The sequence below is a fragment of the Gambusia affinis genome, linkage group LG08 (assembly GCF_019740435.1).
Source record: "Gambusia affinis linkage group LG08, SWU_Gaff_1.0, whole genome shotgun sequence".
In the NCBI taxonomy this organism is placed as follows: domain Eukaryota; kingdom Metazoa; phylum Chordata; class Actinopteri; order Cyprinodontiformes; family Poeciliidae; genus Gambusia; species Gambusia affinis.
In genome coordinates this window covers 25,142,381-25,283,368 of record NC_057875.1, presented here as the reverse complement: position 1 = coordinate 25,283,368, position 140,988 = coordinate 25,142,381, and the positions used below count along the sequence as shown (strand labels likewise).

Sequence of the window (140,988 nt, the reverse complement as noted above, 5' to 3'; positions counted from 1 at the left end):
TCGGGAGCCAATCACCAGCTCCGCATGGGACGCTGCCGTGACGCTCCTCCAATCACAGCGCCGCTCCGGGTCCCGAATCGAACCCACCCTCGTTTTTTTTTTTTTTTTTTTTTTCTTCCCTCCCCCATACAGAAAAACCTAATGAATGAGGGAAAGCTCCGGGGTTGATTGAGGTGGGGAATCAGCCAATGAGGTGAGGCGGACTGGAAGAGGGACGCCTGCCGCAGCCGGTGAGGAGCGGAAGTGGGCGTGGCAACCTCAAATCAGGCTAGACAAGTGTTGGTGTTGGAGGAGGAGCAGGGGGGTGTGGGCAGGGAGGAGGGAGAGAGGTAGGAGTGTGTGTGTGTGTGTGTGTGTGTGTGTGTGTGCGTGTGCGTGCGTGCGTGTGTGTGTGTATGCGTGATGCTACAACCTCCTTATAAAGGGACTCTCTCTCACGTTGTGGCTTGGAAACTAGAGCACATTGCCTAAAAATTGAGGTCTCCAGTATTACGCACACACTCATCACACACAAACCGGAGTCACAGAGAAGCCGCTGCCATGAACCGGGATAGCGTGGACGAGATGATGAGCCGGGCCGAGACGCCTCTCTTCTGGGTCGGCGCGTTCACCGTGGCCTCCCTGGCGCTGTGGCTGCTCTACAGGCTGCTCACCGGCTTTAGGATATGGATCCTGGGGAACGGGCAGCTTCTCACCCCGAGGCTGGGAAAGTGGGCAGGTGAGTCGGATTTCAGCAATTATCACCTCTTCCTCCTCTCCACCTGCGGTTACATGGCGGACACACAAAACGCACACCAAAAAAAGTGGAAAGTACAAACTTCACTTTGCCCTCTGTTAAAAAAAAAGAAAAAAGCAGCATCTTGATGTCGGAAGGGGAAGGTTATGTGAGGTTTGGGTGACTGACTTCAAGGATAGGGTTTGTGTTGCGTAACAGGCGCAGGTGAGCTGTTAATTGACTGACAGGATTTAGGGGTTTTATTTGCTCCACTTTGTGGGGAAAAACAACAATAAAACCCATCTGGCTTCAATTGGCTCCCAGTCAACCCACAAATGGAGCAGTGTGGAGAGGGACAGTGGTGTGTGTCTGTGTGTGTTGGGGGGGGGGGAAGAGAGAACAGGTGCCCCATATTGGTGAGCCAAAATTGCGCAGGCTATGCGCACTTTTCAGTGTGAGGGGTCAGCTCTCAACCTTTTTTCTTTTTTTTTTTTTGAATAATAATAATAAATGAACACTCAGCCACAGACTGCGAGACAAATCCAGGTACCTTGTAGTTAAAAACGCGTCCCACGTCTCTATATTTAATGACGCTTTTGATTGACACGTGTCATTATTGAAGTTGTCGGTCCATCGTCGTCTTGGAGTCGCTTCAGCCTTTAATGCTGTTTGGATGCCACTGGTTGAAGGTTTGAACCCCGTCTGGATTCTCTCGGTGGAGTTTCTGTCATACTGGGAGCAGTGGTGTCGCTCCTCTTTGGGTTTGACCCACTTCTCCAGTCTCTGGTGAAGACTGCTGCGCAATTTTTATTTATTTGTTACATTTTTTTTATTTAGTTATTTATTTATTTTTGTTCTTTCTCTTTCGCGTCGGGATAATGTGCTGGTAATCTGCTGGTTTCATCCAAGGAGATTTTGGGATGACTGTCCATTCTGGCGCAGTTATTCTCCGAACTTCTCTAAAAATATTGTCCATATGATTCCAATTGCTTCTATAAGAGGGGAGATAAATTCTTGCCCCTTCAGGAATGACTAATGCACCCCCACACCCTCAACCTCCCCACCCCGCCCCCCCGGGTGGCTCTGACGGAGTATGCGGAGGAATGCCTCTGCACTGATGAATCATGCTTGTTCATCGTCATCAATTGGGTCTTATAGATTCTGATCACCCCCACCACCCTCCTCCACCCGCTTCTCATCTCCACCCAGAGAAGGAAGCCATTTATATTCAGATATGGCACTAACTTCTTAAAAAAGATTTCTGTGCTGCGTAACAAGAAGTGACTCATCATGGGTATTATTTGTGCTCCTCCTGCAGAGTTCGCTCCCCTCTTCTTCTTATTTTATTCTTTTTTTTTTTTGTTTGTTTGTTTTTTTGCGAATCGAGCATGACTCAGGAGGCTGGCCCCTTCAGCCGCAGCCGAGATTTACCTTCATCCTAACTTTTCCACGCGTGTTCTTTTGCGTAACATGTGAAGGTTGCATGCCACTCCCTGAAACCAATGGCCCCCACCAGTCTGACGAGTCTGACGTTCGTCGCCGATCGCAACGGCTAAAAGGATGGCTCTCTTAGGGTGAACGGGTGCGTGCCTGTGTGTGTGTGTGTGTGTGTGTGTGTGTGTGTGTGTGTGTGTGTGTGTGTGTGTGTGTGTGTGTGTGTGTGTGTGTGTGTGTGTGTGTGTGTGCAAGCTGTGCGCCATGGATGAGCTGTTCTCTTCAGCAGGTTGGACCTGATGCGCCTGTGCAGCCAGTTCAGCCGGCGGTGGCGATTTTTGTATTTCTTCTTACTAAACACAACCGAGTGGTGTTTGTGTGTTGGGGGGATGACTCGACAACGTTAAGTTTCAATCTGAATCACTTTTATTGCTCTTTTTTTTTTTTTTTTTTAAATAGTTTTAACTTAATTTAATGAGACAAAAGTTTGAAGTCCTGCTCAGCTTCGCATTATTTCTTAAAAGTCTTAATTTTGGGGGCCTACTTAAAGTAAATTCCTCATTGATCTGGTTAAGAAACGATGAAACTGGAACAAAACCAGCAGTGCTCATTAAACTGTCGACTTTATCTCGGATCACCTATAAGTGTGTGTCTGCGTGTATGTATATGCTTCCTGTTGAGTTTTTGGCAACACGTGTAACGGCAGGGTCTTGTAGCCAGAGCCGACCCAAGAAATTATGAGGCCCTAAGCAGAGTGAGTTATGGGGGCCAACCTCCGGTTCAGCCCATAGCCACCATAGCTCGACTTACCTTGGTGCTTTATACTGTCCATTTATCCTCCCCCTCCCCCCCATTAATATTATTCACAGTTACATGTCAAACTTTCTTAAGGCACTCCGAGCTTCATATCGCCCAAAATGAGTTTGACACGCCCGCTTTAAGGGTGCGGAGTGTCTATTTAATCAAAGACAGTGATTTGGGCACAAATCACTGTCCACATTTGTGCCCAACAGACACAGTTTGTGCTTGAAGCAGTTTGTGGCACAAAGTTTCTACAGCAGACGAGCCACTATGGTACCGACTCCTGCAGCCACGTGAGAAATCCACCAGTACTTCAAGAACATTTGCTGATGAGGTCGTAAATCGTGATAAAAGTCAAGTATCTGCAACAAATTTTCATTTTGTAGAGGGAGGCTGGGAGAGTTTCTTGTTTTGATTTCAAAACTGAAAAAAAAAAAATCTTGCTGACTTGGCTGATTACCTGGTAGTTAAGGTAACTGGCATTTTCTGGTTGGACAGGTTTGAGTCCAACGAGGAATGCTTTCTGATAAAGGTGCTCTGTTTTTTAAAAGAGACGGGTTTCTTTCTCTGAAAAACGGAGTGGTAAAATAACTCGGTAGCTGCTGCGCCGTGTGTGTGTGTTTGGATGAATCTCTGCAGCTCTCACGGGCAGCTCAGGGATTCCACAGGAGTTTCTATTCAGATGACTGGGACTCCTAGTGGCAGAATAGGAGAATTGCAGTATGAATTAAAACTTTCCTGCTTCTCTTCTCATTTTAGCAAGTCAGGCTGTAGCTTTCTAACTGATGAAGTCATAAGCTTGACGCTCTCAATTTCCCCCCCTTGTTATCCACTTGATTACAAAAACAAAACAGACGGTATCTTCTTAATAAGGTTAAGCTGTTTACTTCAAAAATAAAACGGTACAATAATTATAAGAGGTCAAAAACCGCTTCCGTAAGTCCCCCGCTAACAAAAAACCTCATATGTAATTTAATACTGAATTACATATTGAAATAAGTAATTCAATATGCAAATTTACAAGAGGAACTTGAGCTCGAATATTACAAATCCTTTTGCATGAGCATTTTTAATCTGTAATTTATCATTATGTACTTTTTTGTACACTTTATTAAAATCATAAGAAAGATTAACTTAATTTATCCTGAAGATCTGAACGATTTTATCTGAATGTAGGCTTCCACACAAGTATCCCCCCATGCTCAAGTCAGATTCACTTTGCAAAAATTTAAATATTAGTGTAGCTATTAAAATATTATTATTATTTATTTATCATTTTTGCATCTTTCTAGTCAACTGTGCAGCACTCTCTCCCCCTTCCTTTCTCCTCCAGTGTCAGACTCCAGCTTGCCATATTATGTAATCGAGCAGTGGCGTCTGCTCCGCTGCCTGCTCGTAAAACGTCATTACAGGGGAAATAAATTTAGACCGAGGGGAGCTTTTTAATTTTTTTCCCTCTGTGTGAGGATGAGTCTGATGGGATGTTGCTCCGCTTCCACCCCTACTTCCCTTCAGACATCAGTTTATTCACAAAATGTCTCTGTTGTGTTGATGAAGGAGGACGCAGCCATTTATCAGCACGACTGACGACAGCAGTAATTGGAACGTTCTTTGTTATAATGCCAGTTTAGAAACAACACCTCTGAGAACATGAACATCTGTTTTTAACGGAAGGAAATATTTTTTATGAATTGGGGTTTTCGTGTGCACACACGTGAATGAAAGCCATCGTCGTGCGCGTCTCAATGGATGCGTGGGTCTCTCCTTTTATCCTTGTGAATGCACTTCCCTCCCTCGCGTGCTCGCGGAAGTGTGTTGGGCAGCGGGAGCGCGCGCGGCTGTTCACGTGAACACGCTCTGTCGCGCGCGTCGCTGGGATGCAAAGAACGCCGTAGAGGAAATACGACGATCGGTTCGAGTCCTCCTCTGACCTTTCGCACGCATTCTCCGTCCTCAAGTGACCTTTCTCTGCATCACCGTCCCTTTTATTTTATTTTTTTCTTCGTAGTCCTATCTTTGCCCATCTGAAATATTTGTCCGCCTGTTGGCGCCCTCTCACAGCTGGTAATAACGAATGTAGGTTTCTATTTCTTTATACCGCTCCCGTTTCCCCTATATTTGGTTAATCATTTTAAAAAGACTGACTTTTCCACTTATAATGGTTGCTTTAACATTCCTGAATGCCGGCATCAATAGTGTGACGTTCAAAGCAGTTCTCATGGTTAGGTTTTACTTTTCTTTAGTGGTTGTTTTTAAAATTAAACTACAGCTTGCTGTAGAGACGCACTGTGATATCATAAATACAGAGCCCATATTGCCGATGCTGATACTTATTATTATTATTGGTTTTGACGTATAATTAAACTTCTGATCTTTAGCCATTTTTTGGTTTTAATTTTTTGTATATACATTTTATTCAAATCCAGGACAGAATTTGAACAAAGGTCTAAAAATACTTAAACATACTAACATGACAAATGGTAATGATGCAAAAAAGCACAAAATATTATCGTTTGAAAGTCATTTGAAATGATCTTTGAAGGAGAGTTGAGGGGGGGGGGGATGATGCTAAAATAAAATTTCTAAAGAATCTGAAACTGAATATTTGAAATTTTATTTTAGTTCAATTTAAATTTATGCTGCAAACAAAGAGAGTAGTGATGGTCAATACAAAATATTGATATTTATTTAGTCGATCGACTCAGTATTAATACCGATATCTTGCGTGGACTGTCGCTACTCTTTGTTTGCAGCGTAAATGTACCTCAGTCTGAAGGAAAACATCTGGACAGTGGAAAAGAAAGGTTTGCATGTGTTGGAGAACTATAGCAGGGAACTTGGAAACAATTTGTCCCTGTTGTTTTCAAGTTGCTAAAACTGCAGAAACTGAGTTAAACTGAATTACAACACGACAGCCCCAGTTGCAATCACTATTTCCTTATTATATTGGTGTGTTTATCTCACCTCTCAAGCAATAAGTGCGTCGGTGCAACCCTCTCGGTCACACAGTTTAAGCTTGAACCGCCAGCATGGCTTGACGCCATCTGCTTGTCCAAAGAAAATCTGGTCCGTTCAGTTTCAGATATTGTCACCAGTTCTTCTAGGAATGTTCTGGATGAAGTTATGCTGTCATTGCATTACTTCACCTAGGCTGTGTCCAAATATTTGCAACATCTCACTAGATAAACATGAAGGCTGTCGTTGGGTTCGAAAAGCTGAACTTTTAACGAATGTTAGAGGCTGGCTTTTGACGGTTTCTGGCTGCAGGATTAAGAGATCGAAAAACTGCAAACGATGGCTAAAATAAAAATCTATTTATTTTTTTCTTCCATACAACAGGTGTTAATAGTCATACTCCATAATGAAGTTTTTAAAACAAAGAAAAACAAGTAGGCAGAGATAAATAGGGATGCTGCTTTTGGAAAAGAAGAAACACTGAATTATTTATTGCTCTCTTCTCCCCCAAAATAGATGCAGGTTTTATCTTGAGCGGCTCTGAAGTACATGCTCGGTTATTTCCCTCTTCACTCCAGTCTCTTTTTGGCCTGATCCAGATTTATTTTAGTCTTGGTTTGACTCCCCTCCCTCCTCCTCCTTCACCCCAGTTCTGTGTTTTGAATGTGAAAGGTGGGGAGGACGAGAAGAGGTGGGCGATATGGAGTTAAAGCTTTATCAACATATTTTGTGGTTTTGTAACAAAAGTGATGAGAACTATCTATTACTTTTTGTTTTTCGTTGACTGCATGGCACAGGAATCGTGGCTTCACAAATATTGCTCTTGAGAAACATCCCCATTTGTAAAGAAGTGTGATTTGTACACAGGAATTAGATACTTTAACATACTTTTCATATTTGTTCATGCTCTCATTGAAGGAAAAATCGTAAAAGTAAGAATCTTGAGGACACGGTCGGTTTCGGGACTTCTTAAAAGTCCCGATAAATTCCAATTAAAACGTCATTAATTGGAATTTATCGGGACTTCTTAAAAGTTCCCGATAAATTCTAATTAAAACGTCATTAATTGGAATTTATCGTCACCGCGATCAATCAGAATTCTAAGAAAGTTAAGACGATGAATGATACGATAAATGTCCACCCCTAGGTTGTATTATTATTATTATTATTATTATTATTATTATTAATGGGGATGGGTGCCGACATGTAGCGCTGAGCGTCATGATGACTGCAGCCCATTTGCAGTCGGCTTCACTAACGCCAGTGTTGTCCCTGTCCTCTGTGCTTGCAGCGGTAATAATGCAGGGTTGGATGTAAGTCTCTGGACCGAGCCTCCTTCTCCTCCTCTTCCTCCTCGGCGTGGCGGCCACGGTGACCGGTGGCGGCGGTGACGAGGAGGCTGAGGGAGGGATCTGATTGGTATTCAGGTGTTGCGGCAGGCAGCTCCCAGACGAGCCAGCGCAGGCGCTGCTATTTTTACTCCCCTATAGCTGCTTTTTTTAGACCGTCAGAATAGTGAGCAGGCTGCAGGCAGGGGCTGCTCCGCTGCGGAGGGAGGGGAGGTAGACGGAGAAGGCTGGCTGGGGGACGTCTAAACCGCCTGAATGTGTTGAGCTGCGGTGCAAACGCGCCCCCTTCAGGTCACGCCGGAACCCTGCAACGTTTGGAGCGCTTCCTTCAGAAGGTGCTGGGTATGGGTGGCAGAACATGGACAGCGAGGCAACAGCCAGCCCCCCTCATTACACACACAGCATCTCTGTAGCCCCATCAACACGCACTCGCTCTGCTGTCGTCAGTGCTGCTGTCACTAAACATACCGGCTTGCGTACACCGCCTTTGTTACGTTGGCGCTTCATGTCACTGATGTCATGCGATGGTCACGTGAGGTGAGGGAGACGGGAGGGGGAATTAATAATGCAGAAAGGGCATAATGAGCTTGTGGTATTATTATTATTATTATTATTATTATTATTATTATTATTATGACTCGAAGGCAGCAGAGTCAAACTCGGCTGCTGGGCAGTATTTATTGAGAAAATGGTTCCATTATGGCTCGCTATTCAGAAACTGGTTGCGTGAATAAAAATAAGCGGCGTGTGTGTATTATTGCCCGACTTCTCCGGGCAAATACCCTCCACTGTAATTCCCTCCTGCTGTTAAAGCAGCTAATTATCTGTAATCGGGGTTTAAAATATGACGAATCAAGATGTTTATCTTGAAATGTGGGGATGTGCATTTGAGTACCTGGAGAATTGTTGTGGTGCAGATTTTCAATGTACCGTGACTGTCCGTCTGTTTGTTCAATACCACTGTCAGTGTTGTCCTGCTTTTAACCCTTAAAAAAATGTTTTGGGGGAAATATTTACTTCATAGAGATTACATCTAATTCACATGTAAAGAAAAAAAAAAACAACAACAACAGTTACACAGTGGAGGTTCTTTATTAGAAGCGCACACTTGGAAAATTACAAACCGCATTCCTAAAACGCACGACGTGTCTGACAGGAACGTCGATCTGAAGCGAGCGGGTCAGCACGGACTGGTTTGAGGTCGGAGAGCATTCCTGCATTACCGCTTATCTACGTAAGTGTGTGTCGTGGTTCAAGCTGCTTTTGCTGTACGTGCATTTTGGTGCATTCTTGCTCCATTCCCAAAAATGAGCAACATTTTTTTCTTTCTTTCTTTTTTTCTTTTTGCACCTGATCGCCAGTCGGTCCAGTGCATCCTGACTGCCCTGGAAGGGGGAAATGAGTTTCTGATGCATTGAGAAATGAAAAATTTGACTTTCGTTTACTTGGTGCAATGAAGGAGTTTCTTGCCGTTTGTCAGAAGATTTTCCTCCAGTTGGACAGATTCTCTTTCCTATAAAAGTATGTCCAGCGTTTTTTTTTCTTTCTTTCTTTTTTTTTTTTAATTGCCGCAAACCCCCGTCCCCTTCATCTCGGCAGGGGTACCACCCTCTTCCTCCTCAGCCATTTTTCTTTGCAGCATCTGCCCCCCCACCCCCCACCTGCAGCTGCAGCCTCAACCAGATTTGGTTCAACCCGGTCAAGCCCATTGAGGCTTTTCTGCCTGGGAGCGTTTCATTCGTAACATTGGGGGGTGGTGGAGGTGGAGCGGGGTTGGAGGTTTAAAAATAACTAGGGATTCTTGCTCTCTCTTTCCAGCTCTTCTCCTTCTCTCTCTTCTTCTTCTCCTCTGCTCTGATCTCCATTCTGTAGATCACCTCCACTCTTTTGTTCTCTTGCTTTGCTCCAGTTCTATTTTTAGCCACCCCTAGGATCCCTCCCTACCCCCACTTCACCCTCCTTCCTCCCTCGCCATGTTCGTCATCACTCCCCTCCGCTCCTCTCTGCATCCCCCCCACCACGTCATCTTCCTTTTTTTTCCTTTTAGCCTTTTGCAAGAGAATGTCCTCTACCTGCATAAATCCTTTTATATTTTATATCTTTTAAATACCTTTTTATATTTACATGTAGGTAGATGCTTTTACAACATATTGTGTGTATTCGTTTGTACACTTGTAAGCAGCGCTAAACTCCATGACCGCGCTCTCTGATCAATCAGTTTGGTTGGGGTTGATGGGCAGCACAAGTTTAAAAATAGCTTCTTTCTTTTTTTTTTTTTTCCTTGACAAGGTGAAGCTCTTGTTGCCTCCGTCTCCTCAGCCCTTCCCGCTGTCGTCTTCTACGACAATCGACTGCTTCTACCAAACTCTTTCTTCTCCACACTTGACTGGCTGCCGGTACTTTCTGTTCGTTTTCTGCTTGTTTTCTGAACTAGGGAGCATCAATGAGTACGTCACAAAAAGCAAAGTATCTAGGGTTAACTCGAATAAAAAATATATATATTTTATTGATACTAAGCTAAATATTGTTGTATCTCATGTTAATCCAGGATTCTTCGCCCTCTGATCTTGACTTTGAGCTGATTCGGTTTACTACTCAGTAACTCCATGTCTAGATTTTTTTGTTTTCTCTTTTATCGGTTTCTTTAAATCGCTGTTTTTTATTTATCATTCTTCTGGTGGGGATGGTGTTTACACAGAAGTACATGCCATCATTCACACGCTTAGTCATGGTATAGATCTCATCTTCATGAGGCTGGCAAAGAGCGATCCAATCTGTAACCTCAAACCAACCATCAAGGGCTTCATTTGGTTTCTCTCAGTCTGAATCCTTTTTGTTACAGATCGTCTGTGGGGTTTTGTTCCATGGTTGTCATCAGTTTTTTTTTATTATTATTATTTTAATGCAAGATGATCTAATTTATTTTTATATAACCCCCACCCCTCTCTATATTACATGTTGGCTCTAAATATGTTGTCGTACGGCCTCTGTCTCCCCGGGAAGCTGCAGATTTATTTATCTTTTTATTTTTTTTTTATTTTACCCAATTCTTGAAGTCAGCAATACGTTTACAATTTAAAAAGCAGAAATATTGTCTGGTTACTTGCTGTCTAAACTATTTTTCTTATTTATTTGAACAAAGTATGAACCAACTGAGAACAAAATAGGGGTGGGGGACACAAATGACGAGAAAGAAATACTTACGCATACGTGTGTATTATTCATGACGTGAGTGTCAGTGAGGGAAGAACAAACCTGACACACACACACACACACATACACACAAAAAGCTCAATTTGGCTGATTTAATGAAACGTGTTTACAAAATCTAGATGCACAGACTTCCCATATCAAACCCATTTTCCCCAGCAGATGAATTTTATTGCAGGGTGTGTTCAACTGAATTTGCGTCGACTGTCTTTTTGCACAGCAAGATCTTCTGGCTTGACTCCATATCGAGGCGCTGACTGATGCAAGTGGCCAAACCTGCTGCGGCTGCTGCTGGGTTGGAACTTCAGTTTGAACAAAGATCCTCATCGAGAGGAAATTCAGTCTTTAGTTATTGTTGTTGTTGTTTGTTTTCCTGCACTGAAGCGTGACCGGGTCATTGTAACGGCTGGATTATATTTGTCACACTTGGAAATTGGGATTCCAGTTGAAATATTTTAAGTCCCAGCTTTGAGACTCTTAACATCGTCTTGGTGGGAGTCGAACTGTGGGCCGGTCAACATTAACCTCCACTGACCTCTCGCTTCTTTTCCTCTCGTTTCTCCACAGTTGTGACGGGAGCCACGGACGGCATCGGGAAATCCTACGCGGAGGAGGTGAGGCTCCCTGTGCCTCCTGGGGTTTTTTTTTTGTTTTGATATGTTTGTTGTTGTTTTTTTTCCTTTCTTGGAAAATCTGTGACTCATGCACACACTCTGTTCTCTCATAGGTCACAGTAGGGAGAGTGTGTGCTGGCATATATATATTTAAGTACACACAGACTTATTACACCTAAATATGATGATAATAATAATAACAATAATAGCAATAAATCCTACATCCAAAAGCTGCACTGATTTGATCTTTTTCCAGCTACTGCTGGTTTTGTTTGTAGGTCTGACCAGTCATTTCTGATATTTTTAATTCTAAGGACGATGCTACGATGTACGCAAGAAGAAAATATGTGGAGGGTTTCTTGATTACTTTATCTTCATTACATACAATTTTTTTTAAATCGCCACATACGCATTTAAGCGAATGTCTCTGGTCTTTATTTGATTGAATATATCAATCAATCAAATTTTATTTGTACAGCACATTTCAGCATCAAGGCATTTCAAAGTGCTTTACATCAAATCAAGCACAAAAACACAATGCAACATAGAATAAACAATCAAAACACAGCATAGTCAGATTCCGTCAATAAATTTGCAATTGATTACGTTTCAAATACAACTCTAAACAAGTGGGTTTTTAGTTGAGATTTAAAGGAAGTCAGTGTTTCAGCTGTTTTACAGTTTTCTGGAAGTTTGTTCCAGATTTTTGGTGCATAGATGCTAAATGCCGCTTCTCCTCGTTTGGTTCTGGGGATGCTAACCAGAACCTGAGAGGTCTGGAAGGTTGATACAACAGCAGCAAATCTTTAATGTATTGTGGTGCTAAACCATTCAGTGATTTATAAACTAACAGTATTTTAAAGTCTATTCTTTGAGCTACAGGGAGCCAGTGGAGGGACTTTAAAACTGGTGTTATGTGCTCTATCTTCATATATATCCTTTACTGGCAAATCTAAAGTGCAGGACTTCTTGGCTTTGATAAAAGTCTTAAGTTTTGGGGTTTTCTGATCAGAGCCAGTCAATGTCAATATAATTTTTTATTTTTATTATTAGTGCACTTTTGTCTGTTTGCACCTCAGATGAGATTTGCACTTTTTTTTTTTCTTATAGTGTCCATTTACAAAAAGGCAGTCTCTCACATCTTTAACCTTTCAGCTATTCTACAATAAAAGCATGTTGAGCATTTGACCATCTCTGTACCCACCATCAGTAGTAAAACTACCCGTTCTTCATCTTCATCATCATGATAATCAGGCTGTGAGACATGATTCGGGTTTCTTCTCTCTGATTTGCAGTTGGCTCGTCGAGGGTTCGCCATGATGCTGATCAGTCGCTCCCAAGAGAAGCTGGACGACGTCGCCAGGTCACTTGGTGAGTGTTGAGCCGAATGAAGCTGGTTGTTTGGCTGCATGTTTCTGTTTGGGCCTGGGAGCTGGACGTGTGAGCGAGGTGACGCTTTGCACGTCTGCACTGCTTCCCCAGTTTGTTAGATGAAGAAAATAGATTTCTAACATTTGTTCTGTTAAAAGTTTGAAATGTATTTTTAGCAGAATAGATAATTAGACTCCAAGCAGGGAGGGTAGAGATTGCTCAGAAGACTCTGGCTGGTATCAGTCTTTTTAAGCTGTCTGCTTAACTATTTTAGAAATCTATTTTTAGAGATTTGTTTTCTAACCTATGTGCTTTTAATAATCATAATTCAAAGATACTTTATTTATCCCAGATGGAAATGAAATGTTGTTGCAACTCCGATCTCTATCGTATCTCTAGAGAGCTGTTGTGGATGGAACGACCTCTGACTGAAGACTATATGACCTTCTCACGAAGTGCTAACAGCTCAGTCTTCAGAAATGACAGGCAGAGTAACAGCAACATGTCTTGGACGCCATCGGGACATGATGGCTAATCCACCATCATTTGTTTTTGCTGCTCCTCCTTAAGTCTCTATTTTGGCCATAGAGTTAAGAAGAGACGCTGGAGGAGGGGAGTGGACTGGACATCAAAAGGTTGATGCGTATTAAACCATCATTCATCACGTACTCCAGTTTTAAAAATGTACTGATGGAAGTTAAAAGCTTGAAGTGATAAAACGGCAACTCGATTCTGGATGCTGTTATCAGCTATCGGTCATGCTCTGGCTGCCTGGCAGGTCATAGAAAGAACATTTGTCTCTTTGATAACTCCTTAGGGTTCATTCACACCAGCCTTGTTTGTTCCACTTCAAAGGATCTCTAGTTCATTTGCATAGACAGTCCAGTTAGGTGTGAACGTGTAATTTCACTCTGATGCAGACCTACAGTACAAACCCAAAAGCCTTGGTGTCGGTACGCTTGAAGTAAACTCTGGTGCTGTTTAATGCATATGTGAACGCCAAGTGGACCGAAGCACAGGGCATTCTGGGTAAATGCAACCAAAACAAACGTGTGAGCTTACCTCTGGAGGTAGACGTGTCCTGTGTTCTTTCATTACAGAAAAGAGAAATCCCACAACCGCTAAAATCTGACATGACTACTTTTTGTGAAGAAGTTGCGTTCAGCGTCTTCTTCAGTGTTTTTTTTTTTTTTTTGTGTCATTTCCTTTATTAGTTCGTTGTGCAGCGCCGCCACAGGAGAGGGAGTGAACAGTTTCCATTGCCAAATTAACCAAAACCTTTGAACGGTGTGAAAGCAAAATTGAAATGTTGCACTTTTGACCCCAGATTGCATCAACACCACCAGACTATCAGGTGTGAAAATCCTCTTGACACCTAACTGATGCTGAAAACAGTTCTGGGGCTCCACAAGTCACAGGAAGATTAACTAGCAACCGTTGGCATGGTACTGAATAGGAAAGGGGAGGCGAGCCCCCTTATTTTTTTATTTTATTTTTTTTAAAGAGTTACTCGCCTTTCACCGAATAATGCGCCACAGCTGTGGCACATTTAAAACTACACAAGTTCTTTGCATTTCACAACTCGAATGGTGATGAAATGGCTGCGTACACAAACCTGTTGTTTTACTTCTTCTTTGTTCAGAGGGAAGAAGGGATTAATATCCGCCCTGCTTCGAGAAACTGCCCCAACTTGTTTCTGTGTTCACATTTCCTCCTGCCTGCGATGGGGATCTGTCCACCTCTCTGCTCTCTGTCCAGATTTTGGCTGCACGACTAGCCTGCCCCGTGCCTCCGTAAACTGGGCCTTCTCCCGGCGACTCGCCGTCTTATTCCCATCTGTTTCTGACAATTTCCCACAGCGCGGTTTCCCCCTGTCGTGCCTCCAATCAACAGAGGGGGCTGATGGGTAGTCACGAGCGAGGAGCGGCGTGCCAAACTCTGGCACGCCTCCCTCACGATTAGCCTGACAAACCCAACCTGCCCGACATGTAACCTGGCAACCCTCCCTGTCCCACTTGTGATTTTTTATTATTATTATTATTTTTATTTAATTTTTTCCACCATGTTTTCCACTCAGTTTCTTCTGTACAGTCTCACAAAGTCACCATGGGAGTTTGTGTTTCCAGCCCTGATCTTTGTTGTCTTCAACATGCAGGAGGTTCTTACTACTTCTGTCGAAGTGAGCCAGATGTTTCAGACTTTATACATTGTAGTCCACCCTTAAGTTGTTGTTGTCGTTGAAATCTCTCCCACTTTTTATCCTTTATCTTTTGTTAAATTTATTTCTTATTCTTTTCGGGACCCAGATCTGTAGAGCGGAAGCTGACTCTGTTGACTGAGTTCATGTTGGAGGTTCATCCCAGCAGTTCTTCCTCTGCTAAACAAGTCTGTGGACAATGGGTTGTAATTGCAGCAGACACGTCAAACATAAGGCAGAAGAAGACCACCACTCTAGTTTGTTGGTGCACAGCGCCCTCTTCAGTTCATGCCCGACACTGACTGGGACCAAATTTTGTAACAGGAACATCCTGTTGGGTCCAATTTAGGAAACTTTAGGAAACGTGGAAGACCTTTATAAATGCACCGTTTTAACCGTCTTTTTTTCTTTTGCCTCTTGAGAACAAAAGAACTTTCTCATCTTCCAGTGTAATTGTTACTGAGGACCAAATGAACTCTTGTTTTCATCTCACAGAGGAGCAGTTTAAGGTGGAGACCAGGACGATCGCTGTCGACTTCGGCAGACTGGATATTTACTCCAAAATTGAGGAAGGACTGGCTAATCTGGAGATTGGTGTTCTTGGTAAGAGCTGATTTGTTTTTTTTCCTCCATTTATTTCTCCGTGTCACTTTACTCTCATAGTGCAGTATCGGTCGATATTTATCCTACTTCTTGTAACTTTCCTTAACTCTGCTTTTTAATTATGTTTTTTTTATTATTATAAGTGATTAGATTCTGGATCCCAAATGGATGATTTTGAAAATCTGTATTTCATGGTCGCAGATTCAGAAAATCTGTACTTTTAATGTCTTCCCTTCAAGTCCATCAAAGCAAACTCCCTCTATTAACGCACCAACCACGTTATTTGATCTGTGTTTCCCGCTTTTATACAAATCGGATGAAGGTCGAGGATCCGATCTTTGATGCATAAATGGAGAAAATCCCTCAAGTCCTTTTGTTGTTTTTATGAAACGCCTTCGAATCCTGCAGAAGCAAATCCTCTTCTTTTAGCCTGCATTTTATGACTCTTTAGAAATATCCTTTTTAATCCTGACCGCACGTCTCCTAGCTGACGTGTTGGAAACTCAAAATCGAGACGATTGAATCTGGAAAAGTGTGTAGTTTTGACATTATGACTTGCAGGAAGCCCCAGAGAGATGTCGTAGATTAAAACGTCTCCCAAAAAACCAAAAAGTACAATTTAAAAAGTCGACAATCTCTTGCTATGTCCTCTCTTTAGATATCGTTAACTCTTCATAAAGTGCTGGAGCCTGACATGTTCCACAGAGAGAAGCTCAGCTGAGCTTTACTATTGGAAAGTTTGGGGTTTGTGTTTTGTGCTGTTGGTTACATTGTGAATGTCGCCGAATGAGGGGCTGGAATTGTCTTGAAATTGCAGAACATCTCTTATAGTTTGACTTTGGATCGGTTTATTTGTGTCATGGTACCATGTTTTCTTCCATCCTTACCCCCTCAATTGGGTATTGTGACCAGAGACATAAAATCTCATGCCTACTTTTTTTTGCACTTTTTTTTTTTTTTTTTTTTTTTTTTTTTTGTTGGGGGGGGGGACAAAAAAATACTGCACTACCTCTTGAAATCATTCAGAAACATTTCAACAAACCTTTATTTTTCTGTCGCTTTAACAACATCCTCGGGGTCAGTTGTGTGTGTGACGTTGGCCGTACATCTGCAGAGTTCACACTGTACTTTTTCAGCTGAACATTTAAGGAACTCTTTGTTCTTTTTATGATACCAGTTTTGCTCCACTGGTTGCAAGGTGTGGCTGTGTCTACCGTTTTGTGAATCTCTCCCCTGCGCTTGCTGGCTTTTGCTGCCACCTTGTGGTTGATGGAGATTTTTGTTGTTTTTCTGAAAACTCTGAAGCTCTAACATGTTTTATAAAGACAGTGGATTAATTTTCCTCTCCCCCCCCAATCCTCTTTCTGTCAACAGTTAATAATGTAGGCGTTTCCTACCCCTACCCTGAGTACTACCTCCACATTCCTGATCTGGAAAAGGTGAGTAAATCTGTTTTACTGATTGAGGGGGAGGAATATCTCGAAATCGAGTCTTTTCTCTCTCTCTTTAAACAAATACCTCTTTAATTATTAGTTTTAAACTCTGAACTTGAACATACCTTCTCTGCGTTTCAGTTCATCACAAACACCATCAACGTCAACATAACCTCAGTGTGCCAGGTGAGGATTCTGCTCCGTTTTTCTTTTTTATCCCTAATAACTGTAAATTGACCATCAGTGCTGCGACCCAAAGCCAGCCTGTTGCTTTTACCTTCCATACTTTTCTTTTCCTCTACCGCCCCTCTCCTCTTCTAGCTCTTCCCATCGTGGTACCTGCAGTGTCTCAGTTGTTCCCAAAGCAACGGTGGACTACACCAACGCTGTCTGTGCTCGCCACCCACACAACGCTTTCCCTCTGCTGCTTTTTTTAAATTATTATTTCTGTCCATCTCTCACTCTGCTACTTTTAGTCCTTTTTTTTTCTTGTCACCTTTATTCTTCTGCTGTTGTTTGTTTGCAGTTATTAATACCGACTGAACTTGTTGTTGTTGTTTTTTGTTTTTTTTTTTGTTTGCTTTCTAGATGACTCGCCTGGTGCTGCCCAAAATGGTAGAGAGGTGAGTTGTTGGGGCTTCCATGTTTTGCGACATGACTGCAGTCAAACGGCAGAGTGAGACACACACACACCTCAGCTAGGATCTCCACAAATAATTATCTTCTGAGAGGAATGCTGTTTTTATATTTATGTATATATAAACCAGACACTCTTCATTAGAAAGTGGGATGAGAAATTAGTTTTGTTTCTTCTTCTCCCCCCCCCCCCCCTCCCATCACTGCATCTCTTTCCTTCTCCTCCTTTGTTCGCAATGCTGACAAGCTTTCAATTCACACAAAGTGCTCTTCCCACCCGATTGGCTGCTCCGTTCCCATGTGATTCCCGCCGGCCAATGGCAACGGAGGCACATTTGGTGCCGTGTGAGGCTGTAGCGTCTTCACTACATCACTGCAGCAACAGGCTGCCATGGCAACGCACACAGGCCACTACCATCCCCCGTCTCTCTGTGTGCACAGGATTAACTTTCTGAGGAATTTGCCATAATTATCCAAATGTATTGATAAAGAAGTTTGCCTCTGAGGAAGAAATGTGATGTACAGAATGATTCCTGTTTTTGTCCGTGCTCTGCCAGATTCCTACAGTCTGAAAATAGCTAGAATTTAGCTGTAATTTATTATAGAAATATTATATTAGCATTTTCAGACTTTATTCTCCGCTCCGTCTTCTAAAAGTTCTGCTCATTTTGAGTATTTTTATTTTCCGTTGTTGTTCTGCTCTTCCTGAATTTACTGATTGAACTTTTGCTTCTCTCTCAGATCCAAAGGCATCATCCTCAACATCTCCTCTGCCAGCGGCATGTATCCCGTCCCTCTGCTCACAGTCTACTCTGCTACCAAGGTATGCGCTTAATCCGTTGTTGCACCTCCGGTAAGGATTTGAAATCACCGAACGCAGCAGTAGCATTATGTCACACTAAAACAAAAGCATAATAATATCCAGACTTCATTTGGTGTGTGTTCATTTACTGGAGCGGAAATATCTGATGATCAATAACTGGATGTAGCCGCTGGCACAATCCACGACACAGGAAGTAGTTTGGGGATCATGTCGTGGTTTTAGTGACTTATCACATGAACAAACTTATTAAAGTGTGATTTTAATTCTGTTTCTTATTAAATGGACACAGTGCAATTGTAAAAAAATTTTCTTTTTTTTTTTTTTTGTGACATTAGTGGAATAACGACAAAGTTTTACGCAGATTGTACCTGGCGATGGCTTATTAATATCCCTTTAGCAGTCAAGTCTGATCAGCCTGAACTTATTCAGTGAGATGCTTTGGTTAAAAAAAAACAAACATTTATTTTAGGACTTTTTGCACATTTTTCTACCCTGGATACCAACAAATTTTGTATAAGTAGTGGTAGGTCACTTAAAACAGTGGCTGCTTCTGCAAACTGATGTAGAGTCTTTGTTACGGTGAAACATGTTCCAACTAACTTTAGGTAAATTCTCCAGATAAAAACAATGTCCGAGTTAGAAATAAAAAAAAAAAAACAACCATAAAGAATGACTTATTTTACACTGCCCCTTGATAAAAGTGAACTTAAAGCGACAATAAATTACAGACGTAAAGACAGGCGATGTCTCATGGGTATTTTTAGTGCCAGACGTTCAAAATGGCTCCTTCTTCCCTGTGAGTTTTTATTGCTGATGAAAAGCTTGACTGTATTTTATCTTCGCAGGCGTTTGTGGACTTCTTCTCCCGCGGCCTTCATGAGGAGTACAGACGGCAGGGCATCATCATTCAGGTTGGTTTGGACCTCGTCTGCTGAGACCGGGTCTCTACTTCATCTTGCGCTGTAGTTTTTTCTTATTTTTTTATGAGTACGCCATGCCCAGGCAGTTTTGATGTAAAATGTTGATATGTGGAGCTGAAAAACCGGTGGACATTACAGCCGTAAAGAATTTTGATCCACAACTTTTTATTTTTAAACCCCTTATGTGATGAGATTGAAGGAGACTTAAAATGTGCAGCTTTTTAAAGTTCTGCCTCTGAAATAAAGTGTAGCTATTTTTTATTTTTTTGATTAAAAATGATGATAAATGTCATAATTTTTGTTGGACAATAAATCGTTATTGCAACTAACTTTTTTCTGAGAACCATTTTCAGGTAGTATAATAATAATAGTAATCCAAGAAAAACATTCTCAAAGATCAATAAACTTTAATTCTTCTTTACATTTAACTCTAAAACTGGAAGACATTTTAGCTATCCAAAATAAGTAAACAAAGCAAAGGACAAATAAAATTAATCTGTCAACAAAATTGTCCTTTAAAAAAAATAAAGTGTATTTGTGACTAAATCACCAGGCTGAAGACTTTTTGTCATCCTGTGTTCGGTAGAAAGAGATGGAGAGAAAAGGGCAACGATAAATCATGGAAATGGAAATTATCGGGGTTCTTTTTAATTTATCATGCAGTTGATTTATTGTGACAGGCCTAAATTTGGCTCTGGGGAACCTAGAGCCAAATTTAGCTTAAAACATTGTTGGTGATGGAAACATGCTTCACTTTTCTGTTCAACACTGTGGTGCACTTATGCCACCTTGTGGCCGAAGTGTTCATAAGTGTGATGTTCCAAGAGATATTTTAAGTTGAACTACATTTTCCTGTACTTTAATTCTGTCTTTTTTGTTTGTTTTTTTTTTTAAGAGTGTGCTTCCCTTCTTCGTGGCAACCAAAATGACCCGCATCAGGAAGCCCACTCTGGATAAGCCCACCCCAGAGCGCTACGTAGCAGCTGAGCTCAACACTGTGGGTCTGCAGAGCCAGACGAACGGTTACTTCCCCCACGCTGTCATGGTATGGGAAACAAAAAAATATCCATTTACAGTTATCAAAAGAGAATACCCAAGTTAAAATTACTGTTGTTCAGTGTAAAGCTTGAAAATACGTTTCCTCTGCTCGGTGTTTGGCATTTGTTTAATTAATTTTTGGACCTTTTGAGGATGGATTAAAAATACTTGCCCAGGATGAACATAAGCCACTTCAATGACTTTTTAAAATCTAAATTCAAGTGTAAAAGTTAAAATTTCTTCATGTTCAAGGTTTGTTTAAAAGTCCTTTATATTTGGGGAAACATTTTGTTGCTATCAACACACTTCTGGCTTTGTAATAGCTGGATATTTGACCATATTTTTTATCAACAGTGGTGCTTTAAGTTGGTTTCCTCACACAGCCCTTGTATTTAGCAGAGTTAATTCATTTTCTTTGATGTTGATGTGGGGGCTTGTCCGGGATCCTAATATTGCCCTGCTTTATCCATTACAAAGTAAGTTTGGTTTTGGACTTTGAAATTATTTTCTTGTAGACATGGTTCAAGGTGAAGCTGAAAAATTTCAAGATAGTCGTCTTCTTTTTGCATCGGCAAAGTGCGTTTGGATTTGTAGCCGTCTTCAACTCATGCACTGTGGTGCTTCCTGTGCAAATGGTACAAGTACCTTGCTTCTGAGTCTGACAGTTTGGGTGAAATGTTTCAGATTTGGACACGGATGGGAGTTCCAACAGCACATTGAAAGAAATCGAAACAGTCTATCAAGCTTCTGGAATAATTATTACAGACGTTTAACTATTGAAACGTCTGTCATAATTAAAGGTACAGCTTGTGCAACAAAACCAGTCAAATTAAATTAACAACCAACTTTGCCAGAATCTTGATGCAGTTTTAAGAGGACTGTCAAAGTTGATGCATACGATTAATCTGAACATTTTAATGCATCACAACGTGGTTCAAATCAATGGAAATACCCGTTTTGGCCTAAAAGCCTCTCTCCCATCTAGCTCACAGCAGCGCATTGTTGGCTCAACATAAAAGTAAAAGCTGAAAGTTTTATGCAGCAGCAACAAAAGGTAAAAATTTTTCGTTGCCAGCCCACGTTTGCACATTTACGTGTACGAGTTTGAAATTTCACATGCGCGAATTAGATCAGTCGCTTGGCTGGACGAGGAAAAACGACTGTTGCCTCATCACAGAGGTTCTATGGAGGAGCACGTTTCTACGACGACACTTAAAACAAAGTGACTTCCTCTAAACCTTCCTGGAGATAAGGACCTGAGAGAAAATAAAGATTTTCTTCAACATTTTTGTGGAAAAACGTGCACATGGTGGTGTCTTTGATGTGGGCTGTATGGGCATTCGCTCAGGGCGGCATCATAAAGGAGTGGGGGCACCCAAGAACTAGAAAATGAAATATTGTCAGTTTTCCTGGGAATAAGTTTGCTACTACTTGCATCCATGTGTAGTAGAGTAAGTTCCCCATACTTGTTGAGTCCTGGGTGACTCCATCATCTGCTTTCTGGTACAAAAAAAAACCCCAACCAGATAATTACTTGCATTTAATTAGTTGGAGAGTGTCAGAAGGAGGGGCTTTCCCAGGGTGCCATTCCTGCAAGAACCACAACTCTGTACACATTTATATTTCAAGCTTATTAATCACAACGGTAGAGTGTGATTAATCTGATTAAATATGATGTGCATATCTGACTCCAAAGTTTAATGCTGCGTGTTTGTATAAAAACGCATGTCTCCTGCTTGCAGGGTTGGGTGACCACCCGGATGGTGCCGAGCAGCCTCGTGATCTTCCTGGGGGCCAGTATGAACCGCCGTCAGCGCACAGGATACCTGCACAGGAGGAAGCTGCGGGAGCAAAGGAACGGAGCCAGTCTGAAAACTGAATAACGCCAAGGACGCAGGCGGCCGCTCCTTTTTTCGACCGAGACTGTGCCTGAGGAAGTACGTCTGTGTGCTTCCATCCTCTGGAGCTGCCTTGAAATGCAACCAGTTTTGTGCCTTGAGTAAAATCTTAAATCTGCGATAATCTGCCCCTAATGTCTGTCTGGGTGGATGTGGCCAAAGAATTCAGGAAGAGGTGTGATATAAAGTCCTAGTTTGTTTTTTGTTTGTTAGTTTTTTGTTTCTTTTTGGTCATCGATGCTAACGGTGGAAATAATAAAGCAAATCGAAGACCAAACGCTGCTGCATTAGACAGTGAAAAATGGTGATGGGCACATTTTTTTATATATATAATTATTTATTGTATATTTGTAAGATGTACATGTAAAACACAAAATCTGCAGCACCAGCGTTGAACCTAGTTCTCTTTACTAATGTGAGATATTTAAAAAACAAAAGGAGTTTTTGCTTTTATTAACCCTGTTTGTTTCTTACTCAGCTTACATTCCCCCTTTTTTTTCTTTTTGTTTGCTGATCTTGTGTCTTGCAGACTATTTGAAGTGCCACTGTGGTGGGTTGTGTTTTATTGACGTGTCGCCTTTTCTATGCTAGTCTGTTCAAATTCTTAGTTTCTTTTCTTGTAATATTGCTAGAAACGGTTGGATTCAGTGACAGGGTGGTTGTTTTGATTTATCATGACAGGATCTTAAATGGGAATAGTAAAAAAAAAAAAATAATAATGTTTTTCTTTTCTTTTTTTTTTTTTCTTTTTTCCTCCCAATCACTTAACTGTTATTTTTGGTAGTTTTCTTTAACGTATCGGATTGGCTCTAATATCGACAGATCCCTCTGTTAAATGCTGAGCAAATATTTCATTGGAGTTTTTTAATATCACTAAAATAGGGTTGTCGCATCATCAGCTTTTCATCTGCGTTTTTTACGATTGATTAGTTCAGATGCCATCAAGTGTTACATTTTCAAAATCAAACAATGCAAGTGTTTTTGCTATATATATATATATATATATATATATATATATATATATATATATATATATATTCTTGATGCCTGCTGCAACACCCCGTATGATGTGGTCTGGCCTGGGCCTCTTGTGGTTTTCTTTCTAGTCTTTTATATGCCTTACAAATAGAGTTCCAAATGTAAAATGCATTAATTCTGCTCATCTTTTCTACTGTTTGTTAATAAAAAGCTTTGGCAGAATAAGCTCTGTGTTGTTTTGTGTGTATGAGGATGTTAAAATTAGAAATGTTTTGTACTACATGCCATTAAAGCTGAAGTATGTAGCTTTTTTTTTAATACATATTTGTCAAAACTGTTGCCATGGAGTCAAAGTATGTTGAAACAATGAAAAGGTCCAATTGAATGTTGTAACTCATCTAAGTGTTTTCTATGGATTGAAATGATGTGGGAGTGACAGTCAGTCCTGCAACAAATCTGACAAGGACTCTGAAGACTGTTGCTGGGCAGCAGTGTCATGACTGCCATGATATGCTAACTGCTCAATATCTGGGCAGCAGAAATGATATTTCCAGAAACTAACGTAATAGAGATTTTCCAACATGCTGACATAAGATGCAATCCTTCCTTCAATGCAGCATGATCTGTTTAGTGTGTCAAAGGCATTTTTAGATGTTTCTTTTTATTTTTTAAGAGACTTGAAGTGTAACACACCCCTGTGAAAAATAAAAATTAAACTTTCCAAATACTAACATTTATTCTGTATAGTTCATTTGAAGTACAGTGGCCTGGTTATGCAAATGTCCAGACCTTGACCACGAAATAAAACAGATACGATGTATATACTTAAAAGTACTTCAATTATTGTTTAATAATATGTTTAGGTGAAAATATGGTGTTATTTTTATGTACAGTGCACGCATTGAGAACTGGGTATATTTATTACATGACTGAGACCATAGACATGGCTATGGTGGACATTGCATGGGAACCTTAACGAGGTTTTATAGTTTGAAGTAGGATCTATTTTTCTGTAACACGGTAGCAATGGCTGACGGACGTCAGTATTTTTGTAAGTCTCTTTTGATTTAGCTCTGTTGTGGCGTTTTAGCTGCTGTTTTGGTGAGTATTTGAAGGTTGTTATTTTGATATTTTTCATACGTCTGTCAGCTTATAATAATATTTACGTAACTTTAAACAGACTGACTGTTTCCTCCCCCAATGTATGAGTCTTTTTGGTTGCATTTGTTCGGACAGTCTTTGACTAAAAGCTTGAGAAGAGCCACTTTATTGTGGGCATATTATTTAACGACGTATTTTATTAATTTAAGGACACTTTTGTGTTATTGATAGCGAGTGCATTGATGTTACAGACTTAAGGCTACTAGCTAGAATGTTCTGTAACTTTACTGTGTATCTAATTTCATGTACACGTCATGCTCGGTTTTTCTATTTGCTCTCATGTTTTGTTGTAAATTGTTTTTTAACCGAGATATATAAAAAAAAAACTACCTTCCTGAAAAAAACAAACGTAGAAAAACTTCCACGTTCACATAAGGCAGCTTTCTTCTTCTTTTTCTTTTTTTTTTTAACCATTTTTACATCACATAATCACGTCTTTACCTCAGAGGCGTTCAGTTGGGTAAAAAGACTCACCGCCTCTGTCTTACAACTAAGCAAATCAAAGATTCTCATAGGAAGACACTGACCTTGCTAAATAAATAAAAAAACACCCATATCCAACAGCATTGGTGTGTTATTTTTGTTGGATTTGAGAAAAAAATGACCTTAAATGTGAATGAAAAGCCTGGTTTATCCGTCTATCTGTAGCTTGGATGGGATGTCAGATAAACGCCAGCGTGCAAGAGTCCAGGGTTCCTGGGCCAGTCAGCTGCCAAAACCCTCAAACGGTCAAACAGGTAATTTTAAGGTCTCTTTTTCAGTTGTGAACATGGGCATTTCTGATAATTAACGTTGGGGGTATTACATAATTTCTAGCCACATAGTGTCATTTTGTAGCACAACCTAGTTGCTATGTTACTTTGAGTTGTCATAAAAATGCTGTATATATTAAATATGACTTAAAAAGTTTTGACTTTATGATTCAATGCCTTGAAATTGGTCCTCTGTCTCTTTAAAAACTCCTGGTCTTCCTGAAGTCTTCACAACATGGCTCCTCTATTAACCTTTTAACATTTTTTTGCACTGAGAAGGTGCTCTTATAATGAGCTCAGCAGATTCTCAGTTCCTCCAGGTGTTTGCTAATTGCTGCTGGCTAGTCTGAAGGAGCTGATGAGAGACGTAGCAGGAGAGGGCTGCTCTGTGAGGTGGAAGGAAAGGTGCAGTGTTATGTAAATTTGTCTTTTTTGAGTTTTACATCATGCTATTATTGTACACCCTCCTCAATGACATAGCTTCCAGTCCTTTCCCGCGACTCCTACACTCATCTCCTTCAGACTAGCCTTCATCAATTAGCAAACATCTGATGGAACTGTGTATGTACTGAGCTCATAATAGGAGCTACTTCTCACAGCAATGCTGGTGAAAATGTTAAAAAGTTAATAGAGGAGCTATATTGTGATGACTTCCTGAAGGCGGAGTTTCGGAGAGAGCAGGAGTTTCTTAAAGAAACAGAGGCCCAATTTCAAAGCAGTAAGTTACAGAATCAAAAAAAAAAAGATAAGTCAAATTTGACATAAACAGGGTTTTTGTAACAACTGAAGGTAACATAGTTACTTGATTATGCTACAAGATGGCACCAGGTGCCCGGAAAATACATAATACTGCCCCTTTTAATATTTAATTTTCTTGCAGACTCACAATTTAGCTTTATGTAGTCATTGAACTGTTCAAAATAAATGGAAATGCACATTTTCCACTTTGTAAAAACAAAGGAAGATAGACAGAAAATGTGAGCCTTTTTATTTAATTTTTTTCTTTCTCCCCCTTTACAGCGGGTGGCCTAAACAATCAACCCAAAAATGTTAACGCCGCCTCTGGTACGTGGGGATTTGGCAACCAGAAAACATCCAAAGCATTTGAGTTTCACAAACCCTCCAAGGTAAACTGCAAAACTGATCCATGTGAGCTGTGTTTGAGTTTAAAATGCGCTTTAACTTCCCTTTATTTCAATCCCTGCAGCCAATAAGAGAAGTGCCTCCAGAGAAAGTAATAGAGTAAGTTAAACTCCGGTTCAGTTTTTAAGAATTACTTGGATTAAAAGCACATATTTGACCCTTTATTACATGGCGTATTTTTAAGATTTAAATTCTTTTAAACAGAGATGGACAAAGAGTAACAAAAAAATTCTTTCAACAGACATCTGGGTGATTATGAAATAAGTCTCGGGCCTTCTGGGGTGTCTCGGTGAGTACGGTTCTAGTGAGGAAGGAAACAGGTTTAAGTACCAGACATTTAAACAAAAACAATTTCTATTGTTTATTTAAATGTAAATAAACAAAAACCAAGCTTCATTGGTTTCTGAAGCTAAAACCAATCTGCAGTGGCTATTTGAGTCCACTAGGTGGCAGCAATCACTCAAACAATCGGTCACAGATTAGCTTTTGAATTTCGGCAAATAAAAACGTCTTGTCTTTTAGTTTGTGTTTTATGTGTACATGTAATAATAAGAGGCTACAAGAAAATTTGTTTTCATCAAATGTAAATAAATGAAAACGTACTGATTGTTACTTATATCATCCTGTGTGCCTCATCATTAACCCCACTACAGTGGTGCTTAAAAAAGATTTTATCAATGAGTCTGAAGGATTAAACATCACTTGTGATCTTTAATCATTTAGCCTACATCCCTGCCTTGAAATGACGCACATGAAGATGTGCGATTCGTTTGACTAACATGTCATATTTTTATATTTATTGATGCTCAAAATGAACCGATAGAAGAAAAAGTAACCATCCTGGTGGTACAGCCCTTGTCTTTTGCTGGAGTTTAGCGTTGTGAAGAAAAATCTAGATTGTTTTCATGATGAGAGAGAGCTGTGTCATTTTGTGATTTTTGTTTTGAATGCGCTCAGGCTGCGGCTGCGGCCCGGGTTCCTCACACCAGAGGAGGCTGACTGGATGTTGAGTAAGCTGCTAGCAGAGCTGCGATGGTCCCAGAAGACTAACTACCGACTGGGTGGGTACCAGCAGAACCAACTCCAGACCTACTTAGGGGCAAAGTGGGGGGTCAAAATAGCACAGTTTATAATCTGGAATAGCTTTAGCAGTTTAGCTTTTTTGCTTTGGGTTCGCATTGCTTTTTAATAAAGTATTTTCATCTTTAGTCAGTTTTCTATTAGTGATTTTCTATCACTCATTCCAATATTCTTGCACGTTGTGCTTTATTAACACGCGCTGCCCACTTGGACCACCGGATTGTAAAAATGTTCATCTGGATTGAGAATGTTACTTTTCCATCACAGCCTGCGTTTCCATTACAAATAGGCACAGACCGTCGTTGCTATTACGCTAATGTCGAGGAAAAAAAACTCCAGTAGGTAGGAAACGTAATTAAAATCAAACGTGAATAAGTTTGTTCAGGCGATAAGTCATTAAAAAACATGGCAAAGTCTAGTTGTTGGTCGTGTGACTCGTGGGATGTGAAAAAAGTGTTTTCATTGCAGCTTTGTGAAATAAACTAAAATTGATTTGCCAAATTGCGTAAATATACGTTCAGTGGTGAAGCAGCTGCAGTCAATGGACAGTGGAGACTCACCAATCTGATTATAATATCTGTATCAATATAGACATTGAAAAAAAATCTAGATTGGATATAGATGATAATGTGCCCAACCCAAATGCAAATCTATTCAGTCTAATTCTATGTTTTGTTTTACATCATACTTTAATATTTATTCTACGTTATATTTACAATTAGTTAGTTGCACTTTCTGAACGATTTGTTGCAGTTTATTTTCAACATGTTTGACCAAGTTAGTCAACCTGTTGTTTTTGTCACTTTCAGTTTCTCTATGATTTATTGGGGCCTGCCATGCAAAGCAATGGCAGGAACCTATTACTCTACACCCAATAAGGTGTCTCTTTATTCTTTAGTTCTTCATCCGTGACGGTTAATACAGGTCCAATGGTGGGATGGACCCCTATAAAAGTGGTATCAAAACGTGCGGCTTGGTCCCGGCATTGGAGCTATTATTTCTGGTGGGATTCTGAGTTAATATGGCCATAAAAAAAGCAAAAAACGAACACCATAAAACCAACTCCATTAGTGTGTATTGCGCCATGAGGGGGGTGCGCGTGACGGGTGCCTCTTTAGGTCGAAGATGCCATTGCTGCATGTTGGCATGCAAGACGTAACCCGAGAGCATCCGGTTTAGGATTTTCAAAATAAAAGCTCTAACAGACTCAATACATAGAACGGACATATTTAATTATTTCTGGCGCGGCCGGTGGTTGGGGACCACTGATTTATTTGACTGGTTTATCCACAGCACTGTCTCCTCATGCAGTCGATCGTGCTGCGGCTTCCTGTGGCGTCCACGCCGACCTTTGGCGTTGGAACTCCGGGTCCAGACCGACAGGCGCGCTCTGGCAGGCCCCGTTTAAATTTCTTCCGAAATTTTCTAGTATTCGTATTATTATTGCTGTTATTACTAAGAATAATAACAATTATTATTAGAAACAAGTTGAAAATTATTTTCCATTATCCATCTATTATCTAATGTGCACAAAAACTTTTTGTCCTGAGGGAAGAAGCCGGAGCACCCGGAGAGAACCCACTCATGCTCATGGAGAACATGCAAACCCCAAGCATAAAGATCCCAGGCTGGGATTTGTACTTTTTACTCTTTTATTGTCTTTGTTTTCTTTTTCATGTAATCTGGACCCTGAGTCTGTAATAAAAATCTAATCTATCTAAACCCAAGACTTTATTTCTGCAAGGCAACAGTGCTACCAACTGTTCAGCCCTGAAACAATAGTGAAGCGTCTATTAGACTCTGACTAAGACGTCTGCCATAAAGAGGAGCGTGACAGACGTACCATGTTGTCAGTCAAACTGCACTACAACAAAAATTTTTCACCTTACGACTGCGCGGTGGTTTTCCAACTTCTTCGCTGCAGATATTGCTGCCGGGTAATATTGGTCTTTGGACCTTGGGAGATTGGCGTTGATGGGGTACAGATCTTTTTTCTTTGGTCTGGTCTTCTTGCGGTGCTTTTGCCAGAGCTGAAGTTGGATTGTCTTCCAAATCCTTTTTTGAAGATGTTTTTTCAGATGGAAATATCTGAACATTCTCATTAGATAAGGACAAATCATATAAATCAAAAGAATCAGAAGAACTGTAAGAACTGGAGGAATTGTTCCCTAATACAATATCATCTTCAGAGAAATCAAGGATGCTGTCTTCTGACAACTCACAGCTAATCTCAGGTGGGGAAGTTTGATGGTTTTTAGCTTGATAATCAAAAAGGTAAGCATCGAATATATCATACTCCGAGACAGTGGACTCATCCTGAGACCTATGCGTTTCCTCTAACAAAACTTCTCCAGCCGGAGAAGTGTTAAAAAGAAAACTGTCAAAATTATCGCACTCCGTGCCCTTGTCCTGACTTGTTTCAAACGATATCCCAGGAAGCAGGTAGTTAAAAGCTTTCCTCACTCCAGTAGTGATTAAATACCCAGCCCCAAAAGACAGGGGGAAAAACACGGTGGCTAAGACCTCTTCCATTCCAAAAAATCTGGCAAAGAACCGTCCTAATCGTCAAAGAGTTAGTTGTATACTACTTGATGTTGAGAGATGAAAGCATTCATAATCTCAGATGTTCTTTGATCTATGACATAGATCTATGTCATAGAAGTCGTCATAGCAACAAGGATCTCACTGTAGTTCTAAGGGAATGTCTTGCTTCTGATCGTTGCTATGGAAATGGTCAGGTCAGTTCTACATGACTCAAACTGGTAACCCTTTGCAACTGCGTCACTTAATCATTTCAGGCGAATAATTAATCATGACGGACGTGTATATTTCCGGAGGCTAGGGATTAAAAGAGGGACTTTGACAGTTAAATATTAAGTTTAGATTGACAATGCCATTAAAACCATTAATTTAAGTAGAGTTTTTCATCATTCTATCAGGCTTATAATTTTGAACTATACTTGACTTAAAATATCTTAAAATTTAAATGAAATGTAACTTACAGGCATTTGCTGCTGCTGTTGTTGTAAAATGTGACAAGAAACTTTGCCTGCTTGGAGAAGAGCTACAAAGAAATAATTTTGGTTTAATAATTTTACATGTTAGAATAAGTAAAGAATAAAAATTGTTCCCAAAGAAATGATGCTGCCCCTCGCATATTTGATGGGTTGTAAACTCGAACACATTTTTTCTGTGTGGTGCGGAAATGTAAACATTAGACACAATGTAATGTCTTCCAGCTTTTTCTGTGTAATTGAGAGCTGGACACAAACAGCAGCACAGCGTCAGCGGCCCACATTGCTGATAGATGAGAAGGAGATAAATAGTCCGTTTCTATGCTTTCCTGAAAAACTGGTTATGAGTTTGTTGGTATTTCACTTTTCTTGTGTATTAACTATTAAACAAACTGGTAAACAAATGTTTATATCTATTTTTAAAAGAATAGTAGCTTTTCTCTCATGTCTCTGTAAGATGACCAGCATTAGCAGCTTTTGGTGACATTATCATTAATAATTATTAGATTGTTTTTGAATACGATGCAGGATTTAAATTGAACTGATGAAGGTGGTCTATGTGTCTAGTTGGGGCCTGCCATGCAAAGCAATGGCAGGAACCTATTACTCTACACCCAATAAGGTGTCTCTTTATTCTTTAGTTCTTCATCCGTGACCGTTAATACAGGTCCAATGGTGGGATGGACCCCTATAAAAGTGGTATCAAAACGTGCGACCACTGATTTATTTGACTGGTTTATCCACAGCACTGTCTCCTCATGCAGTCGATCGTGCTGCGGCTTCCTGTGGCGTCCACGCCGACTTTTGGCGTTGGAACTCCGGGTCCAGACCGACAGGCGCGCTCTGGCAGGCCCCGTTTAAATTTCTTCCGAAATTTTCTAGTTTGATGTTTGTTGTTTTACTTCTGAGTGAAGAAATTAAAGTTGTGTTGTTTTAACCAGCCTTTGGAGCATTCAGGTGTGGTGCAGATGATCAAATGAATCTATTATTCAGTACATTTATGTCTGTGTTTAAAAACAAAAAAGAAAGAAAGAAAGAAATGTTTGAAGTCAATTCAGCTGTTTTCCTGTATCGGATCGGTATCGGCCGACACCAAACCTCAGATATCGGTGTTGGGAGTGAAAAAAGTGAATCGGTGCGTCTCTAGTTCAGGGAGGACTCAGTGTCTGGTGACTGCTTTCTTCTTTTTTTTTTACAGGTTGTAATTACAATATGATACAAATATTTTGTTATCCGATAAGCCAGATTGTAGGTGGTGAGTTTAAAACGTATTTTTATCTTTAAAATACTTAATGGTAATATTTTTGTCTTTTATTTTTTTTACTGGGCCACTTTTATGCTGTGACTCGGTTTTCCCATCATTTTGGCGTCTAAATTAAGCCACATACAGACTTCTAACTTCTTTCCCTCTGATCCCGTCTTTTTATGGAAGAAGTGTTTAAATTTCTTCCCGTATTTATAAACGCTTGCTCCCCGGGTCCTGTCATGATTCAGCCCCAGTACAAGTGATGGCCTGTCATGCAGTTTGTTTTGGTTCGACCGTGTTTCTGTGCCAGAGGCTCGGCCAAAGTAAGCAGAGAGTCGTTTCTCGGGAGAGGCCCAAAGGCAACAAGGGAATGAGAGTCGAATTAGATTCAGTCGTCTGCTTCGCACTGCCGCCGGCTGAAAACACGCTCTGGTGGCAAAATGGTTTGCCAGAAGCAAAAAAATGATTCTCTTCCTGCTCTGTTCAACTCGAAAAGGTTCAATGTATGTACTGATGTCGTTTAAAGACATTAGGGATGCTTTTATTTTGAAATTAAACTGTGTGGCGCTGCTGTTTTCTGCAAAGAAAAGTAAAATCAGAAAGGATTTTAACGCTTGCTACAGTTTTGACGTTTGTGTTAAAGAAGTGCATTGAATTTCTAAAAAGAAAAAAAATGAGATGCTTTCGCTCTAATAAACGTCATTGTGACTTTCTCATTCTTATTATAGACATGGCCATTTTTTGTAATGCTCTGATTGTTTCCATTTGTCCAGGTGAGGCGTACGAAGAGCCCAGGCTCACCTGCTGGTACGGAGAGTTACCGTACACATACGCTCGCTCTACTATGGCTGCCAACACACAGGTACCTGAAACGATAAATCAGGGCTGAAACGATTAATCAGACGGATCTGATTAATCGTGATGAATCGATTATTGAAACCAGTAATCGGTTAATTGTTAACTGGAGTTTACGGACTCGGCATAAAAGGTCATTTGCTGAGAGAATAGCACAGTCAGAACAGGAAGTGAGGCAAAACTGAACAGAAATGTATTGATTATTTATTATTTGTCTGTGAATATAATCCACCCAGAACACCTCAACTCATCTCATAGTTTTAACTTCAAATTCTGCTTAAGAAAAATCTCCTTCGCTGTCCAGCTATTAATGGGTTAATCCAAAATGTACCAACAGTTCAGCTCTACGCTGTATTGATACGTGGAGCAGAAAGGCCTGAGCTTTTCACATGTTGATGTAGGAGGTATTTTTACAGCTACAGATGGATTGTTTGCTACAAATGATCAAGCGACCACTAAAGGAATGCTACGTTATTCCCTTTTAGGCATTAAGATGTTTATGCTCCTATCTTAAAAATGAATAATTGTTTTGTTTTTTTGTTTTTTGCATCTCTTAGGGTATTTCTTTTAACACAAAGCGGTTTCTGCTGCTTTGTGATGACCTGTGATATATCACTTTACATTTTACTGAAGCTTTGGGGTGAAGTGTAAGAACACCCAAATTTATTTCACACTTCTGTGTTTCTAATTTTCATTTCTTGTCGCATATTAACTTATTTGTTTTTGACAGATTTGCAATTAGGGCCTTGCGAAGAAAACTTAAAAAAGTGAAAATGCGAGAATAAAGTCGCAATATTTTGAGAATAAAGTTGTATTATGAGAATAAAGCCGTAATACCATTAAAATACTACTAGATCAAAGTCAAAGTACGAGAATTGTAATTTACCAGAATAGAGTTGTACTGTTATGACCTTATTCTCGTTTTATTTCTACATTTTATCCCGTATGATACGCTCTTATTGTAATATTAAAACTGCACTCTCATAATTAATTTTGTTTTATTTCCCGACACTCCAATGTTCTTAATATTCCCGTCTTGAATGATTTTATCGTCGTCCTCTCGTCCTCTCCCACAGTGGCATCCGCTGCTGGTCGCCCTCAGAGAGGCGGTGGAGCAGGCCAGCGGCTGCACCTTCAACTCGCTGCTGTGTAACTTGTACCGAGACGGACACGACGGCATCGGCTGGCACAGCGACGACGAGGCCTCTTTGGGCCCCGAACCGACCATTGCGTCTCTGAGTCTGGGCGACACCAGAGTGTTCAGCCTTCGCAAGCAGCCTTCAGCGGTGAGATCATGGCGACGACAGCTGCTTTCCCTGCCCTCAAATATTTTCTCTTTGTTTCATTTTTACACATGTATATTAAGCAGTGTGCCCGCACGTCCTTAAAAAGGTTTTAAATTCACGTGTCTGCATTTAAAGTCTTAAAAATGTCTTAAAAATGAATTAACTAAAAAAGACTAGGTTGGCCTTAAAATACGTCAGTCACAGGTCTTATATTTTGGACTGTTTGGTTTTGTATATTCTGTTTTTGTGTTTTTTGTTTTTCTTGTGGGATTTTTCTGTCTGGTAAAAGTTTGATCAACACTCGGCTCTGTGGACATGTGTTACGGTTGAGGCTTTCGCTAACTAGCTGCTGATAAACCCTCGGACAATGTTTGTACATTTCTGTGGCGTTTGAGTTGCACTCGGACCTGCGGAAGTAAATTGTGGTTGAGGCTCCCGCTAAGTAGCTGCTAGTACTCTCTTGCTAGCTAGGTAGCGGTTTTACGACCGTCATTGGCTGTACGATGTTCGTACATTTCTGCCGACACATAGGACTTCAATTCCATCCGTAATGACTTTAAAAAGTCCTAAATTTGATTTGGTGAAACCTGCAGTCTTGCTTATTAATTTCTGCTCACTTTTAGTACCAGTTTGTTGGCAGTAGCCTATATTAGCTTTACTGTTCCCTACAAATATACTGTTAGATCCGTCACTTATTGGTGTTTTATGTTTTTTTTCCTTTCTTTTTAATCCTCAGTTCAGTTTGGGCATCAGTGCCAAAATTTGGCTGACATTTAGGGAAACTAATTTTAATTAAAGCTACAGTCGGGTGGAAAAACTGTTAATTTCTATGAATGATGCACTGGCAGCTGGTCATGATGTACATCAGGAGTCTGCAACCTTTGCAATCCATAGACCCATTTTCACTCTCATTACAGTGAAATAATACTCGTTTAGAGCTGCAAAAATTACATGACCTGTTGAGAAAAACAAGATAAATATCTACTATATATTTATCTAGAATTTTGTCATTTTTGTAGAACCACTGTTTTTATTTTTAGGGTTTGAAATAAAGACATTTTTAAAACTTTGTAAAACAAAAATGAATAAATGCATAAAAAAAGGAGAGATGCAATGAGTGTTTCCAATCTATAACACAAGAAACAAAGAGATCCATAAATCATCTTTTGTTGTGGAAATTCTGATAAAAAGAGGACTCAATACTAAAACCTGCTTTTTGTATTATATGTGTATTTAAAATCATGTGTTGGTTCTTGCTCATTTGAAGTCAAAGGGATTCCTTTACGAACTCTGATTGAAAGCTCTGAGTTTATAACTCTCGGTCCGTGTTTTGCATCTATCTGCTCCCATGTCAGGAGGACAACGGCGACTACACGTATGTGGAGCGAATTCGGATTCCTCTGAGCCACGGGACTCTGCTGCTGATGGAGGGAGCCACGCAGGACGACTGGCAGGCAGGTTTTAACTCAGTTTTAATCAAGATTTCCACAAACAAGCCTCAACGTTTACAGTAAATAGTCTTGTGCTTTGACTGAAGACGTGTGACGGAGTTCCTTCCACGACTGACAGGCGGTCAGGACAGATTTGCTTCTCCTGAGGAGTTTAGTGCCTCACTTTTCAAGAAGAGATTTATTTTAGGCTCGGACAGCTTCTTGGTTTAAATTAGAGGAGGAACCTTAAAGTGCCCGATAGAGTGAGGGTACGACATGGTTTGCGGGGCAAATTCACATGGGTAAAATCATAGCTTTGTGACAAAAACCAAGGTAAACGCATTGTGTCATTAAGGACTGATTTATTTCACTGAGAGTTTTATGTTTTTTGAAGCAAAATGAAGCATTGGGAAGCTGTTTTAAAGTAAACTACAAGGCACTACTAGCATCATCATTTAATTATTTGTACAATCGGTGCCATGCAGTTACTTAAAAAATAAAAATAAAACCTACGACATGAAAACCAAAATGAGAAGAAAAAAAAAACTGTGAAAATATGTTTGTATGTTATAATCTGAATTTTTGTAATCTTGTGATTTTTGTTTATGTAAAAAGTGGTCTAGTAAAATCATGAAAGCAACATTTCTGGGTCGCAGTAGCAGAAACATGGGAAACGGTACCATGAGGAACTCCACATAGAATTAGAAGTAGGATGGATTTATTGTCATTGTGCACGAAAGCACAACAAAATTTAGAAAATACCAACACTGGAAAGCAGTGCAGATAAATACATAATAACACATGAGTATTATTTCAATAAATGTTAAAATATAATAGAAATATTCAAGCATTCCTTGTAAAATAAATGAACATCGATACATTTTTGTCCTTGATATTGTTGGCATAAGTTTACATCAGAAATTGTATGAACGCTGTTTGTACTCCCCCATGACTTTCCTTTTTTCTTTTTCTTTTTTCTTCAAAGCTTTCCATCCATTTCACTCTCATCAAACAGAATTAGTGGAGTCGTAAAGTGACAAACTAAAGAGCAAGAGAATAAAAAACGTGGAAAGTAAAGAGCCAGGGAAAAAGCTGCGAGCGCCAACAGAACATAAGATAAGGTCAGGCCTGTTTTATGGCGACGTCTCTCCAACTGACCCAACAAAGGTATCAGTGGTGCTTTAGATTGACTTCAGGGAGAGGAGATCACTCGGGTCATTAATCCGCTCTGTTACTGCAGTCAAACCTTTTCAGTGAGAGTCTGAATGTCTGCTCTGCTTAAAGGGCTTCGTTTTAAAAACAGAATAAGTTGAGCCTTACGCAAGTGTGAGTGTGTAGTGAGGTTAGGGTAGAGATCCCCAACGCAAAAGGTCCACATCCTGTAACCAAGCTGATCTAAGGGTGAATGAAATTTACTTAGGCTGAGAGGTGAATAAGTAAGTCCTGTTGGCGGATGCCATTTATTTCAGTCCACTGGTTTCCTATTTTCTACCTTTGCTTTTTTTTTTTCCCCCTCTCTCAGATGTTTCATCAAAATGGCGGAGCAGTGTTGACTTTAATAGAGACCAGGAAGAACTGAGACTCGGAATGACGCAGAATTTTATGGAACAGTGTTGAATTGGAGAATCTTGGCATTTTTCATCTCCATTTATATATATATATATATATATATATATATATATATATATATATATATATATATATATATATATATATATATATATATATATATATATGTGTGTGTGTGTGTGTATATATATATATAATGTTACTTACTGTAGCTGTAAGTGTTGCACATTAGCAGAGACTTGCCCAGGTTCCTGACACTTTATCAGACTCCTCCTAGAGCAGGGCTCTCAAACTCCAGTCCTCGAGGGCCGCAGTCCTGCAACTTTTAGCTGTGCCTCTGCTGCACCACACCTGAATAGAATAATTAAGGCTCTGGAGAACTGATCTACACAAGGAGGAGGTAATTAAGCCATTTCATTCCAGCGTTTTGTACCTGTGGCACATCTAAAAACTGCAGGACTGCGGCCCTCGAGGCCTGGAGTTTGAGACCCCTGTCCTAGAGCATTAGAGATACTTTATTCATCAGTTTCTTTCTCTTCATCAGCATCAAGTGGCAAAGGAATACCATGACCGGGGCCCGCGCATCAACCTGACCTTCAGGACCATCCACCCGGAGCCGGAGGGCCACAGGCCGGGCACAAAGATGAGATTCACAGCAAAGAACCCGTAGGTTCCTCTCTGAGTCAGGCGCTAACAGCTGGTGAAGGAAATGTTCACCACTTAAATGAAGATGTTTTTGAAGACGGAGGTATGAGTTGCAGTGGGATTGTAAATTATTACACAGCCCTGCTTAGTTTATATAATCAGAGAAAACTAGTAGAGGAAAGTAGTACTTAACATGTCTGAGGCTGCTGCTACTTTATCAAAACCTTGAAATATTTTTTTTTTTTTGTGGTAACTTTGCCAACTGGAAACGCTGCTCCATCCTCTGGCTCCTGCAGTGTTAAATATGTTAAATAATATGCTTTTTTCTGATTTTCACCCTAATGAATGAATTTCATCAGTTCGGTGTAAAATCTGGCCAAAATCTATTTTTGAACAACTGATTTTGGATGACTTTCCAATGGTTTTCCGTTGGTTCGCAGTATAAGAAGGATCTGGAGTGACTAATGTGTAAAGAAACTGTTCAGGATGTTTATTTTAAGTTCTTTTTATTTTATAGAAGGCTGCTGTACAAACCAAGGTTACGTAAAGTCGCCAGCTGGCGACAGGAAGTGGGTTTATCACTGCGGATAAACTTTCTTGGAAAAGTTGATCAAACAAAACTGTTTTGTTTTTTGTTTGTTTGTCTAATATTCTTGACAAATGTTCAAATCCTGAAATAATAAAAACACAAAAGCTTTTTGAAAATTGAACTCTGTAGGTTTTCTGTATACGAGAAATAAAAATGAGACTTAATGTGAGAAACTGCAGAACTATTTCAACCACTTCATCTTCTGAAGTTTGTGTCTTACGGTAACGTAAACCGAACCCGTCTGCTGAGCTGTGGAGTTTTTGTCTTAAACATTCTTATGTAAATGGAGGATTGACTCTCTCTAAATCTTTTCTATAAAGTTAAAGTGTTGCTACCTAGTGGGGAACTTGAAAACAAACCTGAAGCTTTTTATCAAACAATGAGGAAATTTGATTTAGTGGGACTTAATGAAATAGATCTACAACTTACACCAATATATCTACATACACTGACTAAAAAGAAACATATATGTTTAGATTTTTTTTACTCACTGCCTGAAGTTAAATCTGACCAAACCTTTCTTGATTTAGGCCAGTTGGAATTACCCAAATTATTCTGCCAGAAAACTTAACGAGAATATTTTTAAGGGATCTTTTTTTTCTGCTTGAATTCAAAAGTTTACATACATTTGGTCATCATCCAGAATAGAATGACTTGCGGCTCCTCGATGTTTACACAATTAGACGATGGGTCACTGGATACACAACCTCAACCCGCTGGTGGGGAGCCGGTCATTCCACTGGGCTCTCCATGTTCTTTATAAATAGCCCCTTTCAGCACGGGAACTCTAACTGGATCACAACCCGACGATCCTCTGGTAAGTTTGTATCCTGGTGTGATGCAACACCACTCAGCTCCTGGAAGGCGAGAAGGTTGTTTTGAAACTGAAGCTGAATTAAACAGCTTTTCGGCACTATGTAGTAGAGAAAAGGCTGCCGTGAGGAAACCGATGCGGCTCAAATATGGTTTAGCTTCACGGCTAAGACTGGTGAAAAAAGAAAATCACGTTTTTTAAGTAATTTACTTTTGACAGACAAAGCTATGCATCAGAGTTCAAGACTCACCAGAACCAACTGATAAAAACCATATAATGTTTTTTTTTTCTTTATTATTTTTTTGTAATATTGTGTGTTTGATAAAAAAAATCTTTTACTTTTTCTGTATTCTTAGTTACAACGGGTAGCATTATGTGTTTTCCAGGAACATAGAGCCTCTTCGTAGCACAATCAGTTAACCATGTTACCTTCAATTGTCATATAAATGCTGTCAAATATGACGTGAAAAATATTTGACTTTGTAATTTAAGGCCTTGAAATTGGGCCTCTGTTTCTTTAAAAACTCCTGCTCTTTCTGAAGCTCCGCCTTCAGGAAGTCGTCACAACATGGCTCCGCTATGAACCCGCTATTAACAACATTTTTTCCAGTTTCACTGAGAAGTAGCTCCTATAATGAGCTCAGCTGATGTGTAATTTCACCAGGTGTTTGCTAATTGCTGCTGGCTAGTCTGAAGGAGCTGGGTGGGCGGGGCTAGGTCCACCCAGTTGTTTGAAACATGCACGATTAGGTTTTGATTAGGTAATAACATTAAAACATGATGTAAAGCTAAAAAAAAAATTTTTTAAAGTTGATTTTTACTTGATACTGCCCCTTTAAAAAAAAAAAAAAAAGATTCTGTAATTACTTTCAACTCGACAGTTTTGGCCACTGTGACAAAAAGTTTGGACAACAGTTGCTTAGGGTTGGCTTCTGTCCTCACAGCAAAACCACACGGTGAGTTTAGTGTTTGATTTTTACTGATGCTCAAGATCAGACTGTGTTGCCATATGTTGCTGACAGTGGTAAGGCTGAGGAGAGTCCTTGTGAGTATGAATATTTTCTCCGAACTCCGCCCATAATGTTCGGTCCGGCGCTCGGTACGACACAGCGAACTTCCACCTGCTTGTGCTTACCTCAGTTTCCCACCAGTTACGTCAAGCAGTGTAACCATGGCCACAGAAACTTTCTCTCGTCCTTGACCCGGCTCTTTCTTTTCTCTGACCACTTCTACGGCTTTCTTCATGTCCCGTACGTCCGAACGCTGAGCCGAGCAAACTGCCCTGGCAGCTCACCGCGGAACAACACGTTTCTTCATCCAAAAAGGGGAAATTTGAGAATTGGGCAATTAGGGAATCTCATTGATTGTGGTAAAATGTGCAACAGTTCCTGTCCTGTTGTGAGAGTACTGCCTTAAAGGTGTAAAAAAGAAAAAAAGAAACTGCTGAATTTGAAGTGTCCGGGTGTGTGGTCTGGAACATTCTGTACAAAATAAAAGGCACTCCACACCATCTCACATTAAATTAACTAGAGCCGAACATTAGATTTAATTTCGGCGCAGCGCCTTGATGTTCCAGGCGAGATGACCTTGGGCACCGATTGTTCCAACTAAGATTCACAGTGATGACAATAACAGCAAATGACTGAGAAAAAAAACATTGTTTTCATTAATCAGAGCATAAAAATGGTGGATGATATATTGTGTTATTTTATTTATATTTTTATGTTATTGCAATTCTGAAATTTCTTCTGTTAGTTTTCATGAAGCACCATGACAGACTTTTATTTATAAACGTATTTTCAAAGGTTGATATTCCAGCTAAAGCTACTACAATGACTAAGTGAATTCTCTTTAAATTTAGACTCTTGTTTGCCTACCTACGCAATTTTGCTCGATTCTCATCTCCCTCCGGTGCTCCATCAGGAATTTCTCTCATGGACTTGGATTGAGAGAAATCCAAGTCAACTAGAAATCCTCATTGACTTGGAAATTTGGAGAAATTCTCTCGTCTTTGACCTGGACGAGAGAATTTCAGTAAGATTTCAAACAGGCCAATCAGCGAACAGAGGGAGAAGTTGTGAACAATGATGTCAACGTTTTTTTGTTTTGTTTTTTTTTCCCCACCAGGGTGTCTTTTTGTGGGCTCTAGTGTCCCTTATACAACAGTGGGCTGACAGGAAAGGGGGAAGGAGAGGGGGGAAGACATGCGGCAAATGTCGTTGGGTCTGGGAATCGAACCCGCGACGGCCGCGTCAAGGACTGAAGACCTCCAAAACGTGGGGCGCGCTACCCTCTACGCCACCGGAGCACGCCCCGATGTCAACGTTTTGTTTTGTTTTAGATTTGTAGGCTAACCTAAACACACCGACCGAAAGAGGTGGACTGTCTGTGAACCTTAGCATTTAGATAACTAACATTGTACCTGTGGACACCAGAGGTTACTGCAGTTTCCTATTTTATCTCAGTCTGGGAATCTGTCTGTGTTTTCATGCTTCCTGTTAAGCACAGTCTGAAATTGTCTTGATTTGCTGGGAAGCTGTTCTGGATTTGCTCTATTCTATTCCTGTCCCCTACTCTCTGCTTCACTTTCCAATAACGTTTGTTGACGGGCAAGAAGCTGTATGGTCTACGCGTTTCCCCGCTCCATCAGGCTGCCTTAAATAGTTCTACAATCTTAGAAACCTTCCAGGAACCTCTTTATAATGATCTGCTAGTGATCCATTTATTTAAATAAGACATCTTCAAGCAGGGAAATGTCGTAAATATTCACAACACAAGCCGTCAACACAGGGATAGTCCACCCTTGGCCTGGGTCGATTCCTACGTGTCGTTACCTCCTGGCACCCTCCTTGTCTACTTTATCCTGCTTGGGCTTGTTCTATCATGTTGCAGCTGCCACTCAGGGATCCACCTCAGAGAGGGTTGGTATCTCCTATTCTTTATTTAGCTGGAGTTTTCTGCTGGATCGGATGTGAATTACAGCCTTGGTATTCAATTGGTTGGCATATCTCCCATGTAGTTCCCAAAATCCATGTTAGTAGGTATTTTGACTGGATATAATAGATTTAGGGTTGAAACGATTAACCGCGATGAATCAATGATTGGAATAATCGTCAACTGATTGAGTAATTGATTAATCGTTAACTGGAGTGCACAGGCCAATTGCTGAAAGAACAACACAATCAGAGCGGTAATTAAGCCAAAATTGTACAAAAATAAATACATTTTGCATTTAAGATTGGGGAGAATCTTTTAAATTCTGCATTAAAAAAAAGTTTCTTTCCATCTTTTAATGTATTTCTAATGTTGTTTAAATGACAAATCTGCAGAATGTTTTTTTTTGTCTGATTAATCAAACAGTCTCCAGACAAATCATTAGCTAATAATTAACTGCAGCCCTAAACGGATTACACTAATTATTTCTGAAACATTTCCCTAGCTTCAGCTTCCCAAGTTACCATAGAGCAACTTGGGAAGTTGAAATTTGCACAGTTCTTCATATTTCCATATTAGTTGCTCTGTCTCGTCATGGAATCATGGAAAACGTGACGACCCTTTGTCTCTCTCTCTGTTGCCACTATCTGTCCGCCGCTCTCTAAATACTCGTCTTTCCTCTGTAGGCGTGAGCAGCTGGTGCCAATCCCATGTTAACCTCATCAGTGACTCCTTAAGTGTCTGTGAGGTCATGTTCCATACTAGTCTAAATATTTTTTGACATTTTAATCAACCTTTCAGGGCTGCACATGGTGTGCGATTTGATTGTCAATAGACTGACTAGCTGTGTATTCTAATGGTGATAAAAATCTGTTTTCCAGCCACTTATAACCAGATCGAAAATAAAGCATCTAGTTTTTGGTGGGATGCTATTTGCCCCACCACCATGTAGCCTAGCATGTACGATAAAACTGGTTAGCATCTAGACTTTTGCACCTTTCTAAGTCTCCCCCGGTTGTAAGGGGAAACAGTTTATGACAAAGTGTTATGAATCATGTGTGAATTCAGACAAAGCTGGGGATTGGATCAAATAGACTCACATGAGGGAGAAGGTAAAGGTCAGTTTCTAAGCTAGCTAGTTCCAACGTTTGAGCCCCAACCAGTTGTGCTACTTATACAGACAAATTAGCTTGAACAAGTAGAAGCCATGGCTGTGTTGGTGACAACAACTTGGGAAAACAATCGAGACTGTTAAATATACCAGGTGTCACGTCCCGATTTCCGTCACGTCGTCTCAATGTGATGAAGTGACGAAGCTGCATAGGGTCAATAGTGGGTAACAAAAAGTCCCAATAACTACAATTCAAAGTAGCACAAGTTAATTATTCCACATTCAGTTGATACTGGCTTCATCTTCTCTAGCGTCTGGCTTTCCGTTTGCTTTATACCTGCTTTATGTTCCTCCCTAATTGCAAACAGAATGAAATGACAACCAAATCAATTCTGGAATTTAGCTTTGGGGCTCAAGACATGACTTCAGTGTTGTTGCTTTTGTGAAAATGCAGCAGAAACAGACACCGTGTTCCTGATGGGAGTGCTTCCCACTGTCCAAGTCTCATTCTATAAATAACTGTGTTCTCTCCGTGTTGCCTTTAAGTCAGTCAATAAGAAAAATAAAAAACTACTTGTCTTGTGTGGAAGCGGCGCTTCAGTAATTCGCAAGATTTTTTATTTTTTTTTGACAAAACTGATTAAAATCTTTTTTTTTTTTTAAATACAAGTTTACAATTAAACAAGTTCTAATAAAACAAAGAACAGGTCAACATTCACCTCAGAATGTCTACTTTACCACGGCAGAACGAACTGGAGAAGTTACAAAATAACGGGACAAACATGAAATATTAAGTCTTTGCATAAACTTTATGTTGGCCTTTCAGACTCATCAGTTTTCAAAGAATTTATCAGAAGTTAAAAGATAGATTTCTGTCATGATCCCAGGGTGTTTTGGTCTTCGTTTGTGTTTTGAACATTTATATGTTTTATTTCCATTTGTTAGTTCTTGCCATTTTCACTTCTCTGTATTCATGATTGTTCGATGGGTGCTTGCCATATCAGTTCGTATCTTGTTTGTGTTTAGTTTCGTAGCTTAAATACTAGTAATATGACCCTGAATGGTAGTCATAGTTACTCACATGGTAGTTTTGGACAAATTGCCTTTTTTTGTCCTATGGCGTACACAACATTTGTGCTTGGTGTCTTTGAGGTACAGTAGACGCTTAGTGTTCATAAGGAAAGAGGACATACTGTGATTTTGCACCTTTAATTCTCCTGCTCTCTGGAGCCTGCTGACATTTAGGTTGCTGTGCTAGCAGGATTGTCCCGTAACGATGGCTGCAAGAAGATTTGCTAGTCTGGGAATGTGTTCCTCACCCTTTCACCCTGTGGCCCTGGATCATTTTCTCACTTATGTTTCTTGCTTTTTCACCCCCCTCTTGAACACAGTATTCAGAAATAATACACATTTCACAGCACTGTGCAATATGTTAGCTCTGTATTTCTTTTAAATTGGAAACTTTTGTTGCATTTTATTTTATTTATTTATTTTTGTTTTTTTGCATATTCATTGCAGAAGTAGAACTATGAATAGGCTGCTTTACATGCAAAATCTGCATTTTGATATATCTTTCTATTGCTTTCTATTGCAATGATTTTGTTTACAATTATACGACATAAAATGTTTGCTGCATCTTTGACCTTTTGCATGTTTTTCTTTCCTACGTAAACAACTTGGCTAATTGTTGTACAGCCAAAGGTCATCACTGTGGCCAGCACTAGTGTGGGAAGGTTCATGCTGAGTACTGGCTCCATGTTTCCTGGTTCGTCTCTCTGCACAGCAAACCTCTTGTTTAAGTTTCCCTTTTACAGATATGAAGATTTGATAAAGGGGGTAATTCAATATTTGTTGAAGATTCTCTTAAAACATCCATCCATCCATCATTGCGAATAAAGTCTTGGTTAATGGATAAATGCACTTGGTGTTCATTTCGGAGTCTGTTGTATGTAAATCATCTGTGATCCCTCAACACTTTAAACAAAAAATTATACCTCAAATTGCTACCAAGAAACGGTTTCTCAATCAAATGATGATGCCAGTCAGTAAGACTGGAGGGGATTATGTCTCGGCTGCCTCTTGGTCCCAGCTGGGTGTATTCCTCTCAAAATGTCATCAGCTGCTGCCTGCGGGATCCGGCATAACCCGGCTAACTGCGTTTCATTTGTGGCAAGAGAAGAATAGTTGTTCTTAACGGTATAATTTGATGTGTTGCTGTGAATCAGCTGTGTTTACATTTTACCCTGCATAATGCGACAGTATGCTCTTTGTTTCTCCATTTCTCCTTATTCCCGATTGTAACTTTGATGACGGTGCTTTGAAAAAAAAAAGAAAACAAATCACTACAGCAGAGACTGAAGTGGCTAAATTATGTTACAGGAACGTAACTAATATGCAAAAATATATTTACCTTTTGATTTAAACGTACAAAAAATTGGAAGCAGCGAGAGATTGAGATCTGCAATACTAAGTGTTAATGTTTCTACAGTTAAAAATAGTTTCTAAAGTTGTTTAGCAAATGATGGTCAGAGGTGACCAACTTTACACAAGACAGTTTCTCTACTTGGCAGAAAAAAGGGTCATGCAAAAATAATGGATGACAAATTTTTTTTTGTTTGTTTGTTTTGGGCACAATTCATTGACTAGTATGGAAACAGCAGAAATGTCCAGTTTGTCTTTGCCAAACTGTGTCTGTGTTCACCACACATGCAGGCTTGTTGCTGCGAGGAAAACAACCGACCCCACTGGACACAAACACTCAACACTTGGCCTGCTGTGCTGTCCGTTACAACACAGTTATGTTTCGTCTTGCAGCGTTTCAGAAACATCTACAATCAGGGCCCGAAATACAAGGATGTGGCCCCTGGGGAGGGAACTGTTTTGTTGCCTTTTCCACTAAAGAATAATTCTTTTGCTAATGCAAATTAAAGCCCATTAATAGGTAGTTCTGTACATAGTTAAGTATGAACTGATGATGGTAGGTTTAATGCGTTCCTTGGCCTGTAGCTCCATGTTGTTCCCAAAACAAACTACTATAACTTCATCATTTTCGAATAGTTGAGTATTGTTTTACAGTCATAAAGATTTCCAAATATTATTACAACTCGCCAGATACGAGCCTGTGATTCTTACTGGAAGTACAAAGGAAAAAACATTTATCCATAAAAATAAATAAACAAAAGTCTGTATCCCCCTTCAACCCCAAACACTAGCGCCCTGGGCTAGTTCCCCTATAAGCCCCAGTTAGATGTTCTCTCTATGAATATGCTGATTCTCCCCAGGTGCTCTAGGCTTCTCCCACAGTCTAAAAACATGGACATAATTGGCCAGCCTAAATTGCCCATAGGTGTGAATTTGTACATGCGTTCTGCTTGTTCTCTGTGTGACCTCTGGGTGAACCCTGCCATTCACTCACTGAGCCCCGGAGACACCAGGCCCATCCCAACCTCACCAGCAGTCATCCTTTTTATGGGTGAGTTATTGCATGTTCAGGTCATTATTTCCTCTAGTTTTGGATGGTGTGAAGCTGTGAAGTCAAAGTTGTATTAGCATAAAGCTACAACAATGATCTTAACCAGGTATACAAAGTAGTTTAGATACTGATTGACTCCTTAATGACTAACAATTTTATTTGATCTGGCAAAATAACAACTTATAAATAACTGTTAACTACATACGAGTATCAGAGTAAAGAGGGAGAACCTACATGTATGCTGCACTTTTAAGGCCTCTCTTAAAGGGGCAGTATTATGTGTTTTCCATTTTAGAGCACAATCAAGTAACTGTGTTACCTTCAGTTGTTATAAAATACTGTATATATCAAATATGACTTAAAACAAATTAGACTTTGTAATTTAGTGTCTTGAAATTGGGCCTCTGTCTCTTTAAGAAAGCCCTGAGGAGGAGCTTCACCTTGTAGGCGGGGCTAGGTCCACCCAGGCGTTTTGCACAGCTGAATGGTTGCCACGGGAGATTAAAGGATTTCTCAAACATGCATGGAGGAAACACTCCAGGTATGTTTTTGATGAGGTAATAACATCATATGTTATGATGTAAAGCTAAAAAAAAAAAGTTGATTTTACTTTTAATACTGCCCCTTAAAAAAATACTAAACTTCTCATTTCACAATTATACACTCCTTTGTTTTGGTCTTTGCAATCCCAATAAATGTCATTGATGTTTGTAGTCATAAAGTAACAAGAAAGTATGGAAAAACTCAGTAGATGTGAATACTTTAAAAGGGCCCTGCCTCACTGTCCCACACACGCACACACACACACACACACACACACACACACACACAGCAAGGTCTAGACTGCCGTGTTGAGTCACCTCACCGGCAACAGCCGACCTTCCCCTTACTGACCGTAAACCCACTCAAAACAAACCGCAGGGTCACTTCAAAGAGAGGATGACCTGTTCGCCTCCTGAGCTCCACTGAGGCGTCACCAGATGAATGTGTGACGAACTTATTTAGAGGTAATACATCACTGCTGAAACCCCAGAGCTGGAGGACATCCCATGAGGCCATGCTTTGAAAAACGTTCCACCGTCAGAGGGACTGACTGTGGTCATGGCTTAAAATTAAAAATGAAAACAATGACATCACCTGTGAAGACTGCAGTTACAAGTAGAAGACACATTTGTAATGAAATTGCACAGACATCACACTAGGGCTGGGCGATGAATCGATTTTAGCAATTAATATAATTTTTTGGCTTTTGAAGATTTGATTTAGGAAAAATCTGGATTTTGTTTTTGTTTGTTTGTTTTTTTCACCTACTCCTCAAGTTTTCATTGTTCAGAATGATGCCAGCAAGTCCAGGGCGGCCATCTTCTTTCACAAGCGTGTTGCACAGCTTCTGTTTGTTTGGATTTTGAATATTAGGACCAGACTATGGATTTAATTATGAGAATAAAGATGAAACAATATGAGAACAAAGTGTTAACATTACCAGAATAAGGCCATAAGATTAGGAGAATAAAGCAGCAATCTGATGGCAACTCCCACACAAAAATAACGATAAAGGCTAAAACGAGGAATTTTGGGCGTTGTACTCTGTTGTACAAAGTTGTACTCTGGTATAAGTTTTCCAGATTACAAATACTTCATCTTTTAACCCATCAACATGAAACTATCATTAGTAGCAAGACTTGGAAACGATTTGAGTCTACTTTGAAGAAAACCACAGCTGCTCACGTCAGATCCTAATAAATCTAGAAGCTTTTTTCTTGAGTTAGTTCTTTATCATTTTAGACATTCTCCTGGTAGAATTGCACCTTTGCTCTGATAATATTATGACTATATTCTTGTAATTAAACATAAATTCTCATAGTCTGGCACTGATTCGCTGTCATGCAACTCACAACTGAAAGAAAAGCCACTTTTTTGCAAATATTTTCTTTAGTTTTTGTAGTTTCGATTTTATGATGCAGTATTAAGGCCACATTAAGAAAGTAGAAAATTAAAATAGTATAAATTATTGCAAGAATAAAGTCATAATATTGCGACTTTATTCTTGCAGTACAATGACTTCTCGAAATAGACTTTTTTCTCTAAATATTATGACCTTAGTTTTTGTAATCCCGTGACTTGATTCTCATACAATTATGACAATATCTTTGTAATTTTATGTTTTTATTTTTTATTATTATGGCCTTACTCCCTTGTGCTTTTTTTTTGGAAAAGAGAGCAAAAGAAAAATGGATTTAACATCGGAAATCAGATCCAGCATGAAAAAATCTGAAATTTTATTTTCCATTATACGCGTCTCTCACTTTATTGAGTTTCTCATTTCTTTTTCTTTTTTTCTAGCAAAATTTTTTTGAGTATGAAATCAAGTTTGATCTTTTAGATCAAAAGTGGAAAAATGCGTCGAAACGCAGACACCCTGATCAGACATGTGAGCCGTGTCACAGATCTGATCCCAGCAGTCATCTCTGGCTCTGACATCCCCCACCGTCAGCAGTGACACTGATAAATATAGTCACTACGGTAACAGCCAGGCTGACGTGACACGCTGGGAGAGTTGCTGGGACCGCTGATGAATCCGAGGCTTTTCTCACTGCCTGTTCATCCTCTCTGGTTTCCACTACCAGCTCTGCGCGGTCGGGCGCATCGCCTCTCTTCTTCGCAAACGTTTCTGGGACGAACCTTCGCAATATGGCGCCGAAACAGAAGTCACTGTGTCCAGAAACCCTGGAACTTCTTCTTTGTTTTCTAAACTGACAATTTTTTTATTTTTTAATTCACCAACTAGTGTGTATACAATAACCATTGCAAACTGACAAAAAGCAAGAAGGGGTATTGATCTACAAAATAATTGACCGGATAATAGAACAGCAATAAAAAATAAAATCACCAAACGAACAAAACAAAAACAAACAAGGAGGTACATACAAAAAGATACTTTACGATTTTGCTTCTTACAACCAGAAAATTGTAAAACTTGTAATTGCACTCCTGCCTCTTTACTAGATACTGAGTGGCACCACAACAAAGAGCAAAAAAGTTTATTTTAAACTTGAAACTGAAAAGTAGTTTTGAACTTTTTCCTCTCTTTTTTTTTCAGCTCCAATTTTTTTCTTCTTCTTTTGAACAAACTTTATGGCCTCAATTTAGCTCCGTATCCTTCCAACCTCCCAAGCTCGGAGCTCATCGCCAAAAACAAATCGGAAGATTAACGGAGGAAATAAAAAGCTGGTTAGCAACCAGAAGATGGATTTTTTTTGCTGTGCTGTGTAAGTACAAAGGTCATGACCTGCTGTGGTATTTTTAGCGGTATTAAATGAGACACTGCAGTGTAAATGTGAGGAGATCTGTAAAGCCTTGAAGACTTTACCAATAACGCAATTCTGTAGACATGTCTGCAAAATAAGGCAGAAAAGCTACTGGATTTGTCACCTTGTAACTGCTTTCTAGAGCTTTTCCCTTTAAGATGATTTGGCCTCTTTCTCTACAAGTAACCCGTATCTGTCATGTTTTGGCCTCTGGTCTTTGAGTGCAAGTTTTGCGAGTTTAACTGGTGACAGATCAGACTGATGTATCAACACGGGGTCTGTTGCTACTTTCAGTATTTTGCTCTACTGCAGTCATGCTTACATGTTTACAGTATTAACACAGAGAGGCCGGCTTTAAGTCAGGCACCTCTCGTGGGAAAGTACCAGGCTCCGTTTTTTTTTTTTACCTCCGGTGAGATTAATTATTACACCTCTGACAAATTTGCTTTAGTTTATTACTTACTGGGATATTTTAGTCTCGCAGCCGTCTTTGTAAATCTTTGCTTTTGTCCACTTTGCTTTTTAATATAGCGCCTACTGAGCTGAAGGCATTCTTGCACCGTGAACTTTCCCTGTTTGACCATGTTGGTCGCATTAAGAAACGCACAAAAAATGACCTTAAACAAACGTATGTATATGTTTAGATGTGGACACGTCACTACTTTGGTCCAGGCTATTTACTGCAAAAACAAAAGATCTTAAATATTTTTGGTCTGGTTTCTCATGGAAATATCTTAGTGTGCTTGAAATGAGACAAAACTAACCCTATTAGTAAATTTTCCGCAATATATAGGAGTCAATAATTCCTTAAAATTGATTTAAAGAAAGTACTAGTTCCGCTGGCAGATCATTTCACTTATAACATGGAAAAAAATGTTTCACAGAGCAGCCCCTCCCCGCTCCTTCTCATTGAAACGCTGGTAACAACATTGTTAAAGGGTTTTTAACAATGTTTAATAGGAGCAATGTTGCGATGAATCCCTGAAGGCGGAGATTCAGAAAGAGCAGGCGCTTCTTAAAGGGACAGAGGCTCAATTTCACTGTGTTAAATTACAAAGTCAATTATTTTTTAAGTCATATTTGATTTATGCGGCATTTTTATAACAACTAAAGGCAACATAGGTACTTGATTGTACTACAAGATCCTACAATGTGACCGGAAAATGCAAACTATACTACTGAACCGAGCTGTGGGATGCCTCTCTTCAGTAGGGATAGGAAATGTTTTCAGAGTTGATGGGAAGAGGTGGACTAAGCAAAATACAAAGCAATACTGGACCACGTCCTGTTAGAAGTTGTGTAACTGCAAATTGTTCAATTATATGGTCAACGCAGCTGGAGTCTCAAAAGCTACTTTTTAAAACATGGTCTTAAAACATTATCTCTCCATGTTGTTCTTGCATTCTGGATGTCCTTCGTTGCATATCCATGTGTTTATTTCGAGGGGCTGACTGTTTCAGAGGCCGGGCTTTTGACTGAGAGGAGCGAAGGGGAGAGGGAGGGCCCTGGTAAACACATGGTGTGGGGAGAGAGAGAAAGAGAAGCAGGGTGGGGAGTGAGCCACTATAAAAGAAACAGTCGAAGCTGTTGGTGGCATTCGCTCCAGCAAGCCGACACTGGCACATACAAACGACCGACAGAGCTGAAACCTGCTGACGGGGGTTAGAGTCGACACCGGCAGCAATCGCTTTTTCTTCAAGACTGATTTTCCCCATTCTGCCAAGAACTGGAGGTCTGTACCCTGGTCCTCTCTGGCTTTTTTTTTTTTTTGCTTCTGTGTGGAGAGATTTTTCTCCTCTTCTTCTACCACTAGACTCCCAAAGGAGCAAGAGAGGACAAGCTTGTGTCCGCAGACACTGTCTTAACATTTTCATTTCACTCGGGCTCCCGTTCCACCATGGCTGCTGTGCGTCAGATGCCGCCGGAGACCTCGGGCTTCCACGTGCTCTCGGCCCACTTGGTGGCCACCGCCACAGAGGAGTTCCCCCAGCAACTGCCCGTCCCCAAGAGCCCGGCGAAGGGCAAGAGTCGCTCCCGCCGACCCCGGGAGGCCCGCTTCAAAACCCAGCCGGTCACCTTCGCCGAGATCGCTGAGGTAGAAGAAGAAGGCTCTTCCCCCTTGGAAGAAGAGAGGGCGCGTCGTTCCTTCCTGCAGTCGTTGGAGAACCTCCGGCGGAGCACGCAGGCCCTCTACTGCCCACCGGCGACCAATCGCACCCCCACGCCCACGCAGGCCAGCCTGGACTCCAGCGACTCCGACTCCACCCAGTGAGGACTTCAGATGGAGGTCAACTGAACAGAACCAAACTTGCAGTCCTGCCTTTATGTCTAAAGCTACTGCTGCCACGCAAACTCTGCATTTAGTTCACTAACTCACACTGCTCGAAGATGCACATCGGACCTTTCCGTAAAGACCTCCACTGCTGGCTGGTTTTACAGCTGTACAGAAATAATGTGTAGAGGTAGCAAACAATGCAACATTCAGCACAACGTCTTCTTTCCTACAGCAGTTGTTTAGGCGTAACATGGTAGAGGAAGGTATTTTCCCATTTTGGAGCTATAGAGCATGTCTGTTTCTATCTAGGTTTTTCTACTTGATGAGCAAATGTGGCGAGGGTGACTTAAAATGTCAATTTTGTGATTGAGTTGTCTGTAAATACATTGACAAAGCAAAATGTCCTGCAGCAAAAGTTAGCTGACCGGGCCTGGAACTGTAGAGGATCTCACAGATTTTGTCTGGAGACTCGCAAAGGGGCTTTTTTTCCTCCTCAGCTTCTCAGTTAATGAAATCAGTGCAGTTGCTTTGATTTCTGAGCAGAAATTCCCTTTCTATTTTTCAAAATGAATTTATTTATCACTATTATTATTATTATTATTATTATTATTATTATTATTATTATTATTATTATTATTATTATTATTATTATTTGCATAACCAAGTACATTTCTAGATGTAAAGTTGTCGATAACTTCTGGTCACTTTGACTTTCATACAAACGATAACCTTTATATTTTGTGATTCTATTACTTTGTGTGTGTGTATATATATATATATATATTTGCTTATGTACTTCAATAAATATTTTCAAGGACACTGAGCCAATTTCAGATTCACTTTGAGAAGATTTAAAGAAACTACAAACACACAAATCAACAAGACTTTGAAGGCAACTGACTAGTACAACTTGTGTGGTGTACAATATGACTTTTAAGAAATGTTTTGGGGCGTGCTGTGGCGGCGTAGGGGATACCGCGACCCACATATGGAGGCCCTCAGTCCTCGACGCGGCCGTCGCGGGTTCGATTCCTGGACCCTGCGACATTTGCCGCATGTCTTCCCCCCTCTCCAGTCAGCCTACTGTCATATAAGGGACACCAGAGCCCACAAAAAGACCCCCTGGTGGGGAAAAAAATTTTTGGGGATTTTTCAATACACTGAGGCTGGGTCCATTCAGAAAACATCAACATAGGCCAATGTTAACATCGGCTAACGTTAACGTAACTTAATGTTGATGCAGGCTAACATCAACATAAGCCAGCAATAACGTAGACTAAAGTCAACATCAACATTGTCTTGCTGCGCTATTTTGCTCGTTTCAGATTTTGCTTACCCAGTCTGGGCTTTCTCCTGTTGACCTCAATAATTTCTCGTGGGCCAATCAGTGAACAGAAAGAGAGGTTGTGAACAATGACATAATTTTTTGGTGCGCGGTCTCAGAATTGTAATCTGTCTGTAGCTTTAGCAAAGTCGGCAGAGGAAGTGAACGAAGCCATTCGGTTCATGTTGACCACACTTCCAAATATTGAATCAGCATGAACGGCCGCCACGTTCGACTTGGTACTTTTCTTTTTGTAGTGGTGAGTGGTTGTTTACGGTGGAGAACATTTCCGGTAAGCTTCCTGGCGTCGAACTGGCACATTGCGTACGTCATGGCCAAACATTAGGGATCAGGTAACATTTAAAACATCCTCAGAGTCCTCGCTTTACAAGAAACAATTGTTTCTCTTCAGCCAAGAACCCAGAACTTCTACGAGGAAATAGTACAAAGGGCTGGATTTTACCAGGCTAACGTTAACGTAGCATTAGCCTGCCTTATTGATCCCAAAACAAGCTCAGATGTGTGTTTAGGGTCACCGTCCTACTTTAACATCCAGTTGTGTCTCACTTTCAACCATATAGCTGTTGATTGAAGGAGAAACTGAATAATTGAGTAGTTGTTCTTCCTCATTATTCCATCCATGTCTTGCATGGCTCCAGCATCACTATTCCTAAACATTCTTACCAGTTTCCTTTCACATGAAGTTCAAAGTTTTGGGTCACACAATTGAAACTTGGACAAGATGAGAGTTCTGACAAGACGGTTATCTCAAACTTGCACCAAAAATTGGTTTTGGAATGGATTAAGGAGAAAGACGGGAGAAGCCCTGATCTTAACTGTATATATAGTTATGCCACATTAAATGATCTCCAGCAATTCCACCATGAATAGCGATGAAATGTACAGGCAGAACTAGGGGGTTGGGGTGGGTTGCATATTTATTAAAACTGTCACCAGTGTGCACACAGGCACAATTGACAGCGCTAAGACCCGCCTCCTGGCTCTGATTGGTTGTGTCTAATTACCAATGGGAGAATCCAGAGAAGCTTGATTTTTCTCACAGATTATCTGTTTCATACTATTGTCACAACACAGTGACAATTTCAACAAATATGTTAAATAAAAAAACAAACTTTTTTATTTATTTATAAAAGTTACATACTGCAGCTTTTGAGAAGAATGGTTCAAATTCATCGTTAGACGGACCAAATGACATGACAGCTCCACCAATGAAATGTGCATGTTAACTTTATCTGCCCATTTGTCTTCAGTGTTTTTGTCGTAAAAGGCCGATTACTTTCTGCTGACCCCGTGTGCGAACACTCAGTACTTGTCCTGTGTCTGCCGCTCGGCCGGTGACGCACTTTCAGTAATGTCAGGTTTTTGTTTTTTTCCCAGTGAACTCAGCCACAACACTGTTACGTCTGCTGGAAAACAGGCCAATCAGAGAGCTGCTCCAGCTCCTCTCCTGTTCATTAAAAACTTTTAGGGTTTTTTTTTTGTTGTTTTTTGTACATTATTCCTCTTGTTGTCTGCTGATTCCTAATGTGTCTGACATCACTCCGGAGACAAAAACAAGTGAAAATATCCCCCCAAAAACAAGCCAAGTCATGGCTCTTGTTTTCAATACAAACATAAGGCAGAGCAGATGGCGGGTTTGATGGAAGACGGAGAGTTTATTTTAGCGGGATCAGATGAGAAAAGGTTCAAACATGGCAGTGTAAGAAAGCCGTCACGGTTCTGTGACGTTAATCAGACCTAATTTAGGCGGGGTAAGGAGTGATGTCCTTGTACAGAAAGATCAGCGTTACTAATATGTCTGGTACAGTGTTTTTTTTTTCTTTTTCCTTTTTCTCTGGAACAAGAGTCGTCTCTAGCATCTGCACTGTGATTCCACCCACAGCTTGGGAAACATTATGCTAAACAACCTCTTTGTGATTAGTTTATTATTATTATTATTATTATTATTATTATTATTGTTGTTGTTGTTGTTGTTGTTTTTCTCTTGCCCTAATTGCGTTGTCATGAATCTGTTGACGTTTCTGACTCCTGGATAATTCTCTGGAGGATACTCAAGCAAAGAATTATAATTAAAATACTCAATAGTGCTTTGAGATTTAAAAAAAGCATCAAATAAGTATTAACTTCTTTTTTTTTAAAGCAGAGCTGTATTTTTATGTAAAATGGAGAATAAAATCGCATCTACAAAAATTAAATAATACATTTCTTTTAGCTGGAATTAAATAAACTCATGACAAGCAGAACAAGGAATTCACTGCAGCACAATGTCGCGTTAAAAAAAGGGGAAGGTTTTACTATTTACTATTTCTTTGATTAGGCAAAATAATACACATATATTTTTTCCATTTGTCATTCTTTTTGGATTGTTTATTGAGGTTCCTAGAAACTTTTCAGGAACAAACATTCGGATTGGTACCCACAGTAAGATCAATAACCCGCTTATGGAACGACACACAATTACGACGTGGAAAATCACCTGATGTTCACTTTTAAGAAGAGTGGAGGATCTTTTGGAAATCTTTGTCTGGTCTCATCAACACGGAATTACCAGCACATTTAAAAAATAATAATAATAACGATAAAAAATTGGTGGCCCCCTTATTGAGTGTTTTAGCAGGAGAATTTTCTGGAACTGTTGCCAAATAAATACAGAAATTGTTCCGTAGATGCAAACTCAGCGTTTGTGCATGAGTCCCCAAACTTAAATAATACCTGAGGCCTCGCAACTCTGAACGATCTGGACCAGGGATGTCCAAACTGCAGGTTGCTGACCACCTTCAATCCCTGGACCGATTTTCTGAGGCCCCCCCAACTGCAATTGTAGTCCATTCATTTGTTGGGAGGCAGCAGGAGGGAATCCGATGTTCATTAAAGAATATACAATTCTAAATCAAAAGTTCTCACAGGCTAAAAAAAAAAAAAAAGAGAGAGAGAAAAAAGTCAACAAAAAGGCTAAAATCACCTTTTTTCCTACTCAACAATAAATTAAGCATGCAATAGTTGAACAAATTAAGTGTTAGTTGTTTTTTCTTCTCTTTTTTTAAGGAAAGGGGTGTCATTCTTTCATGATAACAACTGCTGTACTCAGATGAGTTTAAAAAATAAATTAAGAGCAAATCTGGACACACCAGAGGCTGCTTTGGTTTAAGAGTCACTGGATAAATGTGTTTTATTTAATATGGAATTAAAGTGACTGCAAAATGTGATTATTAAAAAAAAACATTTTATCTTGCATGCTGCACGGTAAAAATATAAAACATTTTCACAATTTTTTTTTTGTCGCCCTAATTCAAACAAAAAAAAAAATCTAAATTTGGAAGGCCAAATTGATATCGCTCTTGAATTAAAGGTTGGCGTTTTCTGAGATGTGACGGTGAGATTTTGCAACTTTAACAAGTGCAATTGTTGCGTTCTGTTGAGGATTTTCAGTCTCACAAATACTTGTTGATTTTATTCCTTAAAATTGTTTTTCAGAGTCCATTGACGTTTTAGGGTATATTTTATTTTATTTTATTTTACAAGCAACCAAGTTCAGATGTTTATGTTTCCTGGGAAAAGTGAGTCAGGCAGAGTCCAGGTGTGTCATAAACGTCATTTCTGGTACCAAGCTTCATGCTTACACTCTTTGTCTCCCCCTGCTGGTGCACAGTTACAAATGATCATAAATCCAAAGCAAAGGCTGCGGTTTACCTTTCCAACTTATTGTTCAGTTTCCTGACAAATCTCCGAGAAGTATGTGCTTGTTTAGAGTTTATGTATAATTTATATAATTGAACTGTAATGTCCATCTTCCTGAAAGGTCACGAAAGTCCCCAAACCTCATCATCGCTGCCCTGCTATGACATCCGAAGCGGGTGGCTATGAATGAGTCGGGACATTTTCCCCCTTTTTCGGCAATGCAATGCAAACAGAGAAAGAATGCCAAGTTCTCTTATAAATAACTGATGACCCAAAAAGGAAGGCTATTTCAGCCCTACGCAGGTTTCAATCTGCCTTTTGCTTTTCAGGCAAAGATAGAAAATAATGATGATAATAATAAATATATTTTTAAACCTCAATTCCATGTTGCTTCATATTTCCTGGAACCAAATGATTGATTATGTTAAATATTCCACATTATTTGAATATTTGTGGTAACCTATCGAAACCAACTTTCTGATAGGTTAAAATGTTTACATTTGTACATCTGGTTTTTGGAAGCCATGATGGATTTGGAGGTCGGGTTTGGGGAGAGCACTGGCTTTGCTTGACCTTTCTGTTACGTTTTCCAACGTTAATATTTAACTTTTCTGTAAATGAATAATTAAATCGAATCTTTCAGCAAATTCCGCAGTGCCAAAAGATAAAAAGTTTTGGCTTTCTTCGTGTCTCTTTCTAATAGCATAAAGACAACAAACTCTTCTCCTGTTCAGCGGTTTGTCTGTCAGAATGGTGATAATGCGACAACTTTTTACATTTTGCATTAAAAAAAATAATCATTTGTGATGTGTGTATTTTTTTTTTTTTAAATTGTCCAAAAATAATTAGGACCCAAATTCTCAAATACCTATATTGAAAACCTCTGACAAGTAGTGCACAATAAAACTAACTTCGCAAAATTCTTACCTTTCAATCAGGGATGAAAATAGTTTTAAAGTCTTGGGGTACTATGACAAAAGTAGCCTATAGCTATATTCAGGGGTGAAAGTAGGTGGGTACGGTCGGGTACTGCGGACCCCTAAAAGACTTAACGGGAGCTCGCAATATATATATATTTCGGCTATAGTTTTAACAAATATTTTTAACAAATATGAAAAAAAAACTTTTTTTAATTAAAGCTATGTACTGCAGCTTGAATAAAATGCAACTACATAGCATTTTTTGAGAAGTCTGGTCGTGGCGAGAGATCTTTCAGTAATCTAAAACTAATTGGGGGAAAAATTAAGCAACCTACTTGCATGCTGTATGTTGACTGTTGCATGTAAAATTCATGAGGAGTAAATATTGTGCTAGTTATCAGTACTGGACCAAAGACGTGCTGGTCTCAGCGTCATGGCGGCGTTCACTTTGTCACCTAATGCCGAGATCCACTCAAAACCTTCCGTGATCGACGTATTGAGCCTCCCTGCTCTAACAAAACACGAACTGTTCAGAAACAATATGAAATGGGGAAAAAATGTATTAACTGATTAAGTCGTGTTTTAGATTGTTCTCGACAAACTAATCAATCACTGCTGATTAGTGGGTGCACTCACTGCAGCACAACGAACCCATTGATTTTTAAAAATATTTTTTAACAGCAGAGTGCCGCCCCCCTCTCTTGCTGGTACTACAGAAATAATAGTGATTTTAAAAGAAAAGGGAAACACATTGTGCTGATTTTCGAAATTATTTTTAAGGCTTTAACAACAATTCTGTTAGAAAAAAAAAGCCAAACGCGACCTGTTCCTGTCAATCTCTGTAGTTGACATGAAACCCCGACCAATGAATGTGTGCATATTGGACTCGTGACGCACGCTTTGAGTTTACTTTTGACCAATCAAACTGGTGTTGTCATGAGTAACCAACCAATTAGATGTTGGAGGCGGAACAAATATTGAAGGAGCGCGAACGGTTAAGAACAGCTATAAGGAAAATGGCGATTATGTAGTTAAAGTATTCGAGTAACGTCGTGTGGACTCTCTAAGCTGTCTGGAAAGTATCGTTTTTACGTCCCGGGGTGTCTGCTTTATAGCGCAGGCGTTACGTTATTTCAAAGAGAACCGTCAGAACATTCGTAACATCTGACTGAAGTTTGTACAGCTGTATCGTAACGTTGTTGTTTGCTAGCAGGTAGCTGTTATCGTGGAAACATAAAGTTAACCAAAACGACCCACTTAAAACTAAGGTAAAGTTATTGCATGAAATGAAAGAGCGGGTGTATTTGTACTTCTAACCCCGTGACGGCAATCTTGGTCAACATTTGACCAAAACGACCAAGTTTTTCATGCCGTTTTGCCATTTATTGACATTACATTTAACAGCATGGCTCTGCACAACCTAGTGTTTGTTATCGACGTTGATTATGAAGATCACGCGTCAGACCATCCACTGGAGGTCCGAAACAATTTCGTGAAACGGGGAGTATTGTATATCCTGTTGCATTACGGCTACAAATATGGATTTGAGAAAGTGCGCTGGGGTTATACGTTTTTCCAGGCTAAAGCTGGTCGCAATGCCAGCGTCATATCGAGAGGATCCGACTTCAAGGAGCTGCGACACAAAACATTCGAGGACTTTGAGCAAGAGCTTGCAGGGAGATTCGACGTGAAGGATAAAGCGTGTCCTTCCCAACACAAGCAACAGTCCAGTAAATCGGTTTCAGTTCAAAACGCTCTTAGGGAAACTCTGCTGGACTTCCAGTGGGACAGACCGGACATCACCTCTCCGACTAAACTTTCACTCAGACCCAGGAAGTCAAGTCGTGTTACAGGAAAGGCCGGCGTGTCTCAAGAAAGCGACTCTTCAAGCAGCGGGAAGAACATGGTGTTTGTGGTCTCACGGTGTCCCCATTCGAGGGCTCATCTTTTGGACTACCTGTCTGCTAAAGATGGCGACTTGCCAGCAGATGTGACCGATTATATCCTGCCGAAGAGTCTTAAGGACATGGTTGCCCAGCAACAAGTTGTTCTGCACTGGATTGACACCCGTCCACATGTTGAGGTAAATTCAGAGACTGAGTGGTCTGAAAAGTCGACCAGATTATTATTTTTCTTTAATTAAGTCGATTAAAGATTTTTTTTTCTTTTTTTTATTAAGTCAACCAAAAATTCACATACCATCATCAGGGACATTAACGTCACAGTCGTTTGAGAAAAATCTTAAATCAAGATTTAGATGGTGAAGTTTGAATTTGTGGTGGGTTTTCTCTAATTCACACACCATCAGCAGTTATAGTTAGTTTCATAAAACCACAATAATTTCTGTATTAATATGTCCTTTGAAAGTAGCAGATAAACTAGAGTCATTATCTTTTTGTTGCAGTCAACTAGGTTCCATCAAAATTCAGTTTACATGTAGGCTTTAAGGGAAAACAAAATCTATACAGACCTAGGCCTGTCACGATAAGAAATTTTTGCCCGACAATAAATTGTCCCAGAACTTTGTGCGATAAACCATAATATTGTTGTTTTGAGACGATTTTCAAGTAATATAATGGTAATTATGGAAGAATAATGCTTTGAGACACTTTCTCAATAAACGTTACATTTTACGATCATTTAAACATCGGAACTGGGATGGATTTAAAAAATCCAAAACATATAAACAAATCAACAGAAACGACAAATCAAATGAATTCTGAAGTCTCTGTAGACAAAACTGTCTTTCAAAAAAAGGAATAGTTCAGAGCAAAGCACCAGACTAGTTTTGGTAGAAAGAGAGAGAAACGAGCAAAGCGATAAATCAAGAAAATAAAAAATAACGAGTTTGATTTAGTGTACCATGCGACTGATTTATTGTTTACTGTGACAGGCCTCTACAGACCCATTGAATAATTTAGAATATTATTGAAAAGAAACGTCATCACCAAAGTGAAACCCATTCTATAGATGGATGTCTTTGAAATCGTGTTTTCAGCCTTAATTTTGAAACGTCCCTCTCCGTTCATCTCCTGCGGAACCTTTCGTCTCGTTTCAGGTCATGAGCTGTGAGGACAGCGTCGGTTCCGACAAGCTGTCTGCAGTTCTGGCCCAAGCGGGCGGCAGAGTGATCCCCCTGGTGGCTCTGTTGAACCTCTGCTCCGATCACAAATCCGACCCGGGACTCGGGAGGGAATCCTCCCTGTTCAGCTCCAGCGTGGGCTTCCTGCTGTCGTCAGAGAGTCTGTACCGCCTGGCTTTTCCTGCCGCAGACGGCGTTCTACGATGGGATCACGGTTTGTGGAAACGCAGAATGTTTTCCAAAATAGTGATAATTATTGTAACTTGAGTCATTTATCCAGATAAAGTTGTTGTTTTTTTTTTTTAAAGTTTACTTTACCGGTAAATAGGTCTGGGAGATAAATCGATTTTAATGATTAGTTAAAGTCTAGATTTTTTGATTTCTTTTTCTTTTTTTTTTTTACCACAACATTCCTGGTATTCCCCGAGTTCAGAGTGATCTCAGCACACACACAAACTACCATCTTGTTCCACAAGTGTGTTTTTACAGCTTCTGTTCATTTGGACCTTGAATTCAGGTCAACTCACAAAAGGGATGACTACTATTTTTAAAAGTAGTTTATTTAATTTATTTTTAAGGGAATAAGTAAGGGGTGGGGAATAGAAACATTTCTAAATGCCCCCCTAAAACATTTAGAGATTTTATGTTTAAGCTCTATAAGTTGTTATTAATCGTCCCAAATATAAACTGAAACAATCTTTTATGTTGCTTATGGAACACAAATAATATCATTAAAATGACCAGACATGTTGTGAAACACCTAAACCTAGATTTTAGGTGACGCAAATAAAGCGTGTCTGCATATATATTCATAAATAAACTTGCTGTTTTATTTTCTGCGCTCTTAAAATTTTTTTTTATTGTTTGTTACTAATCTAGAAAACGCATCTCACAGCTGCCATGTTGTGGTGGAGCCGGTGTGCCCAGGCCGACGTCTTCTTCAGGAGTCCGCAGAGGTGTACCTGAAGGGGGCGCTGCAGGGCTGGGACTCCTCATGCCTGACGCAAACACCCACAGAATCGTGGCTGCTTCAGCTCTCCAGCAGCAGTGACCAGGAAGCGGCGGCCTTCCTGCCTCTCTTCACACAGCTGTCCGCTCTTTCACTTCACATGGTGAGAGACCAGAGAGAAGCTGACATTTAACCACATGATCATTTTTTATGGAGATTATATAATAATGGAACAGTAAGGTGACTTTTTTTGAGGAGTAATATTTAAAGAGTCTAAGTTTTAGGTGAGCTGTCTCCCCATGTGAATATGTGTTCCAGCATGTGACACGGATGTGATTCTGCAAACGCCAAGCAAAGATGCAAATTCTCATGTGAAGCTTCCTTTTCTCATGAAACACAAAGATTATGCACAAGCAGCGTGTCATCTATAAGCAGTGTATGGCTGCAGTTATTGGTTATTTTAGTAATCGATTAATCTGCTGACGAACTGGGGGATTGCACATTCTACAGGTTTTTAATTTAACCTCTTCATCCTCTCTAACCAAATATTAAAAATACATTAAAAGATTCAAATAAGCAATTTTTTTAACATAAGAAAATAAATACTTAATTGCCTAAAATGCAATACAATGACATTCCTATAGAGAATCTGAACTGAGTGAAGCTAAGATTAGTTTAGGCTAAAACCTATTTACGGACAAAGGCGTTTTTATCTTTAATGCAAAAATGTAAAAAACTATTTTTTTTGCACTTTTGGTTTAATTACTGCTCTGAAGTTTTTTTTTGTTTTCACCAACTGGCCCTTTTTTGAGTCTGTATGCTCCAGTTAACTATTAATTGATTACTAAAATAACTGGTGATTGTTTCAATTATCAGTTAATCACAATTAATACGATTAACCGTTTCAGCCCTAATGCTGTGTTCTGTCTTAGTCACACCTCTGTAAGATGGAAATCACTACGATGACCTGGAACAAAATGCAGCAATGAAAGTTAAACAAGCTTGTTAAAATCCAGTCTAAACATTGCATTAGTTGTTTTTGTTGTGTGTGTGTGTGCCTTAAGTTAATTACTGTTCAGTTTTTTTTTTCTCCTACAGGTTAGTTCTAGCGCTAGCTCAAAGCAAGGGCACACCTTCTCCTTTAATGTAGCTCTTAAAAAAAATAAAAAATCAGATCCGTCTTAAAAGCCGAGCTGCGTGGGGTAAAACCACAAAACGGAACAAAAAGTGAAATGTTTTCTAACACACACGGTATGAGAGCATTTAACGCAGCACGATGTCTGTTGTTTAAGCAATATAACGTTTCATTTGGCCGACTCCAAATCTTTTCATTCCCTGTTTTAATTGTTTCCGCAGCTTGCTGAAGTCAGTCACAGTGGGCTGTCGTGTCCCGCCGTCTTCTCCCCGCTGTCCCACTCCACAGCTCTGCTCACCATTCTCCAGCCGATGGTCCTGCAGCACGACCAGCTGCTGGAGACGAACATCTCTGCCCCCGTCGAAACGGAAACCTCCGCTGAGCTGCCGGAAGTGGTGAACAGCGTTCTGGGCGTGGTCTATGACATCATGAACCAGGATGGCAACGGGAACGACGGTAGGAATTACAGCAAACTGAACCTGAAACGATTAATCGGATTAATTACGGTTGATCGATTATTCAAATAATTATCAACTAATTTAGTAATTGATGAGTCCTTAACTGGAGTATAAACACTCAGAGCAGTGACTAAACCAAAGCTGTTCAATAATTTAAAAAAAATCAACATTTTGCGTTTAAGATTAAAATAAGAAAACAACCTTTGTCTCTAAATTTGTTCTACCAGAACTCCTCAAGTAGCAGTTTTAGCTTCACCCAGTCCAAATTCTTTAAATAAATCTCCTATTCAGTGCCTTTTGCTATCCAATTATTATTCTGTTAATTCAAAAATAACCAAAGTATCAGAATAGTAGAGAAATTCCCTTTATTGTCTCACAGCGGGCAAAGTACGTAATCGGGGCCGTGCATAATAAAAAAAAATTGATGAAAATATGACGAGACTGTACAGTAAGGACAAATTTACAACATAAGACAAACACTGTTGGTCTTTGGACCACTGAGTAACCCTCAGTCCCAGGTAAAACTCCACTGATGGTTTCTGCAACATTCGTCGCGCATCTGTAGGGTTCATGTGTGCGTCAAGCCTCAGTTGTGAATCATTGTACGTGTGCACGTTTTCCTTCCGCTCAACTTTCTATGAATATTCTAGAGCCTTTTAAAAAATATTCAAACTTTGTGAGACACTGAATTTTCTGTTTTTGTCATGGATGAGTCGTAATTGTCAAAATGACAAGAAATAAAGTCTTAAAATATTTCACGAATGTGTACGAGTAACAAATGGCTTTCTGGATGACACCAGTTAGCACTTTTTTTTCAAGCATTTTTTTAAAAAGTCCTCGTTTGATTTGTAGTTATGAAAGTGTTAATAGTTTTTGCTCAGTTCAGCTAACTGCAGATGTTGGTACATATTGTATGTTGTCTGACAATCCGTCCCTGAAATGTAAATAACGTTGGCGTAGCAACATGTTTTTGATGCTGAGCTCGGTTTAAACGCCGCACGTAAATTTGCTTTCGTTTGTTGTAAAGACGAGGTCCGGGACCCTCCTGCGCCTGAGTGGGCCGCGCAGGAGCTGAGCCACAGGTCACCAACGACACACACCTTAGAGGCCTGGTTCCCACAGTCGGATCAGTCAGGAGTCAGCGCCAATTTAATGGAGTCAATAAGGTACAAGAGGAATTCTTATTTATTTAAATTTTTTTAAGGCTGCTGCCGTTGTCGTAGGCTTTATTTTTTCAGTTGCATTTCGGGCAGTGGCGATGGAATACCTGCCTAAAATGAAAACTCAATTTACATCAGAACACAAATTGCACCACAAATTGTGTTAAGGTGTCGTCCTAGACTTTCCCTCTACATATTTGTTACCTACAGGTTCCCAAAGAAAGGGTTTTTGCTCATTATTGGTTGTTTTTTTGTTGTTGTTGCTTTTTTTGTACTGTTATAAACATACCTATCTGCTTAATATCGTTTTGGTTTTTGAATTTTTTTTTATTTGCAGAAGCAGATTCTGTGCGAAACGTTACATTGTGAGGAGAGCATAAGAAAAGCATAAAAACAGCTTTAACGTTTATGTAATGATAAAAAATAAAAGAAACATTTTCCTGTATATTTTTTTATACACTTTTTTCTAAATAACTCTGCTTTAACATGTTTTCTTTAACAAGAAATCTTGACAGATTTGTTAACAGAGAATCTGAATCTGCTTTGAAGGCATTACAATCACTAGCTATGTTTCCATTCACCATATTGTGCAATTAATTTGACACTTCAAAAATAAATTGAGATGATTTTTTTTTACCGTATAGAAATTAGTGCATTTGGAAAAACTGCAGTGGAAACACTACTTTTCTATGACACATAGCCACATGACCAACAGCCAGATGTTGCCACTGGTCCAAACCACGGAGACAACAGGAAGTAGTTGGAGGATGATGTTTTTTTAATGACTTATCACACAAACAAAATGACTCGCGTGCGATTTCAATTGCGTTTTTTTTTTTTTTTTTTTTCTCCAACGTTCTTGAAATGCCTACAAAATTTTGTGCACATTTGTGACGGAAACGCAACTGATGTTGCACGTCATCTAGATTTACTTCCAGGTTTGGAACACGATGACGTTGACGTGAAGAAAGGAGAAACAAACGTTTTCTTAAATGATTGTTGGCAGATTGCTCCACGCCGTACCAGATGAGGGATCAGCTGAGGATCTTTTTGAGGCTCAGCAGGATCTGGTCAGCGGTCTGTCTGAACTGTACCAGGAGTCGGTCAGCAAAAAGGGGAAGAAACGTACGCCAACTCTTTTTTTTTTATTTTTGCATATATATATATATATATAGATATATTATTCTTTCCACCTCCTACTCAAAATTCAGCTACTTTAAAATCTAAAGCCATTTTTGAAGGGCAATTTTGTCCTACATTCGCCTTTTACGGTTCTTTTCTGTCTTTCTTTAAAAATCTCCCTTTCTTTGGCTCTTTGCCCTGCAGGAGGCGCCCACCGCACGCCGGTGAAGCAGAAGATGAAGACAATGAGTCGCTCGCTGCAGATGCTGAACGTGGCACGGCTGAACGTGAAAGCTCAGAAGAGTCAGAGTGAGGCCGACAGAGCCGGGAAGAGACGGCTAAGTGACAGGAACAAACCCGCAGGGGCGAGCGCCCTCAGTAAGTCAGACTTCTAAATAGGTTTTTTTGCTACGTGCTTGAATAACACATTTCATATTAACTTTTGCTGCTTTGTTTTCCGTTTCTCAGGTTTTTCTAGTGAGAAAGAGCTGCTGTGCCACTTGAAGGCCGGTTACGACAAGACGGTAGCAGAGAGAGACTCGTCTCTCCTGATCAGCGCTCAGCAGCTTCTCAACGCCGTAAAAACATTTCTGACCGCAGAATCAGATTGGGAGGTGACACAATGTTTTGTTTTTTTTGTTGTTGTTGTTTTTTACCTTTATAAAGATTTGTTTTTGTCGCACACCAGGGCGGGGTGATAAATTAATTTTATTGAGCTTTTGAAGATGTCATTTTTGGAAAATCTGGATTTGTTTTCACCATTAAGCTCCTTGGGTTTTCATATTTCATAGTGATGTCAGGGCGGTCATCTTGTTGCCATCTTTTTTTTATTTAGGTTTGGAATTCTGGTCAACTTTATGACTGAGGGTTAGGCTAAGATGTTTTTGTTTTTTTTTTATTTACAAAAATAAAATTATAATTTTACCAGAAGAAAGTCGTAATTTTATGAGAACTTCACCATAAAAAATAACAATGGAATAAATGGAGAAATATTGAGCAGCTTGTGAAGTTATTGTTTAGTATAATTTTTTTCCAGATAATACTTCATCTTTTTGCACATCAGCCTCAAATTGTCATCAGTAGCAGAACTTTGAAATTATTGTGTCTGCTTCTAAATGGACTGGCCTTGTCATGCCAGATCCAGATAACTCCATCAAAGCTGTTTTTCTCATTAAAACGACTTTTTACTCATCATATTAAGTTATTTTTCGGGTAAAGTTTCATCAATTCTTCTAGTCTCATAACTATATACTCGTAATTATAGGAAAATTCTCATAGTCTGGTTCTGATTCTCGTCGTTGATTGAAATAAAAGCCACTTTTAAGAACTTTTCCTGTCATTTGTGATAAAAATTTTTGGGAGAAAAGAAATTGATCAAAATTGGATCTGGTCCACTGCAAAATCTTTAAGATTCTCCAGTTGTTGAAATTTCACAATTGCTCATAGTTGGTCTGTCCTTTATACTTTTTCATTAACTTTAAAAAAAAAAAAAAATCCAGTTTTACTTACTTCAAAATTCACATTGTCTAATGTAAACGTCACTTTAAAGTTTCCCACTGTTGATGTAGTAAATAATATGTCTATTCAAAATGAGGAAATGATTACAAAGTCAAAGATGGTGCATGAATATCATGATATGATGGCAAAATTAGGTAAACATAGCTGAGATTAAGTGCATTCTATAACCACATCGTCTCATCTGTAGGAAAAGGCGTCTTTGCTTGTGGAACAGCAGCTCATGAAGACCGGCAAATCCATCCGCCAGCTGTACCCCGGCGCTGACGACGCTGAGAGCAAAGTCAGAGAGTGAGTGATCGATTCACTTCATGAACCGACTCCTCCTCACCTCTCTGTTCTTGTGCCGTATCTGGATTGTTTAGCTCTAACTAATCCAACTAATCAAACCGATCTAGGTGCCAACTCCAAGTGATGCTGCGGCTGGAGCTGTGCAGACGTTTCGCTTCCAAACAATCCCGCTCGGACGCAGATCGGATGGCGGAGGAGGTAGCAGGGTCAACATTCCCGTCGATAGAACCGTCTTGTGTTTTTCCTCTAGTTTTAATAGGTTTTGTCTTTTGTCAGGCGGCGGAAATGCTCAGAATAATCTCGTTGACGAAAGATCCGACGTGCCTAGCAAGGTTTCTTCAGGACGAAGTCCTCCCAGGGTAAGTGTGCACCTCTACAGAGACGGGCGTTCTTTACGGTGGCCCACAAGGGTCAAGGGAAAAAATCCCAGCAACAGACGTTATGGTAGACTTGTTAGCTTAACTTCTGTTTTAGCACAGTTTCCGTTGTGGCTTTTGACCTTGTAGCTTCTGCATTTTCTTGACGTTTCTGGGTTACCATAGTTCTTTGGGTATTTCATGACTTTTTCTCCATTTCATAATTTTTTTTATTTCATTCACTATATAATGAATATGGATAGTTTATGTAACAAATAAAATAAATCATGTAAAAATGAACAAAAAGAAGCGCAAACTTACTTCTGCCAGCTATTCACGTAAAAATAAAATTAGCTGTTTCGCTCAAAAGACATCAACTTTCTCAGCGACATATTGCAATTTAGAGACTGTCAAGATAGCTCCATAAACTGACACTCCTGACACTTTGGCTCACACTTTTTTGCAAAATGATGAACAGAAATAAATACTTGAAACATGTCACTCAATTTGTCATAAAACAATTTTTTTTTCATATATAAATTTGTACATTTCGGTTTGAATTAAAATTTTTGAAAGCACAGTTTGAGGTAACCCCCACCAAACCCAAACACCAAATTTACATTTAGTATATGAGCATTTTTTAATTTTCTTCTTTTTTTCCTTTAATTTCCAACAGTTCTAAAGGAGAAGAAGCGCCATATTTAAATGCTTCTCAAGAACTAAAAACAAAAGTGTTGTTTCTCCCTCCTGACAGCTTCCTGACTGCTGTTCCAAAAGTGCTTGCAGACGTCTACAACAGTCTGGGCACTCAGCTCCCTGACGCCCTGGTGGCCGTTCTGCCTGCTGACTTCTTCAGCGATGACTCTGTTGCCAAGGACAGCATCTCCCCCTCTGCCTCCTCGCATGCCGTCTCGGCACAGAGCCTCGTCTCTGACGACGGCTTGCACGACCTGCGGAACCGTTCGGCCAACAAGAGGAGGCGGGTTTTTGCAAAAACGCTCCAAGGAATTGGAAAAATAATGAAAGGAGTGTCGTAAAATTAACAGCGTTGCTCTTGTTTTTGTTTATTATTTGTTTTATTTGCAAAAACAACATATGGTAAACCTTCAGGGTTCCATATATGTTTTATAACTTGCTTTAATTTGTTTTCTGTACAGGAGTGGGATGTTGACTCGACATCGCAGTATGACTGAATCCACACAGAGTCTTCGTCAAATACAGCTGCCCAAGAAGATCACAAGAGCAGTTAGTTCCTTTTTTTATTTTTTTATTTAGATTTCACTTTTCACACAGAGCCATGTGGATTTAGATCCCCCCCCCCACCTTACTAATAAACACAGTGTTTACCACAATGTATGATCAGCCTGGCAGGCCACCAGGCTTTACTTGCTCCCCCACCAGGCAGTTTTTATTAGTATAGGTTTTTAAAAAAATAATTTATTCCAGTGATGGCAAAAACAGGTTAAAAATATCTTTAGTGAAACAGTAACGACTTCTGCAACTAAAGTGACAAGTCACGGAACAAAAAAAATCTGGACACTTTAATAAGGATGAAACAACTGATCCGCAAACATTTGATACTTATTTTAATTGCATTTTTTCATGTTTGTCTTTTCTTGAGACTTTTTGGTTGGTGTTTAGGTGTTGTTAATATGATGTCTTCCAACAGCACATGTCATATTTTCAATTTTCCTGTTAACTTTTTAACTCAGAGACACGGTGGGCAGCTGGACCACCGGGCTTAGCAAGTTTTCTGAAATTTAATTCAATCGTATTTTTTTCCCCTCAGTCCAAAATGAAGATCTCCTCTGCTGTGGAGAAGCCTGCAGAAGCACAGCAACCTCAGAAACAACAAACACAAGGTATGTGTGGAAAAGTTAAGGTAGCGCTGTCGGGATCAGACTAGAGTTTGTTTCTCACTTTATAACATGAAGAACGTCTCATCATCTTGTCACAAGAAAAAAGCTGACCACCGTCCATATCCTTTGCTTCCCCTCAGTTTTTAAGCTTTCTGCGCACTTCAGAAACGACCAAGTAAGATTGTACAGTGTTGACTCTGATTCTGTTCTATTGCAGCATCCAGTGGATGCTTGAGTTTGCAAATCAAATCCTGCCAGCTGACATCTGCTGATATGGATTGAAACATGAACCTGACCACCTTTAGCACCCTTTTTACATCCTATAACTTTTTTTTTATCCTGCTTTAAGCAACTGCCACCAAATGATCAGCAGCTGTGTTTACAAATGCGCGCAAAGTTTTGTCGGTATTCCGATAAACAACAATTTTGACAATTGTGCCATTTCCGTTAAATATGAAATGCAATTAAAATCTCATGTGGGTAAGTTTGTTCATGCGATGATAATCATCCTCCCAACTACTTCCTGTCGTCGTCGTCTTTGTGGTTTGCACCAGCGGCAATATTGGGTTGTTGGTCATGTGACTTGTGATGTGAAAAAAGTGTTCGCATTGCAGTTTTGCGAAATAAACCAGTTTCGATACGGCCAAAGAAAAAAAAAACAAACAAAAAAAAAAACTACACTGTTTCTTTGAAATTGATTTTTTTTTTTTTCCATTATTTTCAAAATGTCAAATTGCCAATTATGTGTTCAAAGGAAATGCAGCTACAGGCGTAGAGAGCTTAGTTACTTGGTCCTTAAGTATTGAGTATCACTGCATTGCATGCAGTAATATTGCGTCAGCTCTAATTTTGCAGTTTGTTGCGAAGTCCTGCCTAAGTAAAGTATCAAAGCTTCTCAACATGCATTTATCGGTCCACAGAGGTGACCAAAGTAAGAAGAAATCTGTTCAACCAAAAGATTGTTTCGCCTTCCACGAAAAGGAGACTATCAAGGAGCCAGTCTGCCTCTGCTGTGGAAGGACTGAAACGGAAGCGTCCTCTTGAATCTGAAGGTAATTTGGTCAATCGCGTGAAATGTGCAGTGTTTTCCATTATTTGGCTGTGCTACTTGGTATTCAAGAGATTGAACAAAGAAAAACACTTTTTTTTTATTTTTTATTATTGTATATTTTAAAATATATTAACAGGTCTTTTTTTTTTTTTCCTTTTCAGAAAAGCACAAACTTCTCACAAAGAAGGTGTGTGAGACGCCTCTCCACAAGCAGGTGTCCAGTCGCCTCCTACGGCGGCTGAAAGCAGGGAGGTATGTTTCAGTCATTCTCCTGTTATTTCTGGTATGACAATTTTATTACCTGAACTCAACTGTATCCATGTGCAAATGAGCAATATTTGGTTCAGTTCATTCATTATTTTTCCACAGGAAATCTGACCATAAAGGGGAGTGTATAGTGGAAGAGTCACCAGTAAAACCAGCCGAAGGTAATTTTAAATTACATTTATGTACATCACATAATTTATGAATGTGAATTAAGCTCTTCTTTTCAGAAAAGAAAAAAAATGTTCGTAGAGATCCACTACCCTCAGTTTTAGGCTGTTTTTTCTTTTTTATCTCTATAACTTAAACCTGCTGGTATCAGTTGTTGACAACTATAAATAACATCACTAACAATTTTATTCTGATTGTTAATCATTGGGAAATCTCTGTCCTCCTGGCTTCACCTCGATACCTTTGTTTACCTCTAAAGTTGTGCTTGAGTTTATCGGGCAGAAAGCATTTTGATATAGGGTTAAATCTTAATTTTAGGTATTTTATTTGGAAGATACTAACTTAATACAATGTAAACACGATTTTAAACCACAAAATGTAATTTTATTTTCTTTGTGCTTTTCTGCCAGACCTGAGAAGGAGCCCCAGATTAAAGAAATTCGCTAGAAGACACTCAAGCACTTTCTACTCAAGTTCTCAGCCTCGCTCCAGGAACCTGGAGAAAGCTCTTTCTTCATCTCAGCTCCCACTCAGCGACAGCAAAATCGGTAGCATTAATGTGAAAACAGTCCAGTCTCCCTTGCGCCTTCTGTTCGGCGCGGCTGAGTCTCCCAATGCCCAGTTTGGTGAAACCAGAGTCACCCGGTCTCTGTTGTCCTCAGATTCCAGTGTTTTTGAGGTAATTTATCCTAATTCATACCCAGATATCTCACACTTTGAATACTTTTGGCTTTTAATTATTGAAGGATTTTGCCAGAATTGAACTAAAGTAACATCCTTAACAAGCCTTAAATTCACATATCTAAAGTTCAGGCCTTCAGATCTCTTAAATCTCTGTTTTGTCTTGTTTTTTTTTTTTTTAAAGTAAGTTGACCTTCGATACGTTACTCACAGGTCTTAAGTTTTGACAATCTCGTATTTTTGATGAGGTTTTTTTTTTTACCCGCTGGACTTTTCTGTCAGGAAAAGTTTGAGCCACACATGCACATTTTTCTTATGTTCTGTGACTCTAGATAGCTAAAGCTACTGCTAGCCAGCTGCTAATATTCACTTGCTAGCTAGCTAAGTGCAAATTTCTTGTCAGTTGTCTGGATGAGGTTTGTAAATTTCTGTAGAGATATAGGTCTTAAACGATCTTAAAGCCTAAAATTTAGGGTGGTGAAACCTGTTAAAACAATGAATAAGACCTGAAACCTTTAATTAAATGTCTTTTTGTTTTAAGAAGCACAAATTCTATTATGTACTAATTTTACAATACTATATCTTTTGCGAGATGCCTGACTTGTTTCCTGTCAGAAACAAAATTCTTAGTCGAATGAAAGTAATTCTGGTAGGGATGCGAGTCATTTGAAATCCTAATTTGTGCTGTAAAAACTGTCACTTTTCATCACTTATATGATGTTTTTGCTGTATGTTTAGAGTCCAAACAAAACGCCATCAAAATCACCTAAGGGACTTGGAAGACATTTATCTCCTAAGACGCCCAGAACACCTCAGAGCCCCCTATCATCTAAAATACAATCTACGGTTGCAGAAAGTCCTGTAGCTGATTCTTCTGGACTTGGTAGTATTGAGAGGACCAGTCCTCTGAAATCTCCAGGCAAAGAGTTTCTCTTTGTAAATACGCCAAGTAAGCAAAGTCCTGTTCAGAGTCCTTTAAAGGGCATTCTTAAGACTCCAGTCAAAGCTTCTGGATTATGTAATCTTAGCAGCCAGTTATCCAATTCTCCCAAGAAGAGTGTCACATGGTCTCCCTCTCCTCAGAAATGTACAGTGAAGGCAGGCCGTACAACTTTTAAAGTCCCCAAGTCACCAAGTAGAGCTCCTTTCAACTCTCTGAGACAAATGAAGACTCCCAGCAAGCTCCACAGTCCAGAACAAAGCACTAACGCTAAAAGAGACATTTTTAAGACCCCGGATAAGATCTGCCAAGTGAGCCTGGTACGGCTGTCTGAACAAGACTTATTGACTCCAGAAAAGATTCTGAGATCATCAGTGTATAACACAACTGAAAATGAGGCTGTTCGTCTGGAAACGACCCCTATGCCGCCCCTGGCATCCTCAACCCAACATAATTCACCTCAGCACAAAAACAGAACTAAAGCAAAGATTCCTAGTCCCGTTCATCAAATGATCACTCGCTCCGGACGAACCCCAAGGAAAGAGCCAAACACCGAATCCCCCATTGAGGTGGAATACCCACCGCCTGAGGGGGATAGACTACCAAACAGTTCATCAGAGGAGCAGACTGAATCTCAGTCCTCCGAACTCGATTCCAGTCTTCAGACTGAATCGCAGACTTCTCACGGTAACTCCACAACCACAGACGATGACAGTTTGGACATTGTAGACGCTACGGTTGTCAAGACTCAGTTTAACCAGGGTATAAAGATGAGCATTAGCTTCTCGAGGAAGCCTAGTGTGTCTACTCCCGACTGTCCTGCGAGGACAACTTCCCCTGTGCCACCCCAGAACACGCCGGGGCGCAGCTATGGTTTCCGCCAAACCCCCGACCGCCAGCAGAGGGAGGCCGCTGCTCGTTTGGGGTACGGTAATGACTCCCTTCGATGCGCTACCCCCAGAAGCTTGGCGAGGTCCAAGAAATCCTCAGTCGCGCCGAACACTCTCAGTTACCAAGTGGAACTGGAAATGCAGACATCAGGACTTCCGAAACTCAAAATTAAACGGACGGATTCCATGAGTGCGGACGACATCTCTTCTGGGGGTGCTTCTCAACTGGACACACAGAGCCCTTTGGTGGGCACTAAGCCTCTTATGGAAAGCCCTCTGACCTTAATGGCCAAACACAAAGACGCCGCTTGTTGCGCGCCGTCTGTCTGCGCTCACGTCACTCCAGCCAAGTGTACTCCAGGAAAAGGCAGCAGCGTCCAGACGTACATCTGCCAGTCCTACACGCCTACGCGCCACTCTCCGGTGGCAGTAGCAATGGCAGACATCATCCCTCTCACCCCTTCGCCGCAGAGCATGGGCAAAGTAACCCCGGACAATCTGAATAGCTGGCCGCGCAGGAAGAGGCCTCAACTCGAGGCATTTGGAGGCAAAGATCGGGTCCCGAAAGGGGAGCCGCGGCTGGAAGAGCTGCTGGAGGAGGCAGAGCTCGGAGTCAGTCGCCTGCAAGACTTCGAAGACACCGAAGAATCCTTGAGTAGTGCAGCAGAAAAAGAGTCGCACTCAGTGGCAGCAAAGGTGCCGCCTCTTTCCCCCATGGAGGATTTGTATTGGATGACCAAGCTGGCTGAAGGGACAAACAGTGCTGATTCAGCTGAAATGATCTGGGCGTGTGAAACTGGAAACATTAAGTCAAGTAAGCAATATTTTTAAACATTTTGTAGAATGAATGGATGTGTTAGATATTTAAAATTTTAATATTTCTGTTCAAAGATATATGTTTTTGGTGAGTAGCAAGTGGCGTAGCATCATCATGAGTCCATTAAATCTGGGGTATGGAACTTTTATAAGAAGAAAAATTAAAGTTTCTCACAAATTTGTTAAAACTGTCACAATGTCATGATAGATTGTCTCTGTATAAAAGCTAGCTCCTCCACCTCCTTCCTGAGCTGCTATTGTTGTCTGAGGAAGACCCAAAACAACCAATCAGAGCCAGTAGGAGGGCCTTAGTGCTGTCGATTATGTTTGTGGACGAGATGCTAAATTTGCTATTGGCGAAGAAGCATCTTAATGTTAAAGGAAGTTTGATTGTCCGCAGTTATTGGTGGCCATGCTAACTAGCCTTAGCATTCATAAGAGGCTCATTTGGAGTGAACCAGCGGTAGCAAAGAGAAAGAGGGAGGGTATGAGCAGCATGTGCATGAGTGTGTTTGACAGCACTAAGAGGAGGGTCTTAGTGCTGTCAAACACACTTGGCTCTGATTGGTTGTTTCTGACTGAGCTGTGGATTTCTGTAGTTGCCATAGGGAAAATGGAGGGAGGGGGTCAAATTTCTTTCTTTCGCACAGATTAGCTGTCTCACAATATACTGTCACAACATAGTGTCAGTTTTAATAAATGTTGAAAGGTATTTTTTTAATAAGTTACATACCCCAGATTTAACACTCCAGGAAGTTTTGCAAATTCTCTGCTGCCCAGTCAGGTTCTGATATGTGTTTGTTTGTGAGGAGAGATGAATAGCCTTCCTCACTTTAGGTTGGGTTTAGCAGCTGCCAAAGGGACTTCTGAATGAAATTAGCTAAATTTGACACATTTACGTTATATGATGTTCATTAATATACTCCGTCGTTTTGAAATCCAGTGTAAACAGAATTGAATCGATGTCGTTTTGGACATTTACAGTGAGTTACCTTGCTAACAAATTACTAAAACCATCTTTTTTTTTATGTACACCATTAATTAAGAGTAAATGAAAAGAATATCTGTCAGAACAGTGGTAAATATGATCATTTTGGGGGAACAGGGTCAGCTATTACCTTGGATTTTATGCTTTTAATATGAACGTGATGACAGTCATTGTGACGGTACACAGAGAAAAGCTTTGTTGTTTGTTTTGACCTGCTGTTACAGCAAGGTCGAATTTCATTCATTCACCCACTTGTGTTTTCCCTCCTGGCAGCAGCGACTCCTCCCAGTCGGAAGGGCAGAAAACCAGTAACGCCCAGCGGCATCTTGGCCCTCACTCAGTCTCCGCTGCTGTTTAAGGGCAAAACGGGATCCACCCGTGAGAAAACACCAGATTTTAAAGCTAATGGTTAGAAATGCCACGTATCTATGCGAGCATCTTATTGTAGGTCAACTCATCCCGCTTTATTTTTTTTCCCCCCTGAATTTTCCAGACGAAGCCTCATCTGGGAAGACAGATCGTGAGCCGGAGCTCTCTCCTTTCAGTCACTCCCAGCCAACGAGGCGCTCCAACACGGGGAAGACCTACAGCAGGAAGAGACTACTCCACTGAAATAAATGACATGAAAAGTTTCAGCAATAAGACCGCCTGATTTTTTATTTTTTGCGCTGTGAAGCCGTGAGCCTTTTTCGTGGCATGTGTGAAAGGTCGGCTAACCTCCACCGGAAAGCTGCTCTTGTTCAATCAGAACCACTTCAGAGTTCAAAGGATGTTTAAAATTTCTCGCCGATATTGACGTGATCATATTTTCTTTCTCTCTGTTTCACAATCAAGTCACATCCTGTTCTTATCCGCTTAGTGTTGTTTATTTATTAATTAATTTCTCCTTTTATTTTTTTCTTAGCTGTTCTTTTCAGTAAAAAATGATTTTCTGAAATCTTGTAAATATGTTAAATGTTGACAAATTCTTTTATGAATAAACAGTTTTTCTTAACTATTTTAAAGTGATTGAAAAGCAGGAAGTCCAAACCCCCGTAGCGGCGTCTTGCTGAAAACTAAATTGGGTTTTGTTGCCGCGCGTACATCAGTGCCCATCTGGCTTCAAAGATCAGTGTGGTAAATTAAACGCACCCTTTTTTTTTGTTTTTTTTATATGCCACCCTGCAGCCCAGCTACATCTGAAACTCTTAAATTCAACTAAATTGATTCTTTTAAAGTTTTTAAAAAATTGGTTGGAAATTGCTGCACAGTGGTGCAGTTGGTAGAGCTGTTGCCTTGCAGCAAGAAGGTCCTGGGTTCGATTCCCGGCCCGGGGTCTTTCTGCATGTTCTCCCTGTGCATGGTGGGTTCTCTCCAGGTTCTCCGGCTTCCTCCCACAGTCCAAAAACATGACTGTCAGGTTAATTGGGCTCTCTAAATTCTCCCTAGGTGTGTGTGTGTGTGAATGGTTGTGTGTCCTGTCTGTTTCTGTGTTGCCCTGCGACAGACTGGCGACCTGTCCAGGGTGAACCCGCTTCTCGCCCGGAACGTTGGCTGGGGATAGGAACCAGCAACCCTCCTGACCCCATTAGGGATAAAGGGTGTATAGAAAATGGATGGATGGATAGTTAGAAATTTTGTAGTTTTAAAATTTTGAATGCTAAGATTTTTATAATTTTCTAATTTTTTTTTTTTTTTTGTTCCTTGCAAATTTTCCCCCACTGTTACTCCTCCCCCGCCCTTTTTTATTTTTTAGTCTGGACAACTTTTTATTTTTAAAAATTTGTAGTTTGTAAATCAAGTCAGCCTCTTTTTTTCCCCACTATGTTCCTTCATCATAATGTTATGTTTTACTCATTTTAGCACATTTGATTAATTTCATTTTGCTTTTGGTTCAGTTCAGAGAATCACCAAAATGGTCCCTCCGTTTTAAGTTTGGAAGTTTGCTGTGACTACTTTTTTTTTTTTTTTTTGGAAATTATGTGAACTTTGAGCAGGTTTATCCTTCCATAAGAACCTCACGTACAGGATTACAGCATACTTCCTGTTATAATTCTTAATAGTGAGTGTAAAACTAACTCCTAATTTCTGTGCAGGCATAAAATGCATATTAGAAAATTTGCATAATTAAGTTGCTGCAAAAATTAATTCTTCTAGCCTTTGGGAAATGTTGATATAAATTCAGAACTACTTCTTCTTACTGAACCACTGTTCAGTAAAAATAAAAAGTTATGTAAAAATAAATTGTGGTCCGGAAGATCGCCTCACTGCGAAATGTTATTGGGTAATATTGCTATATTTACTAGAAAGCCATTTTCAAATCGGACGATGAAGGTGAGCGCCACTAATTCCCCTTTAAGTCCAATCAGGCGTGACGCAATGAGGAAGTTGCGGTAGTTTTATTGTATGAATGACTGGAATAACCTTGTGAAGAAAATCTTTTCAAACGATTTGAGCTAAAATGGGTGGGGCCGGGAGGTAAACGGACTGTATTTGTATTTGAGATTGTGGTTTAGCTGAGTGCGAAATGAAAGCTCCAGTTCTGCAGTTCTGTTCACTGTTTAATATTCTTTACCATGCACCACTTCACCTTCATCAAGTTAGCCGACAAAAAGCACAACGAACTTCCTGTTGAGACAACTTAACACTTGCAGTACGACGTCTTGATACTTTGTCCCATAAATGTTTGATACCTGGGACTATATTTGAAAAAAACAAACAAACATATATTTACATATATATCGTCATATTTTTTAGAAATTGCATACAGGTAAGTCTGTTTTGCAGAATGGTGTTTTATCAGGAGTGCAAAGAAAATCAAAGGTATGCTGTATTTCTTTTCAGTACATCCAAATTTTAATCTGCCATTTTTTCTAGCAATATGGTAAAGAAAGAAGCAAATTGCCTATCAGTCCACAAAAAAATAAAAAAAACCCCGATATAACTATACAAAATTGTTGCCTAATAAAATAATTAGAAAAAAAAATGTTCCACTGTTAGGTGATAAAGCAAAGAAAATAGAAAATATTTAAAGGAATTGTTTTTTGTTCTGTGTATGTCAGTTGCGTCATTTCCATACTTGTGGGAAGTTAAAAAAAATACGTAAAATAAACGGTAGACCCCTGATTAATACCTAAGATGTGCGTTAATTCATCAAAACGTATACAGTTCTATGTGAAATGAGAACAATGCAAATGTTTGAAATATGAATGTAAGTATTGTCCTTCAGCTGTTTCTAATAATCTGGATACCTTTATTTTGAAGCTGGACCTTCACTTCCGGTCCAGTCCTCGATCTCTCCGTCCACCTTGACGACCCACCCGGTTAACCGTTCTCCTTATAATTCCATCAGAGGCGCTTCATCACCTTCACTCCATCAACCTGCCTTTTCTTCCTCTCCGTCCAGCCCTGTCAATAACACCATTTCCTAAACACTTGAATTTCAAGGAGGGAAAAATGGCCAGCAGCTTCACAAGAATCCTCTCCTCCAAGAGAAACGTCGGAATCCTCTCGTTGGTCGGAGGCTCCGTAGCGGCTGGGTTTCTGCTCCATCGGGAACATGTCACCGCCGGAGAGCCTCTGCGCAGGAGATACCCCGCCAGGTAACTGCGCCCTTCCCGCCTCTATGGTCGTTATTTGATTTCTAACATTATATGGACAATTATTTTTGCTTATAATTTTTTTTTAACAAATTGGACGTCGTTTTATTGACGGGAAATTATACGTTACCGCCATTAAAGAGCAGTACGTTTTTTAGCTTACTTTTTTTCCCTCGAAATAGTAACGGTTCGTTTTAAACGTTAGAGTTTTCAACTAATGAGGGTGGAGGAGTGTAACATGGGGGTGGAGGGACCTTTTTAGCTGGTCAGAAGTCCTCAAATATAGTGCTTCCTGAATTATAAGGTCATAATTAGGTATGGGCCAGATTATGACAAAATACTCCCTTCTAATATCATACAAGCACAATGGGGTTAACAAAATTAGCTATTCGACAGGGATTAGATTAGTGCTGAACGTTGAAGGCCAAAAGGGAGCAGAAGCTGGACCTTTTCTTATCCCGGAAAATTAATAAACGTTTAATTTAGGACACGCAACAGCCATATAGAGACTATTGTGCCATTTCTAGGTCAGAGAAAAATGAATCATAAAACACGGCCGAACCACTTTACCACACACCATAAATCCAGCTTCATATCCTCATTCGGATGAGATCTGGGCGCTGGGCAACAATGAATAATCTGGTTCTTCTGCATGCTCTCGGGATTGAGTGTGCAACACCGATGGGAACAGATGCACACCGCAGAAATAAAACATGTCTGCTTTTGTTGCATTAATAAGTTCCACCTTTTGTGACGATAAAATGAGGTCATCGTGGATACAGTCTTGCTCGCAATAAACAGATTGCACAGCAAAGAGCTGTTTGTCGTTGCAAGTTTAAAAAGACGCTCCCTCCAACTGATCAGTAGACTAGATGTTTACTTACCAAAACTTGTGTATTAATAATGTATAATGTCCTGCATTATTAAATGGATGCTGTTTGGTGTCAGTCCAACAAAAGTTGTGTACGTGACTCATGGCACACCTGCATGGACTATAAAACACCGTCACTATATGGAAGTCAGTAAAACATTATCTGCTCCTCGGATAAAAGTCCTTTTATTGATCACAGGCAAGGTTGCAGATAAAGGTTTTGCACACAATTGTTCCTTATTCTACTTAAATGAATGAATGAATGACTGACTGACTATCGTTGATCTGCAGTGAAAAAAGCATGTAGCCATTTTTCTGTTGCTTCTTCAACCTGCAAAACTATCTATTGTTTATCCTTTAGCAAACTTTTTTTTTAGAATCAGGAGTATTAGGGCGAAAACTGCATTTTGACAAGATATCTTATTGAAAATTGTATTTTATTTATTTATTTATTTATTTATTTATTTATTTATTTATTTATTTCAGTAATTGAATTACAGAAAGCAAAAGTGATGGATTTCAAGTGCTTCCTCCTATTTATGTGGATGACATTGACTTACTGCTAATTAAAAACCCAAACAGAAAAAAAATGGAATATTACATGAGACCAGTGTGATAAATAAAGCAGGTATTGTTTTTAATGCTAATATGTTGTTATTGCTGAGACTAGACAATCATGCCCTATTCCTGCTTTTAACCAAAGGCAAGTTTATTTGTACAGAAAATCTTAGCAACAAGGCAAATTAAAGTACCATACATACATAACATAATAAGCAAACACTCATCAAAAGTTGCAATCCAGACTAAAACAATTGATCTTCCATTTGTTAAAGGCGACTCTTTGTAGACGAGGATTTTTCTTTTGATTTTGATTTAGAGGAACTCAGTGTTTCATCATTTTTGCAGTTTTCTGAAAGTTTGTGGGGCATAAAATCTGAGTGCTGCTCCTCCATGTTTAGTTCTGGTTCTGGTGATGCAGAGTAGAACCAGAACCAGAAGACCTGAGAGGTCAGGAAGGTTGATACAACAACAGCATGTCTCTAATGTGTTTTTGGTGCCAAGCAATCATCTTAGTGATTTATGAACTAACAGAAGTATTTCATAGTCTATTCTTTAAGCCAGTGGGAGGACTTTAGAACTGGGGCGATGTGCTCTGTCTTCCTGGTTTTAATGAGATCAGCTGTCTGATTGAATTTTTGGCAGAGCTGTGAAGACACTGTTGCAGTAATCAGTGTGACTAAAGGTAAACTTATACTGATGAGTTTCTCTAGATCTTGTTGCGACATTAGTCCTTTCATCCTAGAAATGTTCTTTAAGTGACAGAAGGCCGACTTTGTAACCGTCTTTACTGTACGTGTTTCTGAAAGTTTAGTTCTGAATCCATCACTACACCCAGATTTCAAACATAATCCGTAGTTTCTGGCTTTTATAACTGAAGCTGACTCTTCGTTGTTTCTCTTTAGATTTCCAAAGATAATAATTTCAGTTTTGTTTTTGTTCAGTTGGAAAACGTAGCATATCCATGCATTGATTTTTTATTTTTTATTTTTATCTCAGCATCTGTTCATGGATAGGTTCATAGTCATCTGTTAACATTCTAATATAGAGCCGTGTATCATCTGCATAATGATGGTAACTTTGTAATCTGAGCTAGCGGAACTGTGTGGATATTAAATAAGAGGGTCCCAGGTTTGAACCTTGTGGTACTCCACATGTGACTTTGACCAATTCCAATGAGAAGTTACCTGTTGTCACTAAGAAGTCCCTGTTCTTTAGTCAAGAATCCAGTCAAATACTGTAGCAGAGAGTTCGATCCAACACTCCACTCGTTTTGAAGGGCAACAGTGTTGAATTCTGCTCTCAGGTCCAACTGTGCCAGCGCCATGGATCCTAAGTCTCATCAACTATTGTATTTATATCTTATATCTGGTTATATTTATGTCGTATTGTAATTAAAAAATACAATTAAAAAAGTGCAACCTTTTAAGGTGAAGCCAAAAGTACAGGGATATTAAAACAAAGGAAACATTTTTTATTTACTGTTTTTTGTTTTCATACAAGTCATCAAGATTAGCCTTGTGCCATTTTTTAATCCATACTTAAAGAGACGGTATGATGTAAAATCAACTTTTTGAGCTTTACATCAAAAAACTTGGAAGCTTGGAAACAATTTATGTTGCCAGTCAAAAGCAAAATCTGAAAAGCACAACTTGTTGCAATTACAAGAAAAAATTTTAGACCTAAATTTTAGGTCCAAAATTTTTTTAGACCTAAATTTTTTGGTCTAAAAATTCCTACTTTTTATCTGTATTAATCTTTCTAAAGTCTACAGTCTTCAGTCTTTTTTATTGTTATTTAATTCAATAAGGATAATGGCATTAAATAATTTACAATTTGAATTTTCTGTTGGGATTTGTACCTTTTCCTTCTCTCTCTTTCTCTCTCTCTCTCTCTCTCTCTCTCTGTCTGTCTCTCATTAGTTAATAGGATTGTTGGATTGTTTACAACAGGGTATACTGTTAGTCAAAGGCCACAGGTTTAGATTTCTGTTGCCTCTGGGTAAAAACAAAACAAAAAAACAAGTAAAAGGTATGTTTAGTGAGTTAAAGTTTCTGCACTGGTGTCCAGAGCTCAGCAGTGCTGTCAAATATCAATAGAGTCCTGGCTTATCTCATTTTCCTATTTGCACAGTGCGGAGTACCCTGACCTGCGCAAACACAACAACTGCATGGCCAGCCACCTGACACCGGCCATCTACGCTAAGCTGTGCGATAAGGCCACGCCCAACGGGTACACGCTGGACCAGGCCATTCAGACGGGCGTGGACAACCCGGGCCACCCCTTCATCAAAACCGTTGGCCTGGTAGCAGGAGACGAGGAGTCCTATGAGGTCAGACAGCGCCGGGACCGGGGCGTGGCTTCAAGCAAACTAAATCCACCTCCTTTAACTATAGCTGGTGCATTTGTTGAAATCAGTTTTTGGTACACACTGACACTTTTAATGCAGAGTCGACACTTTTAATGCAACCTTTGAAGCAGCTTTGCCTTAAAAATATCACTATTTACTCTTGACAACAGTTGTAGACATTCATGAAGACTCCTTCATGTTCATAACAGTGTGTCATGTGAGTTTTATACACACCTCTTCAAATGAAGTGTTACCTGATTTTCCTCTGTTTTCATCGTTGGCAAATATGAACACAATTCATGATGGCAAAGATACTTTGACAAAAAGAAGCCCTTCTGCACCAACCAAATAAAACTTGTTCCACTGGTAGATTATTCCGCTTATAACATGGGAAATATGTCTTGTAATAAGTGAATTTATCTGCCAATAGAATAAGTACTCTTTCGCCAATATTAAGGAATTATTTACTTAAATAAGCTCATATCTTGCTGAAAAGTTACTTGTACGTTAGTTTTTCTCATTTCAAGTGTACTAAGATATTTGCACTATAAACTAGACCAAAATGACTTGGTAAGACTGTTCACCAGCGGCTCACTTTTTTGTGTTTAAAAATTGTTAAAAGTTACAAAAATTCAGAGGTGTGTGAGCATATGGCATACGTTAAATTCCTCAGCTGTAAAAACTAGCTTAAGCAGTCTTTGCTGTCATTGTTACTGGTGTATAAAAATACTATTTAAAATAAACAAACAACGCCCAGCCTGGTGGGGGAGGCAAGAAAAGCCTGGTGGCCCGCCAGGCTGATAATACAGTGGGAGAAACCCTGCAGGCAACATCAATAAAAATTGACATTGCTTTTATCTCCTTAACAAAACAAACTTTTCGGTTACATGAAAATAATTGCAGATCTAAATGTGAAAAACTCTTGGGTTTAACTGAATGTGTTTCCGTTTAGGTGTTTGCAGAACTCTTGGATCCTGTCATCAAAGAGAGGCACAACGGCTATGATCCCCGTGTAATGAAGCACCCCACTGACCTGAATGCCAGCAAGGTACTTCACCTCTATTGCACTGACTCAGCAGTCAGGTCAGATTTTTGGTTTCACCTCATTTCAGGGGAAATTCCTTTAAATTTTTTTTTTTTATTATTCATTTCTTGAAACCAACTGGTGTCATCTTGGATGTTATTAGTTTCTTACTTGAAAAAGCATTTGAATTGCTTGTTTATTTGCTATTTTTAATGCATTTCTAATATTGTGTAAAATAAGGCTTAAATGGTTAAATGAAAAATCTCCAGAAAGTGGCAATTTCTTTATCCACTTAATCATCAGAATAACTGATATAATAATAGATGAGGGGTGGACAATTATCCTATTGTTTATCATTTATCATGATAATTTTCTTGACACTATAAGCATTTTGATTTTGAAGCATTCTGCCCACCGGCCCACAATGTCCCAAGTTGAGGTCAGCAGCACACCATCACCTCTATAAATAGTGTTGGTGCTGTACTGCTTCCCCCTCCTGAGATGCCGGATGGTGGACCAGAATCGCCCTGAAGCCGTGCAGAAGTCTTTCTCCATGGCCTCTCCAAACTCCTCCCATGCCCGAGTTTTTGCCTCAGCAACCAATAAATTTTAATGAAATTATGTCTTTTTTTTTTTGTCAGGATTGTTATTTTACTATTTTCTCAACTGTTTGCTCAACAAGAACATCAATAAATTTGAAAATATAATTAATTGCAGTCCCTGTGTGAGTTTAGTGATATAAATCCCTTCTTTATGTGACTGCTGTTCCAAAGAATCATATTTGATTTATTTTCCCTTTGGGATCAATAAAGTATTTTTGAATTTTGAATTTGAATCACAGTTTTTCAAGTGCAGCATTTTGTGTTTGTCGGGTTATGATTGCTGTTCATCCACAGCCATCCAGTTACCTAAGAAGAAATAAATAGTTCTTCTTGTTCACGTTTATCTTTGTCACAATATTGTGACAAAACTGCAAGTCCATTTCGCCCCACCCCTTAAACATTTTACTAAAATAATTGTCCGTTGCAGACCTAATCGACGAACTTCTCTAAACATTTCAGATCCAGTCCGGTGTTTTCGATGAGCGCTACGTGCTGTCGTCCAGGGTGAGGACCGGCCGCAGCATCCGGGGCCTGAGCCTGCCCCCTGCCTGCACCCGGGCGGAGCGCCGAGAGGTGGAACGGGTGGTGGTGGACGCCCTGTCTGGGCTGAAGGGAGACCTGGCCGGAAAATACTACAGTCTCACTGTGATGACAGAGAAGGAGCAACAGCAGCTCATTGATGTAAGTGATACATATTTAATATCAGGGACAACAACTATCTGGGCTAAACAATCGTTTTAACTCTACTGCATGTCGGTAAAGTGGCATAGGTTCCAATTTTTGTGACTTTTTCGGAAAGCTGAATAACTTGGGTTCTTAAATAAGAATTCCAGATCAGGTATCTGTAACTATGTACAGATCTACTTAGTCTAATTTTACGCTTTGTCCTCTTAGCAACATCATGCTTTATTATTTATTTTTGCTGTATTTTTAGAATTTCTAATTGTCTGAACCATTTTTTTTGCATTTTATTTTTTACCTATTTGACCAAGGTAGTCAACCTATTGTCTTTGTTCGTTTCAGTTTCTTTATTATTTATGTGTCATTGGCTGTTTTCCCCACTAACTGCACCGACTGAACAAATTAAACTTGTTTTTACATGTTTGACCAAGCTTGTGAAGCTATCGGTGTATTTAACTTCTGTTTAAAAAGAAACATTTTAAGTGAATTCAGATGGTTTTTTTCTGTGCTGGATCGATATCGGCTGATACCAAACCTCACATATCGGTATCGGATGTGAAGAATGTGGGTCGGTACATCCCTAAAATAACCAAATAATTTCAAATGTTAGGTTATATTACAAGAAATTTTCAATGTTAAAACTTAAATTTTGTATTAAATATCCAAATATGTTAGAAAAACAAAATTGCCGATTAATACTTTGCAGATGTTTATATGGTTTTAATATGATTCTATTTCGCACATTTATGATCAACTGATGGGAGATTGTTGGATTGTATTATATTGTTTTCTATGCTATTTGGGTAGAGGTTTTAGATAAGCCCATTGGGCTTCTCCCTCTTCCTGCACTGCTATTATTATTATTAGTTTTATCTTTGATCTGTATTTTAAATGTGCAAAACAAACTAAGCTAAGCTAAACACTGGCTTTCAGATCTTAGTAACCTAACATTTCTTATTCAATGCAAAACCTACATGTGATTTATTCAAAAATATTAAATAAATAGAATTAAATTCATATTCTTTGTTTTCAAACTCTAAAATACGACAGTATTGGGTATCTGTGACCGTATGCAGATACCAATGCACATCGGTATTTGCATGTGTTATATAGTGTTAATATGTTTTATAGTCTATTATCAGGTTACTTAGGTTTCCTAACAGTAAAAAAAACTTTGTCCAGTCTAAGTTGTGTATAAAAAATATTTTTTGTGTGTATTTACCAGGATCACTTCCTGTTCGACAAACCTGTGTCACCACTCCTGACCTGCGCAGGCATGGCCCGTGATTGGCCAGACGCCCGCGGTATTTGGTAAGCAGAAAATTTAAATATTCAGCCCATCCGGCAAATTGCATTTGTCGTATTGGTTGTGCTCTGACAGGACTTTTCAGCTTAGCGATGATTCATTTTAAATAACCTTTGGGTGAACTTTGCCTCGGCGTTTCTCCTGCTCCTTTGTGTTTTGCTGAGCTGAGGTGAAAACGAGACGAGCAGCGTTTCAGATCGGCCGCAGGAATCACCCCCGTTCAACGTGCCTGACAGCTGAAATCAATCACCTTCCTCCATGTTTGTTTCCTCTGTAAAGCCTATCAGTCACTCCTCCTCTTAATAATGCAACCTTCACCTCATCATCTCCTCTTTCAGCTGAACTAGAAGCTGTTTTTGTCCCCCCTCTGGCTCTCCTCTTGTTTCTGTTACTCCCTTTATTCTGTGATCTACTTTTCCTCTCCGCTTTCTCTCGTTCTGTCTTAGCTGGCTTTTCCTCCCTTGACGGAGACTCCGCCCTCTATTACAAAAGAAGAGAGTGGTTTGAGGGGAAAAAATGGATTTTGTTGCTTTATAATGTGGAACTTACTCATGCTAAAAGATCGTCATGATGACGGGGTTCATAACAGGTGCTTGAAATCCTTGAAAATGCTTGAATTTGGTTTAGGTGTCTTCAAGGTTTGGAAAGTACCTGGATGATTAAAGTCATTGACAGCGTTTGATATTCACACTGCGTGATTTTGTAATAAAGTTCAATCATTGTTACATTTCAGATTAAATAGAAAACTATCAAAAGACTAATAGAAAGTAATACATTCTATCATATAATAGTGAATTGAAACCATTTGTATTGTTTTTAACTCCGAAGTGTGGCCCTCGAAAAGTTTAAAGCTTGAATTTTACTGTGGGAAAAAATAAACAAACCCCATTGTGAAGACGTAGCAGAAGAAGCATCACCTTCATCAGCAAATACTAACCCAGTCTGAGCCTTAATGTTGGACTAATACACCACATGAGAGAATCAAATTGGTGAAAAACTGATTATTTTACTTTAAAACTTGTATGTTTTGTTTTTGGCCCAAAAAGATGAAAAGGTTTATTAGCCAACAGATTTTCTTTTTAAAGCTTCAAAATCCAGTAGAACATTTAAAGCTTCCATCCATTCAGATCCTGCATGATGTAGATATTTAATGGTGCTAAAAAAAAAAAATCTTCATCACTTAAAGTCCAAATTGAAATGAAATTCATGCTGACATTCGCTATGTTTCCATTACAAATGTGCAAAAAAAAACCTTGTCGTTATTCAAAAAAGTTTGAAAAAACACAATTACGGTGTTTCCATTAAAGAACGAGGTTACTCAAAATGGGCGTGTTTCCATTAAGCAAACTTATTTTCAAAGTGTCAAATTGAGCAATAATATGACTCCTGAGTGCGTGTGAACAGTTAATTGACACTGTCTGTCTGTCCACCTGAAAAGAACAGATGGTGCTGCAATAGCATGCATCCAGCCTGTTTATGAAGTAGAAAACCTCCCTGTGTGCAGGCACAACAACGAGAAGACCTTTTTGATATGGATCAATGAGGAGGATCACACCAGAGTGATCTCCATGGAGAAGGGAGGCAACATGAAGAGGGTCTTTGAGAGGTTCTGCAGAGGCCTCAAGGAGGTAAGACGTTGAGGCTGGATCCATCTTGATTACTTAAAGGGGCAGCGTTATGTGTTTTCCAGGCACGTAGTGCCATTTTATAGCATGATCAAGTAACTGTGTTACCGTCAGTTGTTTTAAAAAAATATATAAATATATCAAATATGACTTTAAAGAAAATTTACTTCCTTATTTAACGCCTTGAATTTGGGCCTCTGTTTCTTTAAAAACTTCTATTATTTCTGAAGCTTCACCTTCGGGAAATCATCACAGCATGGCTCCTCTATGAACACTTTAACAATGTTTTTACCAGTGAAGCACTGAAAAGTAGCTCCTACAATGAGCTCAGCAGATTCTCAGTTCACACCAGGTGTTTGCTAATTGCTGCTGGCTAGTCTGAAGGAGCTGACTGGGGGAGTGACGGCTCTGTTAGGCAGAAGCTTGGTTGCTTGGAATCTGCAGCTCAGAGGAGGAGCTTCATCCTCGAAGGCGGAGCTAGGTTCCCCCAGGGTGTTTTACACAGCTCAGTGGTTGCCATGGAAATTAAAGTATTTCTCAAATATGAATGATAGAATCAAAGCAACACTCCAGGTATGCTTTTGATGAGAGAATAACATTATAACATGATGTAGAACTTAAAAAAATAAATTTCACATAATACTGCACCTTTAAGATGTTGAGGGAAGACAGAAAGTAAGCAGCTATTCTGGTCGATATTTGTCAGTGTGATGCTAAGTGTCTCTGTGGCAACTTGATATGCAGCCCAGAACTGACTCTACTCTGCATTATCTAATATAGATGTGCTTATATTGCTATTGTTGGCTGTTGCTGCTGCTAGATGGCTTTCTAAACTCAATTAGTGTTGTCTAAAACAGGAAGATGTCCTCCTGCTTCCAAAATAAAGCATGTTGGCAGACGTACAGGACACACTGTCCACACATGGTCATGTGAATATAAGTTGTTATTTTCTAGTCGCCGAGTAAAGGAGAAGCAAGAATACCATAGCTCTCTCCTACGCGTTTGATGTCTCACTCCCACTTTCACAATCATGCAAGAATTTTTTTGTTTGGGTGTGCGTGTGTGTGTCATGGATGGTTTGTAGAAAAAATTTAAAATAAAATGCTGTTGAGCGGTTGCGTTGAGTTAAACTTCTCTTCCCCCCACCTCCTCCCACCTTAGGTGGAGCGGCTGATCCAGGAGAGAGGCTGGGAGTTCATGTGGAACGAGAGGCTCGGCTACATCCTGACGTGCCCCTCCAACTTGGGAACTGGACTCAGGGCCGGTGTCCACGTTAAGCTGCCCCGACTAAGCAAGGTAACACACGAGCAGAAGCAGAGCCTGACGAGAAACGCACAACTTTACATGGGTTTAGTCACGAGGAGCAGCCGGAACAGTGTGTGCATTGCGAAATGTGTCTGAAAAAACACAATTTTGCAGTTGTTGTGTTTCTGTTATACGAGTCATGTACAAATCTCGTGTGAATTCTATAAGTTATTAACTCGATAAGTTAATGAAAATCATGGCAGCGACGGATATAAATAGTTAAATGAGATATATTCAGAATTCATCCATGGTGCTACCGCTCATCATCCATCAGCCAGCACAGGAGACGGTGACGTTTTATTCAGGTGTCGGAGCGACAAGCAGAAGAGCTATGGATTCAACACGTTAATAATACATGCTCATATACGTTAATAATAAAAAACGTTTTATGAACGGTGAGAGCTCTGGTGGAACCAGCTGCATATTGTCTGAAAAAAACAAAAACCAACCATCACCCTCCACTCACTTCCTGTCGTCTTCTTTGTCATTTCCAACAGCAGTAACGTTCACATTGTTGTTCATGTGACTCCTGTGATGTGATAAGTGTTTCCATAGTAGTTCCAAAATAGTTCAAACTTTGTCAGAATGGACGGAGAGCGTCTTTGACCCGGAACTTTCTGGATTTACATCTGGACTTTAGGTGAAGAAATCCAACAGTTTACGATGAGATACTTTTCTGCTAATTGTTTTCTTTGTCTTATCACACACTGGTACCAAATGGTAGTAAAATGAATAAAGTCATCTAGCAGATGCCTGGTGATTTGTGTCTTATCAGCGTCCAGGCTGAGTCCTTTCGTTTTTGCCGAACAGGATCCGCGCTTCGGTAAGATCCTGGACAACCTGCGCCTGCAGAAGCGCGGGACAGGTGGCGTGGACACGGCGGCTGTAGGCGGCACATTTGACATCTCCAACCTGGACCGCCTGGGACAGTCTGAGGTAGGGACAAGCCTATCTGTTAATAACAAATGCGTTCAGTTGATGCAAATTAGAGTTTGTCGTCTTGAACTATTTCTGTTTATAAGAAGAGTTGAAAAGCCGAGGACAAAATAAGTTCCAGGTAATTTGTTGCTTTTCTTTTTTTGAAGTATGTGACAACTCGCTGTTCAAATTCAAATTCCACAATACTTTCTTGATCCTAAACGGAAATAAAATCTTGTTGTAACTCACATTCATTCAAATTCTTCAAAGATTTGTGGCCTGAGACATAACAGGATTACTTAATACATCCTCCCCAATATGAATTTTGCAATAACTGTAAGATGAATAAATCTTTTACCCCACTCTATCCTTGCAGGCATGCAGGAAAAAGTCTATTAGATTCTGACGATTGCTTCAGACCCCCTGCAGACTGGGCTTTGTCTACGTAGAAACTTGACATCTGAAAATGACGCATAACAGAGTCGGCACACAAATTCTCTGACTGCTTCCTGTCATCTATTTTGTCATTTCCACAGGTTTTTCTGAGCTATGGTACTTGTAGGTCCTTACTATTGAATGTACTCATTATCGATGATTTAATTTAATAGTTATTGATGATTTGTGCCTTTATTTAAATTCTGTATGTGAAAATCATGTTGTTTAAGTATTTATTTCTGTATGTGAAAAAGTATACTTATATATATATATATATATATATATATATATATATACTCTATATATATATATATATATATATATATATATATAGTATATATATATATATATATATATATATATATATATATATATGAGAATATATATATATATATATATATATATATATATATATATATATATATATATATATATATAAGGCCTCCTATATATATATATATATATATATATATATATATATATATATATATATATATATATATGCATATTATATATAGTCTTAATTTCATGAATGGCCTTGAAATGGTTTAAATTCATTTTTAAAAAGTAAATTGGTCTTAAATACGTTGTTTTGGCAGAACTGTTTAATCTAATATATTCTATGTAGTTTTTTTGTCACGGAATCACATGCAGACATCTTCATTGTGTTCTTTGACTGAAGGCGGTTTAGGCTACTGCTAGCTAGCTGCTAATATATATCAGGGCATTTTCCTGCCTTAGTCTTAATTTCATGAATGGCCTTGAAATGGTTTAAATTCATTTTTAAAAAGTAAATTGTTCTAAACTGGCTCACTTCTGTTGCCAGAACTGTTTAATCTAATATTGTACATTTGTTTTTTTGACATCCGTAAAGATCTTTAAAAAGTCTTAAATTTGAGTTGCTGAATTTGAGTCCTGAATTAAATGTTTAATGACTTTCTTGCTCGCTAAATCAGATAGCCGTCAAATTAGTTGCGGATTCTTAATACGTAGTTCAGAAACGTTTTTTCCCATCTTTTTAAAAATTTATTTATTTATTTATTCACGCCAAGGAATAACAGGATCTAAATATGGTGTTTGTGTCCTATTTAGGTCCAGCTGGTACAGACTGTGATTGATGACTTTCTTGCAGGATCTAAATATGGTGTTTGTGTCCTACTTAGGTCCAGCTGGTACAGACTGTGATTGATGGCGTCAACTACCTAGTTGAGTGCGAGAAGCGTCTGGAGAAAGGCCAGGACATCAAGGTGCCAGCACCCATTAAGCAGTTCAAGTAGACACTGGTCCCTTCACCGCTGCACACAAACCTCCGGGCTGCACACACACGAGCACACGCACACACACACACACCCAGCCGTGTGCCCATAGATATTTCCAAAAGATATCTATGTTGTCGCCTCATTAATAATTATTATTATTACTCTACCATCACTATGCTACCTATCTAATCAACCACCCCGTCCCTGCTCCTCAGTATACTCTATAATTTCATCTGTATATGTAATATGTAACTGTCTGGCTGATAACGTCCCAGAACCTCATCAGACTCAAAACGCTCCGAGCTCAGATCGTAATCTTGCTCTAACAGGATAAAAGTGATTTATAGAGTTCCGGAAGCTGTGGGGCTGTTTAATTAAAGCAAAACAAAAATAATCAGCTTCCCTGCATGGCCAAAAAGTTAAAATAAATAAAATCAACAACTCTCCCCTTCCCATTGCTCCCACCTTTACTCAGCCACACGTCCTGCACTCTACCCCCCTTCACCGCCCTCTCTCTCTCCTGCGTGGTGATTTCCCTTCCTACTTGGCGCTTGTGTAGTCCCATACGTCCGTGCTCCATCCTCCATTGTGGAATGTGTGTACATAGTTTCTTTCCAGGCGTTTGATGATTTATTTTGAATGTAGATTTTACGGGGTTTTTTCCAAGCGGAAGGCTGGAGAGATATTTGTTTTCTCCGGCAGACGTGTTCGTCAGGTTCTAATGTTCCGAACACACACTTGGCCGGGTCGGGCTCCGTACTGTAAGCTCCTGAAGCAATATCGTTTGAGCCATAACAGATTGTCACACTGTCATGCCTTTTATTAAACAAATCATCTATTTAACAGTAGTACCTCTGTTTGTGTCTCATTTCACAATTTTATTTTTTTTTTCTTTTAGCTTCTTTATCAGCTTTTTGAAATCCGGTGAGGATTTATTTCCAGTAAACAAGAAGCCCGAGCTTTCGGTAACCATGGAGACTAAGCTTTCAGGTCAAAATTGTGATTAGCATTGTTCCTTGTTGCCGTGTGACCCATCTGTAGTAAAAACAAAAAGAAAAAACTTGTTCACACTTTCTATCTTCATACAGACATGAAATCTGAAGTTTCTTTCGTTAAACTTATAAATTCAAACTCTGTGTTTTAGAAAACTTTTTAAACATTTCTTACAAAACAAAAATCTGAAAAGTGTGTCTGCTCTCTTGGAAATATTTATCCACTCCCCTTTGCAAAAATAGCTGCAGAACAGTCAAGTCTGGACTGTCTTCTGAACATCAGTTTTTGAACGTATTGCCACAGATTTTAAATTAGATTTACATCTGGGCTTTAACTAAGCCATTTCTGCTCCTGAAACGTAAGCCTCTCTCCTACTCTCCACTGTTTTACAGCCCTCCAATTCCAACAGGTCTCTGGCAGATTTAGGTTTACAGTAAAGAAAAACATAATTTTACCATTGTGTTTCTTATGATGAGATGTAATGTTAATGTTTTTGGAGTGACCTAGCTAGAACCTGATATGAATCCGATAATCTTTGGAGGAAGCAAAAGATTAAAAACATAGCTCACCACTAAAGATGAATCGTGAATATACTAGTGTCTAGTCTAATGGACGGTGGTAGGACCCAGACATTAACAACAAACCAGAAAATGTTCAGTTGTCATTTAATAAATTAAAGGGAAACTTAAATGGAGTTCTAGAGGTGTAACTGAGGGTCCAGCAGTGAAAGAAGAAGAAAGAGGAGCATAAATACTGTGGAAGAAGTGGAAATGACAAAACGATCAGAAGTGCCAAACACAGGTGAGTGGGCGCAGCTGGGGAAGGGAGCAGGCAGAGGCCAACAAGGAAGTGATTAACACCTGGGAAGGGGAGCAGAACGGCTGGCCGAGGGCGAGGAGAAGCAAAGCAGAGAGAACATGAGAGAAAAACTGAAAGTTAACAGGAAACGGAAAGAAACACTAAAACGGGGGAAACAAGTTTAAAGCAGAAATAAATGAACTAACAAAAGGAATAACTGAAATAGCAAGATCCAAGAAAACAAACAAAATCTGAACATAAAAGAGAACCAAAAATCCAACAACCAATAGAAACACAATAAGAAGCAGTTAATGTGATTAAGGGTTAAGGACATGAATGATTTTTGCCTTGCCACTTTGTAAATATAATGTAAATAATACAGATAAATTCAAATCCATAGTCGTTTTTTTTTTTTTATCTTTTGAGAGATACAGGTGTCATTTCCGATCAAAAAGAAATGTATCTGTTAGATTTAATAGTTTTAAATCGTAATCCACCCAAAAATATGAAAAACTCAAGATTTCATTTCATGCTTCTCTGATTAAAGCACCCCTCCTCAACCAGCCAATCGGTTTTCACTTGTTTTTCATCCTTGGACAAAGATTTCATCTTCCAGTGCAGCTCCGGCTTTCTCACGGAGCCCTTTGAGTTGAACGGCTCTCGGTGTTTTTCTTTGCGGCGTAGGAAGTCTGGAATAAGAGCTTTGTCCCGTTGTGAACGAACAGATATGTTCTTGTCGCGATGAAGCGGCCCACAGATTTCCCAGTGTTTCGGTCTGGCGGCCGACGGGACAACAAGGCTTCCACTGTTGTGAGGAGACACGACTGAGGCGTCAACAGTATGAGGCACGAGAGAGCAGTTTTTCTCTCCATTTTTTTATTTATGTATTTTTTAGAGGTTTTGGAGGGGGGAAAAGTGTTCTGATGTCCCAAATACGCCGAGATTTCCTCCCTCCCTCAGCAGTTGGAGCGTGTCACCACGGTGGACGGCTCATCTTCTCCTTGCTCCAAATATAGAAGAGGAGCAGCATGGTTGTCATGACGACTCCTCTGAGAAGCAGTGGGGTTACTGTTGGGGTGGGGGAGCTGTCGATGGGGCTTTGTGGGAACAGGAAGAACATCTCTGCAGAAGAGAAGTGCGTCTTAGACTCGCCGTGTCTGTCAGCTTCTGTCTCAGCTCTGCAGGTTTACAGTAAACAGCAGCAGGTGTGACAGAAAGGCATCATGGGACTGAAGGATTACCACAGTCCCCTGATCTCCTGCAGGCCTAAAACAGTCAGATATGATGGCGGAAACACTGTGTGTGAGGCGCTCCATCACTCTAACGTCGTGGAAACAAAAACTTTTCGCAGCAATATTCGTCCTGCTCATGCCAACGTGTGAAAAATTGTAACACTTTCTTACTATTTATTGTGTAAAATGGACTATTTTGAGCTTTACACCATGTTGTAATGTTATTCTCTCACCAGAAACATACCTGGAGTGTCGCTGTGATTTTTTCATTTATTTATTTTTTTTCATGCAATGTATGAGAAGTCTTTTAATCTCCAGGGCAACCAATTAGCTATGCAAAACGCCTGGTTGGACCTAGCTCCGCCTTTTGTCTAGAATAATAACTATGCCGAAGTGAAAAGAAATAAGGAGAGGAATAAGCAAGCCTTAAATCTGAAGCTGAAGTTTTGTCAGAGAGTGCCATCTGGTGGTTGGTCTATAAAATTGCAAAAAGGTACAAAGTGAAAGCAGTTTCGTGAGGATAATCTTCGCTTCATTACCAGCAAGTGGGGGAAGAAAGCTGTGTGAGAACAGAGAATCCAGCGATGAGCTTTCAGTCATCTCCAGTCGGTTTTATGTTTCAAACAATCTGGAGTCTCTCGTCTTAAAGTGAAAGAGATTATTGGAAAACCTTCAGGACAGCTGACAGCTGGATTTCCTGCCCGATACCCATATACCGACAATACTTGGAGAAGAAAATTTACTTCAGTTTATTGGTGTGAATACTGTAAATCTCTACTTAAATCTAATGTATTTTTAATCAGAATTTGTTTTATAATAAAATCTGATTTGCTTTTCAATCATTTATTTGTTATAAACGTTGAAATCATTTACTGAAATGTTATCTGCCTTGCTCATCGAGTTGTTTTGCTCCTCAAGCTAACGTAGCAAAGCGATATGGAAAAGTTTTTTTCCATGCATTTCCATTTTAGCTCTGATATTATTATTATTTATTGAACTGCTGGAGAACGTCTGCTCACACTGTTCACGAATGTTTTCAAGCACGTTATTTTAGTATTTATACTGAGATATATTGTACATTTAGTCTCTTTTTGTTCCAATTAGGCTGGTTCTGTAGGAAACCCTGAATTTAATTTAGATGTATCTTATTAAAGGGGGTGGAATTGAAATTAATGTAACTAATCTCAGATTTTTATTTATTAGAGGGGGGGAAGCTATGAGCCATCTATAGTTTTCCTTTCACTTCTCAGATACTTTACCTAAAAGCAGCATTCAGCTTCTATGCACCACAAATCTGGAACAAACTTACAGAAAAATGCAAAACAGCTGAAATACTGAGTTCATTCAAATCAAGGCTAAAACCCCCCACTTGTTTAGAGCTGTTTTTGGTTTATAATTAATGGAACATTGATCAGCATATTCGGTGTATATTTGCTTGATGATTTTGATGATGGTATTTGACAAAATGTAATATTAATTGCCCGTTTCATAATTTCTGTATTATCTGTTTTTAGTTGCTTAAATTTGCTAAACATAAACTTGGGGGGGGGAGCCTCTTTAAATACGTTTAAATGATGACAAAATGTGAAGCAGTTCAAGGGGTGAGAATACCGCTGCAAAGCACTGCAGTGCATTCCCATAAACTGGGTCGTTATACTGGCAGTCTCCATGATTCCCAATTTAACACAAATTACGGCTCTCAATACGGCTTTATTAACCCGGGAGTGGGGCCACGTCATTAGTCTCTGTCAGTCGTAAAGAAAACATTTGTGCAGTTTGTGAATAACACAAAATTTCAAGTGAAGTATTAACGTCTTAATTTCCGCGTGTAATACGCACCTTTGTCCGACCCCGATTGGTTCACGATCGTCGACGTTTGATTTCCCGAAATCTCATTGGTCAGTCAGAGCTGAGCGACGCAGCGAATCGACCAATGGGAGGCTGCCACACTATGATTACGGGACGAGGCCGTGCAGCTTGAGAGCATCTCCTCCTCCTCCTTCGTCCCCTTTCTCTTTCAGTCTCGGCCCTGCTCTGAGTGTCCTGCGGCTTTTTGAAGAGCTGAAGACGGGCCGGCCACCACTCACATCTGCAACCTGAAGTTTTTGTGTCATAGAGGCCAAGAGACTGTTAGCCTTCTCGGTGTGCCATGTTGAGGCTGATATTTTTGGCCGCTCTCGCCGGGTTCAGCCGGGCCAGTGATGTGCTGGAGTTCACGGATGACGATTTCGAAAGCAGGATTGGAGACCATGAGCTCCTTCTCGTGGAGTTCTTTGCACCTTGGTGAGTTTCTGCAGGTTTCATTCAGGGTGTCGGAACGGCGTCTTTGGTTATTTCTAATGAAAATACGCCGTCGCATCGCGGTAAAATGGAGTCTAATCTGCAGAAATGTCGAATTAAAAATGTGTTCAGTCTGTGAGCATTTGAATTGCTTTTATTTATTGCGGTGTATGTATTTTATTTTTATTAAAGTCGGGACTGTCAAATCCTGCTTGTTGGCTGCAGACCAAATGTTAGCATGTTAGCTAGCGGTGGACGCCTGAGGCTATACGAATAGCGGTATTTAAATTAATTGACTAATTTAGTGAATATTATAGCTTAATGGGACTTGCGGCTGTTAAAATGTAACATGTTTGTTGATTACCATCTAGTTTAGGTTTTGTAATTCTCCGTAATACAAGAGAATGAGGCTATAAGGAAGTTGGGGGCGTGTCATGTGATAGTTGTAATGCTCTGATTGGTTAGGGAAGTTTTGGTGTCCACCTCTGATTGGTCAACGACATATTTGACGTGTTTCTACGGTGCCAAACTTGAACAAATATTAAAAAAATAGGTCAGACTTCATACAAGAAGATTTACTTTAAAAGTAAGCAAAAATTTATATTAAGAAGTTGTTTAATAAAAATGTTAATAATAATTTTTTACGTGGATTCCATTCAAGAAGTGTTTTTTCTCTCTCTTTCTAGAGAAAATAACTTTGGGAAAAATTACTTAAGCCTATTGTCACCTAGGAAGGTGACAATATGTTAAAGACCAAACTAATGTGCACTGTATACATCTTTTTGTTTTATTTGCTCACACAGCCTTTTTTTTGTTCTTGTATCTTATCATTTTAACAGTATATTTTAATTAATATATTTAAATCAGACACCAAAAAATTAGTTGCAGCCAATTTATCAATCCTTTGTTACTGTTACTTGTTTTATTATTCTTTGCAGTAAACATCTTGAAACAAACTGGAATTTTTTTCTAAGTGAAATGTTTTATTTCAAATGTATATTTTGTAGGACTTTTTTTTCTATAATGCACCTCTAGATTTATTGTTTTGTTCCAATATTCTTGGTTCAATAAAATTATTAAAGGTTTTCCACTCAAGCTATAGGTTGCTAGATATGAAGCTTTACAGCTCTGCTTAACTGTAAAAAAGAAACATCAATACAAAAATGTTCTACTCTGAAAATGTGTTTTAGAATTATTCCTTAAAAAAAAGGAAAAAATAAACTTTCCACCTATCGTTCTCTTCAACAAGCTTAGTTAAATCTCCTTATTATGCAGAAGTATCAGGTTCCTTGAACCTTCAGCTCCTTCCCTGCCTCCGATCCGATGTGTAAATTGTCCTCCTGTTTGACTGGTCCATGTCCTCTTTGTCCTTTAGGTGTGGTCACTGTAAACGTCTCGCCCCCGAGTACGAGACAGCAGCCACGCGCCTAAAAGGCACCGTGTCGCTTGCCAAGGTATTGCGCAACGCAGTTGGATTTTCCAAGCGATGGTGTCATCCTTCTGCGTTACCAACTGTTTGCTAGCGGTCGTGTTTGCTAACGGTTTGCTTGCTACTGTGCAGGTTGACTGCACAGCCAACAGCAACACATGCAGCAAATATGGCGTCAGTGGCTACCCAACGCTGAAGATCTTCAGGGACGGAGAGGAATCTGGTCCCTACGATGGTCCCAGAACTGCAGGTATTCTACCTTGTTTGTTTGGGGGTTGTTTTTTTTTCTTATGTGTGTTAGAATATTGTTTTCAATATTAGTATTGGTCCCAATATTGAAAACATGTTTGACCAATGTAGTTAATCTATTGTTTTTGCCAGTTTTTTTTATTATTTACTTTACATTGGCTGCTTTACTCCCAATTGCACTGACTGAATAAATTAATGTTGTTTTTACATCTTTGACCAATCTTGTGAAGCTATTGGTGCATGCAAGTGTGCCGTACTGATGCAGAGTTTTCAAATGTAGTTGTAATTTAGTGCATTTGTCTGTTTTATATTTTTATTTTATTTTGTTATTATTTAAAAAAAGAAACTTTTTAAGTCAATTCAGCCCTGTTCCTCCCACCCCCCATCAGATTGGTATCGTCTGATACTTAACACAAGACTTCTGCATTGCTATCAGAAGCGAAAAAGGTGGATTCTTAGTCCCCCTCCCACCCCCTTGTTTTTTTTTTTAAAGCAAAGTTGGGTTATAAGTTTTCATAATGGACCGGTACTCATTGTTCAGATGCTTTGCGCCCAACCTGAGCTCCAGTTATTCTGCAAGGAATTGGCCAAATGGTGAGCTGGTGGAGGCATAACCCAGAAAACATGCAGCGGAAGTCGGAGTGACGGCTGTTTCTGCAGCGTATTCACTCAGGGACCTTAATACAAACACGCATCACATTTTTTTAGATTTCTCTTTGGAAATCCAGAAGTGGGTTTGTTGGTGTAGATTGTGTGCACAAATTTCCTTTGTCCAATTCTGAAGACGAAGGAAGTTTGTCTTCCCTTGCAGCTCACAGACGTTCAGTATAAACGGTAGAGGAAGTCAAACGGAGACTAAAAGGATCAGAATATGCATCCAGGTCACACAAAGAGCGGCCAGGGGTCTGTTTGTGGCTCTTTAATTGATTCTTATGTGGCCCCGAATATTAAGTTGGAGTTGTCCCCACCGGTCCATCTGGTACTGAAATGCAGCTTTTCCTTATAAAGTTGAAATTCTCATCAACAAATTTAAGTCTCAACATCAAAGATATTTGGTAAAACTCTTATTAGCTATTTATAGAAAGCAAGACGACAAACATCCAGAGTGACACACGTCCTGGTCTCATCGTTAAGAATAACGATTGTTTCTTTTTTTTTTGTAGAGCCACTAAATGGAAAACGTTTGTCATGAACAAAAACGTAGGAAACTGTGGACTTTTCTTTTGAAAAGGCAAATGTAAAAACCCTTCTGTTTTGGATCTGTGGTCATCTACTAATCCATGTTTGGCTGTCAACAACAAAGTTATTGCAGTCAAAAAAAACTTTCATTAACAATTATTTTTGTCTTAATTGAAGGAGAAAAAACAAATGGACTTGGTCTGTCACGTAGAGCTACAATAAATACAACAGAGTTCTAAAGCAACAACAATGTGAAAGTTCATGAGGCATAAAATATATTTGATTACAAATGTGGGTTTTAAACTGTCTTTTTGGTAACCTTTTTGTTGTTGTTGTTTTTTGTCCTGTAAAGACGGGATTGTTAGTTTCCTGAAGAAGCAGGCGGGTCCAGCTTCAGTGGAGCTCAAGACCGAGGGAGACTTTGAGAAGTTCATAGCAGATCAAGACGCCAGCGTGATCGGTAAGGCCTGGTCGTGCGTCCGATCCGCCCCGCGCTTAATCGGCCAGCTTAATGTTAAAAATGTTTGTTCTGAATTTTCTCTCGTCAGGTTTCTTCGCTGACGACAAGAGCTCGGAGCAGACAGAGTTCCTGAAGGCCGCCAGCGCCTTGAGGGACGACTACCGCTTCGCCCACTCCAACGCCGAGGCCCTGCTCAGCAGCCACGGCGGAGAGTGAGTTCCTGCGTCACACGTCGGGAAACTGGGGGAGATTAGAGGGAGCGTGAAAATGGTTCTGAAGTTTAAAGATGAAGCGACGTATTTTAGCGAGGATGTTTCCTGTGTCTGATCGCAGGGGAGTCGTCCTGTTCCGTCCTCCACGTCTCTCCAGCAAGTTCGAAGACGACTCCGTGAAATTCGACGAGGACAAATTCACCAGCAATAAAATCAAGAGATTCATCCAGGACAACATGTGAGTGCAGCCGTCGATCACTTCAGGAATCGATCAATTGGCACATTCTGCAGACTTTTCACTTAAGACTTTTATCCAGTATTAGAAATGCATTAAGAGATGCATTAAAAAAAGTAATTTCTTTTTTAAATGAGAACATATGAATGTGTATTGGCATCATTCTTAGTGCACACTTGATCATTTGTAGCAAAAGATGCATTTGCAGCTGGAAACAGACTCCTGACATCAACATGTGGAAAGCTCACAGATTGTAGGGCTGAGGTGTTTATTAATTTATTTTTCTAATTAACCAATTAATTATTGGACACAATTTTGTGATTGCTGCGTTTCCATTAAACAAGAAATGTAATTAAAATCACACGTGACATGAGCAGTCATTAAAAATCATCATTCCTGTCTTCGTCTTTTCCACCAATAGTAACAGCCGGTGGTTGATCACGGGACTTGTGTGAGGCAAAGAAACGTGTTTTATTGCAGTTTTGTGATGCACAATCTCATCTCGTCGCAAAGATGAGACTTGTTAAGTCTCATCTGAGCAAATTTATTTTCAAAATGTCACCTTTGAAGGCCGAGAGAAACGCAGCCACTGATAGTTTCCCGTTTCCTCCGTCCTAGCTTCGGAATCTGTCCCCACCTGACGGACGACAACAAAGACCAGCTGAAGGGGAAAGACCTTCTGGTGGCATACTACGACGTCGACTATGACAAAAACCCCAAAGGCTCCAACTACTGGAGGAACAGGTGGGCGTCTCGGGCGTTCCTCCGCGCCGCGCGCCGACCCGGCTTCCTTCACACACTTCTCCCTCTTTGGCCCTTCTCCACCCAGGGTGATGAAGGTGGCCAAGAGCTTCCTGGACCAGGGGAAGAAGCTGAACTTCGCCGTCGCCAACAAGAACCAGTTCAGCCACGACCTGTCCGACTTCGGCCTGGACGGAGGCTCCGGGGAGCTGCCCGTCGTCGCCATCCGCACCGCCAAGGGAGACAAATACGTCATGAGCGAGGAGTTCTCGTCAGTCCACCGAGCTTCACTTTAATATCTTTTTTTGTTTGTTTGTTTCTTTTTCTCCTCTGATATCTTCTGCTTTTGTCACCTGCAGCCGAGACGGAAAGGCTCTGGAGCGCTTCCTGCAGGACTACTTTGACGGGAAGTTGAAGCGCTACCTCAAGTCGGAGGCCGTCCCTGAAAACAACGACGGGCCCGTTAAGGTGAGGGATTCCTGGAATTCTGCCTGACAATGCCAACGTTGTTTCCTCTGACTGTAAGCGATGGAAAATATGGATTAAAAAAAAACAAATAGCCCCTTTTATTAAAAAAAATACAAATGTGGGCGTGCAGCGGTGGCGTAGGGGATAGCGCGACCCACATTTGGAGGCCTTCAGTCCTCGTCGCGGGTTCGATTCCCGGACCCGGTGACATTTGCCGCATGTCTTCCCCCCTTTCCTGTCAGCCTACTGTCATATAAGGGACACTAGAGCTCACAAAAAGACCCCCTGGTGGGGGGAAAAAAATACAAATGTCAAATTTTTAGAAATGTATTCTAACTTATTTGTTAATAATAAAAATATTGTGGATAACCCTTAGCATCTTCAGCATGACTTTAGTGGATAAACAGTGTCTTCAGTCAAAGGCCTCTTTGCTGTGGGACAGACTGCTACACAGTCATCAGGATCTACAGCAACTCTCTGAAGAGTCTTGAATTAATGAGTTCTGTTTAATTTCCCTTTGGGGTCAATAAAGTATTTCTAAGCAGGGGCGGTTCTAGGATCTGACCTTTAGGGTCAGATCCTAGAAGGGCTAAGGCCCAAGAGAAGTTATTCGATGGAGCATTTCTCCAAACATACATTCACATACGAAATTAAATAGTTTTGTCCAACTAAAACTGTTAACTACCTACAGGTCTGGAAAACTGAAGAGCCCACTGCACTGAACCCCATTGAGAACCTCCTGGTTCTTCCACCAAATATTGATTTCTGAACTCTTCCTGAGCTAAAACATTAGTTTTGTTCTTTCTAAATGAATATAAACTTTTCTTTGCATTATTCAAGGTCTGAAAGCCCTGCATCTTTTTTTATTTGACCTTTTCTCATTTTCTGAAAATAAATACTAAGTTTTTGCTTGGAATTTCAGAGACGGGTTGTCAGTAGTTCCACAATCTTCATTTTACTTAAACATGTACCTACAAGGAGTAAAATCAGAGGACTGATCACTTTATATATATATATATATATATATATATATATATAACTGAATCAGACCACATCATACCTGCCAACATTAATGAGACACGAGCAGCTGTGGAGTGACAGAGTCCTAGTGTAGAAATAAAAATAACATCTACTCAAAACTATGCATTTCATTTGAAGAACATTTTATTAAATTCATAGGATTAATAAACCTAAAACCAGTTTATCAAGGTAGAAGGTTAATGACTAGTTCTTACTAGTCCTTAACCTGAACTTTATTTGAAAATCATACTTAGAAATTGCATTACCCTTATTTTTATCTGAACGTTTGGCCCCTTTTCTTTAAACAAGAATGAATTTCCATCTATGGAAAAGTAGAAATTATAAGTCGGGGTTTTACTATTTCAGTTCATGAAGTGAGTCTGTCATGGTTCCAGTACCAAACACCTTTCTGTTCTCACAGAAACAGCCTAACATTCTGCTCTGTTCTTTACAGTTAGACTTTTCTGTCCATCGATGGACACGTTATCCATCCTCACTGACATTGTTCAGCCTGGAATCTGCGTCTTCCTCCTCACGTCTGTATTTTTGCTCCTAAGGACGGTGGCGTATCGGGTGGTAATTTAAAAAGACGCGGGTCGACAGCAGCTCACTGCGGCTGCATAGTCTCTAGGCAACCGTGACGTTCAGCGTTGGTCCGTAGCGTTCTGGGGTCCTTTAGCTCCTCCCCCTACGACAATTTAGCTGACCTTAACATTTCGTGGTTTTTTTTTTGTTTTGTTTTTTTCTCCCCCACCAGGGGGTCTTTTTGTGGGCTCCAGTGTCCCTTATATGACAGTAGGCTAAGAGGAGAGGGGGGAAGACATGCGCAAATGTCGCCGGGTCCGGGAATCGAACCCGTGACGGCCGCGTCGAGGACTGAAGGCCTCCAAATGTGGGTCACGCTATCCCCTATGCCACCACAGCACGCCCTCCTGTGTTTTATTTTGGTAATTATTGTAACATTTAGTCTTTGTGTGTGACAGGCGTGTCTATCGGACAGTTATGTGTCTGTTCGATACGATTCGTGACATTTAACTGTATTTTACAGAGGGGTGGTAATCCTATTCCTGGGTGCTGAGTGCTAAAGCTCCCCTAAAAAGGAGCTAGAATCGCCTCTGTTTCTAAGTTTTATTTTCCATTGGTAATCCTTTCTGCAAATTGATCTCAATTCAAAATCTAAATAAATATAAGCTGTAAAGTAAGATGGTGAGCCGATCCGCTCTAAACAACGACAGGCCAAATAGCGTGATGGTAGGGAGGGGGATACAGATTTTCCAAAAAAAGTAAATCTTCCTAAACTGTAAATTTGAATTAATGACTTGATAATTGATTAATTACCCATCTCTAGTGGCCTTGTCTGTCTGTCAGTTTTGTACTTGTTTGATTAATTTAAAGAAAACCGAGCAATCACCAATTTTGTGGAACTATTTATTTTTTTTCTTTGACTGTAAATAAATAAATGACTTTTTTTATTTTTTAAATTTTTCTGTCCAGGCTGGTTATGAATATGTGGGAACATTTGGAGAGAAGAGTCTCTAGTTGGGTCAGTTGGGACTGTAAGAGTTTCCTGTTTGCTTGTGGCTCTGATGGTTGAGCAGATTTTATTTGTTTTAATCAGAACCCTTCCTGCAACACACAGGATGTTCTTCCCAAGTTTAGTTGTCAAGCAAAACTTCCCAGTAGAGACAGGAGTTACTTTAAGTTTAAAATGTGTGCAACGTTTACGTTTTTAGCTTTACTTCCTGCAATAACTGCTTCCACACTGAAGAGTGACGATGTTGGGATCTTGGTTGTAGTTCATCCACTGATCAGTGAACGTAGATTGGAGCCGGTCCAGGTGGAACTGTGCTGGTTCTGTGCTGGTTCCGGTCAGCGGCAGACTAAGTGCAGGTTTGGTCTGAGCCCGTTGCCTCTGTGTTTCCAGGTTGTGGTGGCTGAGAACTTTGACTCCATCGTCAACGACGACAGCAAAGACGTCCTCATCGAGTTCTACGCGCCGTGGTGCGGCCACTGCAAGAGTCTGGAGCCCAAATACAAGGAGCTGGGAGAGAAGGTAGGATCCTTTCTTTTTTATCTTTAGCCAGTAAAACTACTAATTTCATCAACTTTATTGGCTCTTGTTGAAGGCCAGTTATCTGTGATTTGTCCTCATTTTGCTGAACTCTCACACTGAACCCCTCATAACCAAACATGACATTAATAATGTGTGAGTTTCTGGTGTTGGTGTAAACATGGAGGTGAGCAGCGGCTGTGAAAAGAATCGCTCCCTCGTCGACTCCGTCGATCTTGAACTTATCAAAATCTCAGAAAAGCCTCGTTTCACTTGTTAGAAGTTGAAAATGGAGCTGCTTCAACATGTTTTATTTAGAATTTGTTGTGAAATGATCTCTGGACTTGTAGGGCTGTGATGATAACAAACTATCTTCGATAAATTGTCTGAGAATTTATTGCGATAAACGATATTATTGTTTTGAGGCCATTGTCTTTTAAAGAATCTACTGACTGGACCCACAATGCACCAGCGACCAGACTCGGGTGTTTTATTTTGTTTTGGTTTTTTTTGAGTGGGGAAAATAGAAACACTTGAAGCAATTTTATTTTCCTTTTTTTATCTTATTCTAAGACTCTTATTGTGAATGTTTAGGGAACGTTCTGGCTAGCTTAATTTGCTACACTGATGGTTTTAACATTTTTCAGTCGAAGCAGGTTGTTTCCCAACACAGACCAAAGAGTGCCAAGTTAAACTCTCTTAAAGCAGATCAATGTGAAGATCACAACCGTCTAAACGTTTCCTTGGTTACCGTCAGCCTGTCAGGACTGCTCATCACGTTTCCCTGAAACCTCTTTAAAAACCGTCATGAAAACACGGCAGCGTTTAACACTCTGCTGTTTAGTTGAAATATTCCTGCTTTACTGTTTGAGAGAAAACGTTTTCAAAACTTTGAGTGTAATTTGAATATCACTGTTAATATCCACCATTTTGTTTTCCTTTTGAATTGATCTTAACGGGTCGCTTCTCGTTCTGCAGCTGGCCGACGATCCCAATGTTGTTATTGCCAAAATGGACGCCACAGCTAACGACGTGCCATCTCCATATGAAGTCAGCGGGTAAGTCCTCTGGGGTTTTTTTGTTTTTTACTTCCTCGTTTTAAGAATTAACAGTTGTATTTTAATTTCATGATTTTTTTTTTTCTTTTTTTTCTTCTGTCTCCCCAGATTCCCCACAATCTACTTCTCCCCTGCTGGACGCAAAATGAGCCCAAAGAGATACGAGGTGAGTCGCGGACTACCTGGTTGTAACGCCTCTGGGCGTCGAGCGTTAGCCACAGCTATAAATGCTAACGTCTGAACATGTTGGCAGTTGGTACTTTGTCCCTATCAAATAAAGAGAACATCCCGCCGTTGTCTGTGCAGGGAGGTCGAGAGGTGAGCGACTTCATTTCCTACCTGAAGAGAGAGGCCACCAACCCCTTAGTGGTGCCAGAGGACGCCAAGAAGAAGAAGAAGAAGAAGGACGACGACAAGTCAGAGCTATAGAGGCTCCCAACAGAAACTCAACGCCCCCCGAGCCCCCACATCACAACAACAACAACAGGAGGAGGAGGAGAATCAGGGAACAGAAAATTATATCCCACTCGCTTAGTGAACTACCAAAAGCTCTGAAGCCGACGTCAAAAAGCCGGCCGCTCCTTGGCTCCTCTGCTGCTGTGGAATCCTGTGGAGAGGTGGTGGCCAGGGTCTGCCCGACCGTTTTACCACAATAAGAAATTTTTAGGGAAGAGGGACAGCTTTTTTTGAAATGAGATTTCTATTTCCTCTGGTCTGTCTACTACACCTCAGACTGATGCACTTTGGTTCGAACCAGTTTCCAGTCATCTGTCACTTGTTTTTGTTCTCTTCAACACAGGGGGACAAATTTTTTTTTTTTTTTTTTTTTTTTTTTTTTTTTCCTTGTTTGTAACTGGTCTTTGTTTTTGTACATTTGGAAGGATTGTGAAATAAAAGGCCCACAAAACCTAAATGACTTGTACAATCTTGTTTCTGATGTTTTTATTCCACCGTGACAATTCAAAGCTTTCACCAAATTAATACTTAACCTTCCTATGGTGTTAGGGTCCCTACGGACCCGTTTTGATTTTTAGCATGCATAAAAGTACTTCATACATTTGTTTTTTGTGTTGAAACTTTTTGACTTTGTCAGGGACTTCCTTTTAAACAAATTAAAATCAAAATGTTCTTTTTCACTAAATTATAAAGTGCTCTGGTGAAAAAAATGACTTTTGTGGTGTTCGGGTCATTTGTGACCCGGTTAAAATTTTCGATTATATTGAATCATTCCAATCCAAACGTGGCAACATCCGTTGGAGCACAGTTCCTCCTGATGTGCATGGAAGGTCAGCTGCTGCAAACATCATCAAAATGACCCCTGGGGTCAAGAGGGTGGCTGTGACAAGAGTAAGTGACATCAAGACGTGCTTTGATCTTTTTTTTGCCATTGTCACTAAAAAAGTCATAAATGCTATGACAAAGCTTGAGGGGAAAAAAGTCCATGGCAACACGTGGAAAGACATTGATGAGATGTACCTGGATGCCTACATTGGTGTTCTCCTGGCTGGAGTTTACAGATCCAGCAATGAGGCAACTGAGAGTCTCTGGGATGCATCAACGGGCAGAAATATTTTCCGGGCAACAGTGTCTCTTCGGACCTTTCAGATGATCTCAAGAGTCCTCAGATTTGACAATCGAGACACCAGAGCCAAATCTGACAAGCTTGCTCCCATCACGGATGTTTGGGAGAGATGGGTGCAACTCCTTCCATTGATGTTCAACCCAGGGCCAGAGGTGACAGTGGATGAACGTTTTCTCCCTTTCCGAGGAAGATGCCCGTTCCGGCAATACATGCCCAGCAAGCCAGACAAATATGGCATAAAAATCTGGGCAGCCTGTGATGCTAAAACAAGCTATGCATGGAACCTACAGATTTACACAGGCAAATCTGCAAGCAGCATCCCTAAAAAAACCCAAGGAAAACGTGTAGTCCTCGATTTGATAATATTAAAATTAAAATCTTTTTTTTGTTGAACATTTAAGAAATGTGTTTTAATATCTCTCAGTTACACTCAGGTAACAGAACAACTGATTATTTTGTTGCCTTCTTCTCTTAAGGTTCATTTGACCACTTTTTAGACATTGAAAACGAGGGGTATGCTGTTAAAACAAAGGCCCAGGGGGGCACAAAAAATATTAAAACCAATCTTTTCATGGATAAGGGAGCCCAACCAGCTAAACAAGAGTTAAGAAAAACATTGGATGATAAAAGATTGTTTTTAGGGTATTTTATGTCTGATTTAATACACGGGTCCAAAATGACCCGCTAACACTACAGATGGCAGCAGAAAGCTAACACCAGAGGAAGGTTAAAGAGCCAGAGAAGATTCTACCCATATTACGGCCATTATAGATGAGAAGGAAAAGGAGCACATTTATGCCAATAAATTCTGAACATTTCTAGAAAATAAGGAAATTTGAGTTTGAAATGTAAAAATTACTAGAAATTTTGAGATTTCTAGTAAATCTCTAACTCTCAAATAAAAATACTTCAAAGGGTGAATATTTAAAACCAATCTTTGGTAAAAGGTGAACAGAGTTGAGTTTTTCTTTTTTCCCCATTAACTTATTTTCAGAGTTGGACTGTTTTGTGTACACTAAAAATGTGGCAGAAATTAAATGGAATCGAACCAACAACATCTCAACCGCAATATGTATAAAACCAAACCTAGAAAATGAGTTATAAGTGTCAAATGTGTAGGTAGCCTCATATCAAACAATGTTGTTTTTTTTTTTTCTTTCTTTTTTTAATTTGGTTTCCACTAGTTGCTGTTCAAAATGTCTCGGCATATTCGACTGATTTAAATGGAGGATTTTCAGTAAATTAAGTAACATAACATGAGATTGTTTTGATGGATGACGGAACACCGACCTGTGAAATAATCTGTTTTTTGTGGCAGTACTTGACGTAATGCTACATTCCACCACTAGGCGGTGCTGAGATGGAGCACTTACGATGAACGAGGAAGAGAACGGAGTCAGCAGGGAACTTGTTCGGGCATGATCCTGTTGTCCACGTGCAGCTTTAGAAGGTACGTAACGATTCAGGGTTTCTTTTGAAAAATGAATTGATCTGAATTGTTACAAACGACAACTAATAACACTGATGTATTGAAAACACGATGATTTGAAGTTTATTTGTCATATCTTGTTAAGCGGTTTTTTTCCCGTCTTTGTAGCTTAGTTTGTTATATCTCTGTACCAATTTGCATTTACATATCTACAGTTTAAAGTTAATCGAAGCTACTAACAAAACTGTAAACGATATAAATTACTTAAACTATGTTTTCATCAACTGTATACGTCAGTGTTCAATTCGGCGCATGTCCTGTTTGTCAAAATGAATATTTTAAAAGGAAATTACCTGCTCATGTGGAGAGTATCATGTCACAATTCGCTTTGTATTATGCGATCTATAAGTACAACTAAACTGAAGAAATGTACTCAGGTCTGGCTTTGAGTGAAACTTGGAGTTAAAGTGTTGTCTTAAACTCGGCTTAATTTCTATGAATGTTGGCCTCACACCGTAGCCTCTGTAACACGAAGTAACATTTTTGTGACCATAGTGAATACTAATTCTTCCTTTCTGATTCCCCACCCCAACCCCCCAGATGTGACCATGAGACACTTGTTACATGATGTCCGATCAGTCAAAAAGAAATAAAGTATCACATGGCCTTCTTGGCAACTACAGGTATCTGTGCAAGAAGTCCATGACGATTCGTGCAATGGAAAGCGCCGTAGTCAGAAAGAAACAAGATGTGAACGCCACCTCCAACAGGAGGAGGAAGAAGAAGAAGAGGACTCGCTCCCTTTGCGAACCCCTGGAAGCAAACGCGCTGATGAAGAAGGCGAGATTAGTCGAGCCGAACCCGGACAGCACTTTAGACTCTGCGCCAGAGCCGGACCACCACAGTGTGATGGCAGTGCTCAGAGACAGCTGGGAGGTTGACAGCGGCTTCTCCGAGAGCAGCCCCCCCGCCAGCGGCCGCAGCTCCCCCTGCCTCGGTCCGAGCTCCCTGGCTGCCTCCGTGGTGGCGCTGGACTGCGAGATGGTGGGCACCGGGCCCGGTGGCCGGTGCAGCGCGCTGGGCCGCTGCAGCATCGTCGACTACCATGGCAACGTCTTGTACGATAAATATGTCCGACCGTGTCAGCCCGTCACGGACTTCCGAACGCCCTGGAGCGGGATCCGCCGGCACCACCTCCACAACGCCGTACCGTTCGCCCAGGCCCAAGAGGAGGTACTGCTGGTCCGGTTCACCTCAAGATCCATCACAGATGTTTGTTTTTAATGCATATCTACCAGCTTTGCCCAAATCTACAATTGTATAGAAGGGCTTTTTTTGTCCTACAAAATAAAACGGGATTTTTCTTGAAAATTTCAGAAATTTTGTAGAAAAAAAACAACCCAGAGCTTCAAAAGTAAACAATTTGTGAGGGGGAAAAAAAAAATCATAAATCTTGATTAATCTTAGAAATTTTTAAGAAAAAATGGTTTTGAGTTTCAAAACCCAAAAATTTGCAAGAGAAAATTGACAATTTTGTATTAATCTGAGAAATATTCGAGCAAGGGGAAAAAAAATCTGAACTCCAGAAGTCAAATATTGGTGAGAAAACAAAAAATAACTTTTTAAAAAATAAAATTAAAAATGGCATGTAACGATTTACTGGTTTTATTTACAAACAACTTTTAAGTTACGTGCATAATTTTTTTTGTATTTGCGCACACGTTATTTTTGATAGCGTTCTTACCCCATATATTGAGAAACTCCGAAAATTTCTAAAAGTGGAACTTTTGAAACTAAGAAAATTTCTGGGGTGTTTTTTTTTTTTTTTTTTCTAGAAAACTTCTAAAGTTGAGAGATTTTTGGTGGAGACGTTCTCCCGTTTTATCTTTCTGAATCGGTTTTACAAAGCAGACCAAAGTTGGAGCCTCTACTTTCAACCAAATACTCTTTGATCCAAATGTTTTCCCTGTATGTTTCTACATCTTTTCTTTAGCTGGTGTTTAGTTAAGACTACAGGAAAAATCTTACTTTCATAAACATGAGTAATTGTTCTCCATAGCCCTAAAAGACAGCCATTTTTAATCTAACAAACTATTTGTACTTCGTAAATGGTATAATTCTCCTGCTGCAGATCCTCGCTATACTTGAAGGCAAGGTGGTGGTGGGTCATTCCATCTACAACGACTTTGAGGCGCTGAACATGGACCATCCCAGTCACATGGTCAGAGACACCAGTACGACGCAACACCTCAGGCGCCTGGCCGGCTTCCCTCATGGACGCCGCTCGTCTCTTAAGCTGCTGGCCAACAAGCTGCTGGACCGGAGGATCCAGGTAAGAGCCGCAGACTTAACCAGCTCTCACTTTCTGTGTGTACTTCTGTGAAAATAACTGGTCAGCAGGACGGTTTTCATCAGTTTACCCGTTAGCATGCTCGTAAACTCGCCAAGTGCGCTAACATGCTGCCATTTTGTACCACCTACTAGTGGTGCGCCGATAAATCAACCGCTGTTTAATTCATAGATTTTACGGAGGGTATTTAAGGTTAGGAAAAATGTTTGAGTTGCACTCAAGACATTCATTGTGTTCTTTGACTCTAGACGTTTGAGGCTAATGCCAAATAGCTGCTATTGTGCCCATGTTGATAGCTTGCTAGCTAGCTTTTGTGCCTCTGCGTAAATTTATTACTGGACGACGTTCCTGAGGCAAAGATCCTGGCAGTAGTACAAAGTAAAACATGGCGTTTCCTTTCGTACATTTCAGTTGTGATGCAGGTCTTAAATTTCATTCATGGCGGTCTTAAAAAGGCTTACATTTGAGTTGATGTTGAAACCCTGTCACTGACTGACCCGCCCACTGTTGTCAACTGTTATCAACTGAGCGACTTTGTTGTAATATTTTGTGACTTTTCATTCAAAAAATATATCTGAATCGCTGAGTCATGCTTGTTGAAAAATATATGATTGGCCAGAAAACTGCAATTGGTTCACGGTCACAAGGTGACCTTCCTTTACTAACGTGCTCAAAACTTTGTCGATTAAAAAATTGTTTTATTGCTGTTTTTTTGCAAAAATAATCCAGGTTCAATGCGACCCAAAAAAAACACCACATCCTAGAAGCAAAATTTTTAACGTTTTTTTTTTTTCCTCCCCAAATTGTTGCGTTTCCATAAAGCGAATTTATTTTTGAAATGTCAAACTGCTCAGTTTACACGGTGGACGGAAACTCAGCTAATGTCAGAAAATTACAATATTGCTGAAACGTTCCAGTATTCAGCTGATTAACTGAAACCCATCAGATACATTAATTAAACAAATTAAATTTTCTGCTGACAGCTACTAAAAACAACCCCCAAACATTTAAGATTAGAATATTAGATTTAAACCAAATCACAAATAAACTATTTTTAGCTGGTAGACGGTATTTACTGGGAGTAACACAACCCTCCTACTGTCACACCTGGAGGAAGTGATTTTCGGAAAGCGAGCCCTGCTAACCACGCTGCCCCCTGTTGGCTCCTCCGTCCAGGCTGGGAGAAGGGGCCACTGCTCGGTGGAGGACGCCCAGGCCGCGCTGGACCTCTACAAGCTGGTGCAGGGCGCCTGGGAGCAGGAGATGGAGAGGAGGCTGGGCGACGAGCCGACCGCCCGCTCCTCGGATCACTACATGCAGGACGAGTTCTGGCCGGACGAGGTCCTGACCGACAGCCTGTGACGACCGTTCACCGCTTCAGCAGAAACCGTCGTTCACGGCGAACGGGTCGGGATCTCGGATTCAACAACCTGAGGGTGGAACGGAAACTTCAGCGGTGGAATTTTTCATCTTTTTTTTTTTCTTTTACCCCCAAGATGAAAAGATTACAGCAAGTGAAGCGTTTTCATTTCCTTGTTGTGATGCTGAAAGTTAAATCATTGTGATTTCTGTCATATTTATTATTAAGAATTTGACTGTATTTTTGCATTAATGGTGCAGTTAAAGTTGAGGCTACACTTCTCTGTTATCTGCTTTTGTCTAGAAGGTGAGAAGCACCAGAATGTTTCTGAGTGGAATCAAAAATGGACGAAACATTCATTCAATCATTCATTCAGTCATTTCTAACAAACTAGTTGAGCTACTAGTTTGGCGGAGGATAATCGACGCTATCGGATGTGATCTAAACGGGTAAAACCTGCTAAACCAGACTCGGTAGAGAGAGTGGCGGGTTCTGGTGCTGCTCTCAGGTGGACTCTCAGCCGTTCACAGGCGGTGTTTGAAACGTGATGGTCGTCTGTTCAAACGTGACGCTTCGTTACCTCTGGTTGTATTCTGTCCACCAGCCTTCAGGCTGTGAAAAATAAAGCAGTTTGGTTCAAATCATTGTGACGTGGCTTTTTATAGAAAGTGCATTTAGATGCAGTTACTTGCACCGGCGTATTGAGGCCTTCGTAGATACAAGAAGAGGAAAAGAGTCAATTGTTTTTAGGTTAATCTCAGAAAGTTTCTGCAATAGTTTCAGGCTTTGTTTTCTCTACCATGTTGCAGTGCTGTACGTCATGCATCACATCACATCTTTCATACAAATTGCGGTGCAAAGCGCTTTTACCGATTGAAAACAGCCTGTTGTCCTCCCTAAAAACTAAAAGCAGGAAAAATTGGAAGAATAAAATGACAGTGGATTATTTGAAAATTAAGAATGAAATTGCTTAACTGCAATTATAGAATAATAGGCATTAGTTGTTTGCTAGTTAGTGTAGCTGCTGATGCTAACTAGCCTGATTAACAGAGTTAAGCAACATACACTGGGATGATTGACAGTTCTGAGACCCTCCCCCTCGCTCTGATTGGTTGTTTCTGACCGCCGTGTATTTCTGTAGAAGGCAGAGGACCCTGGACATGGACGGCTTTACAAAAATGTTTCCGTTTCTTTTTTAAAAAAAATAAAAACACAAAAGTTAAATACTGCAGCTTTCTCAGCATGAATATAAATATCTGAAATGTGGAATCTCCATTTTGAGTCTTGAATATAGGCTGGAACAAAAAGGACAGAATCTAAGACAGGAAACGGGAAAAGAAAAGAAAAAACGAGATGGATTCAGAGTTGATTAAACGTCGAATAAAAGCATTTTTGACCAAGAGAACTCGGGTAAAAGTTGGATTAAAAATGTTTTATTTACGGAAATGTCCTCCTTGGGACTTCAGGCAGTTCATTGCAAAGGTTGAGGCTCTTTAGGCAGCATCGCTGGATGCTTCACTTTGCACTTTAGAAACAAACGTTTCACTTAACCAGAGGAAGACGGTAAAGCGAAACACGTTTCCAAAACTCCTGGTGTACACATTAAGAACACATAATTTTAAAAACTCCACCTTCCGTCCATCTGACAGATTTCCCTTTTCTCGGCATCATGAAACGCCTCAGCGCCGTCTAATTTAAGCTAGTTCAAAATCAGCTGGTGGGGGTCTCACAAAGAGCTGGACCAGGAAATGACAACATTTTATGTCCAAATAGGTCTCAAAATCCACCTTTGTAAGGTTGGACAGAGCCAGTATTATTCCCTAATGCTGTTTAAATACTTAGTATCTCAAAGACGTATTAATCCACTGAAAACAATCTAGATTCACCTTAAAATAAACACTCAGCTTTGCCCACGCGGTGAATTAGTGGGTTACGGATTGTTTTGCGGGTGTGAGCAAATAAAGCCGCTTTGTGACAACATGTTGGGAGAGCAGTGGCTCTCTTTTATTCCGTAAATAGCTTTAAACCCTGTTCTCTCTCAAACACACACACACACACACAAACTTTCCCACAATAAAAACACAGATTTCAGAGCGGAGCCCCCCCGGGGAAAAGAGAGGCCATTGTTTGTCAAATCCTTCTGATTTGGCCCCCCGGAGCCGCTTTACGGGGCCGATTCAGCAGATTACTGGCCGGGTGCCCGCTTGGACCAGCGGGGTCGGCGAGGGTGAGACGGACAAACTGCCGGTACGAAATTCAGCCCAATAGCGGTACAATCTCATCTTTTTGAATTTGTTTCTTACATCTTTTTGCACTGGCTCCAGTCGAAATGTACAGGTGATTATCGTGTGACTGTCTCCTGTATTATCGCGATCAGACAGCTGTCGTACATGCGAGGACTTTAATGTAATCTCGGGGATTGTTTTGATTCCGCATTTGCGGAAGTCTGAGCTGAAATGGAAAACAAAATGCCGCCACGTAAATGCACCCCGCTGTGTGGGGGGAGAAAAAAACGTTGTCATCATACATACATATATATAGCCTATATAGGCCAATATATTCTTCTATAATCAATAGAATGGTTCAAAAACCAGATGAATCGAATCGATATGAAAGAATCCTTGCCGATTTTAGTAAATACTTATCATGTAAAGAGCGGCACCTCTGATTTTTAGACTTTTTTTTTGTCTCTTTTGAAAAAATAAATCAATATTTAAAAATGTTTTTTATTCAAATATTTTATATAAAATTGTAACTTTTTTTTCTTTTAATTACATCAACAACACTGTGTGGAAGAAAACAAACGTTGTGAACACACCATACCCAGAGTGAAACATGGTGGCGGCGGCATCATAATGTGGGGACGGTTTGGTTTGGAGGGGCCGAGGAAAACCGGCCAGAGCGGCGAAGAGGCTGGATGGAGATAAATGCAAAGAAAATCCCGGAGGAAAACCTGCACAACACTGGAGACAATAAGGAGGTTTCCATGGCAGCAGGAGATCAGTGGGCTGAATCCTAATGGCCGCTCTTGGAACGTGATCCTCCAGAACCAGAACCAAACATGGAGAAGCAGCATTTGGACTTTATGCTCCACAAATCTGAAACAGATTTCCAGAAAAAAAACCCGCCAAACTGTGTAAACAGGCTAAAACACACCAGTTCAGTGATGCCTTCGATTGATAACAGCTGGAACTACGAGCAACGCATTTGATTTACGTTTGCTCAAGAACGGCTTTTGACAAAATGCAGTGTTGGGGAATTGCTTGTTTAAAGATGAGTTGCTGCGTAACGTTGCTGAAATGTGCTGCACAGATAAACTTCGCCACTTCTCGTGGGTCGTTCAAACTCCAAACGCTTAAAGTTGTAAGACGAAGTTTGAAAGAACCTTAAACGGCATTCATAAACGTGAAGCAGGTCGACAGAGACTCCGCTTGTTCGTCAGCTGCTCGCATTTGAATCCTTCTGGAATCTGATCGGATCCCGAAGTTTGTTCGAAACGTTGCATCACCGGAAAACGTGCGCTGGGTCTCCTTTCCTCATTGGGGGAGTGTGTGTGTAGGGGGGGGGGCTCCTCCGCCCGCCTTCCCTCACACCTATGGCCACTTTCACGCTGATTGAATGGAGATTTAAAAAAAAAAAACATTGAAAAAATCTAATCTGCTGGTCGTAATCTGGTGTGACGCCACTAATCCCAGCACTACAAAATCCCAGGTCCCTTCCACCTCTGGTCCACACGGACCGCTCGCCGCTCTCCGCCTTCTCCTCCGCATCTGCGTCAGGTAAGCTTCCTCTCCTCAGCATCTTCGTCCTCCTGCTGTAGATGTCGGGCAGAAGTGAAAACCATTCTTTCAATTCCAGAGGAAGGTGATTTTCATCTTGTTGGAAAGGTTTCGTCGGAGGTTTTCAGTCATTCCTACAAGCTTTTCGATATGAAATCACTTGCAAAAAATATTTTAAAGCTTTCGACAAATGTAGTAGTGAGATGATGGCAAACCAAAAAAAAAAAACAACAACTATATTTGTGTCCACCGAGTTCAGCATTAACCTGAAAAGGCCTGAAACCTCCCTGACAAATCCTCCAGAAACAGGCGAGCGCCAAATATAACTCAGTCAGGTTCCCCTGGGCGCGGGGAGGACGGAATGAAGGGGATTAATGTTCCCGCATTAACAGAGTGTTGATTGTTCTCTCATTTACAGGAATTCACAAAATCCCTGGTTTTTCTGCAGAACGTGTAAAGCCGATCGGAAGAGCAGGAAGCATGGCTGTAGTCGTAAGTATTTTCCCCACATTTACTCAGTCAAAGCTGCTTCTAAAGCAGTTTTTTTTTTTTTTTTTTTGTTAAAATAACTTAACTCGCTTTTGGTATTGTTTGTTACCCATTGATCAACACGTCAGGGTCAGTTTTTTATTTTTAGTTTTAAAATTTCAATTTAAAAGATACCCTCCCCAAAGAGGATATGACGTCACGTAAGGCAACGGATAACCGATTGGAGGCGTTTGTAGTTTTCTCCCTTTTTGATTTAGTGGATTTTATTCTGCGCAGCTGTAGCCAAATATCACAGCCGTACGTGCCAAAAAACAGTCCCGCGTTTTTTGGGTTTCACTGGAAGGAAGCGTAACGATTTAATGCGATTGCATTTATTCGTCGTACAAGAGGCAAAAACGTGTTGAATTTGGTCAGATGGAGAATATTAAACTGGAATATTACATTGTTTTTACTAGCTTAACGTCTGAAGACAACCGCTGTCGTCATTTGCTTCCAGCTGCACCATCCGCCACGGCGTTCCTCATCGCCTTGGAGTCAAAAACAAAAAAGACTCAAAAACTTCAGCATCCACATTGAGATCGGCCATGGCTTCTACTAATGAAAGCTGACTGGCTCCATTCTTGTGCCCTTTGTGATGTCACTTCCGCCAAAACAAACGCAGGAGTTTCAGCTGTGGGTTTTTTTCTTCAGTGAAAAAAAAAAGGATTATTTATTTTTTGGTTACATCCAGTAGCTGGAAAGCCACGCTTCATCAAAAAGATGTGTTTTTACTGTGAGTGAACATTTGTTAGAGGAAGAGAAAAGAAAAATGCACCACTGTGTGGCATCTTTAAAATCTGGGACCAAAATTAAAAGAGCAGCTACGGTAGCCTGAGCTTCTAATCTGGTTTCCTGGTTCACACGTCGTCCTCGGTGTGTATTTACCGGCTTTTCTGGACTCATGTGAACAAGATTAATAAAAAAACACACACACACACACACACTGAGGCCTATTGATTATGGTCCAATATGGGGAACAGGCTTTCCTACCCATGTGGATTAGATGTCTAAAGCTCAAAGAGCACAACCAGCTCATGTGACAGAATTATATTAACATAGCAAAGCGGTTAGCTTCATCCAGGTTTCATTTTAGGTCATTAAGGATGAAGGAGCGTTTTCATTATACAAAGAAGGACTTCAGTGAAGTTCAAATGCAGGAATGTTTACCAAATCCACACCAGGTCAACATGATACGTGCAAGCTGAAATATGTCACATCGGCAAACATCTGGGATGGGAGTCCATAAGTTAGCACATTAGGGCTGTTGTACATAGGAAAAAAAAGGAGTAAGTTTCCACCAAAAAACTCAACATTTTGAAATTAATCTCAGGAATTTTCAAGAAAAAACTTGGAAATTTCAGACTTCCAAAAGTTGAACAAGTTCTCAATTTTTTTTATTAGAAGATTAGAGATTTTTGACTGAAATTTACTATCTATCTACAATGGCACTAATGCACCAATCGAGAACCGGTTGCTAGGAGGTAAATCCCTTGGAATCGTTAAAGCGCCTGCCTAGCAACGGATCTCGTCGGCTCCAGAACGTGTCTGTGTGACGGTGCGTCGCACGCGCTCCATATTTTTGATTTAGAGAATGTCCAAGATGGCGTCGCGACAAAAGCGCTCCAAGGCACGGTGACATTACCAAAAAAAAAAAGACGATAGTAGGCCCGGTTGCGACGTGTGCAGAGCTTTAATAACAACATAAGAATGAGATGCCTCCATTTCCACACCTCATTTCCCCTTAGAAACAGGAGCACCGTTGGGTGTTGCAACAGGGAAAAGGTCTCCAGCCTAAATCCGTTGAAAATGAACAGACTGCATTTACAGGCTGAGTCCGTATGGAAAAGCAGAATCGCTACATGAGCTCTACCGTTTCTGCGGTGAAACCGCTAGCTACTTCCTGAAGAGGATTAAAACCAAACACCAATAGGAGTGTATGGTGGTTTTGGTGAGTGTGTGCAAACTTTTTAACCATCATTGTGAGCCAGATCTTTCTCGTAAGTATGAAAAGACGCATCCTGGGAAAGAGTCAGGAATCAAATATGTAGCAGGGGAAAAAAAAGAAAGAAAAAGTTTTACCCTGACCATTACTTTTTCATCGTTAAAAGTCTGTCTTTTGTGCAATAGAGAAATTAATATTTGACCGGATGCTCTACAGCGGCAATAATTGTTCATTTAAACGGCTCCGTTTAAAGGGGACAAACTGACTGAGTGACTTCTTCTTTCTCCTCAGAGTGGAACTTACCGCATGGTGTCGGAGGAGGAGCAGGCGCTCAGGGCCAAGCTGGAGCATCTCACCATCAAGGACCACGGCCCCGTGTTTGGACCCTGTGCCAGCCTGCCAGACCACACCAGGCAGAAGGTATCCAGACCTGCACTGTTGCCTCAATAGTTGAGCCATATTTTTACTTTATCACTGAAAGGAAAATGTTTCTAAGCAGGTTTTCCGCCGGTTTCACCAACTCAAATTTAAGGCTTTTTAAGGACACTATGAATTAAATTTAAGACCCTCAACACCACAGAAAACAAAATAAATAATATATGGCAGAGGTTGGCAACAGAAGTGAGCCAGTGGTTTAGATGAACATTGTCCAGCTGGTTAATGGTAAATTTGGACTTACCAGTGATTGGCTTAAAAACACTAGCTAGCTTTAGCATCTAGCTACCGGTACCTTCTTGCCGTCTTGAGTCAAAGAACAACAATAAAAAAAGTCAAAGTTTTGCATAACAGTAAAGTCCTGCAAAACAATAACTATTTAGAATATACAAGTCCTGCCAAATTTTAATTTAAGACCCATTTCTTTTAAACCCAATGAATTTAAGAAATTTTAAGGCCTTAATTTTAGTTGAGTAAATTTAAGACTTTTTAAGAATCCACAGGCACCCTGTTAGATGTAATTTCCTGAATATTTGTCTGAGTTTAAGTCAAATCAAACCCATTTATTATAATTTTATCTTATGGCTAAAAACAACAAACAACAAAACAACATGGCACTTCTTCCAGGTCAAGTTGCTCCAATAATTTTTACAGCTCTGAACATTTTCAGGGCCCTCTGGTCTGCTGGCTTACAGCAGCACTATAATTTTTAAAACAATGGTTAATAAAAAATAAAAAAAATCAAACCAAGTCACTTCTGTTTCCCTGATGTGTTTAAACTCATCTAAGTGAACTGTTAGCTAAATGTCAGGTTTGGCTCCCCCTGCAGGCCAAAGATGAGCTGAACGAGACGGATGAGAAGCGCGTGTCGGCAGCGAAGGAGCTTCGAGCGATCATTAAGGAGAAGGCGGAAGCCGGAGACGACCTGGCCAAGGGGGTGCAGGACACCTTTGGGGAGAAACCAGACAGTCTGCTGGTCCGCTTTATCCGCGCCAGGAAGTACGACGTGCCCAGAGCCTTCGACCTCATGAAGGGTGAGTCAAAACAACAAGCTGAAAGGAGCTTCATTGGATTTACTGATACGAGCGCAGCAAACTACTGTAAAAATATTTCATGCATAAAAACTCGGATCCTAAACCGAGTTTTTCCATTTACATTTCCCGTTAGTCACTTCAATTTGAAGATGCTGGCCGTTTTTCAACACGGCCGCCATTTTTGAGCGATTTAAATCAGTAATTGCTGTAAAATGTTCCCCCTTTTCATGACTTGGATGAACTTTATGTGACATTGTGTCTTTTATAGTCATCCTATTTCTACAACTTTAAATGACGTGGCAAAATCAGATGTCAAAACTGAAGTTTCTCCGTTACAACCATTTTGAAAAATGGCCTCCAGAAAAAGGAGATCTAGAATCAGAAAAGTAGATTTGATGTTTTTTATGGTTCCAAATATATAAGTTATGAATTGACTCCAAATACAAATAAACATAGCTGGCAATTTTAGAGCAAAAATAAATTTGCCATGGTGGCCATTTTGAAAAAAAAAAAAAAAAAAAAAAAAAAAAGATTAGGAAATGTTATTTCTATGGGTTCAATTGTGACACCAGAAATATTCATCTGTGATATTACTGGCAAACTTAGTTCAAAACTACATCTTCCCAGATGACGTCCATCTTGAATTTTTTAATGGCTAGCTTTTTTTTTTTTTTTTAAAAGCAAAGCCCTGGGAGCATCTGAACATCTGTCCCGAGTTGGTGAAATATCAAATTTTCTGCTGCACTGTACTAATTACTTTCTCCTACATAAAAGTGCATTTTTAACCACATGAAATAAATCCATTTCATACTCCAAACATAAACCGAGTCAGACACTTTCTAGTTCATTTTCAAAGACAAAACCCAGCAGGGCCTGACTGACCCTTCCCCTTGGTTCTCCGTTCAGGATATGTCCGCTTCCGGAAGGATTACCCCGAGCTGTTTGAGAACCTGACCCCAGAGGCCGTGCGCAGCACCATCGAGGCCGGCTACCCTGGCATCCTCCACAGCAGAGACAAATACGGACGTGTGGTTCTGCTCTTCAACATCGAGAACTGGGACTACGAGGAGATCACCTTTGACGAGGTGGAACCCCAGAAGGACTAGTCAGGAGATTCGTAACTCAGGGATTTTGAAGGTTTCGCCAGATCAAATTCAAGGCTTTTTAAGACCAATATGAATTAAATTTAAGACCTGTACAACGACATAAAGGTACACTGTAAAACTGCACGTATTATATATTAGCGCCAAGATGAACGACAACGAATGTTTGCGTTTATCACTTACCCTTGATAGATGCACGAAAGCTAGCTAGCTGGCAAGGGCATACTAGCAGCTAGTTAGCAGAAGCTTCAAACGTTTGCCAGTATATAAAAATAAAATAAAAACAATTAAAATAATCCTGTCACAACAAAATTTAAGACCTGTGATTAATGTGTTTAAGCCCACTTATGTTTTCCAGAAAGAATTTAAGACATTTTAAGGCCTTAACTATAGATGCATTAATTTAAGCGTTTTTAAGAAACCATGGCGACTGGGAGCAGATCTGATGAGGCTTTCGTGGGAACCTCTTGTGCGCTCAGATTCTGCGTGCCTACTGCGTGATCCTCGAGAAGCTGCTGGAGAACGAGGAGACTCAGATCAACGGCTTCTGCATCATTGAAAACTTCAAGGGCTTCACCATGCAGCAGGCCTCAGGGATCAAACCAACCGAGCTCAAGAAGATGGTGGACATGTTGCAGGTAGGGTTGTAATCCAGCTTTCCTTTCGCCAAACTCTTTAAGGACCGGGTCGCCTCATTGCGTTGCTCTTGCCGTCCCACCAGGACTCCTTCCCAGCCCGTTTCAAGGCCGTGCACTTCATCCACCAGCCCTGGTACTTCACCACCACCTACAACGTGGTGAAACCCCTCATGAAGAGCAAGCTGCTAGAGAGAGTAAGTCACACACATGACCTCCCAAAATTGATAACCGCACACCTGGTGGGCGGACCTGGTTTTCACACCTTTGCAGAGCTAGATAAAATCGGTTTATCATGTAAATACCGGTTGATCTCCCAAAGTTCAAGGGATGGAGGTCGATTTATCATCTGACCGATTTATCGGAGCACCCCTAGCAGATACAGTTGAGAATATCTGGGTGAGTTTTGGAAAGTGATTTTCATAGATCCTCTCCATCCAATCTGGCTGAGCTTAAGCAAAAAGAATGCACACAAGAGTCAGTCTTGAGTCAAGAACAGACTCATTTATAAACGGATTTTAAAAAAATACACTGAAGTTTGTTGATGAAACATTAAAACAAAAAAAAAGCCCTCAGGGGAGTATAGATACGCTTCTAAATTATGTGCAACGAGGCTCCAAGAACGGTTTCGTATTGACTAGAGGTGCTTAAATGCTAGAAACGGCCGTGTCCAAACATTTTTTCATCCACTATATGACGTTAATTTCGCCTCGTGAGTGGTTTCCTGCACAAACGTCCCTGACAGCCGCTCTGTTTGCTGTAGGTGTTCGTCCACGGAGACGAGCTGGACAGCTACTACAAGGAGTTTGACCCCGAAATTCTTCCGTCCGAGTTTGATGGAAAAGGTTCCAAGTACGACGGCAAGGCCACGGCGAACAAGCTGTTCGACTAGTCGTCGTAGAAACCTGTCGCCCAACAGTCTGACAGCTGTAATACAGTGGGGAAAAAAAATGTAAGAATAATCCAGCTGTGTGGATGTAGGAAGAATAGTTATGAATGAAACATAGGAGAGTGTGTAAAAGGCTGAGGAGGAGTCCGTTTTCCAGATGTTCTGACAAAACCCAGTCCTACAGGAAGGGGGCGGTAGTGGGCTGAAACCTTGGCTCTCAGTCTCTAACTCATGAATTTTGAGCAGAAATTACAAATGGTTTTATAATTTGACAAATATTTTACCCAAAACGGACAGCAATTTAAATTCACACGGAAACCTGATTGGAAAATAAATATTTCTTTCTGCATTAAAAGAGAAAATGTTGTCCACTGATTTCCCAACACACCATCTTAGAAGCTGAAAAAGAAAGTCCCATCAGGCACGATATTTCAATCACCTTCATTACGGCTGAATCGCCGTGGCAACTGGGTATATTTTAAACAGATTTCAGGAGTTTTAATGTTTTACACACCTGATGATGAGACTCAAAGTATGACATGTCTGTCATTTCTTTTTTTAGATTCACTTTCAGAATAAAAGCAAGTTTTACCGACGCACCACCTTGTACACCAGCAACAATGTCAATAAATGTACAATAAACTGTATATAAATATAACTTTTGGTCATTTTATTAAGAAATGTTAGGAACAAATCATGAATGACAAGATCTACAAAGCAGATGGTTGATTAAACAGTTTTGTTAGACACCCCTAGAGATTCATGTTTAGCAAAGAAAAGGGACAAAAACGATTATTGATCAACAATAGAGGGATAAAAAAAAACTGAATTATCTACTGACTTTTCAGTAACACCCACCTCTTCATTTGAACAGTATATAAAATCTACAATTGCACAAAATAATAAACATTTCTTAAAGGAACCACCAATTTTTATTTGTTTTTGAAAGAGGGGTTCAGTGAGAAGATGGTGAGCAGTTAATATCTTACCTGTGGTTTAAACCTTTCCAAGCATCTTTGGCATAAATACAGAGGAGTAGATTCTGGAGGCTAAAACGTCAAGGTGGTTATTTTGAAAAAGCACTTTATGAACCTTAAGTCTGTCTCTTCAGCTGCATTTGGCAGAAGCTAATAATTATTTAAATGAAAAATGGAAAGAGGGGATGGTGCCTCGCTGATTATCCTCCTCAGTGAAATATGTGAGGCATTTCTAGACAGAAACTGGGAACATTTTATTTGTTGGGATTTATATACAACTGGAAACGCTACACGTTTCGCTCGTTGTTGCAGTAGACTTATCTACCTCAGGTGAGATATTAACTACTCATACCTCTTCAATAGACATTTACTTCAAAAATTCAGGACTTTGATTTAACAGCATAGTGAACAATTGATTTAAAAAAAAAAACTACATGAAAATGATTTCCAAATTCAAATCTTGCCTCTGTTTCCGACACAATCATGTTTCTGTGAGAAATTACGCAACTTTATGCTTTTGTTTCAAGCATTTTTAGCTAATGAGGGAAATGCTAAGCTAACCAGATTAAAAATAAACCCCCCAAACTATTTCAATCTTGCATTTATCTCTAATCCGAGGCGCTCCCTAAGCCACAATGCTTGTACTTGTAGCTTTTAACGGAGCTGTAAGAGTCCAGAAAACAAAAACAAAGTAGTGGGTGGTTTGCATTGTTTTATAGGATCAAGGTGAAAACTACAGTTCAATAAATTAAGGTGTTCTTGGAATGGTGCAAGCTGTGCAATGTCTGTGTTGACATGCAAAAAACATGTTGGTTTAAAGTGCTCGTATAGTACAGTACAGTCAGGATGTCCTAATGATTGTACACAACACTTTAGGTTTAAAAGTTGTTGTTTTCTTTTTTTTAAAAAGTGTTCTGAGTAGCTGATATGTTTAGTCATTTTAGGGAAATCAGGACATCTGAAAACAGTGTAAACAATAAAACCAGTCCTGGTGGTTCTGATCGGAAACCCACAAGTTATCCAACAGGAACCAACATTGGTCTCAATCTCTAAGAGGACTTTTCTACATAAAACGTCACTGAATTTAAATACAAATATATTAGCATTCGTTAGTCGGTCTGATCAAGCGTTTTCATCGGCGTTAGTAACGAATAATTAGCTGATGCTCTGCAGAGTACGTAAACTGACCCAGCAGATCCGAAGGCCTCGGGACGACCGTGCTGCTGGTCAGGTTTTGGCGTGTCGGCGTCACCCGCCGAGGTTCGGGTTTAGTGCTGATGGGAGGTTAAGTTCGCGTTTCCGCTCCCCTGGCAGGCCTGCTGCGTCTTCTCCCAGTGGCAGATGGCGTCGGCGTACTCCACTATGACCTTGTCCATCCAGGTGAGGGGCTGTGGGAAGAGAACGGCCCCCTCAAAGAAGCCCATGTGGCCCCCGTGCTCAGTCAGGGCGAACATCACGTTGGGCATTTTCTCTAAAGTACAAAACACAGAAAGAGTGAGAGGGGGAGGTCAACTCTCACATACAGCCCTGGTAAGATGCTTACTTCCACTTATTATGGTCATGAATGTCGGATTCATTTTGTGTTTTACAAATAATTATAGAACTTGGAATTTTAGATTTTTTTTTCTTTAATTATGTATTTTCTAGGCACAAGGTGTCATTTTATAGCATAATCGAGTAACTGTGCTAACTTCAGTTTAAAAATATTATGTATGCATCTATCAAACATTACTTAAAAATATTTGACTTCATAGTTGCAATGCCTTGAAATTGGGCCTCTGTCTCTTTAAATAAAAATCCCCTGCTCTTTGTGAAGCTCCGCCTTCAGGAAGTCATGACAACATGGCTCCTCTATTAACCCTTTAAGGACATGCTGTCTCTTGTGAAAGATGAACTTGTACCAAACTCGCAGCCGAATTTGGACAAATCCATGTTTCCAACATCTAAAAACGGAATATTATTCCTTCGATTTTTAATTAATAGCATAAAGTTATAATATTAAAAGAATACAGTCATAATATTACCAGAACAAAGTCGTATCCTGCTAATGTTCTGATTATATTCTTGTAATTAAACAAATTTAATGCTGAATTGTACGACTCACAGAAGGGTTGATTGAATTAAAAGAATAAACATTTTCTAAAAGATATTTTCTGTCATTAGTAATTTCTTTTTTGGAAAATAAATGTTCAAATTGTTAACCTTTGAACGCCACAGGCTCATTTTGGACCACTGTTATCAGCTACTGTCCACCTCCATCTGCTGTTCACAGTTCAACTAAGGTCTAACATAACATAATAAACAATAATAAAAGTTTAACACAGTAATTTGATCCGCTGCTAATAGAAACTGGGTATTAAGGCTTCTCCAGTCTTACTTTAAGTTGGTAACCCAACCCTGCCAAACTGTCCTACTGTCTTATTAAATTAGGAAGAGGCTTTGGGACACGCCTAGAAAACACAAAGTGTCCTGTTGGAGTCTTATTTCATGTCAGCTAGCCAAGCCAGTTTTGCTTCTTATGTAACCTCTGTGATACATAAATAGGGCAAAACAAGATGAAAAGAAAACTTACATCATACTGGCTGCTAATTCTAAAAGAAAAAGTCTAAATATTATAAAAGTTGCGTGACTAAAAACTCTAGTTCTTAGATCCATTTTTGAAACAGATTATCTGAAGCTTACAGTAGAGCAATATACTTATTTTCCTTAAAGTCTGCTTCTAACAGGAAGTGACAACGTCCTCTCAAAGATGATAAAAACAAGAAAAAGAAGAAAAGGAGAATTTTGCTAGCCAGAAAAATATATAATTTTTCTCCCCATGTTTCCGCTGGTATTTTAACCATTAATGAGGTCAGTAAATGTCGCTGAGGTTAGAAGACCTTGTCATCAAACTAATCTTTAGCTCCAACCACAGATTCGTGTCAGGCTGGGCAGCTTCACAGGTTAAGAGTACTTCCAGTTAGAACAAACATGTTGGTAAATATAAATAAACGTTTGAATCTAAATCTCTCGGGGTATGACTAATTGTGGCCTAGATGGTACATGCCATGTTATTGTTAAAGCAAGTACAAGTAATGTTGAAGAAAGTAAAACTTAAGTAAAAAGAACCCAATTACCTGATAAATATAACAATTCTGATAAGAGAGTATATGAAAAATGTTTGGTTTGTTGCAAGGTATGCCAGTGAAACCGTCTTCAATCCATCTTTCTTTCATTTTATCACGGATCGGGTCGCAGAGGCAGCAGTCCAAGAAGGGAGGCCCAGACTTCCCTCTCCCCAGCCACTTGGGTCAGCTCCTCCGTGGGAATCCCAAGGCGATCCCAGGCCAGCTGAGATACTTAGTCCCTTACATAAAGGCTCTACCTTTGGGTCTCCTCCTGGTTGGATGTGCCCAGAACACCCGACCAGGCAGGACTTCATCCCCGACCCAGAAAAAGCACTCCGCCCTCTTCTTGCTGAAGACCATGGTCTCGGACTTGAAGGTACCGACTGTTCTAGTGAAAAGCTAGAGATAACGATCTAATGAAGTTGAGAAAAAGAATCACATCATCTGCAAAAGGTGACAATCTTGAGGCCACCAAAACAGATCCTCTCAATACCTAAAAACTCTGTCCAAGAACACAAAATTGATCACAAAGGGCAAAGAGTCTGACTCCCACTACAGGCAATACAGACCAAGTTCTGACGGGTCGTACAGGAACCTAACGGCCCGCATCAAAGGGTCTGGTACCGCATGCTCTAGTACTGTAGTCCTTTTATGAACAAATCTGGTCTTTCTTCCAAACGTTTGGCCTGTACTCTATATTTTCTGACAATGAAAGCCTTTGACAAAGACAATGAATTTGACTTCTTGGCACCATAGAGAAGTGTTTCCCAGCCCTGGTCCCTCAAGGCACACTGTCCTGTAAGTGTTTTCCTGCTTCTGCACAGCTGATTCCAATTGATGGGCGATTAACAAGTTTTTTTGCTGAACTGCATTCCTCTGAATTAGGTGCTTTAAAGCAGAGAAACAACTAAAACATGCAATGTGCCTTGAGGAACGGGATTGGCAAACACTGCCATTGAAAATGACACTCTTCAAGTAAGTAACTTAAATTACTGGTTATTTACCAGTAAACTTCAAAACTGCACAAACAGGATTTGTGATTACATAAATATGACTTACTGAATGATAGTGCTTTGTATTTTTCAGGACTGCCATGCTTACAGTTCTCAGTAAATGCTCTTTCTGGCCTTTGTTGTCTCACTTTGGTTTTCTGGATAAGCGTTTCCAAGCATGTCATTAAAGCTGCCTCCGTCTTGTCTGTCCAACAATAAATAATTAAGGTTCCCAACCTTTCAGAGTTGGATGGAGGGGATGGTTAAAAGTACCGCTGAAGTACTGAATCCAGTTTCCGTACTGAAGTAAATCACCATTATTGACTCCGGGTTTTAATACTTTTGGATCACACTGCATAATGCTGCAGTTTTGTCCAGAAATCTGCAGTGAAGACATTGTTTCATGAAAAATGTGACTCATCATGCATGATGTTGAAGCATCGTAGATCCAGAACTCGAAGAAAACTCCAGATAGAAAAGGACCTATATTGAAGAGCTCACGTCTCCGTTTAAAACAGATGTTCAGAATTTCACTCCTCACTGCCAATCTTATGACACGCTTATGATTTAACCGCACGTGGCAGCCACTGCATGTCATGTATCGACATGTCTTGTATCGACATGTCACTGCATGTCGATACAAGACAAGGCAGTACGCGCCGGCCGGGGAGACGCGCACAGACCCACACAGTGCTCTATATATAATCCAGCAGCCAAGGCGGATCACATGTCTCTGAAAAATTCAACAAGACTCCCTCGGCAGAGCGGCGTTAAGGAGAACGATGAGGCGAAACTTTATCAACACTTAAGACAATATGATGTGTGTCCAAAGGCACAGGAAGATCAAAGTCTATGCTTTTTTTGTCCTATGCAACCCTCATGTGCATAGGAACCACATGAGGGTTCGTGTTGAATTGACCACTAACCTGCAAGCCTGTACGGTATAGCCAGAAGTGACCGATGAACTAGTGGATCATCAGAGGAGTTGACCAGGAGGAGCGGTACAGAAACCTGGAGGCAAGTTTCATACTTGGTTTACTCCTGCTAGCCTAGTTTCAGTAGCATTCATTCAAACATTTATCCTGCAGACACCAAATCAGACAGGTGTCTCTAACAACTCTACAATAGTTGATCAACAGGAACAACGTTCAATGAAAGCAATGATGGCATATAGCAGAGATTTTACAACAGATATTTCAGACTCACGTTGTGGATGTAGTGCACACAGCTCTCCTTCTCGTAGTACTCGCTTAAGGAGTTGTAGCCGTGGAATTTTCTGAAACGTAATAACATCAGAGACAAAGCGTTTGGAACAGATTTGCATCCGCGTCGACTTTTTAATCCCAACAACATTTCACCTCATGATGTCGTCATCTATCTGCATCAGAGACGTGGCTGCGCACAGTTTGTTGAGGTCTGCGTCTCCAATGTTGCTGGAGGTCATGTTCAACAAGCTCCCCCTGGGAACCGAGATCAGCGTGGAGATAACTTAGAGCACTAAGCCGACTAAATGACATCAGCGACCACATTAACACGTCTCGATCTTCTCACCTCTAGCTGTAAGGCATAGCAGTTTCCGATTATGTGCGCATCTGAAACTAGTAATTTGTTCATGAAAAAGTGTCTAACCTGTGTGACAGGATGAGCTTCTTCATGTTGCCCGCCAGCACAAAGTTATAAAGCCTCCGACACTGATCCCACTGAAGGAATGTTTCCTGTGCCCTAAAGACACAGAAGACACACAATACTACACCACATGAGGAAAATTCCTTACAGTGTCTTGCCCTTAAACTTTTTCACGTTTTGTCACGTTACAACCAGAGACTACCGAGTTCATTACAGTTAACTAAAACTAATGAAATAACAAAAACTGAATTAAATACAAATGTAAACTGAAACTATAATGTATGTTTATAAAACTAACTAAAACATACTGAAATTGTAGATATAACAGCTTTTGTTTTTGTGTTTAGAATCTATTTATTAGCCTTTTGACCTGATGTGAAATCAAGATTATTTTGTCCGCCCCCTCACACAAGCAGTTTACGTCAGCTGTCGGTAAATTATGCCTCTCCATAGTCCTCTTGGCGGCAGATGCGCTAGTCTGTAAAATGATAAAACACCAATGGCACATGGTTGTTCAACAATAATTGAAAACATTTTTTAAAAATGCCATCTTCTGTTGAGTACTCATTACCCGAAAAACAAAGTAAAACTAACTGAATTAGGTAAAAAGTCACAGTGAAAATAAAAATAAACTAGAAAGTGTGCATTTCCTATGAAAGTGCAAGCGTGAATGCTGAATGCTGAATGCTGAATGCTGAATGCTTTTGGTGAAAATGGCAAAAGCGTTTGAAGCCGACCTGAGACATGAACTGTGAAACACAACAGACATTTTATATTGAAATCCGCAATTCTGTCACGGGATGTAGCTGTTTCCCCCATTTCTATGGGGTGAAAAAAAAATCATTAAAAGCTGAATATTATAAAACGTATGAAGGTTATGAATACCAAGAGATGTAGCCGGCAGTAGGAGACCAAGCTGAGTAGTATAAAAGTTGAATGGTTAAAATAGCGCAAAGTATGCAGGAGAAGAAGCACGGCGAAAAAAGGGGAAACCAGAATAATAATAATAAAAAAAAAAGTGGAACTCAATATATCTTGCATAATAAACCGGCGAACATATTATTGGGATGTAGTGTGATGCGAGTCCCATTGACCGACCTGAGCACGCTGTATCCCTGGCAGACGCTGACGCAGCACAGCACCTGCTCCTGGTTGGATCGATTTTCTCCCAGGAACTTACACGCTATGTTCCCACCCAGACTGAAGCCCACCACCACCAGCTGCGTTTGGGGGAAAGCACGCTTGATGTAGGCCACCATGGCCCCGAACTCCCAAGTGCAACCTGAATATATAATTACAAAAACAAACAAAACAAAACACGCTTTTCTGAATGTATGGCACGTTAAGACATGAGGTTTTACACTAGAACCCATTGGGAATGAACCTATTTCTCTAGTGCAATCGCCTCGCAGTGCAGCATGTCGTTAGCCCTACTTACCGTAGGTAAACATGCGCGGCGAGGTGAGCTCCAAGTCAGGAAGAGCTCCCAGATGGTTAAGGACGGCGCAGCGGTAACCCTGCCGCTGGGAGTAATCCACAAAGGTTCGAATGTAGTTCTTCTCGCTATGGTTACCAATCCCAGGGCAGATTACCATGGTAACGTCGTCTGACATGCAAACAAAGAAAGCAAGTGAAAACATCTAACTGGAGTCACGAGTGTCAAAGTGAACAGCGTGCGTGTGAGTTGATGATTCGTCCCCTCGTGGGAGTTCAGCTGAGTTGATCCCGGGACTCAAAAGAGAAAACACTGATTGCTGCAAAAGTCTTTCAGAAACTTACAAAAATGACTTGTCTTCTTTAAAAGGTTGAACGAGAAAACAAGAAGGTAACGGTCCAGTTTAAGTTACATAATGTTTTGAATGACTTCTTAAAGTATCTTTATTATTGGTTTTTAACTATCAGTTTCTCATTCCTTCAGTAACCAAAACGGATTTGTTTGCAATGACAAGGCATCAGACAGGCCAGGGGCTCTCAAAAATTAGAAAACAGAATATATATTATCTGTCAGTACAATCAGATACATACAGTCATTGTGTTGTATGCATGATCCTGGAACCGTAGTATTTCACTACCACGGTTATAGAATAAGTTCCACTCATTTGTTAAATTACCTGCTTTTTGCTACCAATCAGATAATTGTTTGTATTTTAATTGGTAGGTGTGCTGCAGAAGGAGGGGCTTCCTGCAAGAACCACAACTGTCGTTACTTATAAACATGTTGATGCTCTTATTTTGCATTAGGGCCATTGCAGATATATTTCTATATAAAACAGAAGAAAAATTTCCACCAAAAATCTCCAAAATATCTAGATTAATCTTAGACAATTTCTCCCTTTTGAAATTCCAATATTATTTTTGCTTCCAATATTTTTCTAGAAGGTTTCTGAGTCTCTAAATTTCTGAGTTCTGTGACCAAGGTTTACCACTTATTATTTTTTTTTTTTTATTGACCTAATACGCCATCATAGAGAAGTAAGCTAGCGATATTTGGGGGAACTCAAGTTCAACGACAAACGTTACTTTCGTAGTATTTCAGAAATGTCTAACATGCCATGTTCGTGTTAAGCTTGATTTAGTTTGTCCAATCAGGCGTGGCTCTTGGGAATCGCCCAGTTTTTTCCTGTTTGTCTAATGAGGTGTGTCCAGTGAGAAACATTCTCCTTTAGAAACGTCTGCAGACTCGCTAATCACTGACGTCATTTTGCTACAGACCTCCTGTGCTGTGCTTTCCTAGAGCTTCAAAGAGGTCAAAGGTGGCTGTGGCTCCATCCTGCATTGGAAGGAATTTGCGAACCCCGCAGGGAGTTGGAGTGTTGACGCGGCCCATCTTGCCGTACAGAGCCGTCTGGAGGTGACCGCTCTTTCCCCAAAGCAGAGGAGGAATGTACCTGAAGGGAGTCACAAGCTCTATATTATAAAAAATCATCCGAGTTCAGGAGTTGTAGCGAATAAATCTCTCTAAAGCTCACTGTTTGGACAGCATCGGGCAGGATTTGAACAGGTAGCGGCAGAGCAGCGTGTCCTGGCTGATGACCTGCGGGGCCGCGGTCTGGCTCATCAGGTTGAGACAGCGCACGACCACGTAGAGGACGGCGGCCACCGCGGCCAGCTTCATGCCGTCAAACATGGCCGGCAGCTCGGAGCCTAAGGTCTGCATGTCGCTGTCCTCCAGGATCATCGTTGTGAGAATAGTAGACCTGCAGGTTGTGAGAGTAAAATTTAACAACACAAAAAACACACAGAAGTATGTAGATTTCTTGAACTTTGACGTATTTTATCAACTAAAAGTAAAGTTGACTTATTTCTTACACCTGAGAAACTACACAGAAAACCCACATTTATGCAAAGATTACACTCCACTGAGTAAAACTGGGCTCAATACAAGATTCTCATCTGGGATACATTTTGAAAACTTAGATTCTTTTCCTCCCACCTCACCATTAACCCTGTTTTGAGTCTGTACGTCACATGAAATAGTAATAAAATTCACTGGAGACTCTAATTACGCTCAAAGAATAATGATGGTATTACAAGAGCCAGTCAGTATATTTCTACAAGGCCATTTATACATATCTATGTCAAAAGTCTAAAGAAAAATTCAAAGATTTCTGTTTCTTTCCTCAACTCTTTCCTTTAAAACACTTTAAAAGGCTTCTGACAAAATGCTAGGTTTCAAGTACAAATATTGAGTTTGTTTTTTTGGACACTTTTTATGTCAATTGCCTGTGTTCAAAACATTTTCTATATATAAAGATAGCAAAAGTATCAATAATGTGTTTTATTTTATTGTCTGAAAGTGACAAACACAAGGGAGCGGTGCTTCGGAGAAAACAAACAAATCCGTTTTTGGGAAATGCTGATATACTTTTTGGTTTAACAAAAAAAAATTTCTTTTCAGAAAGAGTAACATTAGCTAATCTGTGGCAAATAGTGTTATATTCTTCAAAGAGATCAAAGGTGTCTGTGGCTCCATCCTGCACTGGAAGGAATTAGCGAAGCCCGCAGGGTGTTGGAGTGTTGACGAATACAATTTGTAGAATATAATTGTAAACAACCAACTATTCAAAAGCATCTGTTTTATACTTATCCAACTCCATACAGGGCTTTCACAGTGACATTTCTCACTGACACAAAGCGCTGCCTTTGAGAGAAACGACTGGATTCCAGTGATTAAAAAATAAATAAAAGTCTGCACACCCCTGGTAAAAGTTATGAGATGTAACAAAATAAACAAACAACACTTTAATTGTAACAGATTTAAACGTGTTACATATCTCACAACTCCACAACAAAATGTACAAACTGTACAACATACGTTTTTAAAATAACAAAATGAAGCCGGTCAGGGAGCCGGTCAAGAGGCGAACAGCAACACTGAAAGACTTTCAAGAATTTCTGATTGATACTGACTGGGTTCCACAGGTTACAGTGACATTCTGTGTTCTGCAAGACAAAAGCTTTTCCTTCACAAGAAAACATCCAGACATGATTAAAGCCACATGGTGGTGGCAGCATCATGAATAATTAGAACTTAGGAACACCTCTAATTAAGTTCCAGGCAGTTTTGGCCTTTACATTCTCTCAAGTCTTCTAGAGATTTGAAGATGAACAAGTTCGTTTTTTAAAATGACTACTGTGAGTTGATGTATGAAGTCAATAATAAAGAAAAGAATGGCTTCATCAGAGAAAACTCTTAAGTTTTGGAAAAGCCTGGGATGCCGACAGACTTCTACCAAAGAAAGCTTAATGCTGAATCTGAATGAAAATGTACTTTAACAAAGCATAGACATATATACCTTTTTATTCATTTGTTTGTTTTTTTAAGATTTTGCATCAGAATAAATATGCCTATTTTCAGCTGAAAATGGTTGTGAAATTATTTATTTTGGCCTCATTTCTTTACATCACAAAAACATGACACTGTTTAGATACCAGTGCATGTATAAGGAATTCAAAAAGGTTGTTTATTTTATACAAAAACGTATGAATCTTTAAAACAAGATTGGAGAAACTGTTCAAAAACAAAGTTTCTACACTAATTTATGTTCCTCCATACTTATTTGCACCTTGCCATGCTTATAAAAAACTTTTTTAATCAGTTTACTATACTTTCCAGTATCTTAACTGAACATCTTAATGTCCAAATAATGAATCCTTCAAAAAAAAAAAACAAAAAAAAAAAAAAACGTGGAGGAAACTCATGCCCACACACAATTACATATATTTTATATACAAAGTGTGTTAAACAGGAATGTAGTGACAGCACAAACTGCCTCCAAATCTAACCCAGTCAATAGATTGATTCTACCTTTCAAAGCATTACTATCATCTTTAATAAATCTCCTAATATTTATAGCATAAATATGGTTTACTATTATAATTTCTCTTTTTTTTTCTATTGAATTTATAAAGATAAATGACTGGTGACTCCCAGAGGAGTCCTGACCCTTACTTTGGGAACCACTGGCACAGTATTATAACTTCATCCATCCATTATCTGAACACCCTTCGTCCCTAATGGGGTCGGGAGGGTTGCTGGTTCCTCTCCAGCTGCGTTACTGGCGAGAGGCGGGTTCACCCTGGACAGGTCACCAGTCTGTCGCAGGACAACACAGAGACACACAAGACAAACAACCATTCACACACACACTCACACCTAGGGAGAATTTAGAGAGACCAATTAACCTGACAGTCATGTTTTTGGACTGTGGGAGGAAGCCGGAGAACCCGGAGAGAACCCACCATGCACAGGGAGAACATGCAAACTCCATGCAGAAAGACCCCGGACCGGGATTCGAACCCAGGACCTTCTTGCTGCAAAGCAACAGCTCTACCAACTGCACCACTGTGCAGCCCGTTATTATAACTTCAGCTACATGTAAATAAACTTCGCCTAATGAGCTTCACAATGGTTATCCCTGTGGTAATTATGGACGTTTTAACCATGGAACAGTTTATGCGTTTGTCCTTTTATAACTTCTGTACAGCTCTAAAGAAATTTCTCACAATATAATTACTCATTATATGGACTTAGTATTTCTTTAGGCCGTAAATAATCGACGACAAAGTTCATGCGAGGGATAATACTTTTGACTCACCTTTTTGTCCGAGCTGGGATAATACCAAACAGTGAATTTTACTTGACAGCTGGTAGGGAAAACACAAAATAAAGAGAACTTTATATAGTGATACACTAAAAAAACAACAACAAAACGTTTACTAACAGAGAAAACACAAATTCTCCCAAAACGTACATCCAGAAAGCGTGACAGGGGACCGAGCAGCCAGCCTCAACAGGTTTCTCGCTCTCCGTTTGTTTTTTGCTCCAGGTAAAACTCTTCCTGTGAGGGACAGGAGAGAAATTGTGTTTCTAAGAATCCAAAAAGACGACGCTGACGGCAAAACTTGAAACCTAGCAGTTTTCTAAAGTTTAGAAAACGGACACTTCCGGACTTACCATAGCGTTTAAGAGTCTGTCAGAGTTGTAGCTTGAGTCACGGATTCGCTAGCAGCTCCGTCTCCACTTTACACAGCGGAGAAACTGACCACCCGAGTCGCGAGCTCAAGATGCCTTCAGGCTCCCTTAATAAAGCTCCGATATTACGCTTTTGGTCCTCCCACAACAGTAGAGACGTGATTTCTACAACACATTTAGTAGGATTTAAACATGTTGCTCCAGTCGCTCTCAAATTACGTAGGTGTTATATGTTTATTCCTCCCTTCCGTATAGGGTAAATGTCCGATTTCTGTGGAGTTAGCTATCCCCCCGATAAACTAGCACTTCCAACAACCCCAAAAGGCACCACAGTAGACAGTGATACTTCCTACTGAACCGTACCTCAACTTACAGTAACTTCCCTTCCCCGATTCATTGGTCAGACACACGCCCAATGACTGCTCAACACTAATGTCACAAATATGTGCACTGATGACAAGAAATACTTACATAATCCTTCTGAATAACACTCGACTTCCAGCGTGGGCGCAGAGCAGACAGAAGTTCACAAACTTAACAAAACTTACAGCGGATTCCATTAAAAGTACATAAAATATAAGCTCTAAGTAAATTAATTCTGAGTGACCGGATCCATGTAAAATTGCAAAGACTTTGAATATGCAATCCACAGTAAAAACAAAAACAAAAAAAGAAACTTGATTAAAGTCAGAGAATAGCAGCAAAACAGTCATGACACAGTTATGTAGTATAAATCTCTGCAGACTAACTTAGGCCAAATGGGTTAGGCTCAATACAAAGTGCCCTATTTGACATGGTTTAAACCATTCTACATTTTACCATATAAATAATGATAATATAACATTAGTAGCATTTTGTTAAATTCAAAGACAGAAACGTTGCACACATTTAACTGGGGATGATGGACGCCCAAGACACAACTGTGACGTTTAACTTATTCATTTTTTTAAAAGTAGATAACATTTTTACAATAAATATAAATAAAATCAAAATCAGTTAAAATCTCGGGGTGTTGAAATGTGTTGTGGCAACACAAAATGACAACATATCTTTAATTTTAAATTGCATATTATTTATGTATTATAAATAAATTATATATGTATATATCTTACTGCTTCAAAATATGGGTAACGTATAACGCAGCGCTGTTCAATCGTCTTATAGAAACGACTGAACAATAAAACTCGAAGATTTTGAGCCAAAATCCCCAAGTTTAAAGTATTCCTAGCCAAAATGTTATTTTTTCCCCCTTAATTGAAAACCCCAAGATATTATTCCATCCATCCATCCATTTTCTATACACCCTTCGTCCCTAATGGGGTCGGGAGGGTTGCTGGTGTCAATCCCCAGCTAACGTTCCAGGCGAGAGGCGGGGTCACCCTGGACAGGTCGCCAGTCTGTCGCAGGGCACCAAGATATTATTGTGAGTCCTATCTCTTTACCTCCACAACAATCAATAAGATATTTAAGATTTTGCGTTTCGCTTATCGTTTACAGTCATTTAACTTTCGGCATCTCTGATTGATTCCCTCCTCACCACCTAGGGCTGTCTCAAGACGTGCTATTTAAGTGGCTGCATAGGGCCCCCTCACCACCAGGGGGCCCCCAAGAGCATGATAAAAAATATTTTTAAAATGACATTCAATAGAACAAACTAAATGCAATTTTCATATTGTTTTATAGTTATTACATAGATAATGGTTAATCTCGTCCTATTGATGGTTGCTGTGACTGTCGAGAAAATCTAAAATATCAAACTTGTTACCTTGTTTATCGTACATTTAGTGTTTATCGGCGTATGCTACTTTCAAATAGTTTAAATAATATGTGAAATATTTTTCATTTAGTTTTTTTACTCCTGAAAGGTTAAAATCAATAGCCATAATAACACTGGTAGGTTGGAAGCTAGACACAAATAATGCTAATGATGGTAGGACGGCAGTCATCAACAGCAAAAGATTAACCATTATTTGTGTAGCTACTATAAAAACAAGGAAAATTGTTTTTTTTTATGTGTAATAGCATTTAGTTTTTATTATTCAGTGTTATTTTGGATACATAAATATACATATCTATCATACCAGCTTGGTACTGACGTGGACCCCCTGGTGGTGGGGAGACCCTAAACAACCACTTAACTCACAATGCCTTGGACCGGCCCAGACTCGCTGACTTCTCATTCTGACTCTCCGTTTTTCTTTGTAACCATTGAGGTTTTTTTTTTTTTTTTTTTTTTTTTTTTGTTAAAAAAATTTTAATACACTCACAAAACTGCTGAGATTAAATTACACACATCTGAACTCTGCTAATTTGGCAAAGAGAGTAATTTGGCAACTGATTGGATTGGATTTTATTTAAAGCGGCCTGAATTCTATTGTTCACACAGTTTTCACATTATTTTTTTATTGTTGAATAATTTAAAAATCGTAAATTATCTTTCTGCTATTTTACAGTACACACTAAAATGTGTTTGTCTAAGTGACACAATCCCATTAAAACATACCCGCTTTTGTGGTTTTATTGTGGGAAAATGGAAAAATATTAAAGGCGTGTGGATAATATTGCATGGCGCTGCTTTTCCAGTTTAAATTATTCCCATTTGACCACAAGAGGGCGTTGTTGATTTATGGGTTTGCATGTACTTGGCTTAAGTACGAAGACACTTGTCACGGCCCAATTGAATCTACAGAAGCTGTAAAAATGTAAATGTTAAAGTGAAGGATTAGCTTAGCTTATTTTATTATGTTCGCTTGATCTTTGATGCTTTTGGCAAAAAAAAAGAAAAATGATGGAAGGGGAAAAAACAGCTTATAGTGGACCAATTATGTTTTTTTTTTTTTGTTTTTTTTTAGGTCAGGAGAAGTGAAACATTGCAGCTGCACAGTTGCAAGTCCCTTCGCAAGCATTTCCTTTTTCTTAAGAGTAAAACGTGGCTTCCATTACTGAATTCAAGCAAAACTAACCACACTGCACCTCAGGCATTCATTTCCACCATCATTACATGATGGGAAGCCCATTCTGCGGCCTAAACTTTGCAAAGGTTAGCTGTGGGAGGGGGCTTTTTTTCTGAGAGCAACATCAGACAACTCAGCTGTTGTGGACTCTCACTTCAGTTGACCAGTAATAAATGTCAGCCAGCCAGGTCTGTCCTTTTATTTCTTCTTCCTTTATGTATTTAGCCAGTGTTGATTATGAAGTATTTCAAAGGACGCTCCAAAGAGTGAGGCATTGTTAAATCTTACAAATGCAAACAAATGTAAAAGTTGCATTCTGTTCCTAAGGAACATTGTGTTTCACATAACATTATCCCAAATGGAGTCAGTCTTCATACTTAATCAGTTAAAATAAGTGTTCATTGTAAACATGAAGGGAGCAGAAATAAAGCCAGGCTGGAAATCTGGTGACAGTTGACCATCACCGCCTTCGTCTACGGTCTATGAGCAAGTCATCACATGGGAGATACGCTACATTTAAATTGCCTTGGCTTGTTACTAGGCTACAGAAAAAGGTTAGATTTACACTGGCGCTGAAAATGTGTTGACTTTTTCTGAGGCAGCTGCTGTTTAAAAGTCCAGTAATCTACAGGGAAAGGTCAGTTCCAGGACGAGAGGAAAACGCCTCCCAAGTCAGTTTTTAGTCATCTCGTTCTCTGAAGTTGCAAAACAATTGGTCTCGAGTTTCATGCGTATTATTGCCTTCAAAATTTTGCGTGAAAAAGATTTGAAACACATTAAAAAGATTCTTCAGATCACATTAAATCTCTCTGACCCCCACTTTGATGCCTCAGTGCAAGAAACACCCAAATATAAAACCAAGTTGTACAGGAAGTACAATGAAACATTGGATTTAATTTGCACTTCAAAGGGATTTCATCTTTTTTCCTCATTGTTTTAACATTTAACATCTCCACTGCTGTGTATTCACAACCCTTGAATTTGTCCACTGAATGCAGTCGTTGGCATATTTTCATGGCATTTTACTTGATAATCCAATACATAGTAGAACATCATTCAAAAGTGGTAAAAAAAATAATAGTTGTAGGTGGTTTTTTTTAGAAATGAAAATCTGAAATTTGTGGTGTTCAGTCATCCTGTACTTAAACACTTGAATTGAACCACCTGACAATTATAGTAGCTGCACTTTCGTTACAAATGCACACAAAACTTTGTCAGCATTCTGCTAACATTGAAAAATCTCAATTTTGCAATTGCGGTGTTCCCGTTAAATAAGAGACGCAATTAAAATCAACTGTGAATAAGTTTGTTCACGCAGTAAGTCATTAGAAAAACTTGCCATGCCATCATCCTTCTACCACTTCCTGTTGTCTTCTTTGTGGTTTGCGCCAGTGGCAACATCCGGTTGTTGATGATGTGACTCATGTGATATGGAGAAAAAGTGTTTTCACTGCAGTTTTGAAAGATAAATGATTTCAATAACGCAAAATAAATAAATAAATAAACAAATAAATAAATAAATAAATAAATAAATAAATAAATAAA

General features: G+C 39.9%; 9 protein-coding genes and 1 long non-coding RNA gene across 15 annotated transcripts; 8 read left to right on the top strand and 2 right to left on the bottom strand.

Annotated features, from left to right (window-relative positions):
• Positions 1–160: 160 nt before the first annotated feature.
• Positions 161–23,200, top strand: hsd17b12a (hydroxysteroid (17-beta) dehydrogenase 12a). Its single transcript, XM_044125284.1, has 11 exons — positions 161–718; positions 11,032–11,078; positions 12,374–12,449; positions 15,142–15,249; positions 16,624–16,688; positions 16,824–16,868; positions 17,271–17,305; positions 18,060–18,141; positions 18,987–19,052; positions 19,957–20,106; positions 21,842–23,200. The coding sequence occupies exons 1-11, from the start codon at positions 541–543 to the stop codon at positions 21,980–21,982; spliced, it is 993 nt and encodes a 330-aa protein (XP_043981219.1). The 5' UTR covers positions 161–540; the 3' UTR covers positions 21,983–23,200.
• Positions 23,201–23,918: 718 nt separating this feature from the next.
• On the top strand, positions 23,919–37,865 carry alkbh3 (alkB homolog 3, alpha-ketoglutarate dependent dioxygenase). The gene is made up of 10 exons (XM_044125283.1): positions 23,919–24,076; positions 24,785–24,873; positions 25,909–26,015; positions 26,096–26,130; positions 26,273–26,320; positions 26,989–27,092; positions 32,145–32,233; positions 33,303–33,512; positions 34,868–34,966; positions 37,056–37,865. Exons 2-10 carry the CDS (start codon positions 24,795–24,797, stop codon positions 37,179–37,181), a joined length of 897 nt encoding a protein of 298 aa, XP_043981218.1. The 5' UTR covers positions 23,919–24,076; positions 24,785–24,794; the 3' UTR covers positions 37,182–37,865.
• Positions 37,866–50,995: 13,130 nt separating this feature from the next.
• Positions 50,996–52,476, top strand: lg08h11orf96 (linkage group 08 C11orf96 homolog). Its single transcript, XM_044125282.1, has one exon. The coding sequence runs from the start codon at positions 51,282–51,284 to the stop codon at positions 51,654–51,656; it is 375 nt and encodes a 124-aa protein (XP_043981217.1). The 5' UTR covers positions 50,996–51,281; the 3' UTR covers positions 51,657–52,476.
• A 6,086-nt stretch (positions 52,477–58,562) lies between these two features.
• On the top strand, positions 58,563–75,972 carry ticrr (TopBP1-interacting, checkpoint, and replication regulator). Of its 2 annotated transcripts, none has more exons than XM_044125276.1 (21): positions 58,563–59,685; positions 60,661–60,898; positions 61,564–61,796; positions 62,990–63,224; positions 64,254–64,392; positions 65,393–65,511; positions 65,713–65,886; positions 65,977–66,122; positions 67,214–67,314; positions 67,422–67,512; positions 67,591–67,673; positions 68,425–68,649; positions 68,828–68,915; positions 69,460–69,532; positions 70,450–70,581; positions 70,742–70,832; positions 70,950–71,008; positions 71,426–71,694; positions 72,435–74,340; positions 75,604–75,738; positions 75,824–75,972. In XM_044125276.1, exons 1-21 carry the CDS (start codon positions 59,008–59,010, stop codon positions 75,940–75,942), a joined length of 5,334 nt encoding a protein of 1,777 aa, XP_043981211.1. In that variant the 5' UTR covers positions 58,563–59,007; the 3' UTR covers positions 75,943–75,972. The 2 variants fall into 2 exon arrangements, with proteins under 2 accessions (XP_043981211.1, XP_043981212.1); XM_044125277.1 differs by having other exon boundaries at positions 58,571–59,685; positions 75,604–75,708.
• LOC122835860 lies at positions 63,087–78,641 on the bottom strand. The gene is made up of 2 exons (XR_006371360.1): positions 78,561–78,641; positions 63,087–63,247 (listed from the first exon to the last, which is right to left on the bottom strand). It is a non-coding gene; the product is annotated as an uncharacterized LOC122835860 (long non-coding RNA).
• On the top strand, positions 78,600–92,690 carry ckmt1 (creatine kinase, mitochondrial 1). 2 transcript variants are annotated; one of them, XM_044125279.1, is made up of 9 exons: positions 78,600–78,911; positions 82,471–82,669; positions 83,640–83,735; positions 84,773–84,994; positions 86,220–86,305; positions 87,805–87,928; positions 89,087–89,221; positions 90,041–90,166; positions 91,747–92,690. In XM_044125279.1, exons 1-9 carry the CDS (start codon positions 78,766–78,768, stop codon positions 91,858–91,860), a joined length of 1,248 nt encoding a protein of 415 aa, XP_043981214.1. In that variant the 5' UTR covers positions 78,600–78,765; the 3' UTR covers positions 91,861–92,690. The 2 variants fall into 2 exon arrangements, with proteins under 2 accessions (XP_043981214.1, XP_043981215.1); XM_044125280.1 differs by having other exon boundaries at positions 78,623–78,911; positions 91,676–92,690.
• Positions 92,691–96,447: 3,757 nt separating this feature from the next.
• On the top strand, positions 96,448–107,168 carry pdia3 (protein disulfide isomerase family A, member 3). Its single transcript, XM_044125278.1, has 13 exons — positions 96,448–97,148; positions 98,521–98,599; positions 98,707–98,824; positions 100,355–100,462; positions 100,551–100,674; positions 100,796–100,912; positions 101,528–101,653; positions 101,739–101,921; positions 102,010–102,118; positions 105,063–105,191; positions 106,167–106,246; positions 106,355–106,412; positions 106,553–107,168. Exons 1-13 carry the CDS (start codon positions 97,015–97,017, stop codon positions 106,673–106,675), a joined length of 1,488 nt encoding a protein of 495 aa, XP_043981213.1. The 5' UTR covers positions 96,448–97,014; the 3' UTR covers positions 106,676–107,168.
• Positions 107,169–109,162: 1,994 nt separating this feature from the next.
• isg20 (interferon stimulated exonuclease gene) lies at positions 109,163–113,608 on the top strand. Its single transcript, XM_044123543.1, has 4 exons — positions 109,163–109,278; positions 109,858–110,490; positions 111,389–111,589; positions 112,784–113,608. Exons 2-4 carry the CDS (start codon positions 109,882–109,884, stop codon positions 112,967–112,969), a joined length of 996 nt encoding a protein of 331 aa, XP_043979478.1. The 5' UTR covers positions 109,163–109,278; positions 109,858–109,881; the 3' UTR covers positions 112,970–113,608.
• A 1,587-nt stretch (positions 113,609–115,195) lies between these two features.
• On the top strand, positions 115,196–123,911 carry rlbp1b (retinaldehyde binding protein 1b). 4 transcript variants are annotated; one of them, XM_044123541.1, is made up of 8 exons: positions 115,196–115,214; positions 117,165–117,238; positions 119,508–119,636; positions 120,481–120,685; positions 121,592–121,770; positions 122,268–122,426; positions 122,510–122,620; positions 123,187–123,911. In XM_044123541.1, exons 2-8 carry the CDS (start codon positions 117,227–117,229, stop codon positions 123,313–123,315), a joined length of 924 nt encoding a protein of 307 aa, XP_043979476.1. In that variant the 5' UTR covers positions 115,196–115,214; positions 117,165–117,226; the 3' UTR covers positions 123,316–123,911. The 4 variants fall into 4 exon arrangements, with proteins under 4 accessions (XP_043979476.1, XP_043979477.1, XP_043979474.1 ...); XM_044123542.1 differs by lacking the exon at positions 115,196–115,214 and adding an exon at positions 116,550–116,746 and having other exon boundaries at positions 117,195–117,238; XM_044123539.1 differs by lacking the exon at positions 115,196–115,214 and adding an exon at positions 116,551–116,746.
• Positions 123,912–123,961: 50 nt separating this feature from the next.
• abhd2b (abhydrolase domain containing 2, acylglycerol lipase b) lies at positions 123,962–136,800 on the bottom strand. Its single transcript, XM_044123538.1, has 12 exons — positions 136,472–136,800; positions 136,269–136,355; positions 136,113–136,161; positions 132,984–133,211; positions 132,727–132,902; positions 131,453–131,620; positions 131,113–131,296; positions 130,018–130,110; positions 129,747–129,848; positions 129,595–129,664; positions 129,315–129,399; positions 123,962–125,760 (listed from the first exon to the last, which is right to left on the bottom strand). The coding sequence occupies exons 4-12, from the start codon at positions 133,190–133,192 to the stop codon at positions 125,558–125,560; spliced, it is 1,290 nt and encodes a 429-aa protein (XP_043979473.1). The 5' UTR covers positions 133,193–133,211; positions 136,113–136,161; positions 136,269–136,355; positions 136,472–136,800; the 3' UTR covers positions 123,962–125,557.
• Positions 136,801–140,988: the final 4,188 nt, after the last annotated feature.

What these genes read in the sequence shown, in the direction of transcription:
- hsd17b12a (XM_044125284.1), top strand. Translation starts at nt 541, where the DNA reads ATGAACCGGGATAGCGTGGACGAGATGATGAGCCGGGCCGAGACGCCT. An exon ending in GGAAATCCTACGCGGAGGAG is followed by an intron (nt 11,079 to 12,373) that starts GTGAGGCTCCCT and finishes TCTGATTTGCAG; the next exon opens with TTGGCTCGTCGAGGGTTCGC. An exon ending in ACATTCCTGATCTGGAAAAG is followed by an intron (nt 16,689 to 16,823) that starts GTGAGTAAATCT and finishes TCTGCGTTTCAG; the next exon opens with TTCATCACAAACACCATCAA.
- alkbh3 (XM_044125283.1), top strand. Translation starts at nt 24,795, where the DNA reads ATGTCAGATAAACGCCAGCGTGCAAGAGTCCAGGGTTCCTGGGCCAGT. An exon ending in CCTCCAGAGAAAGTAATAGA is followed by an intron (nt 26,131 to 26,272) that starts GTAAGTTAAACT and finishes TTCTTTCAACAG; the next exon opens with ACATCTGGGTGATTATGAAA. An exon ending in CTATGGCTGCCAACACACAG is followed by an intron (nt 32,234 to 33,302) that starts GTACCTGAAACG and finishes CCTCTCCCACAG; the next exon opens with TGGCATCCGCTGCTGGTCGC.
- lg08h11orf96 (XM_044125282.1), top strand. Translation starts at nt 51,282, where the DNA reads ATGGCTGCTGTGCGTCAGATGCCGCCGGAGACCTCGGGCTTCCACGTG.
- ticrr (XM_044125276.1), top strand. Translation starts at nt 59,008, where the DNA reads ATGGCTCTGCACAACCTAGTGTTTGTTATCGACGTTGATTATGAAGAT. An exon ending in GCTGAGAGCAAAGTCAGAGA is followed by an intron (nt 67,315 to 67,421) that starts GTGAGTGATCGA and finishes AAACCGATCTAG; the next exon opens with GTGCCAACTCCAAGTGATGC. An exon ending in TCAGAAACAACAAACACAAG is followed by an intron (nt 69,533 to 70,449) that starts GTATGTGTGGAA and finishes ATCGGTCCACAG; the next exon opens with AGGTGACCAAAGTAAGAAGA.
- ckmt1 (XM_044125279.1), top strand. Translation starts at nt 78,766, where the DNA reads ATGGCCAGCAGCTTCACAAGAATCCTCTCCTCCAAGAGAAACGTCGGA. An exon ending in AGCAACAGCAGCTCATTGAT is followed by an intron (nt 84,995 to 86,219) that starts GTAAGTGATACA and finishes TGTATTTACCAG; the next exon opens with GATCACTTCCTGTTCGACAA. An exon ending in ACCGCCTGGGACAGTCTGAG is followed by an intron (nt 90,167 to 91,746) that starts GTAGGGACAAGC and finishes TGTCCTACTTAG; the next exon opens with GTCCAGCTGGTACAGACTGT.
- pdia3 (XM_044125278.1), top strand. Translation starts at nt 97,015, where the DNA reads ATGTTGAGGCTGATATTTTTGGCCGCTCTCGCCGGGTTCAGCCGGGCC. An exon ending in GCACCGTGTCGCTTGCCAAG is followed by an intron (nt 98,600 to 98,706) that starts GTATTGCGCAAC and finishes GCTACTGTGCAG; the next exon opens with GTTGACTGCACAGCCAACAG. An exon ending in ACAAGGAGCTGGGAGAGAAG is followed by an intron (nt 105,192 to 106,166) that starts GTAGGATCCTTT and finishes CTCGTTCTGCAG; the next exon opens with CTGGCCGACGATCCCAATGT.
- isg20 (XM_044123543.1), top strand. Translation starts at nt 109,882, where the DNA reads ATGATGTCCGATCAGTCAAAAAGAAATAAAGTATCACATGGCCTTCTT. An exon ending in TCGCCCAGGCCCAAGAGGAG is followed by an intron (nt 110,491 to 111,388) that starts GTACTGCTGGTC and finishes CTCCTGCTGCAG; the next exon opens with ATCCTCGCTATACTTGAAGG. An exon ending in TGCTGGACCGGAGGATCCAG is followed by an intron (nt 111,590 to 112,783) that starts GTAAGAGCCGCA and finishes TCCTCCGTCCAG; the next exon opens with GCTGGGAGAAGGGGCCACTG.
- rlbp1b (XM_044123541.1), top strand. An exon ending in CAGACCACACCAGGCAGAAG is followed by an intron (nt 119,637 to 120,480) that starts GTATCCAGACCT and finishes CTCCCCCTGCAG; the next exon opens with GCCAAAGATGAGCTGAACGA. An exon ending in AGGAGATCACCTTTGACGAG is followed by an intron (nt 121,771 to 122,267) that starts GTGGAACCCCAG and finishes TTGTGCGCTCAG; the next exon opens with ATTCTGCGTGCCTACTGCGT.
- abhd2b (XM_044123538.1), bottom strand. Translation starts at nt 133,192, where the DNA reads ATGATCCTGGAGGACAGCGACATGCAGACCTTAGGCTCCGAGCTGCCG. An exon ending in AAGCTCATCCTGTCACACAG is followed by an intron (nt 129,849 to 130,017) that starts GTTAGACACTTT and finishes CTCGGTTCCCAG; the next exon opens with GGGGAGCTTGTTGAACATGA. An exon ending in ATAGATGACGACATCATGAG is followed by an intron (nt 129,665 to 129,746) that starts GTGAAATGTTGT and finishes ATTACGTTTCAG; the next exon opens with AAAATTCCACGGCTACAACT.